Here is a 144179-nt window from a genome sequence, read left to right as displayed (position 1 = left end):
GTGGAGTTGTAAACTGGGCATTATGTGCTGAGCCATGTGTAATAAAAATTCACATGTTTTTGTGTTCGCCAATAGTGTAAATAGGCCAGTGAACCACATCCCACGGCCGCCTTGGTTGTATAAGAAAAATCTGGCGTCTGAGAAAAGTTTAGAGATAGAATTTTTAATACACTTCATAGCTAGGACTAACAAGCTCCAAGGCTCAGGCGATTTAGATAAAGATCTTTAAGATTGTATCTGTTCACTTGTTGTCATGGGAAGACACACGAATTTCGAAAAATCGTCTTCCCCCTCTGCGAAAACTTAAAGAAACATAGTAATAGGTGGGTTTCTTTTTTTCCAGAGACGCACGTTTCTTAACTCTTGCCCTGGTTCGAAATGAGTTTGTGCTGTCGTGTGGGAGGGAGATTTAGCGCCTCTAGAGCCATGTGACTTGCTCATAATGGAGTGAAGGAGTGTCGTTCATGCACTTTGCGAGGAAACGGAATATTTTCTGCAGAGGTGCGAAGCACTCAGATGTTGGACTGTGGTCTGGTAAGCACTTCTGGTCAAAGCTCTGGCATGCGTTGTTGGTACCTGGGACCTGTTCTGAGACTGATTTCACTTGCGGGTAGTTTAGTCTGGGGAGCCTGTGGTGAAGTTCTTACTGTACCGACAGTGTGACTTCAAACGTCTTGGACTACTCTTTTGCCGAGGGCACACTTATTCGTTTTTGGTTTACCAGTCTTGACGTTTGGTATCCTTGTGAGCTCTGTTGTACAAGTGAGCCACTGAAATCTACCGTGATTTCAGGGCTGTGGTAGAGAGTAAATTGCGATCAGTCTGCCTGATCACTAGACCGCTAAATTTTTTCATTTGTTTCGTGGCCACGATCGATTCAAAGATGCCGCTTACACGTCACACCTCCGCCACACACATCTCGCCAGCTGCAAGTCACGTCACCGCACGAAGTACACAGGGTAACATACTGCCGTTCCCACATTGTGAGGGTGTACAGATCTCAATCGCCACTTGCTCTCAGCTGCACCTACGTAGAGCAACTTCAGTAGATTTGATCAATCAAAGTCTGCTGAGCGTCAGATCAATTCAGACTGCGTTATCCACATTTTTAGCACTACTGTACCCGACTCACTGATCACCTAGTTGAACTGTCTTTGCCACCCAGGATCCACCCAGTGCAATCTTAAATCACCTGTTAGTTGTTTACGTTATTCAGTCAATAACTTGTTTAGCATAATTTATTTCCTCTTTTGGGAAAATAAATATTGTTAGTACACTTAATTTTGCCTGCATTGTCAATCATTTCAATAGTCCCACTAAAGATACCTTTCAAACTCTCTGTTCTATATTCTTCGAGGTTCTGTGTTCAAAATTGTTGTATTCTTATAACATTATGAACTTTTTAAAGGAATTAAAAGGTGCTTTTACATCATGGCAGAAAGAGTTCCCAATTTCGGGTGATTAATAGTATAAAAATACATGCGTTTTTGCAATATAAAAAGAAACGTCTTTATCTGAAAAGCATTATATTTGAAAAGTATTATTTAGAGGAACATGCACCACATACATTTGTTTTCCAACTATGTTTTTCCGTTCCCGCTCGGAATTCGTCAGCTCACTGGAGACATTTTATGCATCTGCTCCAATTCTCGGCGTGTTGGTAATTTTTATAAGTTTCAGAGTAGTAGAGGTATTCCTCATCTGCACTGTCTCCGTCATCTGTAGTAACCAAGACTGGTTTGAAGGAAGAGTCGTCGGAGTCTGTATCAATTCTTCTATTATTCTTCTTTCCAGTCAGTTGAGAAGACAGATTCACTATAGTGTGTCTTTCCTTTAGAGTTCTTTATTTGTAACGTGTAGAGGAGATATTCAGCTTCATTCTTCTTCCTTCAGACGCCTTCAGTGATGCCTGTAGTTGTAATTTGTGGAAAGAAGTCACAGCCGTTTTACCTCCTCTGCTGCAAATTGAACTTCTGGGAAGAGCAGGCGAGGGACTCATTTCGAAAGGAGAAACAAAGTTGGAGTTTCCATTTCGTGAAGGATTGGTAGAGGATGTGGAGTTTCTGGTTCTGGCATGGGAGTCTGTGGATGGGCAGAAGATGCAGGGATTTCAGCTGTGCTGGTGGTTGAAAAAAAAATGTGTTTCTTGGGGGGAAGTAATTGGGTCCAAGTGTTTCAGAGTTTAAAGGTGATATGCCACTTTTTCTGAACCCAATCAAAGCGACTTCCTTTGCTGCGACTCAGATATAAGCTCTCCCCATAAGCTCACTTACTTGCTATATAGTCAGGGGTCTCCTGATAACCAGGGTCCAATCTCCTTTGAATAGCGGGCTTTGAATGGCTTCATGAATACGATCTCCAGCACTATCAGTCGATGTGTTACATGTGAAGGAAGAGACACTATTATCACACCATGCTGTCTAGCAAGATTTGTCACTTCTGTATCCCGCGTGTGATCATAGTGACCATCGAGTACGAAGATCACAGGGTCCTCTACTGATGGCAAAAAGCGCTCGATGAAATGCTTCAACCATTCTGTGAATATTGGAAGCTGAATCCAACGGGACGGATGGCAAGCTGCGATTGAGCCTGGTGGAGTACCGTCTAACAACCCGGCTTTCATATTCTTCCTTGGAAAGACTAGTAGAGGTGGGAAAGGTTTCCGCCAGTATTCATATATGTGTTTCCAGGATAATCAGTTTACCTCTCTCCGCGGCAGACAGCTTTGCAACTCGCTTCTTCCCTTTCATGTTGATGAATTTAGAACGTGATCCCTGGACTACAAGCCGCTATGTCTCATGTACATTATGCACTTTCAGCGGATCGAAATTCACTTTTTCAGCTGCAGCTTCAGAATATTGAAAAACGAATCAACATTTTCATTTGAGGAACCTTTCGCCCTTGCCGAGGAGACCGACTGCAGAGTTCGGTAAGCTAATTTTGGGTGTCTTCTCATGTAGTTCCGGACCCATTTTTTTGCCGGCAAGGACCTTTTCAGGATGACAATGAGGATCGAGGTCGTTAGCAACCGTCAACCGAAAAGCTAGTTATCTCAAATCCTTCATTCGAAGCTCACAGCAACGCTCATCCGTATTTTTGCAGTAGAAAACTCGCTTGTCATCTAATTTATCACCCAGACTACACACCCTACCAACCTTTGTCTTTAACAAAGAATCGATGCCTTTACTCTTAGGTTCATGCAGTTTTCTACTTGGATGTTTTTAGAAAGCCCATTTGCTTACTCTGCACTGCTTTAACAGCTTTTCTCGCAGATTCTTCTGAGCAAGGTTTCCTAACTCCGGGTGCTATCTGCTATAATGATATGTCCAGGATCAAAAAATCGTGTACAACCAATCAGTGCAAAGTATTATGAGCTAAATACGTTATTGACACGTTTATAGTAACCAAGATTCGTCTAAAAATGTTTTGGGATACGTCCCATAGTAATAATTACTTATATAAAAATAACTCAGTGCTTTAAATACCACATAAATTAGTTCCTAATTTCATGTATCCGAAAGTAAGCCAGTCTTCGAAATCAGGAATCTTACAAGCTTGCATTCAACATGGCCGATTCGAATGTGTACGTCATGTGATCGTAATTTCACATATACATATTAATCTTAAAGAAAATAGATTGCATACACATATCAAATAAAATATCATTAACCTTATCTTCCGTGTGAAAACTTGGCTCAGGAAACACCATAAAATATTTCGGAACTGAACAAAACATGCTTGTCACTTTCAACTCCACTGGATCTCAAAGTGCGTATTATAGTATTTGAGAGTTGTAGCATCGCATTTTAGTACCCGAATAGTGTAAAATCGCGTAGTCTCCTTTTGCCGCAGAGCAGTGCGCATGTAGCGGCATTACTGCATTTACTAGGCAATCTTGTATTTTAATAACCGTTTAAATTTTGTGTCGAAATGTTTGTGCACTCTGTAGATTAGTTCAGACGTTCTTTGCACTACAGTATTTAGCATGGATAGGGACTGCGATTGCTGTGTTTGGATGCAGGCTGAATTGGCATCCCTTCGCTCCCAGCTTCAGGCAGTGTTGGCTTTGGTCACACAGCTTGAGCCTGTTGCCAATAGGCTCACTGTGGGGGTCCGGATGGGGGTTTGTCGGGGACGGCCAGCTCGTCCCATGCATCCCCGCTACGGCTGCCCAGGATACTGCCCACATTGAGGGTGACCCCTCACCTGTGGTAGAGTGGGAAGTCGTCTCAAGGTGTGGCAGGGGGCGAAAGACATTCCAGGGGGCTGAATGGAAGGCCTCTCCAGTTGGTCTGACGAACCGGTTTCAGGCTGATTCTGATCTTCGGCCAGACATGGCTGCTTGTCCTGTTCCAGAGGTTGCCCCTCAGTCTGCAAGGTCCGGGCAGTCACAGAGGGTGGGCTTATTGGTAGTTAGGAGCTCCACCGTTAGGCGAATAATGGGGCTCTTTAGGGATATGGCAGCAAGAGAGGGGAAGAAAACCAATGTACACTCCGTGTGCATACTGGGGGCAGTCATTCGAGATGTGGAAAGGGTCCTTCCATATGCTATGAAGGGTACAGGGTGCACCCATCTGCAGGTGGTCGCTCATGTCGGCACCAATGATGTGTGTCGCTATGGATCGGAGGAAATCCTCTCTGGCTTCCGGCGGCTATCTGATTTGTGAAGACTGCCAGTCTCGCTAGCTCTTGCTAGCAGAGCTCACCGTCTGCAGCATCGTCGACAGGACTGACTGTGGACCTTTGGTACAGAGCCGAGTGGAGGGTCTGAATCAGAGGCTAAGACGGTTCTGCGACCGTGTGGGCTGCAGATACCTCGACTTGCGCCATAGGGTGGTGGGGTTTCGGGTTCCGCTGGATAGGTCAGGAGTCCACTACACACAGCAGGTGGCTACAGGGGTACCAGGGGTTGTGTAGCGTGGGCTGGGCGGTTTTTTAGGTTAGATGGCCTCGGGCAAGTACAGAACAGGCAACAGCTTCAAAGGGTGCAGGGCAAAGGCAGGACATGCGGGGACCAAGCAGCAAGCGGTATTGTAATTTTAAACTGTCGAAGCTGAATTGGTAAAGTGCCGGAACTTCAAGCGCTGATAGAAAACACCGAAACTGAAATCATTATAGGTACGGAAAGCTGGCCAAAGCCAGAGATAAACTCTGCCGAAATTTTTACAAAGGCACAGACGGTGTTTAGAAAGGACAGATTGCATGCAACCGGTGGTGGCTTGTTTATCGCTGTTAGTAGTAGTTCATCCTGTAGTGGAGTAGAAGTGGATAGTTCCTGTGAATTATTATGGGTGGAGGTTACACTCAACAACCGAGCTAGGTTAATAAATGGCTCCTTTTACCGACCTCCCGATTCAGCAACATTAGTGGCAGAACAACTGAGAGAAAATCTGGAATACATTTCACATAAATTTCCTCAGCATGTTATAGTCTTAGGTGGAGATTTCAATTTACTAGATATAGACTGGGACACTCAGATGTCGGGTGGTAGGAACAGAGCAACGAGTGACATTATACTAAGTGCACTATCCGAAAACTAACTCAAACAATTTTAATTGTTGAGAAGCGACTCGTGGAGATAACATCTTGGACCTACTGATAACAAACAGATCCGAACTTTTCGACTCTGTAAGAGCATAACAGGCAATCAGTGATCATAAGGCCGCTGCAGCATCCCTGAATATGGAAGTAAAGAGGAATATAAAAAAAGGGAGGAAGATTTATCTGTTTAGCAAGAGTAATAGAAGGCAGATTTCAGACTACCTAACAGATCAAATCGAAAATTTCTGTTCCTACACTGAAAATGTTGAGTGTTTATGGAAAACGTTCAAGGCAATCGTAAAATGCGTTTTAGACAGGTACGTGCCGAGTAAAACTATGAGGAACGGGAAAAACCCACCGTGGTTGACAACAAAGTTGGGAAACTACTGCGAAAGCAAAGAGAGCTTCACTGCAAGCTTAAACGCAGCCAAAACGTCTCAGACAAACAGAAGCTAAACGATGTCATTGTTAGCGTAAGGACGGCTATGCGTGAAGCGTTCCGTGAATTCGAAAGTAAAACTGTATGTACCGACTTGACAGAAAATCCTAGGGAGTTCTGGTCTTACGTTAAATTAGTAAGTGGCTCGAAACAGCATATCCAGACATTCCGGGATGATGATGGCATTGAAACAGAGGATGACACGCGTAAAGCTGAAATACTAAACACCTTTCTCCAAAGCTGTTTCACAGAGGAAGACCGCACTGCAGTTCCTTCTCTAAATCCTCGCAAAAACGAACAAAATAGCTGACGTCGAAATAAGTGACCAAGGAATAGAAAAGCAACTGAAATCACTCAACAGAGGAAAGTCCGCTGGACCTGACGGGATACCAATTCGATTCTACACAGAGTACGCGAAAGAACTTGCCCCCTTCCAACAGCCGTGAACCGAAAGTCTCTAGAGGAACGGAAAGTTCCAAATGATTGGAAAAGAGCACAGGTAGCTCCAGTTTTCAAGAAGGGTCGTTGAGCAGAAGCGCAAAACTATATCTCTGACATCGATCTGTTGTAGAATTTTAGAACATGTTTTTTGCTCACGTATCGTGTCATTTCTGGAACCCCAGAATCTACTCTGCTGGAATCAACATGGATTCCGGAAACACCGATCGTGTGAGACCCAACTCGCTTTATTTGTTCATGAGACCCAGAAAATATTAGATACAGACTCCCAGGTTGATGCCATTTTCCTTGACTTTCGGAAGGCGTTCGATACAGTTCCGCACTGTCACCTGATAAACAAAGTAAGAGCCTAAGGATTATCAGACTAGCTGTGTGGCTGGATTGGAGAGTTTTTAGCAAACAGAACACAGCATGTTGTTCTCAATGGAGATACGTCCATAGACGTTAACCTCTGGCGTACCACAGGGGAGTGTTATGGGACCATTGCTTTTCACAATATATATAAATGATCTAGTAGATAGTGTCGGAAGTTCCATGCGGCTTTTCGCAGATGATGCTGTAGTATACAGAGAAGTTGCAGCATTAGAAAATTGCAGCTAAATGCAGGAAGATCTGCAGCGAATAGGCACTTGGTGCAGGGAGTGGCAACTGACCCTTAACATAGACAATTGTAGTGTATTGCGAATACATAGAAAGAAAGATCCCATATTGTATGATTATATGGTAGCAGAATAAACAATGGTAGCAGTTGCTTCTGTAAAATATCTGGGAGTATGCGTGCGGAACGATTTGAAGTGGAATGATCATGTAAAATTAATTGTTGGTAAGGCGGGTGCCAGGTTGAGATTCATTGGGAGAGTCCTTAGAAAATGTAGTCCATCAACAAAGGAGGTGGCTTACAAAACACTCGTTCGACCTATACTTGAGTATTGCTCATCAGTGTGGGATCCGTACCAGGTCGGGTTGACAGAGGAGATACAGAAGATCCAAAGAAGAGCGGCGCGTTTCGTCACAGGGCTATTTGGTAAGCGTGATAGCTTACGGAGATGTTTAGTAAACTCAAGTGGCAGACTCTGCAAGAGGGGCGCTCTGCATCGCGGTGTAGCTTGCTGTCCAGGTTTCGAGAGGGTGCGTTTCTGGATGAGGTATCGAATGTATTTCTTCCCCTTGCTTGTACCTCCCGAGGAGATCACGAATGTAGAATTAGAGAGATTCGAGCGGGCACAGATACTTTCCGGCAGTCGTTCTTCCCGCGAACCATACGCGACTGGAACAGGAAAGGGAGGTAATGACACCATTGGGTGGCTTGCGGAGTATAAATGTAGATGTAGATGTAGAATAACCCCCAGCACGCTTTCCTACCGCTACTAGAAGGTGATTGAAATGATTTACAGTAGAGAGCAGCACCTTGTAATATGAGAAACCTCTCTATCCGAAATTGAGAAACTCTCTCAAATACGTGTCGTTTATCTTACAGGTTCCAATTAAACTAATTCATAATTGTAATCGCTAGGTGTTTAGTTGAATCAATATCCTTTAAATTTGTATGATTTATGGTGTTAACGAAATTCGACGACTTTTTTTAGTATTCATAAGCAGTGTCCCACCCTTTTTACTGTTCACGGTCAACTGCCACATTTCTCACGGTAGAGATATCTTGTCTACATCATTTTGCACTTCCTATTATTCTTCTGAAGTCTTTATTAGATGATAAACGACACTAACATCTGCAAACAGAGCTGTTCAGATAGTTTCATAAATCATGTACATTAGAAACAGCAGAGGTCCTACAACACTTCGTTGGGCAATCCAAGGTATGTTTCACACGATGACTTCCCGTCAGTTGCTACTAACTGTTACCTCTCTGACAGAAAATGGCGAAAGCAGTCATACCTCTGGACGATATTTAACAGGCACACAATAGGTGTCTAAAGCCTTCTGGAAATCTAGAAATATAGGATCAACTTGAGATTGCCTGTCGATAGCACTCATTAATTTGTGACAAAGAGCCACGAAGATGGTAGTCCCTGAATCCCTGCTGTTTACGTGGCGATACGTCATATACTTCGAGGTATTCCACAATGTTCGGGCAAGGTATGTGTCTCAAAATCCTACAGAAAACCAATGTCGGATTTGTTATTATTTGTATGTTACCAAAATACAGACTACATAGATCCATTCCTGTCTTAAAGAAGGAAAAGTATTGTTTAATGTCCCGTCGACATCGAGGTCATTAGAATCGGTACACAAGTTTGAAATCTGCTGGGCCTTTCCAGCGGAACCATCGCGGCATTTCCCTGGAGCGGTTTAAGAAAATTACTGAAAGCCTAAATCAGCATGATGGACGTGGATTTAAATTGTCGTCCTCCCGAATACGACTTTAGTGTGCTAATCACTGCGCCCCTCGCTCAGTTTCATTTCTGAAAGCAAATATTTTCAAAAATATGTACATACGGGAGCCTGATAATGCCTATCAGATTTCATTGTTTCTCAATAGTTTTGCGGCAGTGTATTACTTTACGGTTGCGTTCTGTTTTGATGATTCCGTGATGTTTACATAATAAGAAGAATAATAATAATCACGGTCGTGTAAAAGGAGCCTGTAATTTCTCTAGCGTGTCTTATCATCCTCTTGAAGCTACACTACAAACTGTTTCTTTTTATAGTAGATAAGGAAGTTTACCACTAACTAAGACTTTTGGACCGCATAGACAAGTACGAACCTGTAGTAAGAGGTACAAATTGACACACATGCTTGGAATGACATGGGGTTTTATGAGAACCAAAAAAATACAAAAGTTCAAACAACGTCCGACAGATGGTGCTTCATCTGATCAGAATAGCAATAATTAGCATAATGAAGTAAGACAAAGCAAATAGGAGCAAAAATAGAGAGTAAATGTTGTACTCTGTAGCAGTACAGTACACTTTCATTTGCCTCTTACGAAGGTTTTGTTTACTTTACGCTCAATTGTTGTGCTGTTCAGAATTCGGATATCGTGAGAAACTTATTACGTTCTACCCAGCGATAAATTACACAATGCGAGACGGCGCTCTACACTGCCGACCTCACACTAGTTGCCGTGAACTGCAGTATCGATTCTCGCTGTCAATTTTCCTATCATAAATGTCTACAGAAGATAAATTACTGTTTGTAGTGTAAAATGGCAATATGTCATACTCAGTATATGTCAAATGCCTCGTTACTTTTGAGAACAAATTGAAACACTTCCTACTATCACCCACGTAATGTTTACCCAAAAATTAACGTATTTGGCCCATTTCCCCTCCGTCAAATAGTAAAACCAATACTCCAAGTTTTCTCCCAGTTACTTTGCTTTCTGTTTTCCTGTAGTCGTGCTACTTTCATTTCCCTTATGTTCATTAGCCATGTGTTACCATGTTCCTCTTTCCCTCCCTCATCCACCACTTTCTAGCATGGCCGTTGCTCCAAGAATTCATTATTAAAATTTGTTCTTTCGTAATTTTTGAGTGTGAATTTCTCTCCCTGTGTTATCGAAGTTATTTCTTTTCATATGTAGTTTAAGAATCTTGTCTTAATGTATATACAACATCTGGTTAGATGGCCTGATGCCACTAATCTTGTAAAGATAAATAAGTACATAGGCAAATAAAAATAGGAAACCAACACTATATGAGAAAAAGGCCGTAGAGGATGTGTGGCTAAAAACCGCAAAGCTGGACCACACACGGCTCCACTCGTCGGTCTTCAGGAAGATAACATAATACGTAGCCTATAATAGGGAGACATGTTTCCCAACTGGACACTTACAACGCCATTCTCAAATGATCTCAGGAGTCGTATTGCTGCTACTCTCACCAATCCTTTCTACTCGAACGACATCTTTTCTCGATGTTTGTAGCTTTCGCATTTTGTGAAACACACTGTATCAGTAACAGCATCACAGCTGACTGGGTGTGGTGCACTTCATCACACATGGTAAATCGTTGTATCCGTTACGCACATTGTAAACAACTTCTGAGCTCGTACAGAAAAAATTTACCGGTACGGAGGTTTTGTCCATTATTTACGCTGTCTGTGTGCATGTTCAAATGCTTTCCATCTCAACATAGTTACATTTAAATTACTTAATATTTCGAATAATTCAGCATCGATTTATTTACTTCTGTCAATAACCGACGAAATGTAATTTTTTGTTCACGGAGCCGGAAATGGAGAAACATTTTCACAATCGTACCTATCTTCTGAGCTGCCTGCATCAGACTTAGAAAAAGAAGTGAAACTAGAGGTAGCTTCCCCCTGTTCCTGTTATTGTTTCACCACTTTTTAAGGTCTTCATTGGATGATGCCAATTTTGCTACCTTGTTTTTAAAAATTATTTAATTGCGAAAGTAGTTTTTGATCTATTGGCTCCGTGATAGCTCAGAAAAGGATGTAATAAACACGTGAAAAGGTCAGTGCTGAAATATTATCACTAACTGCGACATAGTCGGGTAACAGTGATCCAGTACTGTCAAATGTTTTTTATTACAGTCTTTGATCACAATATCAGTTCTTTAGACGATGACCATCCTCGGATCTTTTTTACAGCATGTCCTAAAATGATAAGGCCATAATGGCATTGTCTAAACATATAAATATAAAACATATAAAAAACATATAAAAAAGATCTGAGGATGGTCATTACGGACTGAAACTGGTCATCGTCTAAAGAAATGATATTGTGAGCAAAGACTGGAATAAAAAACATCTGAAATATTATGTTACTGTAGGGCTATAATAATCACAAATGGAGTTCGCTAAAATAAAAGAATGAAAGTAGTCTAAATAAGCTGATTTTATAGAGGTTTTCTAATGCATAATATGAAGAGTGAAAAGTTACACTGGATAAATGTTTAAAGACTCAGCAGACTGACTTTGTAATACCACAGAAGATTCAAAGAAAGCATATCACCGCAATGTTTTATTCATTACAGCGAGATAACTATTAACTTTGAAGGTATGGCAGTCAGTAAGTATAGCAATCAGTACTTTTTTTTCTGACTGATTAGTTCTGTCGCGTAACTTGAAGAGTGTGATTGGAGTGGGACGAATTTCTTTTTATTTATTTTATTTCTTGTATGACTTACACTTTCAGTCTGAAGTTTTTGGGTTTAAATGAAACAGAGTGATTGCCGTACCACTTTTCACACGTAACTCGATTTTTTTTTTTGGTTTAAAATCAAAAACCTTCCCTGTCTAAGTGAAAGTAGTTTACATATTATACACCATTACCTTTTCCATCACGCTCATGTAGCTGCGGTCCAAGCAATTGCCCCGAATGATACGTTATAGTTTGCCTCATATAATCGTGCTGTTTTTTACTTTGTACTCTAAGAGCCACTGCATTCGCACAAAGTGACCCTACTATACACCTTTTCCAACTTTTCTTGATGCAGTGCCACCTGGTACTGGTCATAATTCGTCGACAGAATTCGTAGGTTTTCGTGACGCTTGTACCGTGCTTGCCAGTCTACACGAGATGACACTAAACGGCACTGAACTACTTGACCTTGAGCTATGGCACTAATTTAATTTAATTTCATATGCATAGCTACAAACAAGAATCAGACGTGGACATGAACATAGCTGACACACTGTCACAAAACCCTGTTACTTCCTTGCGTCATTACGATCACACGAAGTGGTCGGATAGTAAGGTGAACTGCATATGTTTTCAGCAGTGCGGGAGATTTCCCCGCCATAACATTCAATTGAATAAGCTGTACTGCTGTTAGGCTATGGCAGATAAAAAGGTCCGCGATACTGAATTTACTTAATTTCATCATATTCAACAGCTTTCGGTTTCTTTCACCATCTTATCAATTTTTACTGTTGTCTTGAAGAAGGTAATTTGAGAATACTTTCAAATCTGCGTGTTTTAAGACATAATTTGTAGGTGCTGCATACCAGGGATAGGATAGCCAGCGTTTTGGAATTATTCTCGAAATGAAGTATAAATCGCAGGCCGATGGTGGATGAACGGTTCTAGGCGCTTCGGTCTGGAACCGCGCGACCGCTACGGTCGCAGATTCGAATCCTGCATCGGGCATGGATGTGTGTGATGTCCTTAGGTTAGTTAGGTTTAAGTAGTTCTAAGTTATAGGGGACTGATGACCTGAGATGTTAAGTCCCATTGTGCTCAGAGTCAATTTTTTTAAGTATAAATCGAAAGCAAAATTATATATTTCATTGTACCAAACCACAGGAAGGCTTTTTGTGGCCTCCCGATTCCATCCATATAGAGTGGATAGTTGCATCTCTGTAATTAAATAAGTAATGAAACGTTTTCCGTTCGTTTTCGAGCATTATTCTATACATTAAAACACATGTAAAGTCATATTTGCGTTTTTAAAGTGTTTGTCTCCCCAACGGGTCTGTCTTTTGGAGGAACTCGACGATCTGAGCCGTTTCTGAGCAATTTAGTACCGCAGTTATCCAGTCAGGTCATCGCGCACGTAAATTCAATCACCTTACCAGAAGCAGTGTCGCCAAACGTGTTCTGCGATTGGTTGACTCGAATCGAACACACGTAGCTTAACTTTACACCTCAGAAAGGGGCTACTTTATTCGGTAATGACTATTCGAACAAGTGGTATCTCACGAACCCACAGATACATGTTTAGTGTCGCATTTTAGAGCGCGATAATGACTGCGCGCTCAGCGACCTGGTTGGCTAACTACAACGCTAAATAATTCGGAAAAGACCCAAGTTATCAATTCTTTTTGTAACAGTTATTTATCAGCACAACCCCCCCTGCAACACCAGTACAAGCTTTTCAGATTGATTCCGGCCACCCTGTGTAAGTAGTAATTAACCTACCTTAATATTGAATGTATAACACAAAAGTTACTTTTACTGTCATGTACTATTAACATGACTAAATTAACACAATAATTTAGTAACACTTCACTCATCCAAAATATAAATAAAAAAATTATCATGGAACGTCTCCTATGGTGAACTGGTCAAACAACACAATCTCAGTCACGCCAAGTAATTCAGCTACCTTCTTGGTATCATCGTGACGAAACGTTTTAAGAGTTCCACAAGCTTCGTTTGTCCTTTAACCCTCAAGTAAGCAAACACACGCTCGCTGAGCGGACAGTGACCCTAGGACACATCCACCAGGTGTTGTTACACAACTGGAAGTACTTATCAGAAGTATTCCTGGGCGTTCACAGACATTTTTCCAGGGAAGGGGGGGGGGGGGGTGGCAAGACTTTTCCGACCTTTTCCGACTTTTGGTCAGTTTCGAGACATGTCATTCTATGATAACTAAATTGGTAACACAAAACCGTATTATGCCACAGGGAATTGACGGTTATTCACTCGGTATATGAATAAAATCTTTGTATTCCCGATAAGGTAAAGGCACAAGAGAGGCAATTCTGACGCTGCCGTTGACAATGGAAGAAAGACTAAAGAGAAGTAAAGACACGTTCATAGGATTTGTAGACCTGCAAAAAGCCCGTGACAGTCTAAAATGCAGTGATACGTTCGAAATTCTGAGGGAAATAGGGATAAGCTCTAGGGACAGACGGTTAATATACAACATGTGCAAGAGCCAAGGAAATATGTTAAGAGTGGAAGACCAAGAACGAAGTTCCCGGATTAAAAAAGATCTAAGACAGGGATTTAGATTTCGGCCCTACAGTTCAGTCTGTAGTTCGAAGAAGCAATGATGGAAATAAAAGGAAGGTTCAGGAGTGGAATTAAAATTCAAGGAAGAAGGATATCAGTTATACGATTCGATGATGACATTGCGAAGAAAGACGGAAGTAATGAGAAGTAGCAGATATGAGAACAGTGAGAAACTTCACGTCAGGATTGATGGTCATGACGTATGTGAAGTTAAGGAATTCTCTTACCTAGGCATCTAGATAACCAATGACGGACGGAGCAAGAAGGACATCAAACGCAGACTAGCATTGTCGAAAAGGGCATTCCTGACCAAGAGAAGTCTACTAGCATCAAACATAGGCCTTAATTTGGGGAAGAAATTTCTGAGGATGTACGTATGGAGCACAGCACTCTATGCTAGTGAAAGACAGGATGTTAGGACATTTGTTAAGACATTAGGGAATAACTTCCACGGTACTAGAGGGGGCTGTAGAGGGCAAAACTGTAGAGGAAGACAGAGATAGGAATACATCCAGCAAATAATTGAGGATGAAAAAAAATCGGGATTCCTAGGGGGCAAATGCAACTTGTTGCCACTACCTGCTGGCGCCTATGGGCATTCGGGTGTTACGTGACTACAAATTAATCTCCGAGACGCTCTAACGTATAAACCATTACAAACGTTCAAGTTTTTGTAGTCGTTATCTCGTTTAAGTCATGTTTTATTTATTTCAAGCGTTGGTGATCTCAGATGCCACAGCTCCGCTACGTAAAGCGAAAGTCGTCTCCGTTCTAAAGTAATCTTCGACAATAACTTCATACAATCAATTAATAACAAGAACAGACCTACATTATGGTTCTGAGTCAAATTCGGTTCTGTGTTATACATAAATCTCCCTAGTTACGAACACCCACGATCACGGAACTCCAACCAAATCACCACACTAACCCCAAAATAATCTAATTTTCTGTATTACTTAAACCTAGTCTTTCGCCATTCAGCTATCAGCCTTATACACATTCTCGGAAATTACTGCTAGAGATTTCTAGGGTTTGTACAGGGGACTGAGGAGATAATATTTTGAATTCGAATCCATGTCCGAAAACGAATCGTTTTTGGGCCACGACCATTTGAAAATACGAGGGTAGGAACTTAAATAGTGGCAGTTATTTAATCACAACCGATACAAAAAAGTTACATGTTTGGCGGCGGGAGTGGCCGTGCGGTTCTAGGCGCTACAGTCTGGAACCGAGCGATCGCTACGGTCGCAGGTTCTAAACCTGCCTCGGCATGGATGTGTGTGATGTCCTTAGGTTACTTAGTTCTAAGTTCTAGGCGACTGATGGCCTCAGAAGTTAAGTCGCATAGTGCTCAGAGCCATTTGAACCAGTTACATGTTTGCACCTGTTACTGTCCTTCAAAGTAGTCACCAGCGTTGTGTAGAAACCGTTGCCAGCGATGTGGAAGGCGTAGTATACCTTTAGCAGAGCCTGTTATGTTCTATGGTGGGAATGGAGCGGTCTACTGCCTGTCGAATCTCTGGAACAGTTCTGAAGCGAAGTGGTTCCTTCATCTTCGGAATCAAATCAAAGTCACAAAGACTTAATTCCCGAGAGTATGGTAGATGGTAGAGTACTTTACAGTCCCATCGACCGAACAGACCAGCCATAGCTTGCGCTGTATGCGCCCGCGCTTTGTCGTGCAAAATGATGGGTGGGTTGCCCAGATCGTGTCGCCGCTTCTTTCTCAAAGCTGGTCGCAGGCGATGCTCCAAAAACGAACAGTAACACTGTGCACTGACGGTCTGCCGTGGAGGAACGCAATCCACCCATCATTTTGCACGACAATGCGCGGACGCATACAGCGCAAGCTGTGGCTGCTCTGTTCCATCGATGGGACTGGGAAGTACTGTACCATACACCATACTCACCGGACATAATTTCTTGTGACTTTGATTTGATTCAGAAGATGAAGGAACCACTTCGCTTCAGAACTGTTTCAGAGATTCGACAGGCAGTAGACCGCTCCATTCGTACCTTCAACAGAACACTCTCTGCTAATGGTATACTTCGCCTTCCACATCACTGGCAACGGGTTCTACACAACGCTGGTGACTACTTTGAAGGACAGTAACAGGTGCAAACATGTTACTCTTTTGTATCGGTTGTGAGTAAATAGTTGCCCCTATTTAAGTTCCAACCCTCGTACGTCGGCAACACGACCACTTTTGCAAGTAATTTATTAGGTTTGACCCAGTACATCACTGGTTCTACATTTCCACTCTTTAATAATAAAAAAAGAAAAAGGAAACTTAAATAGTTTTCAAAAACACTACTGTTTACAGTACGGCCACTTACAATTCGGGTGTGCCGCGTCTCCATGGAGCACCACAGTCGCGCCTTTTGACGGTGAAGTTACCCCTTTCTCGAAGCTGTTGCATAATTGCGGTGGAAGGGGAGTATGCGATAGTCATAGGTTGTAGATAAAAGTCTTGATAAAGGCGCCGAGCAGCTCTTACATTACCGTGAGCGTCTCCGTACAGAAGGATCAAGTCGGTGTATTCTGCAAAAGTGTGCACAATCATGTTGCTGTAACACTCAGAGACACGTGAATGAAGTTCGAACCCGGTGAGGGAGGTAGGAGAGACGTCAACTGACATTAGCCGATTCGACGTAAGCATTGCTACCATAACTACCCTGTTGCATGCCTACCTAGCAAACATGTTTTCAAGTGGATGTTGCACGAAAACGTGGATTTCGGTTCAGAATAGTGTCTACTCACTTGAGCCTACAAGTCCTAGAAATTTGTAACGAGAATTTCACAACACCCTGTACATCTCTAAGAACACGAACCAACTCCATCTCGCAATCTCAGCTCAGCTGTCGACTTAAGCTATCAGCGCTAAGCTTCGACCTCAGTGGAGTGTGGGATGTGGAGAAAGCAGGAAGGTGAGTTTTGTCCCCAAGTCGAGTATGGACGTAAAGGTGTGGTTAAACTGTGCTCTTTGCAGCTAGTCGCCGTACGGCTGTAGCTTGCCCCCTCATGCAGGTAGAGGCAGGTGTCTCCCCGTCTGTTGTGGGGAGAATTCTGCGCCCTCGTGTGTACAATTCAAAGGCACTGGCGACTTTGGACCGGTGTGAGCGCCTCCTTGCCTCTTCGTGCAAAAGCTGCCTGCGCCTAGTGCTCACGGAAGTTCGGACCTTAAGACGGGCAATGTTATGTGCCTTCTATACAGACGCCACTTCAGGCATGCGTGCGCATAGATAATTATCAACTAAGGTGTAAATTATACACAGATGTAACAAGGTTATGTGAAAGCATGTCATAGAGACAGCAGTTCATGTTCAAACACACTCGTTACGCTTTCTACACGGTCGTAATCATAAGACAGTCGACACCAAATGTCCCGACATGTACCGATAACAAGCAGAGGGCACCTGATAAACATCGTGCTGTTTCTTGCTGCTTCGAAACTTTGCAACAATGTAACGGTCACTGTAAGTGTTCAAGTTGCAAACTTTAATCTCACATTCATTGACACCTTCACCCCCCAAACCGCCGTCCCCGGTATCTACGCCCCTGGCACAGGGGATACGACCATACTCTTTGCAGTATCTGAGCCTACGAGTCGAATTGTGTAAGAAACCTAAGTCAACAGCGAAAGATTTTTTTCTTGAATCTAATTCTGTAATTCTCTAGCACAGAATTCTAAAGATATGAGAAATTGTTTTTGTTGGCAACAGTTCTAACAGTTCAAACATTGCTGCTGTATTTCTGTATTTGTATTATCAAAAATAAAACGTGGCTCAGTATTAATGGCACTTGAAACCAAACCTTTGTTACTGACACTTAAAACGAGTCAGTTTCTTGGTATTGCACCTAGCATATTCGTAATTACTTTTTTATTTTCTAATTTGTGTCAATATTTTTAAGTGAGGTGAGCAGCATAATTCTGTGGTATCAGAAAAGGTAAGAGAAATACATTTTTTTTAAAATTCTCCTGACAAAAGAGGGATTTAGAGTTCAGAATGTATGACATTTCTGCTCTTCAGCTGTTGCAGGGAGCCAAAATCTTCAACAATTTCACTCAATATTAATCTCTGTAGTCTTTCTAAGGGGTAAATCGAAAGAAAAATTATATGTTTCGCTGTATCAAACTATGGGATGGATTTTTTGTGGCCTCCCCATTCCACCCATAAGGGATGGGTAATTGCATCTCTGTAATTAAGTGAGGAATGAAACATTTCTGTTCGTTTACGAACATTGCCCTAGACATTACGATACATACAAAGTCACATTTGCGCTCTTAAAGTGTTTTTCTGCCCAACGGGTAAATAGTTTGGAGCATTACCGTCATTTTTCATGCATTTAAAAGGCCTCCAGAAATAGACTATTTATGGTTTATACAGGTTGCTAATGTTTAATCTTATTGCCTGTAAAATTAATAATAACAGATAATACTCACACGTTTTCTTAGATTTGTGTTTCGAGGTATGCTGGCAACGTAACTAACGAACTTGAAGCCTCAGAGTTTTAAATGGTGCTGCCTGTTTTGTAGAAGCTACAAATTTACTGAAAACTCTCAGTACTGATGGTGATACCAACACCTTCACAGCAATTTCAAAAGAAAGGAACAAGCTTTATTGGTTAACCTCCCGTCGACGAAGACTCGTTAGAAATTAATCAAAAGCTAGGATTCAAAAGATGATTGAGAAGGAGATCAGCGGTGATTTTTCTACGAAACCATCTTGGCAGTTGCCTTAATCAACTTAGGAAATGTAATACGTAATACCCTGTCTCATTCGCACAACGTTTAAAGCAATAAGTCAAATATTAAAATTATAACCTGTGTACATGCGTTGACGCAACTCAGCTCGCGGCGGACACAACATCCAGACCGCAAATTCATCCAGTATTTGATAATAAGAGCAGATAGTGACTTCCAACAAACTTCACGTACTTTCAAACCTTTACGAAAACTTTTCTCGCTGATACACCACACAAAATAATGAAAAAATAAAGGTTTATCGCATACTACATTTTTATTGTTCCTGCCAAAAATGTTCAGCAACAGGCTTGACGCTTTAATACTTCGTTACTGTTATTTCTATTTGCAAAGTAGTTTGCAGGCAGAGCCCACAGATACCACTAGACGTTCCTCCAAAATTATATCATTATTCGTCTCATAGATCAGGAGGTGTGACGTCGTAATCACTGAGATGCGAAAAAAACTAGGGTTATGTGTCTTCAGCCATAAATGTTTTAGATGCTTAATGTCAAATATTTGACATATTAACTCACTTATAAAATAATAAGATGTTTACAGCTGTTTCATACATACGAATTCAATCAAAGAATGTGTGGTGGGGGCGGTTGTTGGAAGTTTGGTCGTTTTACAGATTCCAGTTACATTCTGAAACCGAATTTTAATCTCCAACGAGATGCATGGCATGCACTTCGTCGTTCGACGAGTATCAATGCATAGTCCAAAAATTATGATACCATTTCTAACGAATTACAAATTGCGTTATCTTTAACTAATGCGTTTGATTTAAGACAGTTCACTCGTTCGACAAGAATGCTCTGTTCGTAAGTTATTCTGCAGCATGACAACTGCTGTCACGTTGAACAGCTTGTACAATAAAATCAGAGATCCCGTAACTTCCGTAATTAGTGATAATCAACAGAGATGTTATCTCTGTTATTGGTCCTCTGTGTTTACAGCTCAGAGTGCCTGCGGGCTTATCAGTGAGTAAGCGCCACGCTATCTGTGTGCGCCTTGGGTACTGCGAGGCGTGCAGGGCCGAGGAATATTAAGCTGTCTCCGGGGGATTTACCGCTATATATCGCCGTCTCAGCTCTGCATATTTGTAGCAACGGTTCAGCGCACTTGGTTAGTTCATCGACAGTGTACACATGACATTACATTGTACATAACTTCGGACAGAGGGGACGAGATTGTTACGTCGAAATGATTCAAAGACACGCATTTGAAATACAGTATAATAGAATCAGAAGCATTAAACATTGAATTATTAAAATGTTCATAACAACTAAATTATAATCAAATACACTAGTTTTAGTGAAAGTACGCACATCAGAAACACCTGCTGGTGAATCACGCCTGTGCAGGACACTTGACTAGAAATAGCTGACAGAAGAAATCATTATCGCCAATATGTGATAGATATTGAGAAGAGCGTTAGCGGCGTGAACTCCGTTACCATAGGACCTCGTATTCTATAACTAACGTCAAACATTATTCTTACGACACGCTCCTGTGTTCTCAACATATAATCGATGAAAGTCAAGCTACGACAAAGAATTATTCGTTAGCTAAATGGTGAAGGATAGGGTTCTCTTATTCATTTGTAAAACGTTTGTAACAGTGACAACGTTAAACACAAAACAAAATGTGTACACATTGGTACAATAGCAACCAGGACACAACATTTTTTCAGAAGCAACATTTAGAAAAAATGTTTGACATTGTTGATTTATATAAACCCATAGAAACTCTCAAGTTAAGTTAGAGAACGGGAAAATAGTTTATAACTTCTACAAAAATCGCCGTAAGGTAATAAGATCCACAGGACAGGAAAGGGAAAAATTTGTCTTGAAAAAAGTGAATCACCGTTGTAACATATGCCCCATGTTATTGAATCAGTAGATAGATGTAAACTAAGATGAAAACAGGAAAACAACTGAGCTCATAGGAAGGAATAACAACTTGAAGTATTGTTGAAGCATAATGATTTTACACTACTGAGGCATGCCACTTCTGTATTAAAACTAACAGTTTAAAACAAACAAGCATCTATAGCCAATGAAAAGTACCATAAGTAGCCACAATGATGAGAGACCGAAACAAAGATTGTTTACCAGCAAAACATTCGCCACATAACCTACACACACGACGAACAGCATTAATCACAGGTCATGCGACCAATCGCGGTCAATTGTATCTATGTTAATTATGCATCCTACATTTTAGACTAGATCCATTTATACATTAGGCAAATCCCGAAAAAACATGTAGTGTTACCTGGCCGCATTCACACACCTCTACGACGGTCAACATACGTCAGGCACTTCTCCATGAAGAGCGTCTGATATCGTTTATCCACGTTTTATTCCAACTCTTCCCATATGCACATTCGTCAGGCACACGGTGATAAGGGTTTGTACTGTTCTCCGGAATAAGTGTAGATTAAAGTGATCAATGTAGACTGCAGTGGGATGTGTGAGCCCAGACCTCCAGTTGCATTCCCTTCTGGCGGCAGTCATCACCATTCAACAGTTTACAGAAGCGGCGTTTTTCCTTCTAGACTGGAAATCTAAAAGGCTATTCCGAACTGATCTAACATTGCAGTTTACTTGTGTCTCCGTCATACAGGTTACTTAGTTGGCGATTTCCTGTAGTCAAAAGAGTAATGAATGACAGTTTATTATACACTGTCTACATCTACATCTACGTGGATACTCTGCAAATCACTCTTAAGTGCCTAGAAGAGAGTTCATCGAACCACCTTCACAATAATTCTCTATTATTCCAGTCTCGAACAATGTGCGGGAAAAACGAACACCTATATCTTTCTGTGCGAGTTCTAATTTCTCTCATTTTATTATGATGATCGTTTCTCTCTATGTAGGTCAGCGTCAATAAAATTTTTTCGTATTCGCAGGTGAAAGTCGATGACTGAAATTTCCGGAGAAGATTCCGCTGCAACAAAAAACGCCTTTGTTTTAATGATGTCCACCCCAAATCCTGTATCATGTCAGTGACACTCTCTCTGCTATTTTGCAATAATACAAAACATGCTGCTCTTCTTTGAACTTTCTAGATGTACTCCGTTAATCCTATCTGGTAAGGATCCCACACCGCACAGCAGTAATCCAAAAAAAGGGGGACAAGCGCAGTGTAGACAGTCTCATAAATAGATCTGCTGCATCTTCTAAGTGTTATGCCAATAAAACGCAGTGTTTGGTACGCTTTCCCCACAACATTTTCTATGTGTTCTTTCCAGTTTAAGTCTCACGTAACTGTAATTTTCGGCCTTTAGATTTGATTGATTTATTGTGTAACAGAAATTTAACGGATTCACTTTAGCACTCATGTGGATGATACTTCATTATTTGGGGTCAACGGTCAATTTTTGCACCGTATAGATATCTATTCTAAATCGTTTTGCAATTTTTTTCTCTTCTGACGACTTCAATAGACCATAAACGACGGAATCATCCGAAAACAAACTAAGAGGACTGCTCAGATTGTTTGCTAAATCATTTATATAGATCAGGAACAGCAAAGGACATATAACACTGCCTTGGGGAACGTCAGAAATCACTTCTGTTTTACTCGATGACTTTCCGTCAATTAATACGAACTGCCATCTCTGTCACAGAAAATCAAGAACCCAGTCACATAACAAAGACGATAATCCATAACGACGCTTGTGAGGTACAGTGTCAAAAACCTTCTGGATATCTAGAACTACGGAATCAATTTGAAATCCCTTGTCAATAGTATTTACAGTTCGTGTGAGTAAAGAGCTAGTTGTGTTTCACAAGTACGATGTTTTCTAAAACCGAGTTGACTGTGTGTCAGTAGGCCGTTATCTTCGTGGAAATTCATAACTTTCGAACACGTCATAGGTTCCAGAATCCTGCTGCATATCGATGTTAATGATATGTGCCTGTAAGTCAGTGGATTACTCGTAGTGCCTTTCTTGAATATCGGTATGACCTGCACAACGTTCTAGTATTTGGGTACGGATCTTTCGTCGAGTGAGCGGTTATACATGATTGTTAAGCATGAAAGTGTTGCGTCAGGATACTCTGTCATAAACTGTATGACAAAGTAGGTGAATGAGCCAGAAGGAGCAGTCCAGTGTTAATGTAACTTCGCACGCATGCATCACTTCAGCAGATATGTAAATGATGTGAGATGAATTTCTCTGTGACACGTATAACGCTACCATAGTACATTAGCGTTTTGCGCGTTTAGGTTCTTACTAGGAGTGGAAGTGGATATAGGAGGCGCCAACATCGTCAGATGTTGAATGATCATTGTAAAGAACATGAAGATACTGTGAGACAGCGTTATCAGCGTCTGACAGATCTGAATGAGGCATAATTCTTGGTCTGCATTTGGTCATCTGGTCCCATCGTTAATATCCGTATTTGTGGGACATTAGGAAGTGGCAGTGACCCTGTGTTGGAAACGTGAGGCCTGGCATGCTTCTGATCGATAGCGTCTGAGCGCAACAAGGAAGTATCGCCGTATCTTCCACCAGGCACATCTTAACCCGTTCCCATTTGCCCCTGTTATCCAAGAGCCAACGGACCCCCTTAAAAAAAAAAAAAAAACACTCTGCATCTTCCTGCATCATTGGTTGGAGACTAGCAGCAGTCAGACTAAGGAATTACAGCCCCACGCACAGGCTGTTTCTAACATCATAACACAAACGGCTGCGTCTGGGGAGGTATTTCGAGGATGAGCATGGACTGACAACGAATGGGTCGTTATGGTCAGCAATGAGCTGCGGTTCTACACTACCCCGGAAGACCACTGGCCGTGCGGATGGGTGTGATCCAGGTAGACGTCCCAGTTTACCAACACTTTGGAGGGGCACGGTGGTGTTATGACCCATGTCATGATGTTGGAACCCATCAGCTATGACTTCGGTTCACAACGTGCAGTGGTTTTTGAGGGAACTCTGACGGCACAGCAGTATGCCTCGGACATCCTGCGTCCTCATGTGTGACCTCTCATTCGACAGTATCGTGGTACCACTTTTCAATAGGACAATGTTCGTCCGTACATGGCACGTGTGTATATGAACTGTCTGCTTGTTCAGGTACTCCATTGACCAGCATGATCCCCAGTTTGTTCCCAGTAGATCGTGTGTACGGCGAACTGGGATGTTAACACCGTCCCAGTGCCAATATCCTGGATATCAAGGATCGATTACAACAGCTGTGGGCCAGTTTGCTTCAAGAGAGAATGCAACGTCTTAATGACACCCTTTCCAACTGAATCTGTCCATACATCCAGGTCAGAGGGGTCCTACGTCATTCTGATAAGTCAGCTCTTACTGCCAAGTTTTAAAAAAAAAATTACTTAATTTTGTAATTATTGAAACAACGCTACACATGCTCAAGTCGTGAAGTTTCATTCGTTTCATCTTCCGCTTGTCGGTGCTTCACTTTTTTTTTCAGGCGGTGTTCTTCGGAAATAATGAATGAAAAATACATATTTTCATCCTTGTCCAAATTTGCAATATCCATTTCAGTGTATTTGGTATTTGTTTTCAAGGTTTCCGACATTTGTTGTCTTTTTACTTCCAATTACCAAAGCACAATAATAAGACGCTCACCTACAGTAAGATCAGCGTTAACATATATTTCAAGTAGAACACTGTCGGCGGCGTGTCAGTCAGCTGCCACAGCTAAAATGTCTTAGTGAAGCAGAGGTTTCGTGTACGAAAGGATTTCTGGGAAAACGCAGCTCAATAAGTGTGGGACTCCTCATCACGGTGGACTATTGGAAGACAGATGTGCATAGAAAGGATATTACAAAGAATAGTCACATCTTGTTTGCCTTACAGGGAAGTGAATCATACCCACAACAGCTGTACGAATGCAGTGAACAGATCCGAGTAGCTCACTGATGGGTGAAATAATTGAGAAACCATATTTGAGTAATGGATTCTTCAGCACAGTGTTTTCAGCAAGAGTAATAGCTTTCCCATAAACTCTGCAAACTCTGATTACTACAGACTCGCTACGTCTACCGTCAGCTCTCATATCCTCCGGAATCTTATGACAATAACTCGGTATGGAACCTCGGTGAATTATCTTTGAGTACCTGTTCACCAAGGAGACTTCAAAAATGAGCCTAATTCCAAGGACGCAACATTCAACATGTACCTGTTCATGTACGATTTCATTGGATTCCACTAGCCACATAATCACCTCTCTAAAAATACAGCGAGCACATTGTAAGCATGGAGAGAAGAGTTGGAAGAAACATGGCATTGATTTCGAGCAGTACTGTAATGTACGACAACACCTCTGCAAGAGATCAAGGTTTGTGAAATAGACAAGCGATAGAGCTTGCACATTGTCTGTCATAAAGACGCTTCTCCATCACAGTTACTTAGCCCGTCACCTTCAAAGGAAACGCTTTAGATAATTTCCAACATATTAGTGTGACTAAATATGCGAGAGTAATTTTAGTCTCCTCTTCTAGTGAACGAAAATAGTACAAACTCTACGATAGAGACTAAATGCTGTCTTACACATAAATCTGACAGCAGAACCACTACCATTGCATTAGGAAAGAGCACAATTTACAGAAGCAAACCATACTTTTCAAATGATCCTAAATTGCACACGTAACTACAAAGATGATCCCAAAAAAAGTCTTGGGGACCATCCAATGGACTGTAAATCAATAACTACTTCGAAGGGACCCTTTTTTTTAACAATTTCGTGTCCATAAATATCAGGCTTCTACCGAGTTAACACTTCAAAACTTAGGACAAACACAGTACAGCTACAGTATTTATAGTCCGGTATTTTTGGAGAAAGGCTGAAGAGAAATTTTTGTTACATTTGTGCGGTACCTACAGCAATAAAATGCCTGTGAAATGTAAAAAACTTTAATAAATTAAGAAAGAAGTAGCAGCAATCTAAATCGGTAAAAAATGTAGAAAATGGCATTCGATAATGTATGACAAATTTATGAGGGCGTTTGAAACGTCATGAATGACACAACCTTGTTCCAATTACTTTATTACAAAAATTACTCAGCAGTACCGAAACGAAAGGACTGTATTCTATAAATAAACTTCACGGACGCCTACACTTTATCCTATGTTTCTCTTTAAAATGTTGTGCAAATGTGATGTACTGTACGTAATAAACTAAAGATATATAACATACATAACCGGAAAATATCTATAACAAATACACTGTTATTCCTTTTCTGTGCTTTGAAAAAAATTGCACATATTGGAATTTAATTTTCTAGTTTTCTGCAACTACGGCTAATTTTTAGCCAGCTGCTTCAACTTTAAAATGCAATACAGTCACGCATACTACAACATATTGCCATAGAAAAGCTTGTAAGTTATCTTTGTCTGCTTCTTATATTTAAGATGTGCTTACGCATTTTGGCCTTGACGATGCATTCGTTTTAATGGCTGATATGAAACCAACAATCAGCATAAAACATGAGTTTGAAAATATGCCTCACGTTGTTGTTAGTAATCCCCAACTACACAACAAACAAAAATGAACGTTGGACGTTATAGCTGCTATATAAATCCTAAAATGTAATGAAAATGCGTCATTTTATACGATACATCGAAAGAAGCCCTGTCGTACTAAACGTTTTCTTTTTTTTATGTAGCGTTTACATTGTATTTAGGTGTGACCGTTATATTTCGTTGTTATAAACAATGCGTCGTTAAAAGCGATATCGCCATAAACGATATCCACTGTATTTACTGCATGTAAGCACTATAATCACGAGATCGCATTAGGAGTTCACTAGCGATAGGTTTATGTATGCTGTTTTCCTCTCAGTGGTCTAAATGGATTGTACTGTTGTCAGTTACTCTGATCTGTCATCAGCTATTACCGGGTCTATGTCCTTAAATGGCATCAGATCTACCGTTCATGTGATATGATGCTGGCTGCAATGGTTTTATAGTGTCACAACAAAAATTAACAATTCAACGAGTGTAGTACGTATGCTTCAATATCTCTGTTGATATACGCTCGTAGAACATGCCAAATTCCATGTGAAATCATACTGAAACGGAATAAGACGTTTTTAAATAGCACACGGAAGACTTCTGTTTTTGTCACTGGATGGCATCACCGGATGACGAAAAAAATCGATTTACTGTTGACTGTCGAGAGGTCGATTGGGAGTGACTATGGAGACACGAGAGGACGGAATGATAGTAGGTGTCTGGAACTGGGCCGAAAGTTTTATGGAAAATCGGCATGTGATTTAATGCCTTTTTTATAATTTAGTTTCACTTGTGAATATTTGTTTTCATTTTTTTTAAATAGCCCTAAGTGTCATTAGCTTCTGAAATTACATGCTGTCATGATGATTACAGATGTGAAACAACAAAATTTTGTAAGTGGAAAGTTGTTGCTGTTTACCATCCCAAGCTTTCCCTTTATCTTTTGTGGTTGCTGCTACAAAAGATAAATACAGTCTTGATTAAATGGACCGTGAAAATGTTCTTACGTTGGTTTAGCTGTTAAGAAACACATATATTACCAAATAAGTTTACTGATCGATGTTGATAACACCGATTTTGTAATTGTTCAAAGTAGGGAGTTATTGACCAGCAGCTGAGTGCAAGTAACGAATTATGTACTAAAATTATGACTTTCCCAAGAAACGTAAAACATACAAAAAAGGGTTGATCTCTGGTAGATTTGACACTTGGTAATTATTGCTTATAGTTTCGCGCATTAAAATAAGAAAATTTTGGGGAATTTTCGAATTTAATGTCGACTGAGAGGAAGGTATATTGTGGTCTTTTTCTGTGTTGCCATGATGTAGCTGCTGCGTTAATACTTGTTCATAGTGAATAGGTGGAAATTGGTTTTCGGGTAGGAGTATCGCGTAGTTCTATTAAATTAATTTATCCATTCCAGCGCACAGTCTTTGTCAGGTGCTTGATATGAGTGCAGAATCTACAAATAATTTTCAACTCCCTACTCACAACTGCCTCCCCCCTCCACCACCCCATACATACATAAACACACACACACACACACACACACACACACACACACACAGACACACACTGTGCCGACGTGGGTTTGCTTGGTATTTTGCATGCCTCGATGTTGCAGACGGTCGTACCATTAGTGTAACTACAATGGATGGTTATTCGTGAAGAGTCCACATTAATCTATGGTTCTTGAAGAGTGACCAGTCCCTTCAACAGTTACACGAGCCACAACCTTGATGACTGACTAATCTGGCCTTGTAACATGACCTTGCCGTGGTGGTATAGCGAACAGAAAGCTCTACAGTATCGTCAAATGATGATTTCATCCTCTTAGGCAAAATATTCCGCAGAAAAAATAGTCTCCCACTCGAATTTCAGGGCAAGAGAATGTCGTCATTAAGAAAAGCAAAACTGGCATTCTATTGGTCGGAGAATGGAATGTTACATCCTTTAATCGAATAGGCCGGCTAGAGAATTTAAAATGGAAATGGAGGGGTTAAAGTTAAAGATAAAAAGGAAAAGTGAAGTGCGGTGGCGTGAATAACAAAACATATAGTCAAGTGAGTACTGGTTCATAAAAAGAATCTCGAATAGGGGTAACGCAAGACTAGGTCTAATAATAAGAATAGAGCAATGCGGGTTACCCTCTATGAGCAAAATAATATTCGTATCATGTGGCCACGATAGATACAAAGAGATTAAATGAAGTTTGATGAGACAAAAGAAATTATTCATATAGTTAAACTAGATCGATGTTTACTTATAATTGGGGACCTGAGTTCGATAGTAGGGAGCGGAAGAGAAGGAAGAAGCAGGAGATCATGGATTGGGGGAAAGGAATGAAAATGGTAGAGCCTGATGGAATTTTGTACAGATCATATCTCAATCATCACTACCAATTGGTTTAAAAACCATGAAAGAAGGTTATATACATCTAACAGACGTGCAGACACTGCAAGGTTTCCGACAGAATTAATAATGACAGAGACTTTAAAATGCAAAACTTTTCCGAAGGTAGGTGTAGACTCTGCCCATATTTTATTGTTTGTGAAGTGTGGATAGAAGCTAAAAAATTGTAGAAAGTAGGATATTAGGGAGATGGGACCTGGATAAGTTTAAAGAACTAGTGATATTTAACAGACAGCATTAAACGATGATTGACACTAAAGCATGTGTAGCATGTGTAAGGAACTCAACAGAAGACGGATGGGTAGCCTTGAAAGATGAAACAATGAAAGCAACACAAGATGAACTAGGCAAAAAAACTTGTAAAAACTTGGATAACTCACAAGATAATGAATCTAGATGACGAAAGAAGAACGTATAGAAAATGTATAAATGACGCTACAAAACGTAATACAGACGTCTGGTATGTTAGACTGAGAGGAAGTGCAAAATGGAAAAGCAGCAATTGCTAGATAAGAGTTGCAGGAATGTATAACATGAATAACTGAAGGAAAAGGTGGATGCCGCCTACGTGAAATTTAAATAGACTTTTGGAGAAAGTAGCTGTGTGCCTATAAAGAGCACATATTGCAAGCCATTACTGAGAAAAAGAGGGAAGCTGAAAGTTCAAATGGTTCAAATGGCTCTGAGCAATATGGGATTTAACATCTGAGGTCATCGGTCGCCTAGAACTAAGAACTACTTAAACCTAACTAACCTAAGGACATCACACACATCCATGCCCGAGGCAGGGTTCGAACCTGGGACCGTAGCGGTCGCGCGGCACCGGACTGAAGCGCCTAGAACCGCTCGCCACACCGGCCCCCGAAGCTGAAAGGTAAAATGAATATCTAGAAGGGCTATACAAGGGAAAAATATTGAAGAAATATATTGAAGAAAATATTACATCCCTTTTTCCTGGATTTCTACAGAGCCCAAACTGAAGCGCATGCAAATGAACTGCGATACCACTAGAAGAAACAGACTGAGCGATGAAAGATTTAAGTCTGAAGATGGTCTCTACAGTAGATGACATGGTCTCAGAATTATTGAAATCCTAGAGAGAGATAGCCATGACTGATTTATTCCAACGTGTGTGCAAGATATACTGACAGAAAATGATCGCTACACTAAAAATTAATTAATATAGAATAATGAAATTTCAGGAGAAGATTTATGTAAGTAATGTATTTAAGTGATTAACAATGCAAGATCAGAGGTAAATATAAGCGCGAGATAAGCCATTACAAGTGTGAAATGCTGGTACATTAATAACTGGTGAATGAGAACGTGCATGCATTGTGTTGTACAGGTGCCGGACGTCAGTTTGTGGGATGGGGTTCCATCCCTGTTGCACTTGGTCGGTCGACACAGGGACGCTAGGGTGATACTGGAGTTGTCGTCCGATGATGCCCCATATGTGCTCGATTGGAGACAGATGTGGTGATCGAACAGGCCAAGGGACGTATCGACAGTCTCTGTAGAGCATATTGGGTTACAGCAGAGGTATGTGGGCGAGCGGGATCCTGTTCAAAAATAACCCCTGGAATGCTGTTAACGATGAAAGCACACCACGTTGAGTCATCACACTGACGTACGAATTTGCAGCCTGAGTGTCTGAGACAACCACGAGAGGGTGCCTGCTGTCAAGACGCCAGGTGCAGGTCCAGTGTCTCTAGCACGGAGACAGGATGTTGCAGGCTCTCAACTGGCCTCCTCGTAACCAGCACACAGCCACCACTGGCACCGAGGCAGAACCAGCTTTCATCAGTAAACACTACAGGCCTGCACCCAGCCCTCTAGTGAGCTCACGAAAGTCGGAAATGGCTCTGAGGGTGAGTGGAATGCACGCTACAGAATGTCTGGCTCGGAACTGTCCTGGAAAAAACCGATTGTAACACTGTGGTACCAACCGCTGCTCAAATTGCTGCTGCAGACGGAGTACAATGTGCCAGAACCACACCCTCAATACGATGTTCTTACCTGTCCGTCCGCGGCTCGTGATCTTGCGGTAGCGCTCTCGCTTCAAACGCACGGGGTCCCAGGTTCGATTCCCGGAAGTGTCAGGGATTTTGTCTGCCTCGAGATGACTGGGTGTTGTGTGTCTTTTATCATCATTTCATCCTCATTCACTCGCAAGTCGCCGCAGTGGCGTTAAAGAACTTGTGGAGCGGCGGCCGAACCGCTCCGCGAGGGGTCTCCCGGCCACCAATGCCATACGCTCGTTATTATTATTCATTACCTCTTGATAGTGAGTAGTGGCTGTTTGGAGCCTTGTCTTATTGCGATTGTACATTCTCGTCAACACCGCAGCCAACAACCGTGTATAGTGGCTACATTCCTGCCAGTTCACTCCGAAATATTGCGGAAGGAATATCCAACTGCTCGATCGCTATCACGCGACCTCGTTCAAACTCAATGGGATGTTAATAATGGCCTTTTTGTCGTCTTAAAGGCATTCTTAACCAACATCAACTCACCACGTCCAGTCTGGATGATAATTTACGCTGCCGACCGTTACTGTAGGTACTTTTTGCACCTTGGATTCACAGTCATGTAGAACTTTATGAAAGATATCATATTTACGCCAGTAACTGTACACACTTTCTTTATTTCACGATTGCAATTTCTACATCTACATTTACATCCATTCTCCGCAAGCCACCTGACGGTGTGTGGTGGAGGGTACCTTGAGTACCTCTATTGGTTCTCCCTTCTATTCCAGTCTCGTATTGTTCGTGGAAAGAAGGATTGACGGTATGCCTCAGTGTGGGCTCTAATCTCTCTGATTTTATCCTCATGGTCTCTTCGCGAGATACACGTAGCAGGGAGCAATATACTGCTTGACTCCTCGGTGAAAATATGTTCTCGAAACTTCAACAAAAGCCCGTACCGAGCTCCTGAGCGTCTCTCCTGCAAAGTCTTCCACTGGAGTTTATCTATCATCTCCGTAACGCTTTCGCAATTACTAAATGATCCTGTAACGAAGCGCACTGCTCTCCGTAGGATCTTCTCTATCTCTTCTATCAACCCTATCTGGTACGGATCCCACACCAGTGATCAGTGTTCATGCAGTGGTCGAACAAGTGTAGTGTAATCTACTTCCTTTGTTTTCGGATTGCATTTCCTTAGGATTCTTCCAATGAATCTCAGTCTGGCATCTGCTTTACCGACGATCAAGTTGATATGATCATTCCATTTTAAATCACTCCTAATGCGTACTCCCAGACAATTTATGGAATTAACTGCTTCCAGTTTCTGATGTGCTATATTATAGCTAAATGATAAGGGATTTCGGCCTTAGGCCATTATCAAGTGCAGATTTTTTCCGCCATGTCAACTTGAAATGAGGTGACACATTTATATGTATATATGAAGATGGTCAGTAGTTAAGACTCACCGGCCATTTGACCGTCTTCTTCTGTGCAGATGCACAATCAGTTCCCGAACTCTTACGGGAATCGGCAGTAAGGCCGCAAGTAATGAGTATAATGAGCAGAGGCACTATGAATATAGTGCGGGACAATAAGCTGTGAATGTGGATCTCACGGGAGGCGTGCCAGAGATACGTCGCTGCAGTCGCATTATCCTCTGTGTCATCCGTGGCTAAGATGGCTAGAGCGTCTCCCATATAAACACGAGATCCCGGGTTCGAGTCTCGGTCGAAGCACACATTTTCAACTGTCCCCGTTGACTTATGTCAACGCCTGTATGCAGCTAGGGGTATTCATTTCATTGTAATTACATTTATATGTCGTTGTCATTACTGTTAAATACATTCGTGCCGCTCGCCTTATGCAACAGTGTCACGAATGTATTTAATAGTAGTGACAACGACATATAAAAGTGTCAGCTCATTTTAAGTTAACGTGGAGTAAAGCCACAAAAATCTGCACTTGATAATGGCCTAAGGCCGAAATTGCAATCGTGAAATAAAGGAAGTGTTACAGTCACCGGCGTAAATATGATGTCTGTTATAAAGTTACTGCAGGTGTTTACGGCAATCCTGATTTGCATTCTCATAGTGGCGCTACTATCGCTGCTCTTACGAGACTAGCGCGAAATTTTAACAGGCACCATCTTCCAGATGTAGAAACACGTGTACCAAATTTCGTTTATGTTGCGCAACTCCTTCTCTGTGTTGCGATTTTTTCCGTAAATGTATATAAGACAGGCGAAACACCCTCAGACTTCAAGAGTCAGAGTCAGAGTCAAATGTTGACATGTGTGAATATTATCGTTCCACCAGCTTAACAAGTAATGCTTGCAAAATAGTGGCTCGAAGTATTCACAGAAGAATGCAAAAACTTTTAGAAGCCACCTCGGAGAAGATCAGTATGGGCTCTGGAGAAATCCAGGAACAAGTGAAGTAATAGCGACCCCACATCTAATGGTAAAGTAAACAAAGGTAATATTTGGGAAGGGGATTCAAGTTCAGAAAGAAGGAAAATTTGAGATTTGCCGATGACATTCTAACTCTGTCAGAGATACGTAGGACTTACAATGCGGCAACAAAGCAGTCGCATTTTTGCAATTTTGTATATTTATGTTACGTGACGTTCAGAACTCAAATACGAATCTCCAAAAACAGTTCGACACAACTCTCAAAAATCGATAAAATCGACTTTGATATTTTTCGACTGTATTTAATATGACAGAGCGAGGTCGATTTTTCTCGACAGATCATGTAGCTGTTTAGTAAGATGCTCGCTGCCAGGGAATCGTTCAAATGCTTCAAATGGCTCTGAGCACTATGGGACTCAACTTCTGAGGTAATCAGTCCCCTAGAACCTAGAACTACTTAAACCTAACTAACCTAAGGACATCACACACATCCATGCCCGAGGCAGGATTCAAAACTGCGACCGTAGCGGTGGCGCTGTTCCCAGGGAACGGTGTTAGATTCGATTTGCAGCTGATGCAAATTTATAAACAAAGGTACCTGTCCCACTCGGAATTCCGTTTAAAATGCGTAAAGATGAAAATAATCTACAGCGCCCGAGACTGGTAATCGCTGGTTCGAGTCTCTTTTCGGTCATTATTATTTTCGATTTTTTCGTTCTGTTCGAATACCTGCTGTTTTTGTGGTCTTCAGTCCGAAAATTGGTTTGATGTAGCTCTCCCAGCTACTCTATCCGGTGCAAACTTCTTCATCTCCGAATATGTATTACAACTTGCATGCTTCTGAATCCGTTTACTGTCTTCGTCTCTTGGTCTCCTTGCAAAATTTTTACGCCCCACACTTTCCTCCTACACTAACTCCTGATTCTGCATACAGTATTTATATCGTGGTCTACCTCTACAATTTTCACGCCACCCCCCCCCCCCTCCCTCCCACCCACCCTAAAATTCTCGGCAACACTAAGGTGTGACATTTTGATGTCTCAGAACGTGCCCTATCAACTGATCCCTTCTAGCCAGGTTGTGCCAGGAATTTATTTTCTCCACAATTCTCTTCACTAATCCCTCATAAGTTAGCGAGCTACGTACCTGATCTTCAGCATTCTCCTGTAGTACGTCATTTCAAAACCTTCCATACAAGATAAAACACAAATCAGCAAAGGCTATCACTCAGATCTACATTCGATGTTAACGAATTTCTCTTCTTCAGAAACTCTTTCCTTACCATTGCCAGAAAACATTTTATACTCTCACAATTTGGCCCATCACCAGATATTTTGCTGCCCAAATTCCTACACAATTTAAACATGAAATTCATCAATTATATGCTGACTAATACATATTACCTGAGTTCTATTTTTATAAAAATGTTCGTTTTTTATTTCTAATTACGTATGGGACACAAAAATCCATTTTTCATTGCAAATTACCATTTTTAATTACTGACCTTTTATAAAAGACTGATAAAATTAAAAAAGTTACAAATTTCATTTTTTTTTTCAAGCATATGCGTATTACGCTTCAAGGAAATGCTCATAGAACATACATCTTGGTTTAAAGTTAAGGGAGGTCCAGGAATGGAACCTGCGCCTCACAAGTGGCAGGTGAGCATACAACCATGTAGTCACACGACCTATCTAGAAACTTTGACCTTGTTTAACTATATTAAAGACGACCCGAAAACTTCAAAATTAATTTTATCGAGAAATTTAGAGAGTTTTATTGAACTGCTTTTGTTGATGTAATTTGAGCTCTGAACTTCAAGTACCATCAGTATGAAAGAATCCGATTGCCGAGTGATCCTCTTGTTTGTAAGGCATTTCACGGAACGAATAGTGTCTTGAGAAGGAGTTATAAGACAGGCATCAACAAAAGCGTTACAAGGAGAATGTAATGTCAGGTGACTTTGAAGGAATTAGGTAAGGAAACAAGAGGCTATAAGTAGTAGATTAGTCTCTCTATTTGGGCTACAAAATAACTGTTAGTGGCCGAAACAGAGAGTAAATAAAATTTAGACTCACTCTAGAAAATGAGGCAATTTTTAACATGTAATTTAAATTTAAGCGTTAGGAAATCTTTTCTGAAGGTATGTATCTGAGATGTAGACTTGCTCAGAAGTTTACCGTGGACGGTAAAGAGTTCATAACAAAAAGAAAGTTGTAGCTTTCGAAACGTGATACTACAGAAGAATATTGCTGATTAGATGAACAGATCAAGTAACTAATGAGGAGGTTCTGAATCGCACTGGAGCAAAAAGAAATTTGCGGCAGAACTGGACTAATTGAAGGGATCGGTTGATGGGACACGTCCTGAGCCATGGAATTTGATAATGGAGGGAAGTGTGTGTGTGTGTGTGTGTGTGTGTGTGTGTGTGTGTGTGTGTATGGGGGAGGGGTGGTTAAAGTTGTAGGAGACCAAGGGATGAAAACAGGAAGCGGGTACCATTACACCAGTTATCCTATTATCAGTAGTTACTGGGAGAGGAAGAGGCTTGCATAGGATATGGTAGTGTGGAGAGCTGCATCAAACAAGTCTTCGGACTGAAAACTACAGCAACTCATCACTCCGATAGAGAGCGTGAATACAAAAGAAAACTAGTAAACGTCGTACAGATGTGTATCATTTTCCTTCACATACTTCATTCGTGATAGGGGTGGGCATAAGCATCGTGCTAGGTGAGGACCTTTATTTTTTTGTATCAAATAACGTTTGACTCGTTAAAGATAACTGTAACCGTTTTGCACCTAGACTAATAGTGACCAGTGGCAAATCAAAGGAACGGCAATGCATTTTTGTAATTTCACTGCCATTTATAAATGACTATGGCTTAATTCTGCGGGAGAGTAGCTTATCAATAGAATCTACGACTTTCGTTGATCTGATGTGCAGTCACGGATTACCGTTAAGTCAAATGTAAGAATATCTTACTACTTTCAGTTTTAGTAGGTGCACCAAGTTCTCTACTCTCTACGAAAACGTGCGCTGCAACGTTGAGACGCAAGTGAATACTTGAATGTAAGACTTTAAAAGCCCTTAGTTTTTATTGTTACAAAAATTTATTCAGTCTTTTCATAACGTTGTGAAGTCTCTTTTGGCTCTATGAAATAGCTTTCCGAGTGGAGTTATTCGAATATAACATATCGGTCGCTCCATCTGGATTCCATGGTGAGTGTTGTATATTTCTAGGACACGTGTCGTTTAAATGGCTGCGACAATAGCACGAAAGTCCCCACATTCGACGTATTATGCTCCCAAAATCTCATCTCCGTTGACGCAGTGGGTGAGATTCTCCTGTACGATAGCGACAGACTCTTAGGAAGCCACCGAGCGAGGTGACGCAGTGAATACCATACGGGACTCGTATTTGGGAGGGCAACGGTTAAAATCCGCGTTCGGCCATTCAGATTTAGTTGTTCCGTGATCTCCGTAAATCGCTCCAGGCTGTTTCTTTGAAAGAGAACAGCCGATTTTCTTTCCGAATCCTTGAAATGTTCCGAGATTGTGCTCCACGTGTAATGACCTTGATTTTCTAAATAATTGAAATGAACTGACAGGAAAATAGTCATCGTTTCTTATTCTCTGCACGTACGCCTGTGAACCACTTTACACTCAAAATGAAGTGATTTCTAATTGAGATTGGCAGAATTATTTCCATGTAACCGTCGCCTCGGAGTACCTTCTTCGCCAGGTATTACCGAGAATAGGTCCTCACACTTCTTCAAACGCTTAAGGACGATTACCTGTCACGTCATTTAACCAATATTAGGACGGGTGATAGCTGTACCGTTCCAGTCAAATACGGTCTAGCCTCGTAAGACCGACGTCGTGTGGTGTTTTCTCGACCGATATGTACCTCACGTCAACAAAGGTCGTCCTACCGTCCTCTGTTATCACTGACTCCAGCATATCGACACCCCCCTTCGACTGCAGTGCCTTATATACCGCACGGAACATGCAGGGCTCAATTCAGTCTCCTCTCTGCATTAGCTATCAGACGAACATAGACACCATGGACCAGAAGCAGTTAGATGACCTCGCCATCGAAAACTTCAGGCAGTACCTCCGGATCAAAAGCGTTCATCCTAATCCAGACTACGGTAGGCCTCAACCACAGTTACTACATATTTAGAACTAATTTCCAAATATTCTACAGCACGTATATTTTGAAATTTGTGTGTACTTTATCGTTTTTGGTGTGTTTAGTTATAATCAACAGTCTTGTGATCACTCAGACGATATGATTGAATAGACACAACTGTCAGTACAATTTTTGACCGTGAAAAAATTTAGTATGATTGATTTTTTATCTTGGCGTTAACCAACTAGTAGAGCTCATCTGGGCTTTCATAGTCACTGACATTTCTCTCTAATTACGTTACAGAAGTTTTTTTTTTTTCTTGTGTGAATTTAAATGCAGTGTTCCCACGGGTATTAACGTGCGTTGGGACTGAGGTACGGGCTCACATCTCGCTTTCTTCACCAAAATGTCGTAGAACCTTTGCTCCCATTGTATCGAAGAAAAAAGAGGGAAACGTACTATGCGCCCGTCGATATGTATGCAAATCCCAGTACGGAAAAATGTTAGCTCTCATGTATAAAACAGTTTCAGATGTCTGATTTGTTTACAAATGAGTTAATATGTTATATATCTGATTAATATGTTATATATCTGACGCTACGCACGTAAACGAGAGATTGGGAAAAGTTTGAAATTATGCTTAAAATCTGTTGGAAGTCGCTAAATGCCCTCATTATTAAAAACTGGATGAGTAAAGTCTGAGTAATTTACGCTCCATTGTAAGCAAAAGCTAGTTCTTTATGGAACCGAATTTTTCTGTATCATATAACGATATAATTGTGCCTTCAATGACATATGTAGATGTTGTCCACAAAGTGTGCTGTGAATAGAGTTAATAATAGAGAAGCACTAAATTAAAACGTCGTGCCTGATGTTGAAGTCTTACTGCACACCATTTCAAGCAGAAGCTATTTTTTCACGCTTTTAAATGCGTATGGCGTCATATCTCCTGAAATATGTGCCGTACAATGGTATAATTTTGCAGTTACATTCAATGAGATATATGAATACTACGAGACCTGTTCAAAAAATTCCGGATCTTTGTCCACAAAACGTTTCTACGCTAACCTTTTACATATTATGCATGGTCTCCCTCGAAACTCACTCTTCCACAACTGACACACCACTAACACGCTTTTCCGACTTCCGAAGTGGTCTTGGTATGCCTGTTGCTGGATCGCGCGAAGCCCCGTCTGCGAATATTTTTATCTCGTCTGTCGTTGCAAATCTTCGTCTTTCAAAAGGTTTTTCTGTGTTGTAAATAAATGAAGTCCGCTGGAGCCAGGTCTGGAGAGTACGGAGGATGAAGCAGCACAGTAATTCCCTTTCTTTGTGCAACAGTCACTCACCAACAGGGATGAATGTGCTGGTACGTTATCATGATGTGAGAACCATTACTTGTCTAGCCACGTTTCGGAACGTTTTCTTATTACATTTTCTCGCAGGCGTCGCAACATGCCCCGACAGTAAATTGACGAACAGTTGAAGGAGTAATTTTAACAGTGGCGCAAGTCCATTACCACCACTTTTCTGAATATAATGCTTCTGAAATTAATGTTCCAAACAAACAGAAAGAAAGGTTCATCTGTAGCAAGAAGGCATACGTTTGAATATTTCTGGTATCTCAACTGCAGATTTTTCAGCGCTCATTTAACTTTAGGACTCTGTATCTCAGAATGAACAAAAATGGACTTGCACGACTACTGAAATAATCCCTTCAGTTTGTCCCTGTATCACGAATTCAGGATGAATAAATCCTTCAAAGTAAAAAAAAAAAGGTGTTATAACGGCTTTGACATTTGACCTGACCCTACCTGACGACCCTTATTTGGTCTTGGAGAACATTTCGCAACCCATTGTGAGGACTGAACCTTGGTCTCAACATCATAACTGTAGATCCACGTCTCATCAGCAGCTATGATTCTATTAAACAACGTCTCGATCTCATTTGCGCAATCACAGATTGCCAGGCGAACGTTTTCTGGTGTTGAGTCATGAGCCGAGGGAAGAACTTGGCGGCAACATGATGCATTCCAAGATGTGTCAGGATTTCATGACATGATCCATCTGAAATGTTTCATTCTTCTGCAATCTCTCGGACAGTCAGTCTACGAGTGGTGGCACAATATAGTTGACGTTCCTGAAATGAGCGTCGTCGGTAGACGTCGAAGGCCGTCCTGAACGAGCGTCAGCTTTAACTTCCGTCCGGCCATTTTTAAACCGTTAGAACCATTCGTAACACCGAGTACGGCTTAAGCACTCATCGCCGTAAACTTTCTGCATCGTTTGGGATGTCTTTGTAAACGTTTTCTTGACTTTGGGGCAAAATTTAATGCAGGTGTGTTGCTCCTATAACTGTGCCATCTCGGAATTCGCCAACTGTGCGACACAACGCTCTACTCAGCACAGCACTGAACAATGACTGACAGACATATAACAATGAAATTTGCGGCAGTTACACGTTGAACCACTGTCGTGTCGAAGCCCCATTTGCTCTAAATTATGAATGTCCCTGAATTTTTTGAACAGACCTCGTATACTGAGACTGTTATAAATTGTACGTTGTCTAATTGGAAGTCACATCTGGAAGTTGGAGAGATCTTTAGAGTCTGAATAAGAGTCTCTAACCGTTCTGTCTAGCAACCTGTAATCTTCTAAAGTTGTGTTCCCAGGGCAGAAGACGGCTCGTAGATCGTGGGATCTTCTTCGACGGAGGCTACTATGCTCTCATCTCGAACTTGGATCTGTGTTTGTGCTTTTTTTGTGGGATGCCACTTGTCCACTTTAGTCTCTGTATCTACAGAGGGCAAGATCTGTAGTACTGACAATGATGGTATGCGACACCTCTCATTAATGCATGCTGCTTTTTTATATTTTAAAATATCATATTTTACACTGTTTTCTACAACACTCGACATAACTTTCTTAATAGTACGGTAACTTTTCTGACAACTTCAGCCATAGAGTACGACAGGCCGTCCGAGACAGAGATTCACGTCCGGCTCTGAAGAACGCCCGAAACAGTCTTACTAGCGCAGCCAAAGTACTTCGTTTCCCAGGCGCGCCAAAGCAACCCGAAGGTGTCCGAAGCACTTCGGTAGTAATATCATTACTCTCATGTTTCTCAAAACTATTGAAATTTAATGAACAAAGACGGTAGACTCGTAGACTAACCATTAAAGACTGTAATACTGAAAACTGGGTTAAATACAATGAAAAGTATATAAGAGAAGTTAGGAGTTTTGGCGCCTAACACTCGAATGTGCCGACCAATCAGAAGCAAGTTCAGTACAATTGGCGGACTCTCCCGCGGGAATAGTACATACTGTACCATCTGCTGCTTGTACCCCACTCCACTTTGGCACCATGCGATACTTAATGTGTATCAAGCTCTATCAAGGCGAGCTTCTAGCAGGATAAAATACTGGCAGCCACAGCCAGGAATATCATCTGTGTTGCGGATAGAGTCGGTTTTAAAGAAGTAGCACATTCTGTGCCAGATGTAAGCGAGGAAAAGTTTCGTAAAGGTTTGAAATTATGTGTGAAGTGTTTTGGAAGCAGCTAGGAGCTCTTATTCTCAAATACTGGATAGATAAGTTCGGGGTATTTCCGCGTTGCAGCTATGCTGCCCTATAACGTACACACTGATTCCAACTGTAATACTTGTCATATTGTGTTAAACTTTCAACGGAAGAGTATGCTTCTTAATTAGTAGATTATGACAGCATGTTAAATTTTTAAATTCATTCAGTAACTATACGAAATATTGGAATCAAATCTATCTTCCCTGCGGATGCCGCTAGACAGGCAACCTGAAACTGGTAATGGTTTGGGATTCAGGATACTGGGATAATCGCTTTGTTATATAGATTCTTCAGATATAGAAGCTACTACACTAACTGCATATTTTGATACTAATTTTTCCGTGCATTAAAACTGACAGATTACTTTTTATTCAACTAACGCAGCTGGAAAAGACAGCACCCATATCGCATAAATGCGTATCGTTAGCTGGAAGTGACCACAGCTTAGCAGTAGGAAATGGGTGAAAGCTAAGTTTCTGTAAGGATTGTGGTCAAGAATGTGGAAAATCGGTCTTCATATTTAGGGCTAAGAAATGAAAAAGGAAACCGCCTAGTAGAATTTTTCACAGAGCATAACTTAATTATAGCTAACACATGGTTCAAGAATCATGAAAGAAAGTTGTATAAATGGAAGAACCCTGGAGATACTAGAAGGTTTCAAATGGATTATATAATGGTAAGACAGAGATTTAGGAACCAGGTTTTAAATTGTAAGACATTTCCATGGGCAGATGCGGACTCTGACCACAATCTGTTGGTTATGAACTGTAGATTAAAACTGAAGAAACTGCAAAAAGGTGGGAATTTAAGGAGATGGGACCTGGATAAACCGAAAGAACCAGAGGTTGTACAGAGTTTCAGGGAGAGCATAAGGGAGCAATTGACAGGTCTGAGGGAAAGAAATACAGTAGAAGAAGAATGGGTAGCTCTGAGGGATGAAGTAGTGACGGCAGCAGAGGATCAAGTAGGTAAAAAGACGAGGGCTAGTAGAAATCCATGGTTAACAGAAGAGTTACTGAATTTAATTGATGAAAGGAGAAAATACAAAAATGCAGTAAATGAAGCAGGCAAAAAGGAATACAAACGTCTCCAAAATGAGATCGACAGGAAGTGCAAAATGGCTAAGCAGGATGGCTAGAGGACAAATGTAAGGATGTAGAGTCTTATCTTACGAGGGGTAAGATAGAGACTGCCTACAGGAAAAATAAAGAGACATTTGGATAAAAGAGAACCATTTGTATGAATATCAAGAGCTCAGATGGAAACCCAGTTCTAAGCAAGGAAGGGAAGGCAGAAAGGTGGAAGGAGTATATATAGGATCTATACAAGGGCGATGTACTTGAGGGCAATATACGGAAATGGAAGAGGATGTAGATGAAGATGAAATGTGAGATATGATACTGCGTGAAGAGTCTGACAGAGCACTGAAAGACCTAACACGAAACGAGGCCCCGGGACTAGACAACATTCCATTAGAACTACTGACAGCCTTGGGAGAGTCAGTCCTGACAAAACTCTACCATCTGGTGAGCAAGATGCATGAGACAGGCGAAATTCCCTCAGACTTCAAGAAGAATATAATAATTCCAATTCCAAAGAAAGCAGGTGTTGGCAGATGTGAAAATTACCGAACTATCGGTTTAATAAGTCGCAGCTGCAAAATACTAAAGCGAATTCTTTACAGACAAGTGGAAAAACTGGTAGAAGCCGACCTCGGGGAAGATCAGTTTGGCTTCCGTAGAAATGTTGAAACACGTGAGGCAATACTGACCCTACAACTTATCTTAGAAGAAAGATTAAGGAAAGGCAAACCTACGTTTCTAGCATTTGTAGACTTGGAGAAAGCTTTTGACAATGTTGACTGGAATACTCTCTTTCAAATTCTGAAGGTGGCAGGGGTAAAATATAGGGAGCGAAAGGCTATTCACAATTTGTAAAGAAAGCAGATGGCAGTTATAAGAGTCGAGGGGTATGAAAGGGAAGCAGTGGTTGGGAAGGGAGTAATACAGGGTTTTAGCCTCTCCCCGATGCTATTCAATTTGTATTTTGAGCTAGCAGTAAAGGAAAGTTCGGAGTAGCCATTAAAATCCATGGAGAAGAAATAAAAACGTTGAGGTTCGCCGATGACATTGCAATTCTGTCAGAGACAGCAAAGGACCTGGGAGAGCAGCTGAACGGAAAGGGCAGTGTCTTGAAAGGAGGGTATAAGATGAACATCAACAAAAGCAAAACGAGGATAATGGAATGTAGTCGAATTAAGTCGGGTGATGCTGAGGGAATTAGATTAGGAAATGAGACACTTAAAGTAGTAAAGGAGTTTTGCTATTTGGGGAACATAATAACTGATGATGGTCGAAGTAGAGAGGATATAAAATGTAGACTGGCAATGGGAAGGAAATCGTTTCTGAAGAAGAGAAATTTGTTAACATCGAGTATAGATTTAAGTGTCAGGAAGTCGTTTCTGAAAGTATTTGTATGGAGTGTAGCCATGTATGGAAGTGAAACATTGACGATAAATAGTTTAGACAAGAAGAGAATAGAAGCTTTCGAAATGTGGCGCTACAGAAGAATGCTGAAGATTAGATGGTTAGATCACATAACTAATGAGGAGGTATTGAACAGAATTGGATAGAAGAGGAGTTTGTGTCACAACTTGACTAGAAGAAGGGATCGGTTGGTAGGGCATGTTCTGAGACATCAAGGTATCACCAATTTAGTACTGGAGGGCAGGGTGGAGGGTAAAAAATCGTAGAGGGAGACCAAGAGATGAATACACTAAGCAGATTGAGAAGAATGTAGGGTGCAGTACGCACTGGGAGATGTAGAAGCTTGCACAGGGTAGAGTAGCATGGAGAGCTGTATCAAACCAGTCTCAAGACTGAAGACCACAACAACTACAACATTCAACGTAACTCTTATTTGTCTAGACCACTAGTTAAAAACGACCTTACAAACTCGCATTCTAGACAAATAAAGGTTGTAAGTTTAATTTCTTCTATCTAAGTACAGCTGTACGTTAAACTGCATTCGACTGACACAATGTCATCGGTACTCTCCTTCTGTTCAGTACAGCCTACCTTACATGGCAGATAAAATCAATAACTGCCACGATTTTCCAATGGCTTACTTCACTAGTTCTTTCTTCCTACCGAAAATATAATGGGTTCTCTCTCGTGTTTCACATGACGCCTGGTGTGAACAGAAAACGTCGGTTTGATCTCATTACAAAGAAAAATATTTCAAGAGTAATTCTGAAAACCAGTTCGATATATGGGGCCCACATTAGTCTGGTGCGATATTCAGAGCCTTGATCGACTTGCCTTGTCTCGAGCGTCCGATCACACCGTGCTGTCTAGTTTCCATAGCGACTCTACTCTGTACTGGTTTAATAATACAGACAATAAAATAGAATACAGACTAATACGCGTCCACCCAATGGAATGGGTGCATATAATACTTCTTTTATAAAATATTTTGTGGTTGAAATTTACCAAAATATTCCGTTGGCTATGATTGTTGCATGAACCACGTAATGAGCATTAGTTGTTTGGAATGGTTCTGACTCCATGTCGCGGAAACGAAATTACTTATGTTCATACTGTTTACATCGATTGTTTATTTTACTTTCAGTGTATATTTTTCTCGATTCGTTATTTTTTTTCTCTCAGTAAAAGTTTCGATTTTATAGTGCACGTGTGACATATTAGCTGTATTGGACCAAATATTCTCTTATTGCAAGGCTCCATTTTTTTTGCGGTAGCTGAAATCCCTTTGTTACTCTTTTTGGTGTACGTGGGGTTTTGGTTTCTTTTTCTTCTCCTTCTTCTTCTTCTTCTTTTTCTTCTCCTTCGCAGCATACTGTCCATGTTACCAACAGTTCAACGCTTAAGTACATTATTGTGTCGTCTTTTATATGTATTTTACTGTAATAATATAGGTCGATATTTGCGTACTTGTGCCTGCAGAGTGAATTAAATGGATGTTCTGTGATGAGAGCAGGAGGAGGGAAATGGACGAGGGACGAAACTGAAGCACTACAAAAGAGAAGCCTGTGTAGTCACGCTGTGAAACGTAACTAATAAAATTTGTACAACAGAGGCGTAATTCGAAGACTCAGTCGCAGTGTTAAGATACAAATGCATAAAGAAAAAGACAGGAGGAAGCGAACTTGGCCACATATATCCCCTACTAAACCACGTCATCATCACTTACACAAAAGCAAATACCAAACACACACTAAAGAGAATATTCAGTATCACACTAGACGTTACACGATAACAGACACGCATAAAAACTGACTTTCACAGAAGAGCTTGATTAAATTATGAACCGACCGACGTTTTGCCAAAAAATCAACCTTGGAAAATATTAGAAATGCTTAGGCTCCTTTACTTGACTATAATCGTGTTTAGCAAAAGTAACATTTATAATAGTGACACCTACACCGTGAGAAAGGAATTTGTGCTCTACTTTAACGGAAAATAGAAGAATAGCCTTAAAAAAGCTGAGCACGATCTCAGGACCGAGTTCTCACGTATTCAGTTTCCTACCACCAAGCTCATTGGTTATATGTGACAGCAAGTTGTACACTATTATTTAAATTAATTTGAAGTTGTATGGTCCCTGCTGTATCTGTTTACTTTTAAATTCACACACTGTTCATGTTTTTGTAAATTTTTGTTAAAATCCTGACTAGTCCTTAATCTTCTGTACTGTCTCCTATTTGTCATATTATTCTGAACAGTTTAATAAATTATTACGTTTGGATACTAGCTGTGGTACTTTGGATGTTTAAAGACTACATCGGTAGAGGTTCAAGACTTTAAAATTTGGTTGGGAAGTGTCCTCTATTGATAAAGTATGTCATATAGGTCTGAAAAAACAAATATTCTTGCGTAATCTATACTAAAGACAGACGCAGCTATTTCCGTACTACAGCACGACCAGACACACATCAATTAGAAAATTTATCCAAGAAACACTCAGGATTCAACAAGAATTACATTTAAAATGTGGAGTGGAGACAACGAACAATTGACCAATTCCAGCCTCCAATCATTTTCTATCTTAATCTTAATTGTAAGTAGTTCAAAGGAACTTCTGACTCTTCTATTGTTAGACTTTCCGTCTTAGTATCACTTTCGCGCCCATTATTACATCCAGATATTAGATTATTATGGTGCTCAAACACCTATTTTTTAACAGACTGAGAAAAACGCACTGAAAGCTGAACTTAAGCTGTGACTCTTGCACTAAAATAGCACAAATACGTTATTCATGGTGTGGCCAATATATATTTCAGCACAGTTATGTCGGTATTTCAGGTAACGAAGACTGATTTATCGTGTCGAGAAGCGGTGTCGGTCTTTACGAGATGATCGAGCAACTTTGGAAGTTTTCACAGGCATGTGTTATCTTGTGCATACATAGCTTAGCGTGTTATCTAACCCAGTGTTGACCGTCAGTTAGTTTCCATTGCCTTTACATTAATTATGGTTCAAATGGCTCTGAGCACTATGGGACTTAACATCTTAGGTCATCAGTCCCCTAGAACTTAGAACTACTTAAATCTAACTAACCTAAGGACATCACACACATCCATGCCCGAGGCAGGATTCGAACCTGCGACCGTAGCGGTCACGCGGTTCCTGACTGAAGCGCCTAGAACCGCACGGCCACCGCGGCCGGCACATTAATTATGTCGACTGCATAATGACTTACCTGTTTACAATGCACAAGGCTGGCGAAACGTGACTGTAATAAATACTTGTGCACTATGTTGCCGTATCTGTCTTACTACATAAGTTAACGAGCTGACATAGCACAAAAAGATATGTGCCAGCAAATAGTCTACTCTTCTCTAAAAGCAGTACTTAGAACCCAGTACGTTAGGGGCCCATTCTACCCCCTTATAGCTGCCTGCAATTCCATGTGGCTTCAGTACATAAGACATTGCGCGGGCGTTCTGACTTCAGCACAGGACATTAGCGCCAATGTTAGTCCGCTGTTGTTTCGGCACGAAAGATCTTTTTTTTTCCGCGCTTCCATAACATTTCATCATCAGGAACAGTTCGCCATTACCTTATTTCTATCTTAGATTATCCTACGGCGAGAAAGGGGATTTCGCAATTACATGCAGTCCTGCTGTTAACATGAGTTGGCGCAAAGATTGGAATCCTTGCGTAACAATTCCTTGTCTGCACAATGACATCGTACCATGGGTGGCTCTTTCTCATTATATTTATTTTAACTCCACTATTCTGGGGCCACAATACGCTGCTGTGGACATAGTCATCAAACCAAATGCACTTCATGTTAAAAGTAGAGACACGGTGTCGTTTTTATCCACTCTAGCAGTAATGTTCTTACCACAGATACTAAGCACAGACCATAACAAAGTTTGGCTCAGAGAGGTTTATGCATGGCAATAGAAGACCAAGTTTCCTCTTATCAGTTACATTGCTTTTTATACCTGTAATCTTTCCTTCACTGGTTAGAGACTCTAGGACGATTATTCTGCCAAATTAGTTGATACTGCTTGTTTATCATTAGAAAAGGGACATGCGAACACGAAAATATAAAATTACCAAATATGCAGCAACCAGTCGCAAAGTCATGTTTTATTTACTCACTTTTGCAAATCGATTTCAACTGATTAACAGCCATCATCGGTGCTTTCAACCAATATATGCACTGAGTACCAATACTGTCTTCAGCAGAGGTCAAACGGGCTACAGATGTATTAGTTAGATGTTGGTGTTGCATGGTGAATTTTGGCATTAATATAGGTACACGTTTCTGCTTGGATTTCCGTGAGTTTTGGGGATAAAACCACTTTGCACAGTTCATTCTATTGGATTTATTCGCCAATATTTATGAATTTAACTAAACAAAGCATTGTTTCATCCTTGATATTTATTCGGGCCCTGTTGTCTTTCATAGCAAGGACAAAACGACGCAGATAAATATTACGTGACGTTTCATGCCAGGTGATTACTCAGTTCACGTTGCTTTTGATGTTAGACTACTGATGCGTGGACCATAATTGTTCTTTATTAGTTCCATTTTAACTATCGTAGTAACCAGAGAGTAATTAATAATGCCACAACCAAATTGTTCGAGATCCAGATGGGATAAATCGTAAAAGTAGAAATTAAATGAAAAAAATATTTTCTTTCCAAATGTCACTAAACGCAAACCCAATTATAGATTTTTCTTGAAAGTAACGATTTTATTACCAAGTACGAAGGCCTGCTCACAAGTAATGCCTACGAATGTTTTATACGAAAACCCTTAAAGCTTTCTAAATAAAACTTGATTAACATTGTACATCTTTATTCTTCGTGTATATATATACTTGCAGCCCCCTGCTGCTAAAGGGTTCCGAGTAGTAGCGTGTAACATAGCAATGTGTAACATACATATGTCGATGCGTGAGAAACAGAGTGCTGAAACCGAGTTTCGAATGCGAAGAGTTCGTGCACATATGGAGTACTCTCTCATTTAGTATGGGTAATGCCGGTTCACATACGAGCGCTGCGATATCTGCAGCAAACTGACCCTTCGGTTCGCTATCATGCTCCATACAGTCCCGACTTGGCCCCATCCGATATTCTTCTGTTTCCAAAACTTAAACATCACCTTCGAGAATTTCACTTTAGTAGCAATGAAGCGATGCAAGCAGAGGTGACGTGGCTCCGTCAACCAAGTCAAACGTTCTACAGTGACGGTATCAACAAACTCGTTCCTCATTGGGAGGAATGTGTTCATGGCCAGGGCCATGAGAAATAAAAATCCAAACATAAAGACTAAACAAGTAGAATGTTAATTATATTTATTTTACTTAAAAAGTTTTAAAAGTATCCACATAAGAATTCGGCGGCTTTACATTTTAGCACGCTGTCGTGTCGAAAAAAACGGAGACTGTGCTCATTAAATTATTTCTTCGATAATGCCCATTATTTCAGCACTATATTACTCGCATTGCTGAAATAACACGTCTCCCTAGCCGTCGTCACTATCTCATGGGTGGTAAGCTGTTTTGAATGTTAGTGGTGGAAAATATTCAGTCCGCAGCTCGGGGTCGTGCGCTAGCGTTCTCGCTTCCCGAGCCCGGGTTCCCGGGTTCGATTCCCGGCGGGGTCAGGGATTTTCTCTGCCTCGTGATGACTGGGTGTTGTGTGATGTCTTTAGGTTAGTTAGGTTTAAGTAGTTCTAAGTTCTAGGGGACTCATGACCTGAGATGTTAAGTCCCATAGTGCTCAGAGCCATTTGAACGATTTGTTTTGAAAATTTTCACTGCCAATGCTACGGCGTCAAGGAATGGAGAGGTAATGCGTATGGTCCTGATCACCACTCTCCTCGTCAATGATCTGGATTCAGATCTAAACCTCTCTGTACTGTCTCATGATGTGATTGCATGTGACACTGTTGACTGTAATTGGCTGTCGGATGGGTACACTTAGCTCAACGGCTCCTTCGGCAGCATTCGAGATTATTGGACTATGTGAGAGAATTATCGCACAATTTTATTATTAGCTCATGCACCCACGTTGCTAACGCGAATAATATGCAGAAGGCACCAGAAAGGCAACTCTGACGTTGCCGCTGATAGTGGAAGCAAGGCTAAAGAAAAATCAAAACACATTCGTAGGATTGGTCGACCTGGAAAAAACGTTCGACAAATGTGAAATAGCGCAAGATCTTCGAGATTCTAACAAAAATTGGAGTAAGCTAAAGGGATGATGGGCAGTATGCAATATGTACAAGAGGCAAGAGGGAACAATAACTGTAGAAGACCAAGAAAGCGCTCTGATTAAAAACGGTGTAAGGCAGGGATGTAGTCTTTCACCCCTACTCGTCAGTCTATACATCGAGGAAGCAATGACGGAAATAAAAGAAAAAATCTGGAGTGGAATTAATTCAAGGTGAAAGGATATCAGTGGTAAGATTCGTTGGTGACACTGCTATTCTCATTGTAAATGAATAAGAATTACAGGCTCTAGCGAACTGAGTGAACAATCTAATTAGTACGGAATATAGACTCAGAATAAACATAAGAAAGACTAAAGTAATGAGGTCAGCAAAGAGCTTAAGATCTGCAACAAAAGCGAAAGTAACGCGAGATAAGTTAAAGGAATTCTGCTACCTAGGCAGTAAAATAACAAATGACGGACGGAGCAAGGAGGACATCAAAAGCAGACTTGCTATGGCAAAAAAGGCATGTCTGGCCAAGAGAAGTCTACTAATATCAAATACCGGCCTTAATTTGAGGAAGAAATTTTTGAGGATGTACGTCTGGAGTACAGCATTGTATGGTAGTGAAACATGGACTGTGGGAAAACCGGAACAGAAGTGAATCGAAGCATTTGAGATGTGGTGCTATAGACGAGTGTTGAAAATTAGGTGGACTGATAAGGTAAGGAATGAGGAGGTTCTATGCAGAATCGGAGAGGAAAGGAATATGTGGAAAACACTGATAAGGAGAAGGGACAGGATGATAGGACATCTGCTAAGACATGAGGTAATGACTTCCATGGTACTAGAGGGAGCTGTAGAGGGCAAAAACTGTAGAGGAAGGCAGAGACTGGAATACGTCAAGCAAATAATTGAGGACGTAGGTTGCAAGTGCTACTCTGAGATGAAGAGGTTAGCACAGGAAAGGAATTCGTGGCGGGCCGCGTCAAACCAGTCAGTAGACTGATGACCAAAAAAAAAAAAAAAAATTGGCAGCTAAACAACCAATGATGGACGGAGCAAGGAGGTCTTAAAAAGCAGACAAGCACTGGCAAAAAAGGGGAGATCCTAGACAAGAGAAACCTACTGGTACCAAAGATAGGGCTTAATTTGAGGAGGTAATTTCTGAGAATGTACGTTTGGAGCACAGCATGGCATTTTAGCGAACATGGGCAGTGCGAAAACAGGAAGAGAAAAGAATTGAACTATCTGAGATGTGGTGCTACAAAATAATGTTGAAAATTAGGTAGACAAGGTAGGCAATGAGGCTCTTCGAAGAATTGGCAAGGAGAGGAATGTATGGAAAATACTGACAAAAAGAAGGGACAGGATAGTAGGACATCTGCTAAGGCATCAGAAATAATTTGATTTGTACTAAGGGGACCTGCAGAGGTTGACAGCTGTACAGGAAAAGAGAGATTGGAATACGAGCAGGAAATAATTAAGGATGCAACTGGTACTCTGAAATGAAGAGGTTGGTGCAGAAAAGGAATTTATGGCGGGCCGCACCAAACCATTCAGAAGACTGATGACTAAAACAGAAAAGGTATTTTCCGGCACCAGGTCTCATCTTCTCCTTTCCCTGTCATCAGTGTGCAACTCAAACATAATATTACTCTTTACATGCATCCGTTATACTCACCTACACTCTGCAAATACAGGAAGGAAAGAGGCCGGTGTGAGCGGAAGAGTAGTACAAAATTGTTTAGGCTTTCGTGACCACTTGTTGACAAACTGCCTGTTGGCTTCTGTCCCGATTTCTTCGGCCAACTGGTTGATGATTTTTCTGACGTTTCGTCAGCACGTATGGCTGGCGCTGTCAAAGCTTCACCCTCCACTGATGGTGGTGGACTGTCCATCACCAGCAACGGAGAGAGAAACTTTAACAATGCTAGCCTCTCCTGCTGGCGAGGTGTCGACGGAAGAAACCGAGAGAGAGAGATGGCAGCAGGCACCCGAATTCACTCTGAGGGATATTGCAGTTAACGGTGTCATACGATATTCACACTTACTACTGAAGTTGAATCTGCCATTCCAAATCTATCATAATTGTCAGCTAGTGAATGACGTTGCAAATCACCGGCATGTAATACTCAGGTTTCATCACTTAGTGGACGCAAATTGCACCACATTTATTATACTGTTGGATTATCTCACCTTCTGGCTGAATACGTCTTCTTTTATATTTTATTTTTTATTGCAGCATCGTGTGTGTCCTTCTTCCGGACTCAGGCGGAATCCACGGACCTGGAATTCTTCGTTCATGAGTTTGTGCGCGGGAAGCCGGTGATAGTGATGAAGTGGGACGGAACGGACCCCCAGCTGCCTGCCGTGATGCTCAACTCACACATGGACGTGGTGCCTGCCAGCAAGGTGAGTGAAGCTCAACGCTACCCTGTTGACAAGCTGCACCTGCGACCAACAACCGAGTGCTTACTGAAACCGAGAGAGAGTGTTGATCACTGCAATATGCGGTGAAACCCATACTTCTTGGACGCATTTACTTCATAATTCGTGGTGGCAGAGTAAGGTGACAAAGGAAACATTCTTTTTAGGAAACTCATGAGAGTAGGCAGCATTAGAAACGCATATTTTTTTACTACCGATCACGATCAACGACCATCATTTGGTGTGAAAAATTGGTCCCTTCAGGTCACATGCCAGTCATTTTGAACCATCAAATCGCATTAACTGTCAAGCTCATGAATAATAACATGTTGTTGTTGTTGTGGTGGTCTTCAGTCTTGAGACTGGTTTGGTGCAGCTCTCCATGATATTCTATCCTGTGCAAGCTTCTTCATCTCCCAGTACCTACTACAGCCTACATCCTTCTGAATCTTCTTAGTGTATTCATCTCTTGGTCTCCCTCTACGATTTTTACCCTCCACGCTGCCCTCCAGTACTAAATTGGTGATTCCTTGATGCCTCAGAACATGTCCTACCAACCGATCCCTTCTTCTGGTCAAGTTGTGTCAGAAACTCCTCTTCTCCCCAATTCTGTTCAATACCTCCTCATTAGTTATGTGATCTACCCATCTAATCTTCATCATTGTTCTGTAGCACCACATTTCAAAAGCTTCTATTCTCTTCTTGTCTAAACTATTTATCGTCCACGTTTCACTTCCATACATGGCTACACTCCATACAAATACTTTCAGAAACGACTTCCTGACACTTAAATCTATACTCGATGTTAACAATTTTCTCTTCTTCAGAAACGATTTTCTTGCCATTGCCAATCTACATTTTATACCCTCTCTACTTCGACCATCATCAGTTATTTTGCTCCCCAAATAGTAAAACTCCTTTACTACTTTAAGTGTCTCATTTTCTAATCTAATTCCCTCAGCATCACCCGACTTAATTCGACTACATTCGGTTATTCTTGTTTTGCTTTTGTTGATGTTCATCTTATACCCTTCTTTCAAGACACTGTCCATTCCGTTCAACTGTTCTTCCAAGTCCTTTGCTGTCTCTGACAGAATTACAATGAAATAATAGCATGGAAGACAATAATTTCTCACATCTGCAACCTTCATCATGCACACACACAGAAAACTGGATACACATTGGGGTTAAAAATATAGGATAGCGAAATGTTCATACACAGAAAGTGGTAGTATAGAGAGTATACACGGTGTAAAAGGACAGTGCATTGTCATTTGTACTCAGGTGATTCTGTCAAAAGATGTCTGACGTGATAACGGCCGCATGACGAGAATTCATTGACTATGAACGCCGAGTGGCACTTGGAGCTAGACGCACGAGACCGTCCATTTCGGAAACCGTTACGGAATTCAATACTCCGAGAAAGTGTGCCGAGAATACTAAATTTCACCCATAACCTCACACTGCGGACAATGCGGTGGTTGACAGCCTTCATTTTGAAACGGCCCCTTAGAAAAATTAAAGAATGACTGCTGATAATCCCCTTACGTTATTTGATTTTCAAACAGATAAGCAGAACTGAAAGTACTCAGACATTTCGCTCTTTACTTATTCTGATCATCACTAAACTGGAACACAATATTTTTAGCGCAACGCAATCTGACTTTTAACAATCCCTACAAAAGAATGGCCCTGACTAACATTAACCTATACCTTTCACAAATCACTTACCTCACAAAATTCTTCATTGCTCGAACTACTGCAATACAGCGAGCACCACTACTGCCAGCTAAATAAAAGATTCAAACTACTGAAGGCACTAACTACTGATAGGCATAGTTAGCAAATGAAAGATTTTGATAGAGAACCAGCAATGTATTTACCTTAATAGTGTTCAAAAGTCCTAATATATATAACAGTCCATGATATCCAATATTACAAATTTACTGTCTCTGATGGACACACGTCCAGATCGTCCGCTCTCAAAATGCCGCCATCTCTCTCCCCACCTCCACCACTGCTGGCGGCTCACCTCCAACTGTGCAACGCTACACGCTGTTAACTGCCAACTGCCCAATACTACAATAGCGAGTATTACAAAATGCAAACCAGCCACGGACTTCACACAGCACAGCCAGTGATTTTCATACAGAGCGCTACGTGGCGTTACCAATATAAAAACCTAAACAGCCTATAACACTTCTGTCTGTTACTAGTGTACCATAACCTTAAAGCTGGAAACAGGTTGTGAAATAAAACTATTTTGTCATAGCAATTGTGGTATAAAGCAACAGAGCAGTGTTACCCTCTGAGAGGAATTTTGTTATGTTGACCGTGTTATTCCTAACGGAGGTGGCTTATCGGAAATGAAAGTCAGAATTACGTAAATAATTAAACAGTGACAAACAAAATATTGCCTGTCTGCACTGTTTAACGGATAACGAAAACGGTCGCCAGCCTAATTATCCAAGAGAATGATTAACATTCACGTTCAAGAAAATAGTTATTAGTAACTTTAATGGATAAACACAACCTATACTTGGCCACACGCGAGTACAATGAACTCTGACACACTCATATGTTTACGGTAAGATTGAAACTAACAGTTGGAGCAGCACAAACTATTTGCAAAATTATAACAGGTACAGAAAAACACTATCACTTTCAGGGCTTACACAAACTGAGTGGTCTTTATAACACCACCATTAACATTCCCTCTAGGATCATAAATTGGACATAGGTTTAGGTTAAGTCTCTCTTAGTTAAATACTTTACTGTTTAAAATGAGAGTTAGTTCAAATTCACTGACAGGTTACTTATCACTGTTTTTCTAATAAATAGATTATGATTTTCATAAATAAAGATCTTTCCGTTATTTGTTATCTCGCATTAGCACACTAGACAAACTGTGGATCCTGCTATACTGTTAATATGCACTTACAATACACATGAGAGACAAACACTTAGTAATCATGAACATATAATTTCCTACTATGCAGTTTACCTCTTTTACTACTGTGAGACATAAAATTAACATTTATGTAAGATACTGACACACTTTCTGCGATTAACAACAGGCAGTAATGTGATCATTTACTAAGCAAAACTCTATAAGCCTCAGTCTTGAGAAATTTTAATTTGAAGTTGGCAACAACACATTAATAAGCAGTTTTACTGGGAAAATTATTTCAGCAAGCATCATTAACTTTAACTCACTCTCTTGCCACATTAACTTTAGCTTTCTCTTTACTATGTTCAAAGGGGCATTAATTAAAAAAACTGGGTTTTAATGTACTTTCAGTAAGGACACTCGGTAATCACTTTAGTTCAAACGGAGAGGACCCTGAGAGTAGTTATGATGAGGAGGAAAGTCAAGGTAGGTACATAAATTCAGATATAAATTACCTTATATTTCAGCACATTAGCACATCCACTAAGCTGATCCTTTACTGTACATCATTATAATATTACGTTGCCATGATTGCGCAATGTGGTGGCAACTGCATGTTGGTAGGTGGAAATGCAGGCAGAGTTGCTGGACTTTGTCATTTCTTGGTGGCGATGATAGATACAAATTCCAGAATAGTTCCAGCTATTTATCCATCCATCCAAGGCCTTGGAAAGAAGCAGGAAAAGCCTCTCTCGGAATCAACACAATATGCATCTTTTACATGACAGTGCACAATTTGGTAGCTCGTCCCCGACTCGTAGCTCGTCCCCGACTGCTGGCTCGCCTCCGACTCGTAGCTCGCCTCCGACTGACTATCAGTTCCACCTTTTCTACATGGCCAGCCACAATTTGCGCGCGCTACACAGTTCCGTTCCCGAGGGGAACCACAACAACTTTTACATACAGAATAACTAAGAATCCTAAGTGAGGATCAGCAGTTTACATAACAGCAACCAAATGCATTAAATAAAACAGAACATTTGCACATATTGACATTTCTACCAAAAATTATCCACACAAAATTACAATCATATACAGTAAGTTTTGTTCCCTCCAAATGGGACAAAGCATTTAAACGACAATATATTACACCGCATAGAATCACACCATGACTCAAAGTTTTTAGAAAGAAAGTAGTATACAGTTTTGTGTTATCTATTCAAACAAACACATTTACAGAAGCACAGCAATGTAACATTAAGTGAAAAAAAGCAAAATAAATCAGTACAGCATTAGAGCTATGGTGTTACACATGCCCCATGTTTCGTTGAAGTTTCCAGTCAGGGATACTTCAAGGAAACATCCATAACACCTAAGTGGTGTTGGCTGCAAAAAAAATTTATTCCATCCAACTTCAGTTGAGACAAAAAAAATACATATTACAGATATACAGTATATAATCTAACAACTTCATACATTTCTTCCCAAAAACATCCCCAAAATAAAGCATTTACAGTAATTTTCGTTTTCACACTGGTTTATTGAAACTAATTTTCATCATGACACTAGATATCTTTAAGCATGTTCATTTCATACTCATACAGTTCAAATAACAGACAAACAGTACACAAAATAATCTTCACATCAGTAAAATAGGTATAGCTTTCAATAAAATAAAAAAAGTAAACACTTATACAATAGCACAAAACATTTTAACTTAACAAAACAGGAATTTGCCTTTCAATGTTTTTAAAGGAATGTAAATATTCAGACCCACAAGCATAATCATGATCACAGTACATTTTACAAGGTTCGGCAATTAATGAAATATTGAAAATTTCAGTTAGCATCCACATATGTATCAATGTTTTGCACAAAACTGCTATGAGAACCTTTTTCCAACTGACTCTTTAAATACAAAAGTAGCTTTTCAAGGTTTTCTCAAAACAATTAACTTTAAAGCTGCTCTTCATTAATAGCAGTTCAAAAATGTTTGTTGCACATAAACACATTAACCTATTCAGACCCTATCTTTAATCATCACTGCTGTATTTTTAAAACAAGGCAGTCCAAAACAAACATCTACATCCATTTGAATAAGAATGCATATACATTTTATAAAAACTTTTCAAAGTCCTCAATAAGAATAGTCAGTTTATAACACATTGACCAATAAACCTAACTAAGTTCACTGCTTGCCTCAGTACTAGCAGTCCATGTTACACATTCTGCCTCTCATTGGCTTGGCAGTCTTTGTATGTAAACATTTAGACACAAAAACACAATTTAGATTAAGAACACTAAAACAAACATTTTTCAATTAGTACACTGCCCCATCCTCTAGGTTTGGCAGTTCGTGACCACTTATCAACTTTTTGCCCCACAATGGCAAGTCCTTTGGCTACTGCTCACACAGCATATTTGGGTAGCCCTCAGCTTTAGGACCACTGCATTTTTATTCTTTTGTCTTGTTTTGCTGCTCAAAACCATATTTTTGAGCAGTTTATTGACATCATTTCCAGGTTTTTTCATCTTTATGTCACATCTTTGGTAAAATTTGCTTTAATGGTACAAAACATAAAACCTGCAACTTTGAAACAGTAATTAGACACTGGCAACAAAACCATTTCTTTTCAAATGACATCAGGAAGCATATACATTAATCAAAAAAATTTTAAATGTCCTTTTTGGTATAATGTCAATGTTCAGTAGTTATTTGAGAATCCCAGATTTGTGGTTTTTCTCCCCACTTTCTTATTTTTTCACACATTTAGGCCATCAGATATGTCAAGATCAGAACAATAACTTTAAATCCTATTGCAAGTGATTTCTCCTACCTTTTGTGGTACTAGACACAAACCTCTCACATCTATTTTACATACATTAGTCAGGTTCATCTCCTCAGTTTTTGACACACACATTTTTTATCACTGTTCTTACCCATTTCTATACAACCATTTTGAGACATTAATCATATTAGATTATTCACTTTAAACATTACTTTGCTTCTTTCTGCACATAACCATTTATTCATTTACTTTAACTGCATGTTCCTATTCCTTTTTATTGTACCCACTTACTAATAAAATGCTTGATTATTTTCTAGTGCGCCCAAATTAATTATTCATTTACTTGCCCACAAACAATACACAGTATCTCACATTATTTCCACACCTTTTAGTTTATTCTGAGAGAGAAGAAGGAGAGAAGATAGTAAAAGTTCTGAATGATGAAGAGGAAGGTTGGCAGCATGAAAAGAAACAGAAGTAGTGCTGGCAACGACTCGGGTCCCTGGTGCTCGTCAGGCACCTGACAATGCAAAGAGTGCATGTCCCCTGAGGCTGCTACATTTCATTCATCATTGGTTTCTGTGGACATATAACTTCAGGTCAACTATATTTCTAACTCCTAAAGGCTTCCTTGACCTAGGGTACACAAGAAAATAAGCATTTGCATGTGGAGTTCCTTGCACTTCAAAAGGCCCATTGTAAATGTATTTGAATTTAGAAATTTCATTATTAATTTCACTTGATTTTTTATGGGTCTTCACTAAGACATCATCTCCAAGCTTAAATTTAGTTGTTTTAAGGTTATTATCATGCCTTTTGGATCTAGCGGCCACTTTATCTTTCATTCTTTTCTTAACTAACTCTTTTTTCTAATGCAGGTTAATTCCTACAATAGGTGGGAATTGCAAGATCTCTTCAATAATACTTTTACTTTTACGGTCCAACAAAATTTCTTCAGGGGTAAAATTGGTGGTTTCATGGTATAAGGTGTTCATGGTTTTTTCAAAGTCACTTACATGAACCATGAACCATGGACCTTGCCGTTGGTGGGGAGGCTTGCGTGCCTCAGCGATACAGATAGCCGTACCGTAGGTGCAACCACAACGGAGGGGTATCTGTTGAGAGGCCAGACAAACGTGTGGTTCCTGAAGAGGGGCAGCAGCCTTTTCAGTAGTTGCAAGGGCAACAGTCTGGATGATTGACTGATCTGGCCTTGTAACAATAACCAAAACGGCCTTGCTGTTCTGGTACTGGAATGGCTGAAAGCAAGGGAAAACTACAGCCGTAATTTTTCATGAGGGCATGCAGCTTTACTGTATGATTACATGATGATGGCGTCCTCTTGGGTAAAATATTCCGGAGGTAAAATAGTCCCCCATTCGGATCTCCGGGCGGGGACTACTCAAGAGGATGTCGTTATCAGGAGAAAGAAAACTGGCGTTCTACGGATCGGAGCGTGGAATGTCAGATCCCTTAATCGGGCAGGTAGGTTAGAAAATTTAAAAAGGGAAATGGATAGGTTGAAGTTAGATATAGTGGGAATTAATGAAGTTCGGTGGCAGGAGGAACAAGACTTCTGGTCAGGTGACTACAGGGTTATAAACACAAAATCAAATAGGGGTAATGCAGGAGTAGGTTTAATAATGAATAGGAAAATAGGAATGCGGGTAAGCTACTACAAACAGCATAGTGAACGCATTATTGTCGCCAAGATAGATACGAAGCTCACACCTACTACAGTAGTACAAGTTTATATGCCAACTAGCTCTGCAGATGACGAAGAAATTGAAGAAATGTATGATGAAATAAAAGAAATTATTCAGATTGTGAAGGGAGACGAAAATTTAATAGCCATGGGTGACTGGAATTCGAGTGTAGGAAAAGGAAGAGAAGGAAACATAGTAGGTGAATATGGATTGGGGGACGGAAAAGAAAGAGGAAGCCGCCTGGTAGAATTTTGCACAGAGCACAACATAATCATAACTAACACTTGGTTTAAGAATCATGAAAGAAGGTAGTATACATGGAAGAACCCTGGAGATACTAAAAGGTATCAGATAGATTATATAATGGTAAGACAGAGATTTAGGAACCAGGTTTTAAATTGTAAGACATTTCCAGGGGCAGATGTGGACTCTGACCACAACCTATTGGTTATGACCTGTAGATTAAAACTGAAGAAACTGCAAAAAGGTGGGAATTTAAGGAGATGGGACCTGGATAAACTAAAAGAACCAGAGGTTGTACACAGATTCAGGGAGAGAATAAGGGAGCAATTGACTGGAATGGGGGAAATAAATACAGTAGAAGAAGAATGGGTAGCTTTGAGGGATGAAGTAGTGAAGGCAGCAGAGGATCAAGTAGGTAAAAAGACGAGGGCTAGTAGAAATCCTTGGGTAACAGAAGAAATATTGAATTTAATTGATGAAAGGAGAAAATATAAAAATGCAGTAAGTGAAACAGGCAAAAAGGAATACAAACGTCTCAAAAATGAGATCGACAGGAAGTGCAAAATGGCTAAGCAGGGATGGCTAGAGGACAAATGTAAGGATGTTGAGGCCTATCTCACTAGGGGTAAGATAGATACCGCCTACAGGAAAATTAAAGAGACCTTTGGAGATAAGAGAACGACTTGTATGAATATCAGGAGCTCAGATGGAAACCCAGTTCTAAGCAAAGAAAGGAAAGCAGAAAGGTGGAAGGAGTATATAGAGGGTCTATACAAGGGCGATGTACTTGAGGACAATATTATGGAAACGGAAGAGGATGTAGATGAAGATGAAATGGGAGATACGATACTGCGTGAAGAGTTTGACAGAGCACTGAAAGACCTGAGTCGAAACAAGGCCCCCAGAGTAGACAATATTCCATTGGAACTACTGACGGCCGTGGGAGAGCCAGTCCTGACAAAACTCTACCATCTGGTGAGCAAGATGTATGAAACAGGCGAAATACCCTCAGACTTCAAGAAGAATATAATAATTCCAATCCCAAAGAAAGCAGGTGTTGACAGATGTGAAAATTACCGAACTATCAGCTTAATAAGTCACAGCTGCAAAATACTAACACGAATTCTTTACAGACGAATGGAAAAACTAGTAGAAGCCAACCTCGGGGAAGATCAGTTTGGATTCCGTAGAAACACTGGAACACGTGAGGCAATACTGACCTTACGACTCATCTTAGAAGAAAGATTAAGAAAAGGCAAACCTACGTTTCTAGCATTTGTAGACATAGAGAAAGCTTTTGACAATGTTGACTGGAATACTCTCTTTCAAATTCTAAAGGTGGCAGGGGTAAAATACAGGGAGCGAAAGGCTATTTACAATTTGTACAGAAACCAGATAGCAGTTATAAGAGTCGAGGGACATGAAAGGGAAGCAGTGGTTGGGAAGGGAGTAAGACAGGGTTGTAGCCTCTCCCCGATGTTGTTCAATCTGTATATTGAGCAAGCAGTAAAGGAAACAAAAGAAAAATTCGGAGTAGGTATTAAAATTCATGGAGAAGAAATAAAAACTTTGAGGTTCACCGATGACATTGTAATTCTGTCAGAGACAGCAAAGGACTTGGAAGAGCAGTTGAATGGATTGGACAGTGTCTTGAAAGGAGGATATAAGATGAACATCAACAAAAGCAAAACAAGGATAATGGAAAGTAGTCTAATTAAGTCGGGTGATGCTGAGGGAATTAGATTAGGAAATGAGGCACTTAAAGTAGTAAAGGAGTTTTGCTATTTGGGGAACAAAATAACTGATGATGGTCGAAGTAGAGAGGATATAAAATGTAGGCTGGCAATGGCAAGGAAAGCGGTTCTGAAGAAGAGAAATTTGTTAACATCCAGTATTGATTTAAGTGTCAGGAAGTCATTTCTGAAAGTATTCGTATGGAGTGTAGCCATGTATGGAAGTTAAACATGGATGATAAATAGTTTGGACAAGAAGAGAATAGAAGCTTTCGAAATGTGGTGCTACAGAAGAATGCAGAAGATTAGATGGGTAGATCACATAACTAATGAGGAAGTATTGAATAGGATTGGGGAGAAGAGAAGTTTGTGGCACAACTTGACCAGAAGAAGGGATCGGTTGGTAGGACATGTTCTGAGGCATCAAGGGATCACCAATTTAGTATTGGAGGGCAGCGTTGAGGGTAAAAATCGTAGAGGGAGACCAAGAGATGAATACACTAAGCAGATTCAGAAGGATGTAGGTTGCAGTAGGTACTGGGAGATGAAAAAGCTTGCACAGGATAGAGTAGCATGGAGAGCTGCATCAAACCGGTCTCAGGACTGAAGACCACAACAACAACAACATTACAAATCTGCCCCAAGCCTTATGGTTATGGTGACAGTAGGTTCTACCTAACTTTCCTAATTCACGCATATTTCCTCCGACAGGGTTACTAGCCGGGTGGTAAGCTGAAATACATTTAACTTGAACATCATGTTGCTTCATGCCTTCCTTCCAGATTTTTGAGATAAACTGTGGTCCATTGTCAGACAAAACTGCTTTAGGTTTACCAATGGTGTTAAAATACTCAGTCATCTTGCTAAAGACTGCTTTAGCAGTGGCTTTCTTAATTGGATATAATTTAATAAATTTGGAGAACACTTCCAACACTGCAACAATGTAAGACCAATTATCTGAGGTTTTTGGTAAAGGACCATACAAATCCACTGACAGTAATTCTAATGTGTCCTCTGGTATTGTATTCTGCATGAAACCCTGATTTACTCTATTTGTTACTTTTGCCCTCTGACATACATCACAAGATCTTATTCTCTCAGTAATTTTCTTAGTAGCACCTATGTTAATCGCAACCACATCAGTTAACTTTTCAATACACTTCTTGGGACCACAATGCCCTAAGGCAAGATGAAAATAATCAATCATTTCAGTCTCAAATTGCCTAGGCCAACACACCTTCCATTCTTCAGTGCTGGTACTCTTTCTCCTATATAAAATTCCATTAAATATCTTGTAAAATCTACTGATTTGTGGGTAACTAGGGTTACTAAAATTAACTTTCACTGACTTCCATTTCATCCTCATTCTGATGGAACCTCATGCTTTTACAAATTTGCTCTATTCTTTTCCCACCTGGAACCTCCTTAATATATCTTATATGAAATTTGCCATCTTCATTACATTCCCTTGGTAAGTTGTTCATACCCTCAGGCAACCGTGATAAGGCGTCAGCTACATAATTGTCACTACTTTTAATGTATAATATCTCATAATCAAACTGTTGTAAGTACAGGGCCCATCGACTCAACCTGCCGGTAAACAGTCGACAGTTTTTCAAAAAGGTTAATGCCTTGTGGTCTGTATGAATTATAGTTTTAAGTCCCCACAAATAAATCCTAAATTTCTTTAATCCCCAAATGATTGCTAAGGCCTCTTTCTCTGAAATAGTATAGTTTTTCTCATATTTAGTTAAAGTCCTACTAGCAAAAGCAATGGTATTATGTTCTGTTTCCTCAGATTCTGTGTTTTCCTGAAATATTTCAACACCAATACCATAAGCACTACTGTCTGTAATCATGTGGAATGGCTCACTTAAAACTGCGTGATGCAAAATGTTTTTCCTTACTAACTCACTTTTCAAATTTTCAAAATCTTTCTGACATTCGGATGTCCAAATATATACAATATTTTTCCTTACAGGCTATTCAAATGTGGGCTGTTAAAAGCTTGCCCCTTCACAAATTTGCCGTAAAATCCACAAAGACCTAAAAACGCTTTCAACTGTTTCCTGTTCTTTGGAGGAGGGCACTTTTCAATAGCATTAAGCTTTTCTGGGTCCTTGCCAATCACAGATGTGGTTATTATGTGTCCTAAAAACTTAATTTCTTGTCTCACAAATTCACACTTTTTTAACTTTAAAGTCATGCCCCCTGCTTGAAGAGCAATAAGGGTTTTGCTTAACAGGTCACAATGCTCCTCCCAGTTATCAGTAGCAATCAACAGGTCATCTACATATACAGTCAATCTGGCACAAAATTCTTTTCCTAATACAGAATCCAAAGCCCTAATGAAAACAGAAACAGAAGTATTTAAACCAAATGGTACAACTTTGTATTGGTAACATTTTCCTGCAAACAAAAAAGCTGTATATTTCCTAGAATCTTTGTGTAATGGGACCTGCCAATATCCAGCAGTGAGGTCTAAACTGGTTAGATATTTTACATTATGGAACTTTTGTAATAAATCATCTAAATTTTCAGGCCTGTCTACTTCTCTCCTGACAATTTTATTCAATGCCCGTGCATCAATGACTACTCTTACACCTCCAACCTTTTTATTGACTATAATAAGTGGACTATTGTATTCACTATTGCTCCTTTCTATTACCCCCCATTGCAACATTTTATCAATTTCAGCTTGTACTGCTTCTTTCTTAGCTATAGGTATTGGATATGGTCTGACAAAGAATGGTTCATGTTCCAGGATATCCATACGGTATTCAAAGTTTTTTACAACACCTGGTTTATCAGAGAACACTTTCTTATTATTATTCAAGATATTAAATAAATCATCTTTCTGTTCACATGATATTTCTTGGATAACATCAACAATTTCCCTAAAACTGTCAGTTTTTTGATCATCCTGCAATAAACCTCTCACATGGTATATTTCATATAGTTGGGATAAACCATCATTTTCAGATTCTATTTTTAACAAAATGGGTTCTACATTCACAGCTTGGACCTGGTTGTAACCTTCAAATTTAATTTCTATTGTTTTGGTTTCCCTATTAATCTTAACAGTTCCACTACCACAATCTAAAATTACTTTTTCCTTGTCTAGCCAATCAATACCTAGAATCATTTCAGCACTTAGTTCAGGGACCACTAAAAAATCATGTTCAAATTTTTGGCTTCCTATTTCAAAGTCCATCAATACTTGTTTTTGAATGGGCTTGCTGGACCTACCAGTAGCTCCTATAATTTTCACTCCACTAACAGACATTATTACTAACCATGGTTTACATGAAATATGATCAAAGAAAGATTCTGATATGGCACTGATTTGGGATCCTGTGTCTAAAAGTACTTGCAGCTCAGTGTTATAAACATTTACAGGTATTACAGTTTGTTTAATAATTCTGTGCTCCTTTTCATCCTGTTCTTCCCATAATAGATCCTGCTCAACCATAATGTCTTTCCAGGAAATATTACCTACAGATTTCTGTTGTATATCAGGTGCTTTTTAGGTTTTTTGAAATTCAAAATCTTTAAAAAGATACAACATCTCCTGTTCTGTTATCATTTTATCAGGTGGTTCTTTTAGTTCCTGTAATTTAAACTCATTTAAAACATTTGTTAAGGCTTGCCCCAGTATAGTATCATCTGGAGGTTCCTGTAAATTATGCCGATGTTTTACATTACTGAATACTTCATTCGGTTTTGGCCCAGTTTCACTTTCTGTACCTTGCTTTGGTAAAATGTCACTAATTTTCTCATACCCTCTTTCAGTAAATGTATATTCACTTTCGTTTACACCTGAAAATTCATCTTCACTGGAGTCATCACTACTCTCTTCCTCACCATCAGATTCACTTAAGTACGCTACTTTTGAAGAACAGGGAAAGTTAGTATATTCATTCTTATCTGTATTCGTATACCCTTCATCACCTGAACTATCATTGATTTCATTTTCGTCATCATATTCGAGCAGGAAAGCAACTTTTAAACAGTGAGGCAGATTATCACTAGATGTTTCAGCCACTTCGTTTTTCGACTCATTTTCTACACCATGCATATCGTTTGGACACTCAGGCACTTCAGCTGTATCATTTTGAACGATTTTAGCCTTAACTTCATACTTAGTATAATCGTCATATACTTTGATAACCTTCATTACATTTTCTTCCTTACTATCAGTTTCAGGCAATCGCGCGAAATTCCTACTAGACTCTTTTGCATCAGAACCACAAAACACCTTTCCATCAACAATAACTTCACCTGCACTGCTTATAATGTCATGTTTACTAACGACCTCCTCTACATCATTTTCACCTATTATTAATTGTGCACGCGTCTTTTGCGTGGCGTATTCTACTTCCTTTCCTCTTTATTCATCATAACCTCTCCCACATTTACGTCTTTTATCTCACAAACATCAGTAACAGTACAAATATTTTCCTTTCCACTTGCCTTTTCTGGCTCCCTTTCTTTCTTTAATAATGTCTCTTCGCACGATTCCGATACTGAGATATCTTTATCATATGACATACTAACTTTATTTCCATTTTTACATTCATCTATTACTGAAACCGTCCAACGGAAGTGTCCGATCCCGCCTTTTCTGTTTCTCTCTACGGCAGCCATCTTGTTCTGACGTCTGCCATTTGTGTGTGCTGCCAAGTGCAATGTACGGTGCTCCAGCAAGCGCTGTCCCGAGCACGAACGGTCACGTGACTTCGCACTGGGAATGCCACTATGCATCACTCCGCGCCCGTCTTCCATAGGCGCGTCCTTAACCTTCCTGCCCCGTATTTTACATCTTTCCTTCTCGAATTTATGATTTGACGTCTTTTCTTTGGGCCCAAAACCGGTTTCCGCGTGAATCCGGCTCGTAACACACGCGGTTTTCAGTTTTCCATTTCGTCTCTAGTCTGAAAATTCCGTGCCATGTATCCTCTGCCGCGCGTCGTAAAATTTCCTCTACCTCTCGCACGACCTCTTTGAATCGTGTTTACACGATGTCTTTCGTTTTCAGGTCGTTCATTTTGGTCATTACTTTCTCGCAAATAATTGTTGTTATGGGGACGGGACTCGCGATTTCCTCGCCAGTGATCTTCATCCTCTACCCTTTCCAGAAACGCAGAAAAACTTCTGTGTGTACTCCCAACATATCGTTTAGAATCCTCAGGCAATTTCTGCCAAAGAACCCAAACGATCTCAGCTTCAGTTCTCCTAGCCTTCAGGTGTATTAGTTTTCTGTACCATGATTCGCAAAACTCTTTCATGGTTTGCCTGCCTCTGATGTCATACAACCTGGCCATTAGAAATTCACGCCACAACTGGTCTTGTTTTTGTTCTGACCAGTATTCGTCAATAAATTTTTGTTTAAAGGTTTCAAAAGACGTCTGTTTAGTATCAAGATTCAACCCCCATCTTTGTGCTTCTCCCGTTAATGCACTTATCACAACATTGATTTTTTCCTGGTCAGACAAATATTCAGGAAAATTTCTTTCGCAATTCTTAACAAAGTCTAGGGGGTGCCATCCGTTATGTCTCTTTGCAGGGTCGAATTTTTCTTCGCCCTCTAATATTTTACTGAAAGGCATTTTTTCAGTAAAATGTGTAGGTCCTGATTGTATTTTTCTTTCCCAGTCATACATTTTGCCTTGGATTTGTGAAGTGTTATGTTCACACTTCTTTTCGCAAGTAACAATCTGTTTGGTTAATTCTCTACTTGTTTCTGTTACAGATTGTTTAATCTGTGCAAATTCCGCATTACATTCTGTTTGTATTTCGGATTTAATACCGAATACTTTTTCGTCCACTTTAGTACAGACTAAGGGTTCTATTTGATCTTGAATTTTAATTACATGAGTGTCAAATCTTTCGTTAATGTCATCAATTTGTCCTTGTATGTTGGCAATATTGCCATTGATCACAGTAATTTCGCTTTTGAGGTTTTTAATTTCATTACTCATAATGTCTACTTTTACATCAACCTTGTCAATCTGTTTACTAAGATTTTTGCCTTGCTCTTGCATTTGTTTACTGATATCGCTACCCTGTGTTGCAATTAGCTGCCTTTGTGCTGCAATTTGATGCCCCTGTGCTGCGATTTGTGCCTTAATATTGTCACTGTGTGCTGTAATTTGATGCTCTTGCGCTGCAATTTGTGCCTTAATACTGTCATTTTGCGCTGCAAATTGCGCAGACAGTATTCTAAGTAAATCAGTCAGATCTGGTGTCTTTTCACTTTTGGTTTCTACCGCATTTTCAGGTTCGGCTCCTACTTCCCTCTCAGTTTGTGGTGATTCGAACATATCCCGCGATTCATTAACATAGCCACTGTCTTCCACAACATCGCTCATATTGTCTTCCTTAGTACGAGCGACATTCATAGCTTCTATCTGTTTGTTGACATCGGCGTGGTACCGTACGTAATTTAACTCGCGCGTAATGCCATCTGTTGGTGTGCTGCCTGAACTACTCTCGATTACATTCCGTTCTCGCGTGTCTATATTTATTTCTAGTTTCCTGTCCATTTTAGCTATTATTAAGTACTGATACCTTTAATTTTCAATTTAAGCTGAACTTTCACTATCCGTTCTGTCAACTAATGTACAGGTTCGTGCCGCTGGACGTTTTATGTTCACTCTATGTTTGTAAAATGCTAACTACTTATAATTTTTTCCCGCTTGTAGGTGCAAACTGAACTACATCCTGTCACCGTCGCCACGTATAACACTACAACAGCGTATTTACGTAGCTAATGCTATGAAATACCAAGTTTGGTTTATTACGTAGTATGCCCCAACAGAACAAATAGTCCTGTCACGGTCGCCACGTATAACACTTCTGTTACTACTGTACCATAACCTTAACCTGGAAACAGGTTGTGAAATAAAACTATTTTGTTATAGCAATTATGGTATAAAGCAACAGAGCAGTGTTACCCTCTGAGAGGAATTTTGTTATGTTGACCGTGTTATTCCTAACGGAGGTGGCTTATCGGAAATGAAAGTCAGAATTACGTAAATAATTAAACAGTGACAAACAAAATATTGCCTGTCTGCACTGTTTAACGGATAACGAAAACGGTCGCCAGCCTAATTATCCAAAAGAATGATTAACATTCTCATTCAAGAAAATAGTTATTAGTAACTTTAATGGATAAACACAACCTATACTTGGCCACACGCGAGTGCAATGAACTCTGACACACTCATATGTTTACGGTAAGATTGAAACTAACAGTTGGAGCAGCACAAATTATTTGCAAAATTATAACAAGTACAGAAAAACACTATCACTTTCAGGGCTTACACAAACTGAGTGGTCTTTATAATACTACCATTAACATTCCCTCTAGGATCATAAATTGGACATAGGTTTAGGTTAAGTCTCTCTTAGTTAAATACTTTACTGTTTAAAATGAGAGTTAGTTGAAATTCACTGACAGGTTACTTATCACTGTTTTTCTAATAAATAGATTATGATTTTCATAAATAAAGATCTTCCAGTTATTTATTATCCCGCATTAGCACACTAGACAAACTGTGGATCCTGTTATACTGTTAATATGCACTTATAATACACATGAGAGACAAACACTTAGTAATCATGAACATATAATTTCCTACTATGCAGTTTTCCTCTTTTACTACCGTGAGACATAAAATTAACATTTATGTAAGATACTGACTCACTTTCTGCGATTAACAACAGGCAGTAATGTGAACATTTACTAAGCAAAACTCTATAAGCCTCAGTCTTGAGAAATTTGAAGTTGGCAACAAGACATTAATAAGCAGTTTTACTAGGAAAATTATTTCAGCAAGCATCATTAACTTTAACTCACTCTCTTGCCACATTAACTTTAACTTTCTCTTTACTATGTTCAAAGGGGCATTAATAAAAAAAACTGGGTTTTAATGTACTTTCAGTAAGGACACTCGGTAATCACTTTAGTTCAAACGGAGAGGACCCTGAGAGGTGTTATGATGAGGAGGAAAGTCAAGGTAGGTACATAAATTCAGATATAAATTACCTTATATTTCAGCACATTAGCACATCCACTAAGCTGATCCTTTACTGTACATCATTATAATATTACGTTGCCATGATTGCGCAATGTGGTGGCAACTGCATGTTGGTAGGTGGAATTGCAGGCAGAGTTGCTGGACTTTGTCATTTCTTGGTGGCGAAGATAGATACAAATTCCAGAATAGTTCCAGCTATTTATCCATCCATCCATCCAAGGCCTTGGAAAGAAGCAGGAAAAGCCTCTCTCGGAATCAACACAATATGCATCTTTTACATGACAGTGCACAGTTTGGTAGCTCGTCCCCGACTCGTAGCTCGTCCCCGACTGCTGGCTCGCCTCCGACTCGTAGCTCGCCTCCGACTGACTATCAGTTCCACCTTTTCTACATGGCCAGCCACAATTTGCGCGCGCTACACAGTTCCGTTCCCGAGGGGAACCACAACAACTTTTACATACAGAATAACTAAGAATCCTAAGTGAGGATCAGCAGTTTACATAACAGCAACCAAATGCATTAAATAAAACAGAACATTTGCACATATTGACATTTCTACCAAAAATTATTCACACAAAATTACAATCATATACAGTAAGTTTTGTTCCCTCCAAATGGGACAAAGCATTTAAACGACAATATACTACACCGCATAGAATCACACCATGACTCAAAGTTTTTAGAAAGAAAGGAGTATACAGTTTTGTGTTATCTATTCAAACAAACACATTTACAGAAGCACAGCAATGTAACATTAAGTGAAAAAAAGCAAAATAAATCAGTACAGCATTAGAGCTATGGTGTTACAAGCCTACTTACAACTTAACGACCGACAGTGGCGGCGTTAGCGTAGAGTTGTGGATGCCAACGGACAGGCCACAATGCGTGAAGTGACCGCAGAAATCAATGTAGGATGTACGACATCCGTATCCCTTCGAAAGTGCGGTGAAATTCTGCGTTAATGGGCTGTGGCAGCAGACGACCAACGAGAGTGCCTTTTCTAATAGCAATACATCGCCTGCTGCTTCTCTCCTGTACTCACGAGCGTATCGGTTGGATTCTAGGGGACTGGAAAACCATGGTCCGATCAGATGTGTCCCGATTTCAGTTCGTAAGCGCTGATGGTAGGATTCGAGTTTTGCGTTGACTCCACGGAGCCATGGACCAAGGTTGTCAACAAGACATTGTGCAGTACGGTGGTGGCTCCATAATGGTGTGGGCTGTGTTTACATGATGGACTGGACTGGGTCCTGTGGTCCAACTGAACATATAATTGGCCGGAGATGGTTATGTTCGCATACTTGGACACCGTTTTCAGCCACTCGTTCCCAAAAAACGGCGGAATTTTTGTGAATGCTTTTGCGCCGTTTCGTCGGTCCATTGTTGTTCGCGATTAACTCGAAGGACATTCTCGACAATTCGAGAGAATGATTCGGTCACACAGAGCGCCGATATGAATCTTAATGGAAATTAATTGAGAGGTCACCTTGTACACACAATCCTGCACTGGCAACACTTTCGCAGTATGGATGGCTGTAGCGGGCAGCATGGCACAGTATTTCTGCAGGGGACTTCCAACGACTTGTTAAGCCCATGTCACGACGAGTTGCTGCACTACACCGGCAGAAAGGAATCCGACACTGCTATAGGACGTACCCTCTAAGATACGTCAAATGCTTCAAATGGCTCTAAGCACTATGGGACTTATCATCTGAGGTCATCAGTCCCCTAGACCTAGAACTACTTAAACCTACCTAACCTAAGGATATCACACACATCCATGCCCGAGGCAGGATCGAACCTGCGACCGTAGCAGCAGCGCGGTTCCGGACTGAAGCGCCCAGAACCGCTCGGCCACAGTTCCCGGCTGACATTTGTCAGCTCATTGTATATCATACAACACTGAGATGTGTAAAACGCGGACGCGTGACTTATATTGACCGGTCTTCCGTACCAGAAGTTGGCCGTTTACTGAAACAGATAGTAAATAATCATATTGTTGTAATGCAGCCCAGTTTCACGAGTTTCCTGAAACATATATTTGCTGTTGACAATAACAAACACTTGAATGTTCTTTCCGAAAGACTACACCGGAAGTAATTGTTTTTCCATTGCTTGGACAACCAGCAGTGATATTTAATCCGGAGCTCACAGCGATATCTACACGCTCTGGATGTCGAACTCCAGCCGCCTGAACGTTGCGGCCAAATATGCTTGTATTTCGTTTCTTGCCTAATCGGAACAAGGCTGCCACAAAATGTCACGAGAACGCTAAATAAAACCTTTTCGATCTCCTCCGACATCGGCCTACTATATTGCATGCTAATACGAAATTCAGAGCCAGAAGTAAGTATTTCATTCCTTATCACGTACAGACTAGTGCAAATGTTTTTGTCTAACCATAACGGGGGGTACTACGCAAATGAAAATGACAAGATTCTGCAGGCACGCCGAAGTTTCGTGCTCTAACACATGAGATCAGAGATCTAAATCCAGGTAGTATAGAGATCTCTGGGGGCTCAGTTAATTCTGTGCATCAGCTTTGCATCAGTGTGCTCTGAAAGGAAACTAATTGGTATTCGGTCTGGACCGGAAGACTTGCTTTTATTAAGTGATTTAAGCTGCTTCACTACTCAAATGATATGTACTCGTAATCTAGGCTGGCGACTGTTTTGGATTCGAATTCTGGAATATTTACTTCGTCTTCTTTGGTGAATTAATTTCGGAAGGCCGTGTTTAATATCTCTGCTTTAGCAGCACTGTCAATGATAACACTTTTATTGCTATTGCGTTTTTGTGTTTTGCCGCTAGCGAAGGTTACATACGACGAGAATCTCTTTGGATTTTCTGCCAGATTACGAGACAAATATTCATAGTGGAAACTATTATAAACATGTTGCTTTGAAGACTACGCTAGATTTCGAGCTTCTGTAAATGATTGCTTGTGTAGGGGGTTTCGCGTTCGCTTATATTTGGCACGAGTTTTTCCTTGTTTCTGCAATAGTGTATTTACTTGTTTTGTGTACCATGGAGGATGAGCTCCGTGCGGCCGCTGTGGCCGAGCGGTTCTAGGTGCTTCAGTCCAGAACCGCGCTGCTGCTACGGTCGCAGGTTCGAATCTGCCTCGGGCATGGATGTGTGTAATGTCCTTAGGTTAGTTAGGTTTAAGTAGTTATAAGTCTAGCGGAGTGATGGCCTCTGATGCTGAGTCCCATAGTGCTTAGAGCCATCTGAACGATTTTCTGATGAGCTCCGTCTTTTGTTAATTTATTTGATACAAACCAATTTCTTTGAATTCAAGCCACATCTGATCTACACTTACATTGCTAACTTCGAAGGAGTGAGATTGTCTCTCACGAAGGCAATTAGCAAATTTTTATCTCCTTTTTTGAAGAAACATTTTTTTGCTTATTTTTGGTGGATATGTGTGTTAGGTAATTCAGTCTCTTTACGATAACCCTGTGTTCACTAATCCTTGTAGCCTTGCTGAATAATAACAGGTGTGGTGACCAGACTATTGAATGTAAGCATGCAAACTGGCAAGCATTATGTCCTGTGCGTGCCGAATGTCAGTTTTTGAAATGGAATACCATGCCTTTGTCGGTCAATGCAGGAATACATAATGCCGTTTGTGGATGACGCTGGAGTTGTTGTCCGATGATTTCCCCTGGCGCTAGGGATTAGCCGAGCGGTCTAAGGGACTGCAGTCATGGACTGTGCGGCTGGTCCCGGCGGAGGTTCGAGTCCTCCCTCAGGCATGGGTGTGTGTGTTTGTCCTTAGGATAATTTAGGTTAAGTAGTGTGTAAGCTTAGGGACTGATGACTTTAGCAGTTAAGTCCCATAAGATTTAACACACATTTGGACATTTTTTCGATGATTTCCCATACGTTTCCGCGTAGAGATAGATCTGGTGATCTAGTAGGTAAAGGCAACATGTTGACACTCTGCAGAACATGCTTAGGTTACAACAGCGGTATGTGGACTAACGCTTTTCTGTTGCAAAACATCCCCTAGAATGCTGTGCAGGATTGCCAAGACAACAGGTCAAATCACAAAACTGACATACAGATTTGCCGCCAGGGTGCGTGGAATAACCACGAGAGTGCTCCTGCTGTAATACGAATTGGCATCCCAGACCATAGCTCAAAGCGTAGCTCCAGTATGTCTAGCATGCAGACAGGTTGTTGCTGGACCGCAACTGCCCTTCTTCTGACCAACGTACGAACATCTCAGGCACCGAGGCGGAACCATATTTTATCAGAAAACGCAGATGACCTCCACCCAACCCTAAATTAGCTCTCGCTTTTCATCAATGAAGTCGCAAATGGCGGTGTTTTGGGGTAAATGGAATGCACACTACAGGGCATCTGACACGAAGCTGTCCTTGAAGTAATCCATTTGAACAGCTCGTTGTGTCATTATGATCAATTGCTGCCCAAATTGCTGCTGCCAGATGTAGTAAGATGCGCCAGCGCTATACATCGAACACTTTGGTCTTCCCTCTCGGTAGAGCGCTGTGGCAGTCTGGAGATTGGTCTTCTTGTGACCGTACGCTTCCATGACGACCGCTGCAGCAGTAATGTACAATGCATCCCTGCCAAGTGTTTCTGCAGTATCGCAGAAGGAACATCCAGATTCTTCTAGCCCCATTACACGACCTCTTTCAAATTCAGAGGGATGTTGATAATGGGGTCTTCGTCGCCTTAAAGGAATTCTTGACTATCTTCAACTCACCACGTCCAGTCGGAAAGGAAACTAACATTATGGCCGGTGTGGCCAAGCGGTTCTAGGCACTTCAGTCTGGAACCGCGCGGCCGCTACGGTCGCAGGTTCGAATCCTGCCTCGGGTATGGATGTGTGTGATGTCCTTAGGTTAGTTAGGCTTAAGTAGTTCTAAGTTCTAGTGGACTAATGACCTCAGATGTTAAGTCCCATGATGCTGAGAGCCCATTTGAAACTAACATGACCGTTGCAGCGTGTGTTTAAAGCAAATATGATTTGCATCCTCGTAATGGCACTACTAGCGCCATTCTTAGTCAACTGATGTGAAATCTGAATAGCCATCACACTTTCAGGAGTTGAAACATCCCTACCAACTGTCGTTTATGTTGCACAACTTCTGCTTGGTGTTGCTAGTACGTATCCGTCAGTACACATCTGTGAAGTCTGGTAATGTAGAAGGGTGAGGCAGGGAGGGGGGGGGGGGTAAAGGGATGGTAAAAGATGTACAGGAGACACCAGGGCTTGAATACAGCACGTTCCAATGGATGTATGTTGCAGTAGTTAGTCGGAGATGAAGAGATTGGCACAGGACGAAGTAGCACTGCCCGTTGCATGAAAGCAGTCTTCGGACTGAACATCACAGAAACACGTAACCCGTATATGTCATCTGCTAGTCGAAACTGCAGTTCGTACGGTTGGTAATAAAATTCTTCATAGTCAAATCTAGAAAGATGGATAACTACAAAATTGTTAATTACTATCCGATTTGCCGGGGTTATGCCGATGACTGCAGAGTTTGCTTGGAACAGCCAGCAGACGTGGACGGGCTGTACACTATACTCCGCCAGTTTGAGAAGGCAACAGGGGCGATTTTCAAACCTACAAAGATAGTGTTTCTGTCCCTCACACGTCGCGGTTGGAAGATTCAGCGAAACATGTTCTGTGTCTGGACACAACACAAAATCGTCGGAGTCGTCATGACGTATAGATCGCAGGGAAGCACTCATCTGGCACAAAATCAGAGCGATAGCTAGAATACACTCGGTCAGGGCCTTGGATTTTCACGAAAGCTTGGAGATCATTAAAGGCTACATGCCAGTGAGGGCCTGTTATCTGACTCAATCAGTGCTAGAGCTCAAATAAATAGAACGTACGATTAAACAGGCCATATATCGGACGCCGTGGGGGGACACATCTTCAGGGTCTGTATGCAAACTTGCACCCTGAGTCTTGAAGATGGTGGATTGGGGTTGATAGACTTACACGACAAGTGTGCTACGCTTTTGATCAAACGCACAAAAGCATTGATTGAAATACGTTCTTGGAGCCCAACATCAAGATTATTTCATAAATGCCGGCCAGAGTGGCCGAGCAGTTGTAGGCGCTTCAGTCTGGAGCCGCGCGACCGGCTACGGCTGCAGGTTCGAATCCTGCTTCGGGCATGGATTTGTGTGATGTCGTTAGGTTGGTTAGGTTTAAGTAGTTCTAAGTCCTAGGGGACTGATGACTTAAGATGTTAAGTCCCATAGTGCTCAGAGCCATTTGAACCATTTCATAGATTCTGGCCACAATCACTGGATGCTACAGTCCAAATCAGCAGCATCTGCTATGTGATAAACTTCGTGCGTCGGATTTACCTCGACACCAGATACCTTCTACATGGTGACTTGAGAGGGAACAGAGTCAGCGACGTCGCTAACGCTTTTCTGAGATCTCCAGTCAGGAGTAAATGGGAGTTGCGACTCCCACAACCCAAGGGGGAAACTGTCTGGTAAAATCTTGTTTCTGATGTTAATGTGTCAGGATTGGCGAGGAAGGGAAAGCAGTAGGCGCCCGTTGAGGTGATGAAGTTAAACATTTTATGATAGACATGATGGTTTATTTCACAAAAAAGTGTTTGAAGGCAGGCCTAGAGAAGCCCCCGAAACTGAATGGAGAGCGGGAGAGGAGAGCGTCTAACCGGGACGGGAGCTGCCAGCAGAAGAGAGCTGATGGCGTGTCCGCTCCCGGCTGCTGGCCGCTGCTCTACCCCCACGTGATCGCCTCCAACCCTCCCTACTGGACAGCCAAATTGTAGACGCGCGGTTCGGTAGCGTTACCTCATCGACAACGCGTGAGTTTAGCTGCTGATGGTTCAACACGTGAGTTTCGAAGTGGTTCTGTCCGGTATAATGCAACGTGATTTACGAGCTAAAACTAGTCGCCAGGCAGAAGGCACTGGCGAACATTAATTGAAATATAAAAAAATACATTTTTATAATATTACATCCATTCAGTAACGGCCCCCACTGTACACCGAGGTTCTATCTGGGAGTGTGCGCTCAACGTGGTATAAGTTCGTAATTCGCACTATTGCAACAAATTATAACCTCTATTCAATTCACCTACTCCGATCAAGTGACCGCGACATGTGTACGAAGGAGGACACAGTTGAACATCACTTTATATGCCGCAAATTTCGTATCATCTGGGACACTACAAGAAACATGCTGCGGTATATAAACAGAGTCGCTAGAAAACCACATCACAGTGTCACAAGCCATCTTACTGCAATGGAACCCCTATCCCAAAACAAAGAAAACTGCGACGATCTGAATGTGAGACACACAGTTCACGCAATATTCTCCCTAACAGTCTGATAAATTGGATTTCTCGGTATCATTGTGGAATGAAAACGTTAAAGAACAAACGCGGAAGAAATATAGCGAAACCTTTGCAGATTTACTGAAAATACGATTGCAAGAAGCCTGCGGAGACACGGGACTATAACTTATTTGTTTTACTTTTTCCTTTGTGTTCTCTCTTCTCTTTATTCAATGTGATTTCCTGATCTGCTGCGCTGTCCGGAGTGCTTATTTACTTTTCTAGATTTATTTCGCTGTGTAACACTTTATTGGAAGACCACTGACAGGAAAACAGACGTAGGAAACTTGTCTCAAGACTGTTGTGGACTTGCTTGGTGTGGTGCGCATTCCAATATATGCCTCTCTTGTGTTTGGGGCAGCCGGCTCGTCTACTTATAAGACTGGAGGAAACATCTATTTCCTTGATTTACGCTACATTTTCTGTGGTGTCACCGCCAGACACCACACTTGCAAGGTGGTAGCCTTTAAATCGGCCGCGGTCCGTTAGTATACGTCGGACCCGCGTGTCGCCACTGTCAGTGATTGCAGACCGAGCGCCGCCACACGGCAGGTCTAGAGAGACGTCCTAGCACTCGCCCCAGTTGTACAGTCGACGTTGCTAGGAATGGTTCACTGACAAATACTCTCTCATTTGCCGAGACGATAGTTAGCATAGCCTTCAGCTACGTCATTTGCTACGACCTAGCAAGGCGCCATTACCAGTTAATATTGAGATCGTAAAACATGTACCGTCAAGAGCGATGTACACCAATTATGGATTAAAGTTAAGTATTCCAGCAGCAACGTACCTTATTGGCTATATTAATTACATTCTCCTGTTCCAGACCTCACGCCAGTTTGCGTGAGCTTAAACGCGTGCATTTCGGCCTCCTCTAGCAATACGGTGTTGGCTCTTCTGCCAACACATCATTTTCTTTCCAATAAGATTGTAACCTCTGAAGGTGAGCGTTGTATTCGAATGTCAGCGGGAATGTCTCCTGCCAGGTTATTATTATTATTATTATTATTAAGCATTACAATCCATGAAGGCTTTTTGCTGCAGAATGGACAATGTTGAACCACTTTGCTCTGTCTTTACAAGTAATTTGCCACTGTCTGTCATGTCCTAGTTTTCTGAGATCGTCTTGAATATTGTCCAAGTATCTCATGCGTGGGCGTCCAAGAGGTCGTCTTCCGGTGGGAATCTCTTCAGTCACTTTCTTGATGGTCCTGTTTGGTGGTGCTCTGATGACATGCCCTATCCATTTCAGTCTTTTGGCTTTAATTTTGGCCACTATATCGGAGTCTTTATATAATTTGTAAGTTTCATTGTTATTTAGCAATCTCCATTCATCACTGATCCTATCTCTTATGGGTCCAAATATTTTTCTCAAAATTTTTCGTTCAAATACTCTTAATCTGTTTTCCTCTTTTTTTGTGAGAGTCCAGGTTTCAGATCCATAGGTGAGTACTGGTATAATCAATGATTTGTATACTTGTAGTTTGGTGTTCCTAGAAATTAACTTGCTTTTGAAAACTGTCAAGAGACTATAGTAGCATTTGTTAGCCTTCTGAATTCGTGATTCTATTTCAATTTTTATGGAGTTGTCAGAGGTTACTATTGTACCAAGGTAATTAAATTCATTTGTCTTTGTGAAAGCTGTGTTATTAATTTGCAGTACATTATTATTTGATGGATAGCGGGATAAGATAAAGTACATTGTTTTGTCTGTATTCAGCTGGAGGCCTGTGCCATTTGTGGCTTTAATTAATTGTGCTGTAAGAAGCTTCAAATCATTCTCACTGTCAGATAATAATGCAATGTCATCAGCGTATGCTACAATGTTAATTTTGCTTTCCAGCTGTGCTCCAATTTGTAGTAGCTTTACTTTTTGGACTATTCTATTGATTACTATGTTAAAAAGAACTGGTGAGAGTGAATCCCCTTGTTTGACTCCAGTTTTAACCTCAAAGTCTTCAGAAAGTTTGCTAGCTACTTTTATTTTGTATTTTGAGTTTAAAGTGCAAGATTTTATTAAATTTATCAATTTGTTAGGGATGCCAATCTGCCTCATGCACTTCCATAAATATTCCCTGTTGATACTGTCAAAAGCTTTTTTAAAATCAATGAAAAGCATATGTACATTTTGATTGAATTCATATTTCTTTTCACCCAACATCCTTAGGACATATATACTGCCAGGTTATGCTGTCTCGAATTCAACATTTCCATCAGGAAGTTGCAATTTAGAGGATGATTATTTTCTCATCCACAGCAAAATATTTTCGACAAAGTGCTTCGACAGTGATTATTATTTTTGTAGAGCGTTCAGTGAATATTTTATTTTTCCGTTTAACAATCAGATAGCAACTCAGACTTTAAACTCTTCTGATCAAGTGTCAGTTAGTGTGTCTTCTGCTAACTGTGTTTTGTTCTTCGCGCTTTATTTTGCTTTAAGAAGAACACTATGTCAAAATATTCGTTTACATATATGCATTTTGAAGATATACATTTTCTGTTTTGCTATGTATCACAAGATTTCAGTTCTAAAAGGGAACTCTCGTCACAGCACATGGGCTCTGAGAAACATTTACAATTTCTTTTCATACCGTTTATTTCTCGATTTCGTTTTTTAATTCTGTAAAGGTGAGAAGATTCTGGACCACCCTTTATTGTAACATGACATTCACTTTTAAATTTAACCAAAGCAATGGAGTTCACCGATGAAGGCACCCTCGAGAAGGTTGGTTGGTTGGTTTAAAAGGGGGAGGAGAAGGGAGGGACCACACTGCGAGGTCATCAGTCCCTTGTTCCCAGTGGAAAAATTACCCAAGGGAAAGGAGGAAACAAAGAAGACGCACGACACAATAACAGGAGAAAGGAAGAACCAGAAGAACGACAGAAGGACAACAAACACTAAAACGAACAAAACAGCATAAGAAAACCACAGAGAGATGCAAGAAACAGGGAGAAAGGATTAACAACACGAAAGCGGATTATCAAGGCTGGCTGAGCATGAGAGTAAAAAAGGAGAAGCCAGCCACTCTGCAACATATTGAAACCTCCACCCTAAAAGCCCTAGGGTGGAATACACAGAGAGACAAAGACATGCGCTAAATCTCAGATCAATGGTAAAAGGCACCCTCACATATAAAAAGTAAAACTAAAGCTGCTGTCGAGACATTTTCGCCCAACACCGAAGGTAGGCTGCTGGGAAAATAAAATTCCGCTGCAGAGTGGCTAAAAGTGGGCAGTCCAGCAAGAGGTGGACGACTGTCATTTGGGAGCCACAGCAACACTGAGGTGGGTTCTCGCGGCAGAGGAGGTAACCACGTGTGAGGCACGTATGGCCAATGCGGAGCCGACAAAAGACCACTGATTCCCTGCGAGAAGCCCGCAGGGAAGACTTCCACACATTCGCAGTTTCCTTAATCATACGGTTTATTGTGCATACTGTTATGCCACTCCGTCTCCCAAAGCCGAAAATCATGCGGCGTAAGATAGAACGCAGGTCAGTTTCAGCGATGGCCATCTCCAGGGGTGGTTTCCGCTTAGCCTGTTTGGCCAGCCTGTCAGCAAGTTCGTTGACAGGGATTTCGATGTGCCCTGGAATCCATACAAACACCACTGAACGACTGGACCGTTCCAGGGCGGAGATGGACTCCTAGATGTTCACTACCAAAGGATGGCGACGGTAGCACTGGTCGATAGCTTGTAAGCTACTCAGGGAGTCAGAACAGAGAAGGAACTACCCACCGGAACAGGAACGGATGTACTGAAATGCACGAGATATGACCACAAGCCCTGCAGTGAATACACTGCAGCCAATGGGCAAGGAATGATGTTCAACATGGCCTCTGTGGACATTATCGAAGCCAACATTACCATCAGCCATCGGAACACGCCAAGAATCGAGAGGAAATGACAGCAGAGAGCGGCAGGCTTAACAGAGTCCTTAGGGCCATGCAAAAGGTCCAGACGAATCTTCGGCTGAGGTGTACACCACGGAATTGTACGTGAATGGACCTCAATTAGAGGCGGTAAAGGGAAGGACCCCAGTTCAGAGAGAAAGGATCGCACATGAACCCCAATCATGACCCCTGACCTTTGCCGCCGATGCGGGAGATGAACTGCCACGCGTGGGAAAAGGAGACGGTAATTCGGATGCTCGGGAGAAATACGAATGTGTCCAACATAACTGGCGAGCAGTTGAGCACGTCGGATCCGAAATGGAGGGACTCCGGCCTCCACCAGGACACTAATCACCACTCGTTCTAAAAGCTCCCGTCGCTAGGCGAACGCCTCAGTGGTGCACTGGGTCGAGTAAACGCAACGCTTAGGGCGCCGCCGAACCATAAACCAGACTCCAATAGTCAAGGCGGGATTGAACAAGGGCTCTGTAGTGCTGCAGCAGCGTAGAGCGATCTGCGCCCCAGTTGGTGTTGTTCAGGCAGTGGAGAGCATTGATGTGCTGCCAGCACTCCCGCTTAAGCTAACGAAGGTGAGGTAGCCAAGTCAATTGGGCGTCGAAAACCATTCCTAAGAATCGGTACGTCTCGACTACAGTGAGTGGATCCTCATTAAGATGAAGTTCAGGTTCTGGATGAACGGTACGACACTGAAAGAAGTGCGTGAGACACGACTTCGCAGCTGGAAACTGGGAGCCATGGCTATAGCCCAAGACTGCGCCTTTTCACTGGCTCCCTGTAGGCGCCGCTCAGCAACAACAGTACTGGAGGAGCAATACGAAATGCAGAAGTAATCCGCATACAGAGAAGGGGAGACCGACGGCCGTACAGCTGCTGCTAGACCGTTAATGGCCACTAAAAATATACACCCTGTACGGAGCCCTACGGAACGCCATACTCTTGAATACGGGGAAATTATGGGAGTCACCAACTTTTGCACAGGAAGTTTTTGACCAAAATCGGGAGTGGGCCATGGATACCCCACTCCTACAATGTCTCAAGGATATCATGTCACCAGGTCGTGATGTATGCTTTACGTAAGTCAAAAAAGATGGCATCCAGGTGTTGGCATCTGGAAAAGGCTGTTCGGATGGCAGACTCGAGGGACACAAGATTATCAGTGGTAGAGCGACCCTGGTGGAAACCGCCCTGACATGGAGCCAGTAGGCCACGTGACTCCCGGACCCAACCCAACCGCCGATACATCATACATTCCAGTAGCTTACAAAGAACGTTAGTGAGCCTGATGGGCCGAAGACTATCCACATCAAGCGGATTTTAACCGGGTTTTAGCACTAGCATAATGGTGCCCTCCCGTCATTGCGATGGAAAGACGCCATCGCACCAGATCCGGTTGAATATGACGATGAGATGTCGCTTGTAGTCAGACGAGAGATGTTTAATCATCTGACAGTGGATCTCATCCGGCCCAAGGACTGTGTCGGGGCAATGTGCAATGGTGCTGAGGAGCCCAAACTCTGTAAATGGGGTGTTTAGCCTTCACTGTGGCATGTAGTGAACGAGAGTACTTTCCTTTCCATCCACCGATTGAGGGTGCGAAAGTCTGGGGGGTTGTTCTCCGAACAGAGGCTCGAGCATAGTGCTCAGAAAAGTACTCGGCAATCGCATTTGTGTCGGTAGAGAGCACCTCATTGATGTTAACGCCAGGGACAACTGTTGGGGTCTGGTAAGCTAAAAGGCGGCTGATCTTCGTCCAAGCCAATGGTGGACACATACCTCTCCCAACAGTCCTGTTTTCGTCGTTTTGTAAGCAGGCGAACACGAGCATGGAGCTGCGTAAAGGCTATCAGGTGCTCTACGGAAGAGTGCCGTCTATGTCACTGTAGAGCTCGCCGACGCTCTTTCATTGCCTCAGTGATGTCTGGCGACCGCCAAGGGACTGTCTTTCGCTGGTGGGACGCTAGAGAACGATTGATCGCGTTTTCCGCCGCAGAAATTATCGTTGTAGTGACCTGATAAATCACATCATCGATGGCACCACGTGTGGGAGATTGAACAGTGATAGAGGTGAAGGCTACCCAGTCTGCCTTGTTTAAAGCCCATCTGTGGGCATGAAGCTGAGGGAGTGACAGGAAGTTGGGGAAGTGCTCACTACCACACAGGTCGTCATGTGCTCTCCAGTGGATAGATAGGAGAAGTCCTGGGCTGCAAATGGTGAATCAATGGCCGAGTGACTACCATGAGCCACACTGAAATGTGTGGCAGTCTCAGTATTTAAGAGGCAGAGGTTGATTTGGGACAGTAAATTTTCGATATCTCTGCCACGGCCAGTAAGCAGGTGCTACCCCACAAGGGGTCATGGGCGTTAAAATCTCCCAAAAGTAGGAAAGTTTTAGGGAGCTGATCAGTCAGTGCAGCCAACACATTCAGAAGTGTCGCACCATCTGGAGGGAGATATACGTTGCAGACATTTACTTTCTGCATCGTCCGCATCCCAACAGCCACAGCTTCAAGTGGAGTTTGAAAGGGCATAGATTCACTGCATACCGAGTTCAGTACATAAACGCTAACTCCACCTGACACACTATTATATTCGCTACGGTTCTTCTAATATATCTTGCAGCCACGAAGGGCAGCGGTCCTCATTGCCGGAAATCAGGTTTCCTGGACGGAAATGCAGAAAGCAGGTGTAAAGCTTAATAGTTGCCGCAGCTCAGCCAGGTGGTGGAGAAAACCGCCGCAATTCCACTGGAGGATGACGTGGTCGTGAGCGTGGGAAGGCATGAAACACTCAATGAGGCAGTCTGCGCCTCATGGTGACCTGCTGACACCGACTTACATCCTGAACAGGCTATATCCATTGTGTCTGAGGGTCTGGCGAGATCTAGGTCCTCAGCCGACGCCAGAATTGACACCTCATCCTCAGACGCAGAGCTTGTAAGCACCAGCGGTCCGGGTGCCACCGCAATTCCCTTGGACTTGGGGGTCTTCTTTCTGAATTTCTCTCGCTGATCCTTGGGTTTCTCTTGCTGGGAGGGCTTCACTGATTCAGTCGCCAGGTCTGAGGAGGGTCATTAAGCCCTATGACCGGTTACTTTCGTGCACTTCAGCCACTGGCGGGTGTCATCTTTCTCACTAACAGAAACCTGGGAAGGGAGTGACCCAAAAGACCCCTTCCTAGCGAGAGGAGCTGAAGAAGACTTACGCTTCTCCAGCTGAGAAGTGGGGACTGGGGATACAGTGCTCCCAAGGTAGGTGGTGTGGGAGCAACAGGGAGGCAAGTGTCCCCTACCATCAAGGGTGTATGGGTAGTCTTCCGGCTCTGAGAGCTGATTGGAACTCGTGGAACTGATGGGGCTGCAACTGTTCTCGTAGTGGCGGCATAAGATGACGTCATTAGCCACAGAATGTAGGCACTCAAATTTCCTCTTGACCTCAGTATAGGTCATTCGGCCCAGGGTCTTGTATCCCATGATTTTCCTTTCTCACTGTAAAATCATATAGTCTGGTGAGCAAGGGGAATGATGCTCTCCACAGTTGACACTGATGGGAAGTGGGGTTCATGGAGTATTGGGCTGGGATGCATGTCCACAATCTCGACATGTGATGCTGGAAATACAGCAGGAAGACATATGGCCAAACTTCCAGCACTTAAAGCACCGCATTGGGGGAGGGATATATTGCTTGACATCACAGCAGTAGGCCATCACCTTGAGCTTCTCAAGTAATGTGTCACCCTCGAAGCCGAAGATGAAGGCACCAGTGGCAACCTGATTATGCCTCAGTACCCGATGGACACGCCAGACGAAATGAACTCCTCGTCACTCTAAGTTGCCGTGCAGCTCGTCGTTAGAATGCAAAAGAAGGGACCTGTGGAATACAATACCCTGGCCCATATTTAAGCACTTACGTGGCGTGATGGTAAAAGAATCATCGCCTAGCTTGTCACAAGCGATTAATGCCGTTTTTAACAAGACTGATCTGACCGCATTTTGGACAAGCCCTCCACTTCCCCAAACTTGTCGTCTAAATGTTCTACAAAAAACTGAGGATTCATCGAGACAAAGGAGCCCCATCAGCTCTCGTACATACAAGGTACCGTGGCGAATAAAGTTCGCTGCCATCCTTAGCCTGGCGTTCGTCCCATTGTGTGGCCAGGCAGGGGATCGATTTAGGATCATACTTCCTTGCATTGTACTGAGACTTGGAAAGCTTAGGAACTGCTGGCGTTTGATTACCAACAGGTGATGAAGTGGTACGCTTCATTGCGCGCCATCCACCCTGATGCCACCCACTCTGGCCAGGGGACCTTCCCACAGGCGTTTCTCAGCAGCAGCAAAGGTCACCTTGCAGGATGGCCATTGTCAGGAGTCCTGATGCCCCAAGGTGACAGGCATCTACTCCTTGGCATACGTGGGGAGTTAATGGCGTAGGAATCAGCAGAGCGATCCCTGTGTAGCCAGGGGGCTACAACTAACAGGGTACATGGCGGCCCCACCACAACGGACTGGCAACCGTCCTGGATTTGAGGTGCAAAGAATTCCATGGCCATCGTTGGTGCAGAGAACGACACTGCATAGTGGGTGGAGGAAAATACACACAGGAAGGTGTCCTCGCTCAAGAGATGGAGGACGAGAAGGACTGTAATGCCACGACGAGAAAGTGGGCTAAAGATCTTAATGCACGATGGACATGATGCACCATGTAACGCGCCCTTCCCCAATTGGCTCGCTCTTCGGGAAAATCTTGAAAAAGTGGAGGTCAAACCCTACAGGGGACCGTCACGTAAAGGCCAAAAGGTGTGAGACTCCCTCTAGTCGCCTCTTCCGGCAGGCAGGAATACCTCAGGCCTATTCTAACCCCCTGGCCCACAGGCGGGCACTCTCGGGAAGATCAAGGACGGACTGTGAGGGGAGAAGGGAGACCAGAAAGAAAGGAGCTGCTTCTCTCACGTTTATTGTATGATCTCCTAGATATTTTTCCCTTACCAAATTTTTATGTTCTTCACAAATGGCAACATATTCTAAACATACCATAAAAGCATGAACATTTCCGAATGTACTTCTGGCAAAGAGGCGATTCTGACAGATACAATCGAAGGTCTTTGTTAATTCTGGCTTTTGGGATCATGGTGTGATATTTCCTTACAGACTTTCATCCCCTAATACATATTTCTTCAGAAGTCCTATAGAACTTCCATGGCTTTAGCTTTAAAAACGTTTTAATGTAATTAAATATTTTCATAAATATTTTCATCTCCTATTTTAACCCCTTAGTAGATGAATTTCGAAGATTGCTGAAGTTCGTATTATAATTCCTGACAGAGATTTCAAACACAAATGTTGGCAGCTGTAACTCCAAAACCGCTGTAAAAGGACATAAAAAAGCACGTTCACCTCCTCAGGGGTGGAATTTCAAATAATCCGTTAGTAAACGGTACCTACATTACGAGATCAACGTCCTCTTCAGATTTCTAATCCTAGTGGTTTGGGCTGCGCGATAATGAGTCATTGAATCACTCACACTCTGTTTCACCTTCTTAAGCGTTTAATATGAAAAACACCGAAACACGTACTTTTTAATTTTCAACCAAGAAATAAAAACGCTTTAAAAGTACCTTAACTGTTCTTTAATAATGATTTGTTTTCAAAACATTTCACCAACTATTTCACCCCACAGCGGTTAACTTTTAGAAATGCTGAAAAATCCATTGCTTTATTTCTGACTGAAAAAGTAAATAATAATTTTCGTAGTTCTACTTTGAAAATTGCATTAATAGCTACATATTTTTAATGGAAAGTCTCGTTAACTATTTCACCCCCCTACGGGTGGAACTCCGAAAAGTTCCTTCTTAAACAATGCCTACAGTATAAGATGATAACTCCAAATTTCAACTTTCTATCTTTAGCGGTTTGTTCTTGGCGATAGTGAGTGAATAAAGACTTCGATTTTATGTATAGAGATTTTTCATTCCCTTCATCTGGGTTTATTTGCAAATAAAGACGTACAATATGGCGCCTTGTACAAGAAATCCAAATCACATACACACTGTAACGGTCGTGAGCGTTTGTTACCTGTAAGACTGGACGTGGTGAGTTGATGGTAATCGAGAAAGCGTTTAAGGCGACAAAGACACCATTATCAACACCTCACTGAGTTTGAACGAGTTCATGCGATAGGACTACGTGAAGCCGGATGTTCATTCTGCGATGTTGCAGGAACACTTGCCAGAAATGAACTCACCATACATGATTGCTGACAGTGATTGTCTCTAGAATAGACTGCCGCAATAAGACCGCGGTCCGGACGGCCATGTGACTCTACCGTGAGGAGAGACCGTCGTGTACTGCTGCGAGGTGCCAGGGTGGAGAAGAGTTTGTACCTCTTTAATTCAGATGAATTTTGCACGAGAACGGGACATGCACTCGACCCCCTCCTTACTTACCAGCTAATTAAGTATGCGCACAACGGTAACACAAGGAAATGATGGTGGACCCTGCTAGTTGGTAAAATAAGGAGTGCACACTCACAATAATCTAATAAAAATCGTAATCTACTCAAAAAAAGAAAACTTTATAATAATAAACAACAGGAAATGGGATTCTGCATATATCTACGAAATGATATGGGGATTCATTATTACAATGAGGTTTATTATACATCAGAACATAAATGCACATGATTGTCGACACACATTGTAGGTTAAAGGATAGGGTATGAGAACAAGAGTTGGCTCGAGAACAAGGGGCTTCTACTCTCTGTGATGCAATAGACTGATGATAATGACTGGAGGTCCTAATGAATCAAATATTATTCTTCCAACTATATAGCAGTATCGCAATTAGTAGTAAGAGCTCAAATGGGATCACATGGAGAAACAAGCAAGGTGGACTTGTAGCAAAGCGAGCGCACGTGCTGCTGAAGGATTCAGTATAAAGTTGATAAGGTCCTACAATGTCGGAGCCTCAAAATACTGTACCAGTACTGAAATCTCCAGCATGTCGTCGGTAGGCAGTGTCCTGATGATGTAGGCGCCGACTTCTGCAGTGCAGCAACTCCGTGTCAACCCCCTCGAAGGCTCTTCGAAAATTCTAAGTTCTTCCGAAAAAGAGCGACCACGTCGCAAGACCGTCCGACTCCGACGAAGACCAGATCTCGAATCCCATCTGTAATGCGATGCAAGAGGACAACTCCCTACTCTCCTCGAAAATCGCAAATCAGCATTCAGTGCTGATTCGAAAATTCCCCCACTGTCTCGGAACATCATTCGCCCCAATAGCGACCGTTCCCTCCAATTTCGATTAGGGCTTTATGACGTCAGCTAGCCTCAGTTTACGTTGACCAATCATGCCTCTGCTATTCAGCTGAGGGCACTGAACGTGCCGTTTGAGCGGCTACGAAACAACCTGCCTAGGTCACCGGCCATCCTGCGCCAGACAGTCATACCCAGCAGTGCACGGTCGACAAGTATTCTCAGAATCAAGAGGACAAAGCAGTGAGTCGATGCGAGGAGTCCTTGTTACGGACGCGCCGGAATGGCGACATTCAGACTTCTCGCAGGTCGTTTCCCCCCTGCACACAATAGGCGAAACTCGACCGACGTCAGTCGTTCCGCCAGGCGTTTAAGCCCTTGGTAAGAACCCCTCAGAATTCAGGGAAGTGCAGCCTCCTACCGGAAATGCAGTGTTCCGCGTCCTCCGATGCTTGCCACGCACAGGCCACCCAGGGAAGTAACCCAACATGCATAGGAATCAAGTGAAAAGTGTTTTTGAGCTCACAGTACAAATACTCTCATTACAATAACCTTATTCGGTCTGTTACTACTGTGCAATGACATAGAACATTAATAAACTTGAAGAAAATGAGAGGCGACGTGCACAAGAGGGCATGGAACCTCTCATCGCGTATGGCTGTGGAGCATCGCACTGCGTCTGCAGAAGCAATTCGAGCAGCAGTTGGCACCACACTGACACAGTGAGCTGCTACAAACCGGTTACTTCAAAGCCAGCTCCGAGCCAGCTACCCCGTAGCGTGCATTTCACTGACTCCAAACTACCACCATTTACGACTTCAGTGGGGTCAAGCAAGAGGTCATCTGAGGTCTGGTTGGAGGCCTGCTGTGTTTTCTGATGAAAGCTGAATCTGCATCGGTACCAGTGATGGCCGTGTGTTGGTTAGAAGGAGGCAAACTGCGGTCCTTCAACCAAACCGTCTGCGTGCTAGACACACTGGACGTACCTACACCTGGAGCTATGGTCAGAGATGCGATTCCGTATGACAACAGGAGCACATTCATGGATATCCAATACACACTGACTGCAAATCTGTACATCAATCTGGTGATTTGACCTGTTGTGCTCCCATTCATGAACAGCATTCCAGGGGATGTTTTCCAACCAGACATCGTTTACCCGCATACCACTGTTGCTACCCAACATGCTGTACAGTGTGTCGAAATGTTGCCTTAAACTGCTCGATCACCAGATCTGTCTGCAATCGAGCACATACAGGACCTCATCGGACGACAACTCTAGCGTCCAGAACGAGATTTTCACTCTGCAGCGGAGTGTGCGCTGATGTGAAACTTCCTGGTAGACCAAAACTGTGTGCCGGACCGAGACTCGGGACCTTTGCCTTTCGCAGGCAAATACTCTACCGTCAAAGTTACCCAAGCACGACTCACGCCCCGTCCTCACAGCTTCACTTCCGCCAGTACCCCGTCTCCTACCTCCCAAAATATACAGAAGCTCTCCTGTGAACCTCGCAGAACTAGCACTCCTGAAAGAAAGAATATTGCGGAGACATGGCTTAGCCACAGCCTGGGGGGATGTTTCCAGAATGACATTTTCACTCTGCAGCGGAGTGTGCGCTGACGTGAAACTTTCTGGCAGACCAAAACTGTGTGCCGGACCGAGGCTAGAACTCGGGACCTTTGCCTTTCGGGGGGAAGAACTGAAGCTGTGAGTACGGGGCATGAGTCGTGCTTGGGTAGCTCAGACGATAGAGCATTTGCCCGCGAAAGGTAAAGGTCCCGAGTTCGAGTCTCGGTTCGGCACATTTTTGGGTCTGCCAGGAAGTTTCAACTCTAGCGTCATCCACAGCATTAAATGTCCCGGTGTTGACCGAACAAGTGCAACAGGCGTGAAATTCCATCTCAGAAACTGACATCCGGCACATGTGAAACATAATGCATGTATGTTTGTATGCTTACATTCAAGATTCTGGCGGTTACATCGGTTATTAATGTACCAGTATTCCACATTTGCAAATGGCTTATCTCGCGCATACTTTAACCATTCATCAATCAATGTTAATCACTTAAAAACGTCACCTAGGAAAATACATTCTTAAAATTTCTTTACTCCACAATAATTTTGTTTGATGTTACACCTTTTTTGTCTACCAGTGTATACTGTGTACAATATAGATCCTATAAAGGTCCCCTGGGTTACGCGTGAAGTTATGTTTGATTCCGAAGATTTCTCTCCGTTATGAACGACAGGCTGTGTTATGTTGGCTAAGTGGTCTTCAGTCTAATTACAAACGTGGCCTGATGTTTCATATGCTCGTGTTTTTTTTTCGTTAGGAGACAGTGACAGGCCGTAACGAATTCCATTGATGTTACGTATTTTCATATTCTATGAAGAAGGGAACCTTTGGTAATATTTAAATTTCTGACTCCGAAGAAGACTTTTGTAGTTTTTTGTTTATAATAAGGACTGCATTGAAACGCACGGTGCTCCTAACAACCAACGTTAGAGAGGGAAAAACACTAGATTAGCGATTTTTAAAGTGTGTGGTCCGTAGCAGAGCCATTAAAATTTGTTAGATGAATCTGATACGATACTGAAAGTTGTCCAGAATAGTCCTATATATACCCTATATATTTCTAAAAATTGTATTAGTTCCTTCCAAAACATAAATCTGATGTGTAAACCATTGTCCTATAGTAGGAAATCTCTCTGTGAAATAATGTAATCCGTTTCAGGACGATTGGACGCACGACCCGTTTGGTGCCGACATGGACGAGGAGGGGAGGATCTTCGCGAGAGGAGCCCAGGACACGAAGCAGTTGGCCATCATGGCCGTGGAGGCGGTGCGCCGCCTGAAGATGCGGGGTGTCAAGCTGCGCAGAAACGTCATCATCACCCTGATGCCAGGTACCGTATAAATCTGCAAAGCCACATTAAACAGCGGTTCACAATCGCTTTAATATCATGAGGGATATTCGCACAAGAACCACTGCGAATATCTCCGAGTTAAAATGTGCAATTTTTATGCATATTTCAGAGAATGAAAGATGTAGTAGGTTAATCTGTTCAGTGCATCCAATAATAAGTAGAGTGTGTTTAGTGGCATCTGTATGTTAGACAGAATAATGCGAATTCTCACTTCTACTTCACAGTGGAGCTGATGTGGCTCAAAGTGGAGTAAGCAGGGTCACAGCATAAATAATTGAGGGGCTGAAAACCATAAATCATCGATTCTGAGACTGCAGCATGGATGCACGCTCCTGACTTCTGTTGACTTTACGGTGAACCCACTTTATCTCTGTTGTGCCTTTACAGTATATACGTCAACACTTCCGAAAAGTTGTCTCGCCGATTTCGCTCATAATCTCTTCCATATGAACCCAAACCACAAATATTTCACTGCTGCACGGATGCTCACTGGGTACACTGGCGCCCATTTTTTCATAAAAGCTGGAAGCTCTGTAGCTACCGCTCCACCACAACCTCCCGTTCCATGGTTTCAGCATTCATCTCTATAAAATGGAAGACAATTTCACAAACTTTAAGAGTAATACTGACCTCAGTGCCAAACCAATAGTTGATGTTCGTAGTAACAACGTCCATCACAGAAATTGTACAGTGGTGAAGCTTTCAATGGGTTTCTATGAACTGTTGTTTATAGTAACATATTCTACTCTGGAGTCGTGGCGGGCCACCATCGAGGGAGTACACAATTTATTTCCGAGCAGTTTGTAGATGTCTTACATACTTAGGTGGAAGTTCAACATGAACCTTGGGCACACAAAGAATTAACAAAACTACTAGATCACATTTGAAACACATAGACGTAATAAGACTACCAGACTTCATACCTCAAGTGAACAGACAGTTTTATCTGAACTTCGAGCCAGAGAACGTGCTTGATGAAAGTGATGATAATGAGGACAATGAAGTGTTGGTAAAGGTCGTAACTCTGTGTGTGGTGCATTTTGTTCTTTTTGTTATGATTCTAGTTTAACGTTAGTTACAGACTATGAACAGTCAAAAGACGTTATTTACTCTAGCCTATGAGTGAAAATTCTATGAATAAGCAATAATTCTAAGAATTCTAGACATTAACTAAAATATCATAACCTGAAGTGGGTACATTAATTTTTTGTAGGAAGTACAGGGTGTTGAATCTTGGTTTAAAAACAATCCAAACATATGAGACTAGTAGTCTGCCCAGAAATTTGATTTTCAGAAAAATCTATTTTCCTCAAAAAGATGTGTCTCTGCTTTGGGCCCTTATGGTTTCAATGCCTCAATTCATACCGTTCGTCAAGTACTGCCCACACATTGCGAATGTTGTCCATTATTTTCACAGAGATGTGGTACCATGGTTAAGATACAGACTCGTATTCTGGAAGATAGCGGTTCTGATCTCCATCTGGGGAATCCGTGAGTTCCCTAAAGCGCTCAAGGAAATTTCAGGAACCGTTGCTTCGGAATGCGGGGACCAGTATCTTTCCTTAATTGGAGTTTCATCTTCAATGACCATGTCGTCGACGGGACGTGAAGCTTCATCAGTGGAATCATAGCTAAGAAAGTGTCCGTGTCTATTCAACCGGACTACGTTCTTCTGCCAAACAGATGACGTAAGCTGCAATACAGTGTCGTTCTCTAGCACGCAATGATCGCTGTAACTTAATACTTGGATCGGAAAGGCCGAACAAGTTTCTCTGACTTAGCGTCTCGCGTCATCTATTCATCTCTGTTTTCCCTTGTAAGACTTAAGATTTAATTTTCCCAACAAGATGGTAAAAATACGGCTGACTAGCTATTACGTCGTTTACGCCGAATCCACCGGTAGGCAAACATTTAGTTTAGGATGATATTTCCCACGTTGCCGACTTTGTTACCATCAAACACTTACCATATGTGGCTATTTGTGTTCTCCAGAATATCCTCTGATGCTGGTCGTAAAAATGTTAAGAATTCGGCATATTTCTTTGCATCAGCAACCCGTGTATAACGAAATGATAAATGAGACGAACGTACTCCATTTCTTTACACATACTAACACTCAACGGATTCTGAAGTTTCACTTCAGTATACCGGTGGGGATTACTCAATAGCTGACATTGAGACTCTGCTAGTGGCGGTTCCTTCTTTTTTTTTTAAATAATTCCAACATCCTCATTATTTATTGGGTATATTCCCATCTTCGCTTTACTTTTTACAGTTTTTACCCCCTAGTACCGTGAAAGTCACAGCTCCCCTTGTACCTTGGAAGATATTCCCTAGTCTTCTACCATACTTTCTGCCATCCTGTCCCTTCTTATTGTCGGTGAGTTTCGTAAGTTCAGTTCTGTGCTAGTTCTGCGGTGAATCTCCTAATTTGTTCTCTTCATAGTCCACCTAATTTTCAACCTCGTTCTGTAGCACCAGATATGAAATGCTTAGATTTTCTTCTGTTCCGGTATTCCCACAGTACAATATTCAGTACCATACAACTGCATGTTCCAAACTTATATTCTCAGAATGTTTTCCCTCAGATGTTTGATACTAAAATATTCCTTTGGCCAAGAATGTAATTTTTCCTAATGTTGGCCTGCTTCTTCTGCTTCTCATGTCATCCTTGCTTCGTCCATCACGGGTTGTTTCCAAGATAGCAGAATTCCTTAACTTAGTCTTCTTCATGATTGTTCACCAACCGAGATCTTACATTTCTACTACTTTCATTACTTTCGTCTTTCTCCGGTATCCACTGAATTCATAATCTGTATTCATTAGACTGTTCATTCCATTCAACAAATTCTATAATTCTTCTTCATCGTTATTGGCGATAGCACTATCATCACCGAATCTTAACACTGATATCCTTCCTTCCTTTCTGTCTGCTGTTCCAATATACAGACTGAACAGTAGGAGCGAAAGACCCTATTCCTGCCTAACACTCTTTTTAATCCGAACTCTTCGAACTTGGTCTTCCAGTCTTATGTACCCTCTTTGTCCTTACATATATTGTGTATTATCCCTATTTCCACATAGCTTGCCCCTATTTTTTTCAGTATTACGAACGTCTTACGCCATTTTACATTGTCGAACTCTTAACAGGTCGACGAATATTATGGGCGTGTTTTGATTTTTCTGCAGCCTTGCTTCCGGCAGCAAGCATAATGACAACACTGCCTCTCTGGCGCCTTAATCTTTCGTCAAGCCAAACTGACTGTCAGTTAACAAATTCCCAGTTTTCTCTTCGATTCTTCTGTGTATTGATCTTGTCAGCTACATCGATGCTTGAGCCTAACCATAATAGCAGATGCCAGTTCGTATTTGCCTGCCAGTTCACTGTAGAGATGGACAGACAGTAGCCTTGTTTACAATGAGATTTGACACATTTCTCTTTCCAGGAACCCGTTTTTTACTTAGCGTTGTCAGTCTCCATTTTATATACGCTATACTTCTTCCATCGTGAGTAATTTTTCTCCTCAAACAGCAAATCTAAGACTTCAGGCGTCTAATTTCTTCACCTATTTCGCACATCACCACCTCACTCATTTCTACTACACAGCATTACATTACTCTTTTGAAGACACAATCCATTCCATTTACCTAATGTTACAAATCCCTTTCGACTCTCTACTGAACGACGATGGCAACAGCAAAGTTAGGTTTTAATTCTTCGACCTGAACTTCAGTTTCCGTATCTCATTTGTTTTTTATTTTCCTGGTTTTTACTTTGTTGATCGCTCAGTGTATTGCCTGGATGACACTGGGTAGCCATTAATATTGGAATTACTGATATCTTGCAGTTACAACTCAATCTCCCACGAATATTTCCAGATCTCGCACGTTAAAATTATAAGAACTCATTTGCATTTCCGTTGTCTCGGAGCCCGGCTGGATTTTCAAGTGACCAGTAGTACATATTCCGAAGATTCATTTGCTCATAGGCTAATGACTCAGGAATATACACAAATCATACATGGGTTACATGATTGCTTACAGATGGTACATGAGGGCTTAGGTTTGTGAGATGTCTTCTTCTGGCAACGGGACAGTAGCTTCCGGCGCTGTTATCTTGTTACTATTTCATCGAGTCTCACACGTGTTATGTCGATACCTCTTTGAACGTGCTTTGCAGTGTCTTAGAATAAAATAAGCAATTTTATTAAAACACACACACACACACACACACACACACAAACTCAGCGTAATAATTTTAGAGCTATAACAGTTAAAAATTACTGCCCTACGCTATAAAATTCGGCTTATAGTCCACCAAAAGAGCTTCAACTCTTTGAAACAACTCTCCTCTATGCAAAAATTTTGCTTTCCGTACTTTTGGAGGAGGTAGTATGGATGAAAACAAGAGAAAATTGTCTAGTAAACATGTGCTCCAAAAATTGCATGCCTTAAGAGCTACGATCACCTGTTCAATAAAAGAGATGTGTATCAAAGCAGCGAAGATGAAGAAGTGTTCATAGCCTACGTTTAGCGAACCTTCTTTCCTTTTTTGATCTATACTTCCACCTCTCAAATTATTTAAAGCAAAGAACTTGCAATAGAAGAGTTTTTTTCACAGTAATGAAGATGGAGAAAAGCTCATAGCTCTTAAAGTATGCTTATTAGAGCCCTTGTTTACTAGAGCATTTTGCCTCGAAAGGTTGTTCCTAACATATCCTTGAATATTGACCATTCCCCCTGGGACACCCAGTATAATTGAACACACATGCAAATACGATGGATAAAATTGCTTGAAGGAATTTAAAAAGTCTGTGTGGTTACCTAAAAACCAGTCGCTGGTTTTCTCTGAATTTGTTTATGAACTGTCGTGACGCCCTTCGTGTTTAACTAATCATCTGATGATTGTAAAAAGACAAAAGTAACAGATCTTATGTTACAAATCTGACAGAAAAAAGAGACAATTTTTCATATGTATTCAAACAGAAAACCTTGTAAGGTTTTTTATTCACTGGTTTTATGCAACATACCAATTGAGTTTTTATAAGTAGAATCGAATTTTTGCCTGTGGTTGAGCAAGCAATTTTTTAAATGTTTTGTATACTCACATGCATGTTCAGTAACTGTTTTTTTATGTAAATGTAATATATATGAAGATAGTAACTGTTCTCGAAAAAACAGATACCACTGATGACCGTGCGGATTTTCTAGAATAAATGATAATTAATTGAAACCCTCAGCGGCCGACAGGTGTTGTTAATATACCTCGATACACCTGTCGGTAGCTGAGGGTTTCAATTAATTATCATTTATTCTAGAGAAGCTGCATGGTCATCAATGGTATCTGTTCTTTCGAGAACAGTTACTATCTTCATTTATATAGTTAAAGGCTACCCAGCCATTGACCTTTGTCTGTGCGAATGCGCACACCTTGCCCGAACTCTTACGGGAATCGTCGCCTTAGTGTGCGCGAGTATGAGTGTATGGGCCAATATCTGTTACGTACATTACGTATGTAGGTTGTGGACAGTTGGTAATGTGGGTCTCACGGGAAGCGTGCAGTCGCGCTATTCATCTGTGTCCTCGGTGGCTCAGATGGATATAGCGTCTGTCATGTAAGAAGGAGATCCCGGGTTCGAGTCCCCGTCGGGGCACACATTTTCAGCTGTCCCCATCCAGGTATATCAACAACACCTCTCGGCAGCTGAGGGTTTCAATTAACTACCGTAAATGTAGTACTTACCTTGATCACGAATTTGTGTGGCGCTCTATAAGCGTGAATGAACACGGCTGCGCGACCAAGCGGCCCTCCCTACACACAACGTGGCGCTGGCCATTGCTTGTATCGTATTCAACAGTCAGGGTCGATCTGCGCAGATAATGGAGCTACCTGTTATTCTACGTATTAGTAATGAAAGTATTTGACGTCTGCATCAAGTTTCATATATTTCTTTCTAAAATTGTATGTATTTCTGCATCAAAAAGTGCATTCTTTTTTAATATTGTTCATATAGAACTGTTCTCAAGAGAAATTTGCGTTACTGTAAGATTTGTAACATAACATCTGCTATTTTTGTCTTTTTGTTTAGGTCATCGGGTGATGGGTTAAGCGTGCCATGACAGTTAATAAGCATAATTCAGAAAAAAAGTAGAGACTGTTTTTAAGGAACCACCTAGCTTTTTTTAATTGTTTCCAGTAATTATATTCATAATGGTTGCATGTCTCTACAAGGACACAAAGTCTAGTTTAAAATACAGTACATCTACATCTACATATATACTCCGCAAGCCACCCAACGGTGTGTGGCTGAGGGCACTTTACGTGCCACTGTCATTACCTCCCTTTCCTGTTCCAGTCGCGTATGGTTTTGCGGGAAGAACTACTGCCGGAAAGCCTCCGTGCGCGCTCGAATCTCTCTAATTTTACATTCGTGATCTCCTCGGAAGGTATAAGTAGGGGGAAGCAATATATTCGATACCTCATCCAGAAACGCACCCTCTCGAAACCTGGACAGCAAGCTACACCGCGATGCAGAGCGCCTCTCATGCAGAGTCTGCCACTTGAGTTTGTTAAATGTCTCCGTAACGCTATCACGGTTACCAAATAACCCTGTGACGAAACGCGCCGCTCTTCTTTGGATCTTCTCTATCTCCTCCCTCAACCCGATATGGTACGGATCCCACACTGATGAGCAATACTCAAGTATAGGTCGAACGAGTGTTTTGTAAGCCACCTCCTTTGTTGATGGACTACATTTTCTAAGGAGTCTCCCAATGAATCTCAACCTGGTACCCGCCTTACCAACAATTAATTTTATATGATCATTCCACTTCACATCGTTCCGCACGCATACTCCCAGATATTTTACAGAAGCAACTGCTACCAGTATTTGTTCCGCTATCATATAATCATACAATAAAGGATCCTTCTTTCTATGTATTCGCAATACATTACATTTGTCTAGGTTAAGGGTCAGTTGCCACTTCAAAAATGGTTCAAATGGCTCTGAGCACTATGGGACTCAACTGCTGAGGTCATTAGTCCCCTAGAACTTAGAACTAGCTAAACTTAACTAACCTAAGGACATCACAAACATCCATGCCCGAGGCAGGATTCGAACCTGCGACCGTAGCGGTCCTGCGGTTCCAGACTGCAGCGCCTTTAACCGCACGGCCACTTCGGCCGGCTCAGTTGCCACTCCCTGCACCAAGTGCCTATCCGCTGCAGATCTTCCTGTATTTCGCTACAATTTTCTAATGCTGCAACTTCTCTGTATACTACAGCATCATCCGCGAAAAGCCGCATGGAACTTCCGACACTATCTACTAGGTCATTTATATATATTGTGAAAAGCAATGGTCCCGTAACACTCCCCTGTGGCACGCCAGAGGTTACTTTAACGTCTGTAGACGTCTCTCCATTGATAACACCATGCTGTGTTCTGTTTGCTAAAAGCTCTTCAATCCAGCCACACAGCTGGTCTGATATTCCGTAGGCTCTTACTTTATTTATCAGGCGACGGCGCGGAACTGTATCGAATGCCTTCCGGAAGTCAAGAAAAATAGCATCTACCTGGGAGCCAGTATCTAATATTTTCTGGGTCTCATGAACAAATAAAGCGAGTTGGGTCTCACACGATCGCTGTTTCCGGAATCCATGTTGATTCCTACATAGTAGATTCTGGGTTTCCAAAAACGACATGATACTCGAGCAAAAAACATGTTCTAAATTTCTACAACAGATCGACGTCAGAGATATAGGTCTATAGTTTTGCGCATCTGCTCGACGACCCTTCTTGAAGACTGGGACTACCTGTGCTCTTTTCCAATCATTTGGAACCTTCCGTTCCTCTAGAGGCTTACGGTACACGGCTGTTAGAAGGGGGGCAAGTTCTTTCGCGTACTCTGTGTAGAATCGAATTGGTATCCCGTCAGGTCCAGTGGACTTTCCTCTGTTGAGTGATTCCAGTTGCTTTTCTATTCTTTGGACACTTATTTCGATGTCAGCCATTTTTTCGTTTGTGCGAGTATTTAGAGAAGGAACTGCAGTGCGGTCTTCCTCTGTGAAACAGCTTTGGAAAAAGGTGTTTAGTATTTCAGCTTTACGCGTGTCATCCTCTGTTTCAATGCCTTTATCATCCCGGAGTGTCTGGATGGAGGTTACACTAAACAACCGAACTAGGTTAATAATTGGCTCCTTTTACCGACCTCCCGACTCAGCAGCATTAGTGGCAGAACAACTGAGAGAAAATTTGGAATACATTTCACATAAATTTTCTCAGCATGTTATAGTCTTAGGTGGAGATTTCAATTTACCAGATATAGACTGGGACACTCAGATGTTTAGGACGGGTGGTAGGGACAGAGCATCGAGTGACATTATACTGAGTGCACTATCCGAAAATTACCTCGAGCAATTAAACAGAGAACCGACTCGTGGAGATAACATATTGGACCTACTGATAACAAACAGACCCGAACTTTTCGAATCTGTATGTACAGAACAGGGAATCAGTGATCATAAGGCCGTTGCAGCATCCCTGAATATGGAAGTTAATAGGAATATAAAAAAAGGGAGGAAGGTTTATCTGTTTAGCAAGAGTAATAGAAGGCAGATTTCAGACTACCTAACAGATCAAAACGAAAATTTCTGTTCCGACACTGACAATGTTGAGTGTTTATGGAAAAAGTTCAAGGCAATCGTAAAATGCGTTTTAGACAGGTACGTGCCGAGTAAAACTGTGAGGGACGGGAAAAACCCACCGTGGTACAATAACAAAGTTAGGAAACTACTGCGAAAGCAAAGAGAGCTCCACTCCAAGTTTAAACGCAGCCAAAACCTCTCAGACAAACAGAAGCTAAACGATGTCAAAGTTAGCGTAAAAAGGGCTATGCGTGAAGCGTTCATTGAATTCGAAAGTAAAATTCTATGTACCGACTTGACAGAAAATCCTAGGAAGTTCTGGTCTTACGTTAAATCAGTAAGTGGCTCGAAACAGCATATCCAGACACTACGGGATGATGATGGCATTGAAACAGAGGATGACACGCGTAAAGCTGAAATACTAAACAGCTTTTTCCAAAGCTGTTTCACAGAGGAAGACCGCACTGCAGTTCCTTCTCTAAATCCTCGCACAAACGAAAAAATGGCTGACATCGAAATAAGTGTCCAAGGAATAGAAAAGCAACTGGAATCACTCAATAGAGGAAAGTCCACTGGACCTGACGGGATACCAATTCGATTCTACACAGAGTACGCGAAAGAACTTGCCCCCCTTCTAACAGCCGTGTACCGCAAGTCTCTAGAGGAACGGAGGGTTCCAAATGATTGGAAAAGAGCACAGATAGTCCCAGTCTTCAAGAAGGGTCGTCGAGCAGATGCGCAAAACTATAGACCTATATCTCTTACGTCGATCTCTTGTAGAATTTTAGAACATGTTTTTTGCTCGCGTATCATGTCATTTCTGGAAACCCAGAATCTACTATGTAGGAATCAACATGGATTCCGGAAACAGCGATCGTGTGAGACCCAACTCGGTTTATTTGTTCATGAGACCCAGAAAATATTAGATACAGGCTCCCAGGTAGATGCTATTTTTCTTGACTTCCGGAAGGCGTTCGATACAGTTCCGCACTGTCGCCTGATAAGCAAAGTAAGAGCCTACGGAATATCAGACCAGCTGTGTGGCTGGATTGAGGAGTTTTTGGCAAACAGAACACAGCATGTTGTTATCAATGGAGAGACGTCTACAGACGTTAAAGTAACCTCTGGCGTGCCACAGGGGAGTGTTATGGGACCATTGCTTTTCACAATATATATAAATGACTTAGTAGATAGTGTCGGAAGTTCCATGCGGCTTTTCGCGGATGATGCTGTAGTATACAGAGAAGTTGCAGCATTAGAAAATTGTAGCGAAATACAGGAAGATCTGCAGCGGATAGGCACTTGGTGCAGGGAGTGGCAACTGACCCTTAACATAGACAAATGTAATGTATTGCGAATACATAGAAAGAAGGATCCTTTATTGTATGATTATATGATAGCGGAACAAACACTGGTAGCAGTTACTTCTGTAAAATATCTGGGAGTATGCGTACGGAACAATTTGAAGTGGAATGATCATATAAAACTAATTGTTGGTAAGGCGGGTACCAGGTTGAGATTCATTGGGAGAGTGCTTAGAAAATGTAGTCCATCAACAAAGGAGGTGGCTTACAAAACACTCGTTCGACCTATACTTGAGTATTGCTCATCAGTGTGGGATCCGTACCAGGTCGGGTTGACGGAGGAGATAGAGAAGATACAAAGTAGAGCGGCGCGTTTCGTCACTGGGTTATTTGGTAACCGTGATAGTGTTACGGAGATGTTTAATAAACTCAAGTGGCAGACTCTGCAAGAGAGGCGCTCTGCATCGCGGTGTAGCTTGCTCGCCAGGTTTCGAGAGGGTGCGTTTCTGGATGAGGTATCGAATATATTGCTTCCCCCTACTTATACTTCCCGAGGAGATCACGAATGTAAAATTAGAGAGATTAGAGCGCGTACGGAGGCTTTCAGACAGTCGTTCTTCCCGCGAACCATACGCGACTGGAACAGGAAAGGGAGGTAATGACAGTGGCACGTAAAGTGCCCTCCGCCACACACCGTTGGGTGGCTTGCGGAGTATCAATGTAGATGTAGATGTAGATGTAGATATGCTGTTTCGAGCCACTTACTGATTTAACGTAAGACCAGAACTTCCTAGGATTTTCTGTAAAGTCGGTACATAGAATTTTACTTTCGAATTCACTGAACACTTCACGCATAGCCGTCCTTACGCTAACTTTGACATCGTTTAGCTTCTGTTTGTCTGGGAGGTTTTGGCTGCGTTTAAACTTGGAGTGAATCTCTCTTTGCTTTCGCAGTAGTTTCCTAACTTTGTTGTTGTACCACGGTGGGTTTTTCCCGCCCCTCACAGCTTTATTCGCCACGTACCTGTCTAAAAGGCATTTTACGATAGCCTTGAACTTTTTCCATAAACACTCAACATTGTCAGTGTCGGAACGGAAATTTTCGTTTTGATCTGTTAGGTAGTCTGAAATCTGCCTTCTATTACTCTTGCTAAACAGATAAACCTTCCTCCCTTTTTTTATATTCCTATTAACTTCCATAGTCAGAGATGCTGCAACGGCCTTATGATCACTGATTCCCTGTTCAGCACATGCAGAGTCGAAAAGTTCCGGTCTGTTTGTTATCAGTAGGTCCAAGATGTTATCTCCAAAGTTCAAGAGTTCAAGAGTAAATGAAAGACCCTTCCTTTGGCCGGATTCTTTAACTGCATTGAAAACTGTTGTCACTGATTTGGTTTAGCTTATCTGCATGTTAGGTGGCTCACATTTTCCGACGTATCGCCATGGTGCAGATCGTGTAGGAAGAATCACAAATAGCATTCGTTTTCTCTGTGAAAACATAGCTACAAGCTGGCTACTTACATGACTATTTTATGTTTTAACTCTCATACTTGTAATCCAACGACGTACTGTACATATTAAATTCTAATAATTTTGATGTACTGCTACTGAATAAAAAGTTAGTTACATCTCTTTCATCTGTCACATTTATTCCTGACGAATCTGCTATGTATGTTTTGTGTGAAGTAGGTTAAAGTCTAATTTCGTTAGATGATTTTTATCAAGTTAACTCAAATTGTTTACTTGCATTAATCCTAGCACTCATTGATAATCAGTTTTCTTTTCTGTTACAATAACTTTATGCGACACTGAGTTTGCGTCGACTTAAAATGATGTGCTTTAAATATCTCTGTTTCTCAGATGAGGAAATAGGAGGCGCAGATGGCATGGAGAAATTCGTGCAGTCTGAAGACTTCCATAAGCTGAACGTTGGCTTCGAACTGGACGAGGGTCCAGTTTCGCCTGAGGAGGAATACGCCGTTACCAATGGCGAAAGGAGCTCATGGAGTGAGTGTTGACTTATTGCTTGTGTACTATAAATTTTCAATATAGTTCATGTAACAGTACTCATACGATTCCTCACGCATGTCGTTGAAGGAGAACATCAATATATGAACAACCTCGTGATGCCTCACGTATATGCACAATATAATTGGTGTGTTCGTCGCCGTGCAAACTGATAATGCATATACAAGGTTCAGAAAAATTGTGTCATATAATGTTAACCCTGGATAGCTGAAGCCAGTAGGAACCAAAACTACTACCGATTGGCCGCGGAACTGCCCTGTTGCCGGATGCTCCGGACAATGCATGACCGCGAATGCTCTGCCTGCCAGAAATCGCGATGTAGCCAAGGCGGTCCGCACGCTCGGTGGTAGCTCGCCAGCCTTCCACTCTGGGGGCCTGGGGCCGAATCCGCCGGCGTCCCGACACATCCATTGTAGTTTCATGATAAGACGTACCAGGAAGAAACCCCTGTCTACAGCTGTTCAGCTGTTAGTTCACGAACAGAAAGTCTTTTTTTTTTTTTTTTTTTTTTTTTTGCTAGGACATTGTTGATTTAAAGCAGGGGCTCTAACTCGCGACCCTCTGACGCGACACACAAGCTTCGTAACGACAACGGTATTTTGCCTAACTCTTTCAAAGATTCCTGGCATTGCCCTGATGTGACTGGCGGCATGTTGAATGCGATCCACTAACTCCTCTTCGTTTCTAGGAGGTTCGCGTCCTAGTGAGTGAACTAGAACCTTGAAGAATCCCCACAGGCTAAAGTCCGCTGGCGTGAGGTCTGGTGATCGCGGGGGCCATGTCCTACGAACATCTCTGCCAATTACCCGGCCGTCGATGAGTTCATTTAAACACCCATGTATAGCACGACTGTTATGTGCGGGCGCCCCATCATGCTGCAACCACATGTGTAGCCGTATGTCCAGGGGAACACCTTCCAGCAGGCTGGGTATAAAAAAAAAAATGTTCAAATGTGTGTGAAATCTTATGGGACTTAACTGCTAGGGTCATCAGTCCCTAAGCGTACACACTACTCAACCTAAAGTATCCTAAGGACAAACACACACACCCGTGCCCGAGGGATGACTCGAACCTCAGCCGGGACCAGCCGCTCTGTCCGTGACTGCAACGCCATAGACGCTCGGCTAATCCCGCGCGGCGCAGGCCGGGTAGAATTTCTTGCAAAACGTGAAAGTAGTTTGCCCTGATAAGTCGAGGAGGTAGACGGACCGGCCCAAACAGATGGTCACCCACAGTGTCTGCCAAAATGTTGAGCGAAAATCGTTCCTGCTGTCCGTGGTCGTACGTGACGTGAGGATTTCCCATTGCCCAGTAATGAACGTTTCGAGTTTTGTGAACGCCATCCCAATCGTAGGTGCACTCAGCGGTAAACAACACAATGGCGGGGAAGTCGGTATCTCGTGTAACAAGTCGCAGAAACCACCGGCAAAACGCTAGCCTGTGTTCATAGTCCGCCACAGGATTTAGGTCTTCGAAATGGTGGAAACTAAATCGATGCTGGCCGTCATCCCCGTAAACGTCCCAGAGTAACCGATGAGTGACCGCCATGTCGTGTCCAACGGCTCGAGTACCTGTCGTGGGTGCTTCCTCGAAGCGCTCGGGAACAATCTCTTCAAATGCAGCATCCCGTCGTGTTCGAGGTCTTCCAGCATTACCATGATATCCTGATGACGAACCTGTTTCGCCAAGTCGCCGGTGAATAGCTGTAAACGTTTGCGGGTGTGGATGGCGTCTTTCTGGGTACCGTTTCTCATACAACCGTCGAGGTTCATGCCCATTACTTTCGGCTAGTCCATAAACAAAAACCATATGTCGTTGCTCCTCAAACAAATACTGTGCTACCATAATGAGATTTTCACTCTGCAGCGGAGTGTGCGCTGATGTGAAACTTCCTGGCAGATTAAAATTGTGTGCACTTGCCAGCGAAAGGCAAAGGTCCCGAGTTCGAGTCCCGGTCGGGCACACAGTTTTAATCTGCCAGGAAGTTTCACATCAGCGCACACTCCGCTGCAGAGTGAATATCTCATTCTGGAAACATCCCCCAGGCTGTGGCTAAGCCACGTCTCCGCAATATCCTTTCTTTCAGGAGTGCTGGTTCTGCAAGGTTCGCAGGAGAGCTTCTGTAAAGTTTGGAAGGTAGGAGACAAGGTACTGGCAGAAGTAAAGCTGTGAGTACCGGGCGTGAGTCGTGCTTCGGTAGCTCAGATGGTAGAGCACTTGCCCGCGAAAGGCAAAGATCCCGAGTTCGAGTCCCGGTCGGGCACACAGTTTTAATCTGCCAGGAAGTTTCACTGTACTACCATGCTTACTGTATGACTTAATCGCAGGTGACGTGTGTGTGCTCCAAAGCGAAGCTTATATGCGAATGCCTCTGACGTGAGGTGAAGACAAACAGCAAGACCTATTCGACGCGTGTGCGTATCACGTTGGGGCAGTGGCGGGGCGAGGGACGTTTGTATGTGTGTATCGACAACCATAACGCTGCCCGTCAACCGACAAACGGGAACAGGGCAATCCCACGGCCAAGTTTCAAAAATGGCTATAAGCACTGTGGGACTTAACATCTGAGGTCATCAGTCCCGTAGACTTGGAACTACTTAAACCTAAATAACCTAAGGACATCACACACATCCATGCCCGAGGCAGGATTCGAACCTGCGACCGTAGCAGCCGCGTGTTTCCGGACTGAAGTGCCCAGCAACGCTCGACCACAGCGACCGGCGGCCAAGTTTCCGTGATATAAAAGTGGTGCGTAGTCGATCTACATAATATTAGCAACTTCGGTTCCTACTGGCATCAGTTATCCAGGGTTAAAACTCTGTGACCCAATTTTTCTCCAACTTGTATACACGATTCTTTTTCCCGGGACCACGCTACCGATGTCCATTACTATATACCTCAGCAGAATTACATAATATTTAATTTGAGTATTAAAGTACAACGTAATTACAATTAAACTTTCGGTACTTGAGACAGCGTAACCTGAAAGCATATACCTAACTTTATAAGAATGATGTTCAGACTTTGCGCTGCAGGAGATGTGTTGTTAGAAGTGTTACTTTCATAACATGGCGTTAGGCGTCGGTACTGCACAACGACGTAGTGTTGAGAAACTGTGACGCCGAGGACCAAGGACACGCAGCGAGAAACGTTACTGCCTCGCCAAAATAAGACCCCTGCTCTACGGTAGAGAGGCGCTTTGGACTAAACTGTTCTGATAGACAATGGAGCTCCACCTCGCATTGTGTACTGTGTATTATACCAGTGACCTAGAGACGATGGAGAGGCTTCGTCCCGCCGTAGAGATCAGTGATTCACAATCCCACAACAGGCCACAGCAGTCCACCCACCCCACCGCCGCCCCACATCGAACACAGAGTTATTGTGCCGTTCGACCTCCATTGCCCCCCCCCCCCCCCACACCACACCACCACCACCAGGAACGTCTCCTACCAGAGGAGTGTAGCCCCAAATATTTGCGTAGTAATGAGGTACGCGTATGTGGAGGTAATGGTTGCACAGCAGTCGCCAACATAGTGTAACTGACGAGGAAAAGGGGAACCAGCCCGCATTCGCGAGGTAGATTGAAAACCGCCTTAAAATCCATCCACAGGCTGGCCGGCACACGGGACCTCGACACTAATCCGCCGGGCAGATTCGTGCCGGAGACTTGCCCGCCTTCCCGCCCGGGAAGCAGGGCGCTAGACCGCGTGGCTAGCTGGGTGGGCCACCCACCTCGCATTGCTCGAGAGGTCACTCGATTACTCCGAGACTATGGTGTGCGCAGGGCTGCCCCCTACACATTTCGGCCACCACAATAACGTGCATGCTTCCAGGCCAGGTACTACTTGACCACGATATTACTGAACCTGGTCACCCGTGGCCGTTATCGGAAACACACGATGACCTTACAGTAAACAAGTACGTAGGTGACTAAGGTAAGCGCATCGCACTGTGAATAATCTCAAAATAGCTGTGCATATACTTTCAAGTGGTTCAGCGTGTCTTAGCGAAGTGTCACGATAAAAATTCAAGGTAAGATGACTTAAGCGGCCTCACTCCCAGGTGCAATAATATTGTGGTAGACTAATACAGCCCAATATATCATGGCAAATACCAAGCCGCCAGCAGCCGCCACAGCCTTCGGGCGCCATAACCTCTCCGACAGGCAGCTTGCCTGTCGCGGCAGTGAGCGCTATAGGCGACATACTACCTCCCTACTCTACGCCATGTGGCCTTTCAGTGCTACGCGATTACCCATGTGCGGGAGACTATTTACTCTGCCCCTGACCACGCAGGAGCCTTCTGTCTCAACGACTTCACCATAGTAAAACCCAGATAACTAACCCTCACCTACTCGGCACCTAACAGAAAGCTCACTAAATCTACTAACTTGTCGAACATGGGGACTATACCCTACCATTGTCTTTACGCATACAAATCCCTCATTCGTCGCATCCTTTGCTATGCAAATGTTGTGTGGATATCCTCCTCACGCAAGTTCTAAAAGACCATCCAGACACACTAACGCCATGCTTCCGCCTCGCTTTCTGCATCCAGTTACCTTACCCCACAAAATGGTTCAAATGGCTCTATGCACTATGGGACTCAACATCTGAGATCATCAGCCCCCTAGACTTAGAACAACTTAAACCTAACCAACCTAAGGACATCACACACATCCATGCCCGAGGCAGGATTCGAACCAGCGACCGTAGCAGCAGTGCGGTTCCGGCCTGAAGCGCCTAGAACAGCTCGGCCACTGCGGCCGGCACCTTCCTCCACAAGGATCCTTTACCAGATCATCAAATTCCACCTCTCTTCAATCATATCGAACGCCTCCAAATAACCTACACCATCAGCAAACTCGACTCCAACAGTACTATGGTGTCCCGCCTCCTTTTGAATCTTAGTGTGCTGCCGCGCCTCTACCTATATATCCCACCAACCCTCCACCTGCATGCCCTAGACGTCCTCTCCTGAAGATATTTTCGCCGTCTCTCCCTCCCAGACCATGAACTCCAATCCGACATATACCCATCGTACCAAACCTGAATCCAACCCAACTTATCCAGCTCCTCCCCTCCTCCCTACCGCACGTGAAGGGCTTCCTCGTCGTCCTCTACCCAGACCACACCTCCTCCTTTTTCCCTTCCCTGTCGCACTACGGCCCTTTTTCTTCCAAAATAGATCGCAATATCCGCTACACCACTCTCCTTGTCCGTCACAGCCACCCCTATGTCATTAAAAGTCTTCATCATCAGTCCTCATCACCTCCACTCTCCTATCTCCAAACATACACACACTTCTTTTCATCAACAATTTACCGTCCGAGTGCAGGTTCTTTTCCAGGTTGTAGTTATAGTTTGCTGTGTTACATTTTTATTGGTCAGTGCCTCTTCTGTCGTGTTCAGTGCTTTTCTTTTAAAAAAAATTATGTCTTCTGTGTTCTTGAAGTGTTTTTAACCCTGCTGTCTGTCGAAATTTCTGTCAGCGTTCTTAAACTATTCATTAAGGCAGCAGGCAAGGGAAAAGTGTACAAGTCGGTGGTGAGGCCTGCTATGATATACGGGGCAGAGACACGGCCAATCAGAGTAGTCCAGGAAAGGAAGATGGAAGTGGCGGAAATGAGGATGCTGAGGTGGATGTGTGGGGTAACAATGAAGGACAGGATGAGAAATGAATTTGTTAGACGAGCTGTGAAAGTGGGACGCATAGGGAAAAATATACAAGAGATCAGATTAAAGTGGTACGGACACTTACAGAGAAAAGGGGAAGAGTATTTCGGAAACAGAACTGAAGATATAAAGATTGAAGGAGCGAGAAGGAGAGGAAGACCGAAGGTGAGGTGGAAGGATAAGATATACGGGGACCTAAGGGAGAAAGGATGGAAGAAGGAAGAGGCAATGGATAGAGTATTATGGAGGAGGAGGATCCAGAAGAGCAACGCCGACCCTACTTGACGTGGGACAAGGCGACGATAAAGAAGAAGAAGAAGAAGAAGAAGAAGAAGGCAGCACTGTTTCTTACGTTCTCCCTTAACGCCGTCTTTAAAACATTAAATTCGCGGTAAATACGTCTCCTTGTTTTGTGTTCAACAGCTAAATCTGTGTCTGATGTTTGCTGGCTGAAGCGGAGGTTGAATGTACCGCTGCCAGCCGAATCCCCCGCCCAAATGGGGACGAGAGGGGATGAAATAACAAAGAAACAAATGCTGGAGCAGTTGCGTATCAGGGCTTCACGCCTGCCACATCAGCAGCTCGCCGTCCGGAGTCATCGCCCACGCCATGAAGCACCTGTTGCTGACGCCACGCAGGATCTCCGTCTACCAGTGCCAGGTGCCACGCCACGTCTCACGTCGTCCCACCGGCAGCTGTCGTCGACACAGCGATCACCTCCGATATATGCCGACGCCCGACGTCCCGGAAGTACTATCGTCTCTCCGGCAGCCATCGTCTTCCTAGCCGTCATCTCTGACAACTGCTGACACCCGAATTCCAGGAATTACCCTCAGGTTGAATACTAACGTCGATCACTCTCGGCTCCTCCTGATCCGCCGCTTGCTACGAAACTGGCGCAGCTCAGGCAACATCTTGGAAAGACTTTTCTGTTTTTACTGAAATTGTGTGAACATTCACCCACGGACGTTGTATAGGAGTTCTGATTTCTATATCGATATTAAACATTGGTGTTGCAAAGTGAGTTTCATCACTCGTCGATACGAGGTTACTTCAGTAACAGATATGGAGAAGACCAATACCAGATTTCTCTATAATACAGGAAGTACTGCTCTTCTTTGAACTTCCTCGATGTAGTCCGTTAATTGTGTATCCTATCTGCTAAGGACAGCAAACGGAGGATCCCACACCGCGGAGCAGCACTGCAAAAGAGGATGGACAAGTGTAGTGTAGGCAGTCTCTCTAGTAGATCTGTTGCATGTTCTAAGCGTTCTGCCAACAAAACACAGTCGTTGATTCATCTTCTGCATAACATTTTCTGTGTGTTCTTTCCAATGTAAGTTTTTTGTAATTGTAATTCCTAGGTATTTAGTAGAATTTACGGCCTTTAGATATGACCGATTTATCGTGTAACCGAAGCTCAACGCATTTCTTTTAGCACTCCTGCAGACGACCTCACACTTTTCATCATTTAGGGTCAACTGCCAATTTTCGCATTATATCGATACCTTATCTAAATCGTTTTGCAGATTCTTTTGATTTTCTGATGACTTTACTAGACGATAAACGATATAATCATCACCAAACAACCTTAGACGGCTGCTCAGATTGTCTTCTAATCGTTTGTATAAATAAGGACCAGCAGAGGGCTTGTAACACTACCTTGGGGAACGCCTGAAATCACATCTGTTTTACTCGATGACGTTCCGTCACTTATTGTGAACTGCAACCTGTCTGACAGGAAATCACGAACCCAGTCACGTAACTGAACGATATTCCATAAGCACGCGATTTCACTACAAGCCGCTTGTGAGGTACAGTGTCAAACGCCTTCTGGACATCTATAAATACGGAAACAATTTGAAAACCCTTGTCCATAGCAATTTGTGTGAGTAACCACCTGGTTGTGTTTCACAAGAACGATGTTTTCCAAATCCGTTTGACTGTGTGCCAATAGACCGTTCTCTTCGAGGTACTTCATAGTGTTCGAACACAATGTACCTTCCAAAATCTTGCTGCTCAAATGGATTAATGAAGTGGATTATCCCTATTGCCTTTCTTGAATGTTAGTGTAACCTGTGCCACTGTCCAGTCTTTGGGTACGGAGATTTTGTCGAGCGAGCGGTTGTATATGATTGTTAAGTAAGGAGCTGTTGCATCAGCATGCTCTGAAAGGAGACTAACTGGTATACAATATGGATTTTAAGACTTGCTTTTATTAAGTGATTTAAGCTGCTTGACTACTCCAATGTTATCTACTTCATGTTGGCAGCTGTTTTTGATTCGAATTCTGTAATATTTACTTCGTCTTCTTTGGTGAAGGAATTTCGGAAGGCTGCGTTTAGTATCTCTGTAGCACACTGTCATCGGTAGTATTTCCATTGCTATCGCGCAGCAAAGTGATCGATTGTGTCTTACCGCTAGCATACTTTACATACGACCAGAATCTCTTTGGATTTTCTGCCAGGTTTCGAGACAACGTTTTTCTGTGGAATCTATTATAAACATCTCGTATCGATGTTCGAGCTTCTTTAAAAGGTAGCCAATCTTGGAGGTTTTGCGTTAGTTTAAATTTGTCATACTGGTTTCGTTGTTTCTGCAATAGTGTTATGACTCGTTTTGGGTACCAAGTTGATCAGCTCCGTAGTTTGTTACAATCTGTGGCATTATTCCAGTCTGTGGCATAAATCAGCAAACCAGTGTTTGACAGTATTAGTTGAAAACAGTCTTGGTTGAAATTTTAGTTTTTTTATTTATCAACTACGCGTTTCACCTATTTAGGCATCTTCAGGCTGATCTTAATTTGGCATTTCTTAGGACGATCCTTTAGACAGTGTAGCTAAAGGGCATCGTCAAGTACATAGGGCCAACATTGCCTTCGTTAACCTCAGTAAATACTTTCCACGTTAACGAAGCGTTCCGTTCCGAACAATGGTCTGATTCTTTGGAAATAGATTTACTTTTAACTATAGAATGTAATTTTCCGTGCACTCCCAACCTGTATTATCTGGTTGTGCGAATTGTACAGCAACACTTTTCCGATTCCCAGAAGTCAAAGTGCGCTGCCGAGGATTCACTGGACATGGCTCCATCCTCGTGCCTGGAACTCCTGGAGAAAAACTGCGGATCGTCCTGGATCGCTTCATGGACTTCCGCCAAGAAGAGCTGGACAAACTACAGCAAGATCCCAACCTATGGATGGCCGACGTCACCAGCACGAATCTCACCATAGTCGAGGTACGAAACACACACTCAGAATGCCAACAAAGGCTTCTGTGTGAAATGATCCCATTTGAAATCAACAAAAATCCATTACTTCTCTAATTTTATGCAAAGAAAAAATAAAAGAAATTCTATTCATGCTTTAACCAGTCAAGTAACTATCAGAATGACATCTGGTTTTCGGATTTTAACCGCATTTCTCGGACAAAATTTTAGTATCCTGCTGCGGAAGCCACTATCAGATGCCTTCCGAAAAAAACTGCTATCACAAGCAATTCTAAAAATAAATTATTCAAACACATTTTCTTTTGTAATCTGAGAATGTCTGTTATAGCCAGTGTGATTTTGTAGATAAGTACTAATACAACTTAATCAAACGAGCTATGTAGAAATGTTTCCCAATTTCACACACTGTATGTGTTTCAGCGATGCCTTCATAATGAATCTGGTTTTCCAAACTAAGTGCAAACTCGTATAGGAATCGATAAAGTCCATCTCTTATAATAATGATATATTAGAATTCTCGGGGCGACATTTCAGTTTTAGCAGACTTCGCATCGGGCCATTTGCAGAATGACGCCCAGTTTTACAACTGAAAAACATATACCATGTTTGTTTGCGACACCATCATCCGCAGCAAGCATGGAAATATTCGTTTTGTAAATAAAACCCACTTTTTTTGCTGCAATATATTTCATTTATTCCAGATGTGTTTCAGCTTTCTGTTTTAAGGCATCTTCAGAGGAATAGTTATTCGAGTTTCTGGCTGGCATCTGCGCTTCCTCATCTGGTGACATGCTGCAGGTCGCGTTTTAACTTCACTTACGAAACATAAGCACATCTACGCGCTACAAACTTCTTTCTTCGCAAGTTTCATGTTCCTCGCACTAATTGTTGTGGAGCACAATTATTCTTCTTCTCTCACTAGTTGTCGATGTTTTACCTAAAGGTATGATTTAAAGTTGTAACTATTGTGTGTTCGCCGGCTGTGGTGGCCGTGCGGTTCTAGGCGCTGCAGTCTGGAACCGAGCGACCGCTACGGTCGTAGGTTCGAATCCTGCCTCGTGCATGGATGTGTGTGATGTCCTTAGGTTTGTTAGGTTTAAGTAGTTCTAAGTTCTGGGTGACTGATGACCTCAGATGTTAAGTCCCATAGTGCTCAGAGCCATTTGAAACATTTTTTTATTGTGTGTTCACGTTACGTCCTAGCAAAAGAAATAAAGTGGAAACACTTTAGTTACGACTTCATATAGGTACATGACCATGTTGTACTATGGAACATGCTTTCAGATTTAGAAAAACATTAATTTTCTGAAGTGATTTTTGTAAATTCTAACTGACTAGTCTCTTAAACTTCAACATACTTTTCATCACTACTAAGTTGTGATCTGAGTCTGTACCTGCTCTTGGGTACGCAGGACATTCCAGTACCTGATTTCGGAAGCTAATCTAACTGAAATCTTTCCGTATAACCTTTTACAAGCATATCTCCTCTTCTTGTTATCCTTGAACAGAGTATTCGCTATTACTTGCTGAAATTTATTGCAGAACTCAATTAGTCTTTCTCCTCTCTGATTCCTAGTACCAAGCCCATATTCTTCCGTAATCCTTTCTTCTACTCCATCCCCTACAACTATAAACATCGAATAATCTAAACATTTAGCATCGTACTTGTCATTAGACGTGCAGCAGGATGATGAGTATTTGAAGAGCACAACATCCCTGAGATAACTGTTTGATTACCAGGGAGGGTCTGCACTGAACGTAATCCCACCCGAGATGTCTGCAGTGTTCGACTTGCGCATCAATCCACTGATGGACTTCGACAAGCTGGAGGAGAAGATCTGGCAATGGTGCTCAGATGCTGGAGAAGGAGTTGAGCTCGAGTTTTTGGCAAAGCAAGAGAAGATACCAACCACTCTTATCGGCGCAGACAACAAGTGGTGGACAGCCTTCCAGAAAGCCACTGAAAAACTGTAAGTAAACATTAAATATGCGCTGGAAGTCTCGCGTCTACAGGTAGTATTTTTAAGTCATTACGCTAACGTAGGGCATTCTCTGTAGCACACATTTTCCTCCTACACCTAGCGGCAATGAAATCAGTAGCTCATTATCTGTAAATCACAAGGCAGCTATGAAAAACATAACAAGATTACTTGCAAGCTGAAAGCTACGTTAAAAAAATCAAAAAATTAAAAAAAATTCTTCGTCATGCAGAGCAGTTGTCACATCCGAGTGCGGGCGCGCGCACACACACACACACACACACACACACACGCACACACACACTGAAAATTTCTCTGCACATTGCTAAACATGATGATGGAAACCTTGGTTCAATCTTTACGGAACAGACGTAATATGTTGGACCGGTGATACCATTTCGACACAGGAAAATAACCGTTGATACACCTTCTTCGAATCGACCGTAACAGACTTACCGACGTGTAGCATTTTAGTATCAAATGATTAAAAAGTTAGCCGGCCGCGGTGGCCGAGCGGTTGTAGGCGCTTCAGACCGGAACCGCGCGACTGCTATGGTCGCAAGTTCGAATCCTCCCTCGGACACGGATGTGTGTGATGTCGTTAGGCTAGTTAGGTGTAAGTAGTTCTAAGTTATAGGGGCTGATGACATCAGGTGTTAAGTCCCATAGTGTTCAGAGCCATTTGAACCATTTGATTAAGGACTTAATTCACGAAAAATTGGTACGGGATAAATTTTTCCCCCATTAGCGCTCTACGATTTGCATATAAAGAGAAAGCATCATGTATATAAAATACTGCAGACTTTAATACCATTCTTATTGTCATCTTCAGTCCGAAGGCTGGTTTGATGCAGCTATCCATGCTACTCAATCCTCTGGGAGCCTCTTCATCCCCGAAAAACCACTGCAACCCGCATGTTTCTGAATTTGTTTACTGTATTCCGCTCTTGGTCTGCATCTTGAATATTCACATCCGGCAATTCCCTCCAATACTAAACTGGTGATCCCTTGATGTCTGAGAATGAGTGCTATCAACCGAGCCCTTCTTTTGGTCAAGTTGTGCCACAAATTTCTTGCCTCCCCAATTCTGTTTAGTACTTCCTCATTAGTTACGTGACTTACACGTCTAATCTTCTGCATTCTTCTGTAGTACCACATTTCAAAAGCTTCTGTTCTCCCTTAACTAAACTGTTTATCGTCTACGTTTCACGTCCATACATGACTACACTCCAGACCAATACCTTCAGAAAAGACTTTCTAACACTTAAGTCTATATCTGATGTTATCAAATTTCTCTTCTTTAGAAATGCTTTTCTTACCATTGCCGGTGTACACTTTACGTCCTTTCTACTATGCCCATCATCAGTTACTTTGCTGCCCAAATATCAAAACTCATCTGCTGCTTTAAGTGTCTCGTTTCCTAATCTGATCCCTTTGCATCAACTGATTTAATTCGAATACATTCATTATCCTTGTTTTACTTCTGTTGATATTCACCTTATATACTCTTTCCAGTACACTGTCAATTCTGTTCAACTGCTCCCTGAAGTCTTTTGTTGTCTCCAACAAGATCGCAATGTCATCGGCAAACCTCAGAGTTTTTATTTCGCCTCCCTGAACTTTAATTCCTACTCCAAATTTTTCTTTAGATTCCTTTACTGCTTGTTCAGTACGTACTGAATAACATCGAGGGTAGGTGTCAACCCTGTCTCACTCCTTTCCCTACAACTACTTCCCTTTCATGTCCCTCGGCTCTTATAACTGCCGTATGGTTTCTGTACAAGTTGTAAATAACCTTTCGCTCCCTGTATTTTAGCCCTGCTACTTTCAGAATTTCAAAGATAGTACTCCAGTCAACATTGTCAAAAGCTTTTTCTGAATCTACAAAAGCTATAAATGTAGGTTTGCGTTTCCTTAACGTACCTTCCTACATTTCTCCGGAATACAAACTGATCTTCTCCGAGGTCTACCTCTATCAGTTTTTTCATTCTTCTGTAAGGAATTAGTTTTAGTATTTTGCAATCATGACTTATTAAACAGATAGTTCAGTAATTTTCACACCTATCAGCAACTGCTTTCTTTGGAATTAGAATTACTCCATTCCTCGGTGAGCCGGAGGGCATTTCACCTGTCTGATGCATCTTGTACACCTGATGGAAAAAGCTGTCATTAGTTCTGGCGGAATGTCGTCTAGTCCCGAGCACTGTTTCGACTTTAATGTTTTATAGCTTTGTCAAATTCTTCCTGCAGTATCGTATCTCCCATCCCACACTCACCTACGTCCACTGTCCTTTCTATAATATTGCTTTCAAGTTCATCGTCTTTGTATAGAAACTCTACATATTCCTCCACCTTTAGTCTTCTACTTCATTGCTTAGGGCTGGTTTACCGTCTCAGCTTTGTATATAGATACAGCTGCTTCTCTCTTCCCCAAAGGCCTCTTTAATTTTCCTGTAGGCTTTATCTATCTTTCCCCTAGTGAAATATTATTCTGAATCTACATCTACATCTACATTTATACTCCGCAAGCCACCCAACGGTGTGTGGCGGAGGGCACTTTACGTGCCACTGTCATTACCTCCCTTTCCTGTTCCAGTCGCGTATGGTTCGCGGGAAGAACGACTGTCTGAAAGCCTCCGTGCGCGCTCTAATCTCTCTGATTTTACATTCGTGATCTCCTCGGGAGGTATAAGTAGGGGGAAGCAATATATTCGATACCTCATCCAGAAACGCACCCTCTCGAAACCTGGACAGCAAGCTACACCGCGATGCAGAGCGCCTCTCTTGCAGAGTCTGCCACTTGAGTTTATTAAACATCTCCGTAACGCTATCACGGTTACCAAATAACCCTGTGACGAAACGCGCCGCTCTTCTTTGGATCTTCTCTATCTCCTCCGTCAACCCGATTTGGTACGGATCCCACACTGTTGAGCAATACTCAAGTATAGGTCGAACGACTGTTTTGTAAGCCACCTCCTTTGTTGATGGACTACATTTTCTAAGGACTCTCCCAATGAATCTCAACCTGGTACCCGCCTTACCAACAATTAATTTTATATGATCATTCCACTTCAAATCGTTCCGCACGCATACTCCCAGATATTTTACGGAAGTAACTGCTACCAGTGTTTGTTCCGCTATCATATAATCATACCATAAAGGATCCTCCTTTCTATGTATTCGCAATACATTACATTTGTCTATGTTAAGGGTCAGTTGCCACTCCCTGCACCAAGTGCCTATCCGCTGCAGATCTTCCTGCATTTCGCTACAATTTTCTAATGCTGCAACTTCTCTGTATACTACAGCATCATCCGCGAAAAGCCGCATGGAACTTCCGACACTATCAACTAGGTCATTTATATATAGTGTGAAAAGCAATGGTCCCATAACACTCCCCTGTGGCACGCCAGAGGTTACTTTAACGTCTGTAGACGTCTCTCCATTGATAACAACATGCTGTGTTCTGTTTGCTAAAAACTCTTCAATCCAGCCACACAGCTGGTCTGATATTCCGTAGGCTCTTACTTTGTTTATCAGACGACAGTGCGGAACTGTATCGAACGCCTTTCGGAAGTCAAGAAAAATAGCGTCAACCTGGGAGCCTGTATCTAATATTTTCTGGGTCTCATGAACAAATAAACCGAGTTGGGTCTCACACGATCGCTGTTTCCGGAATCCATGTTGATTCCTACATAGTAGATTCTGTATTTCCAAAAACGACATGATACTTGAGGAAAAAACATGTTCTAAAATTCTACAACAGATCGACGTCAGAGATATAGGTCTATAGTTTTGCGCATCTGCTCGACGACCCTTCTTGAAGACTGGGACTATCTGTGCTCTTTTCCAATCATTTGGAACCCTCCGTTCCTCTAGAGACTTGCGGTACACGGCTGTTAGAAGGGGGGCAAGTTCTTTCGCGTGCTCTGTGTATAATCGAATTGGTATCCCGTCAGGTCCAGTGGACTTTCCTCTATTGAGTGATTCCAGTTGTTTTTCTATTCCTTGGACACTTATTTCGATGTCAGCCATTTTTTCGTTTGTGCGAGGATTTAGAGAAGGAACTGCAGTGCGGTCTTCCTCTGTGAAACAGCTTTGGAAAAAGGTGTTTAGTATTTCAGCTTTACGCGTGTCATCCTCTGTTTCAATGCCATCATCACCCCGTAGTGTCTGGATATGCTGTTTCGAGCCACTTACTGATTTAACGTAAGACCAGAACTTCCTAGGATTTTCTGTCAAGTCGGTACATAGAATCCTTACAGTTGTCCTCTAGCCATTCCGGTTTAATGCTAGGAGAACTATTTTATGAAAGCCTAAGGAGACTAGGTGGTCACCACCGCTGCAAGTTCAATTCGGAGTACTCTCGACGATTACCACGCTCACAGTCCACGGTTGTGTGTCGCATATAATGACGAACATTCAAAGATGTGACGTTGCAGCTGTCGATCCCGAAAGTAAATTGGCTGACAGCTTCCTGCAGGCGAATAAAGTTATTATGTTTGTATCTTCACTTTTGTATGTTTGATAATAGTATCCACAAAAACTTTTAGACGTGCAATGTATGTACGAGTATTCCCTTGCTCGGAAATTCCTACGTGTGAAACCAATAATTTTACTATCAAGACTATTTCAATCAGTTCATAAAAGCATTGAAAAGCTAATCGCGATTCGGCCGACTAGCCATTATCAACGGCACGCAAACATTGCTTGCCGATGACTGAATCGAAACGTACCAGCGTAAGCCTCAATGAATTCCTGACTCCTAGCAAGAGTCCATTTGAATCATCGTCATACTAGACACTACCCTGCAGTACTAATTATTTTACGCCACCTGTCTGAAAGCGCATTGAGGGGAAACTCCTTAGCGATGGCGGCTCATATCACGACATGCCCCTCAATGATAACATACTATCTGACCAAAAGTATTGGAACGCCGACTAGTGGACAACAGTATGGGATGTGCGCAACCTTCACCCTAATGACTGCAGGAACTCCCGTGGAGAAAAAATTCAGTGAGACGTCTGAACGTCAGCGGATCAGTGGCAGTCCATTATTCCCCAAGACCCGAAACCAGAGATGGTAGTGATGTTGGACGCTCCGATCTGGAGCGAAGTCGACTTTCTGTCTCATCCCAAATGTTCTCTTCTTGGTTCATTTAAGGAGCCTGTGTAGGCCACCACATGTCATGAATTTTATTGTAGACAAATGACACGCGCCACAGATGGTACTTTCTGACATTATGAGTGGTCGTAAAGATTCAAATAATCATCCATCGTTTCCGAACTGTTCATCTACTGTAGCGAGTACAGTGTGTCCTTATCCTTCGGGATTCAGCGTTTTCTTAAGTTCAGTAAGAGAACTGCACCCTAACCGTGACGAAAAATACTCCCGTACCGTAGCGTCAGCGCCTCCGTACTTCACTGATTGCGCTGCACATGATGGCGGGTAACCTTCTCCAGGCAATGGTCAAATCCAAACGGTTCCATTGGACTGTCACAGTATACAGTGTGATCTATCATTCCAAATCACTCGTCTAAGTCGAGTGGCATCTCTCTCTGTACACAACACCGAACGGTGACCACAGATATATGTGGTTTACAATGAGATGCTCGACCATTTTACCCCCTTCTTATTAACTTCCTAAGCACAGTCTTTGTGCTAACTGTACTGCTGGACTCCTGGTAACAAAAAATGGTTCAAATGGCTCTGAGCGCTATGGGACTTAACATTTGAGGTCATCAGTCCCCTAGGACTTAGAATTACTTAAACCTAACTGACCTTAGGACATCGCACACATCCATGCCCGAGGCAGGATTCGAACCTGCGAACGTAGTGGTCTCACGCTTCCAGACTGAAGCGCCTAGAAACGCTCGGCCACAACGGCCGGCCTGCTGGTAACACTTTGCAACTCACGAGTTATTCTTCATTCTGATTTCATGCAACTTTTTACAACCATCCCCCACAATGCTCGACGGGGAATTTCATTCGCTACACCAGGACTGCCTGGTCTCGGTTCAGCTGTGATTCTACACCTACATCTACATACATACTCCGCAATCCACCTTACGGTGTGTGGCTGGGGGTACCTCGTACCACAACTAGAATCTTCTCTCCCTGTTCCACTCCCAACCACAACGAGGGAAAAATGACTGCCTATATGCCTCTGTACGAGCCCTAATCTCTGTTATCTTATCTTTGTAGTCTTTCCGAGAAATGTATGTTGGTGGCAGTAAAATTGTACTGCAGCCGGCCTCAAATGCTGGTTCTCTAAATTTCCTCAGTAGCGATGCACGAAAAGAATGCCTCCTTTCCTCTAGACACTCCCACCCGAGATCCTGAAGCATTTCCGTAACACTCGCGTGATGATCAGACCTACCAGTAACAAGTCTAGCAGCCCGCCTCTGAATTGCTTCTATGTCCTCCCTCAATCCGACCTGATAGGGATCCCAAACGCTCGAGTAGTACTCAAGAATAGGTCGTATTAGTGTTTTATAAGCGGTCTCCTTTACAGACGAACTACATCTTCCCACAATTCTACCATTGAACCAAGACGACTATCCGCCTTCCCCACAACTGCCATTACATGCTTGTCCCACTTCATATCGCTCTGCAATGTTACGCCCAAATATTTAATCGACGTGACTGTGTCAAGCGCTACACTACTAATGGAGTATTCAATCACTACAAGATTCTTTTTCCTATCCATCTGCATTAATTTACATTTATCTATATGTAGAGTTAGCTGCCATTCTTTACACCAGTCACAAATCCTGTCCATGTCATCTTGTATCCTCCAACAGTCACTCAACGACGACACCTTCCCGTACACCACAGTATCATCAGCAAACAGCCGCACATTGCTATCCACCCTATCCAAAAGATCATTTATGTAGATAGAAAACAACAGCAGACCTACCACACGTCCCTGGGGCACTCCAGATCATACCCTCACCTCCGATTAACACTCACCATCTAGGACAACGTACTGGGTTCTATTACTTAAGTACTCTTCGAGCCACTCACATACTTGGGAACCAATCCCATATGCTTGTACCTTAGTTAGGAGTCTGCAGTGGGGCACCGAGTCAAACGCTTTCCGGAAGTCAGGGAATATGGCATCCGTCTGATACCCTTCATCCATGTTTCGCAAGATATCATGTGAAAAAAGGTCAAGTTGCGTTTCGCAGGAGCGATGCTTTCTAAAGCCGTGCTGATGCATCGACAGCAGCTTCTCTGTCTCAAGAAAATTCATTATATTCGAACTTCGCGTTTCCAATCGACAATCGGACCAGTAACAATCGACGTGGGCAGCTTTAGATGGGTTGACATGATCCTGACTGATGTGTTACTGAAGCGAAATCCGAAGATTAATGCAGGTTCGAAGTAACCGAGATCTTCTTCTACCACACTGTTTCTCTGCTGACAATATAGCACTCCACGCCTCCTTTTGTATAGGTGGCATATAGAGGACAGTTCTAGATTATGTTAGGGTGTCCTGATAATTTTCAGAGAGTGTACGTCAAGAACAAAGGGTCAGATCTCGTCCAGTTGGCATTCCTGCCACGTACTACAGTAATAACAGAGCACTTGACGGTAACATCCATTCTTACAGGAGCGATGCTTTCTAAAGCCGTGCTGATGCATCGACAGCAGCTTCTCTGTCTCAAGAAAATTCATTATATTCGAACTTCGCGTTTCCAATCGACAATCGGACCAGTAACAATCGACGTGGGCAGCTTTAGATGGGTTGACATGATCCTGACTGATGTGTTACTGAAGCGAAATCCAAAGATTAATGCAGGTTCGAAGTAACCGAGATCTTCTTCTACCACACTGTTTCTCTGCTGACAATATAGCACTCCACGCCTCCTTTTGTATAGGTGGCATATAGAGGACAGTTCTAGATTATGTTAGGGTGTCCTGATAACTTTCAGAGAATGTACGTCAAGAACAAAGGGTCAGATCTCGTCCAGTTGGCATTCCTGCCACGTACTACAGTAATAACAGTGCACTTGACGGTAACATCCACTCTTTGGATTAATTTTGTTTGTGCAATTGTATACAACCACAAAAACGCAATAAATTCGATTAGGTTCATCAGCTACAGGGTGAAAAGTATTTAAACCGACAAACTCTGGGAGGTTGTAGGGGACATCAAAACAAATATTTTTCCTTGATGTCATTTTTTCCTATGAGGATTATTTAAACCGGTGGAGGCCGTATTACGATCTTTAGTTGTTAGAGGCCGTATTATGCTCTTCAGTTGTAGGCAACTGCTGTCTACCAGTGTAGTAGTGCATTGTTTCTGCTTACTAATGGAGCGATACACCTGGATTGAGTACAATGATATGGTTGGTGCGTACCACGTAGCGCACCACAACGGACGAGCTGCACGCGGGTTTATCAACAACAACATCCTAATCACCGTATTCCACGTTATACGACCGCTGCTGCTGTGTACCAACGTCTGCGTGAGACCGGGTCATTTAGTAGATTACCTGGACAGGGACGCCATCACACGGTAAGAACGCTGCAGTTTGAGGAAGCTGTCTTGCAGCATGTGGAGCGCGATCTTTCAATCAGCACTTGTGCAATTGCACTTAACATGAGGACGAATCAGACGAATGTTAGATCAGTCCTTCGAGAGCAGTTGTTACGTCCATTTCATTTACAGCGTATCCACAACATGGAACCAGTTGATTATCCACCCAGAGCACAGTTTTCGCAGTGGTACCTGGAAAAGTGTGAAATGCATCCTATATTTCGATCCTCTGTGTTGTTTACCGATGAAGCAACGTTCAGGCGTGATGGAATCTTCAACATGCATAATTCGTATGTTTGGAGTGAGGATAACCCACATGCCACAGTTACTAGAGCTCATAAAGTGCGGTTCTTCGTTAATGTGTGGGTCGGTGTTGTTGGGGATTGTTTAATTGGGCCGTATCTGCTACATAGGCCATTGAGTGGCAGGTACTATTACAATTTTCGCGCCAGAGTATTGCCAGAATTGCTGGAAGACGTCCCCCTCCCTAGAAGACAACGCATGTGGTTCCAACATGACGGGGCTCCGGCACATTTCAGTCGTCGTTTGCGTCGATTGCTGGACCGACGGTTCCCAGAAACGAGGGTTGGCAGAGGTGGTCCTGTACCATGGCCTGCTCTATCCCCAGATATGGTCCCCTCTGGATTTTTTTTGTGCGGTGAGAGATGTGCAACCTTGTTTACGCAACTCCTGTTGCATCAGAAGAGGATCTGGTTGCCCAGATAGTAGTAGCTGCAGGAACAATTCAGGATACTCCTGGGGTTTTTGCCCGTGTCAGTCAGAACATGATCCGACGGTGTAACCTTTGTTTATGTGTCAATGGAAGCATTTTTGAAAATCTACTGTAATTGAAATTGGGTTGTGTTAATGTGTTGTCTCTTAGTCATAAAAAAAAAATGTAAAAGTGTTTGTTGGTTTAATTAACTGGCCACTAGAGAAATCTTCCTCTACCGGTTTAAATAATCCTCATAGGAAAAAAACGACATTAGGGAAAAATATTTGTATTGATGTCCCCTACAAACTCCCAGAGTTTGTCGGTTTAAATACCTTTCACCCTGTATAACAACAGAAGCCTATATTGTGAATGTGCCAAAATAATTTATTTGGGACCACTGCCTTAGGGCTTGCCTCTATTATTTTTCAGTAGTATTTAATTTATTTTTATTATACAATCACTACAAGTTCATTGCTAAACGTGAATTACAGCTACCGGAGTCGCTATTTTGAGTTCGAAAAATGTAAACTACTTTAGATCGAAAAGAATACTTTCACTGTCTTAATCCTTCCATGTGTAATGAATATCACGTATCGTTGTTTACAGGGAAATGAAGATAAAGCCATTGATTCTTCCAGCAACCTCTGACGCGCGCTTCATAAGGAGGGTAAGCAGCATTCCTACAATTATGCTCAACAATCTTTTCAATAAATTCATTCAGTAAACCATCGTTCCTGTTATATGACAGCTTTAATCTGCTCCACTTCTGTTATAACCGGTGGCTTCACCGTTCTAATAACATTATGTAAGATAATAATGAGAACTGAAAGAATCAGTTGCGAACGGCCTTGCCGCAGTGCTAACACCGGTTCCAGTCAGATCACCGAAGTTAAGCGCTGTCGGGCTGGGTTAGCACTTGGATGGGTGACCATCCGGTCTGTCCAGCGCTGTAGGCAAGCGGGATGCACTCAGCCCTTGTGAGGCAAACTAAGGAGCTACTTGATTGAGAAGTAGCGGCTGCGGTCTCGAAAACTGAGGACGGCCGGGAGAGCAGTGTGCTGACCACATGCCCCTCCATATCCGCATCCAGTGACGCCTATGGGCTGTGGATGACGCGGCGCACGGTCGGTACCGTTGGGACTGCATGGCCTGTTCGGACGGAGTTTAGTTTTAGTTTTAGAAAGAAGCGATTAGCTTCCGTCATTGTGGTAAGTTACGCCCTTCGTGAAATTGGCCGCAGTATTAGTGAAGACACTAGAATTATTGCTAAGCTTGTTAAGACTCGCACTAACGTACTGAACCAAATTTATTTTCTTTTGTATTTCATACGCTTAAACATTTTCAGTCCACGCTAGGATTTTGCGTAATGTACACTCCCAAAATGTTATTCTGCACTCAGTGTAACGACAACTTTGAAATCCAAATGGGTTTTTCACTTTAACGTCAACAGCGGTTCTGAGCTCCATGATTCGTATATTAGGAGGAAATGTTCAACACACACACACAGATATACCGGGTGATCAAAAAGTCAGTATAAATTTGAAAACTTAAAAAACCACGGAATAATGTAGATATAGAGGTAAAAATTGACACACATGCTTGGAATGACATGGGGTTTTATTAGGAAAAAAAAGTTCAAAAAAGTTCCGACAGATGGCGCTGGACAGCAAAACTGCTACCGTGACGGGTGAGAGGTACGCAGATTTTTTACAGGCCCGCATCATCCTCAGCCTGGCTGATAAACACCTCCTGGAACATACGATGTTTATGGAGGATGGCGCTTCACCCCATATTGCTAGACGCGTGAAAGACCTCTTGAGTGCGTCGTTTGGTGATGATCGTGTGCTCAGCAGCCACTTCCGTCATGCTTGGCCTCCCAGGTCCCCAGACCTCAGTCCATGCGATTATTGGCTTTGGGGTTACCTGAGGTCGCAAGTGTATCGTGATCGACCGACATCTTCTAGGGATGCTGAAAGACAACATCCGACGCCAGTGGCTCACCATAACTACGGACATGCTTTACAGCGCTGTTCACAACATTATTCCTCGACTACAGCTATTGTTGAGGAATGATGGTGGACACATTGAGCATTTCCTGTAAAGAACATCATCTTTGCTTTGTCTTACTTTGTTATGCTAATTATTGCTATTCTGATCAGATGAAGCGCCATCTGTCGGATATTTTTTGAACGTTTGTATTTTTTTGGTTCTAATAAAACCCTATGTCATTCCAAGCATGTGTGTCAATTTGTACCTCTCTCTCTACATTATTCCCTGATTTATTCAGTTTTCAAATTTATACTGACTTTTTCATCACCCAGTATATGAAGCATCTAGAAGGCACTGTCGGATGTCAATGTATCTTCGTACATGCACACACCATCATTGCGTATGAAAATCGTTTGAGTTACAGTTCTGTGTTAAGTCAGAACGGTCACCAGAGTTCACTGGTGTTTTGGACAGTGTGGCGTCACTGCCAGATACCACACTTGCTAGGTGGTAGCCTTTAAATCGGCCGCGGTCCATTAGTATACGTCGGACCCGCGTGTCGCCACTATCAGTGATTGCAGACCGAGCGCCGCCACATGGCAGGTCTAGTCTAGAGAGACTACCTAGCACTCGCCTCAGTTGTACAGCCGACTTTGCTAGCGATGGTTCACTGTCTAAATACGCTCTCATTTGCAGGGACGACAGTTTAGCATAGCCTTCAGCTACGTTATTTGCTACGATCTTGCAAGGCGCCATATTTAGTTACTATGTCTTCTGAACAGATAATATTGTGAATCATGTACCGTCAAGAGAGACGTTCATCATTAATGGATTGAAGTATCAAACTAATTAAGTCCACTTTCTGTATTCTAATTCCTAGTCATGTTCCAGACCTCACGTCAGTATAGTTCTTCCCTCCTCACTCCAGCCTGCGTGAGCTAAAACGCGTGCATTTCGGCCTCCCCTAGTGACACGGTGTTGGCTCTTCTGCCAACAAAACAGACAGTATCTGCACTCGTCACAGATAGCGTTACCAGGTGCTGACAGGGTTTGATAGCGGTCTCGTCGTTGGTCTCCACCCGGCTGGCTGGTCGACTCGTGCAATATCCAGATTTGTGGTGCATTCCGATATGACAGTGGTCCGATATTCCCCATGGCACCGTAAGTACACACACTCCACTACGTTACGGTGACCGCGTCTGTCCACCACAGGGGAGCATCGCCGTACTGTGCTCCAAGAACACTGCAATTCCTTCATATCTGCTCCAGCCATTTGAGAACAAGCAATGGACCTGCTGCAACACTCCGTGTCAAACAGCACCATTGCTTGGAAGCTAACGGCAGCTGGACTACGCAATAACGGGAATGACCATCACACGCATTTTTTTTTTTTTTCTCTCCAGTCGTCTGACTGATTTGATGAGGCCGCATGAGTTCTTCTCCCGCGCCAACCTTTTCATCTGAGAGTAGCAATTGCAACCTACCTCTTCAATTATTTGCTGGAAGTATTTCAATCTCTGTCTTCCTCTACCATAATGTAGTGTTCCAAACGTACAGTCTCAGAAATTTCTTGTCGTGGACGTTGTAAGATAAATTCCGATTGTAGTATTCACTTATGGGTGAAGGCTAGTGGTCCTGCTTCTTTGGAAGATTGTCGTATTGTGGGTTATTGTACTTTATATAATCATTGAAAGCAGTTCCTCTACCATAATGTACTGTTCCATACGCACAGTCTCAGAAATTTCTTCTAAAAATTGAGGCCTACGATTCATACTAGTAGACTTTCCTTGCCCAGGAATCGCATTTTTCCCTGTGCTCTTCTGCTTTTAATGTCCTTGCTCCCACCATCATGGACTATTTTGCCGCCTAGGTAACGCAGTTCCGTAACTTCACCTACTTCGTGATCCCCAATTTTGATGTTAAGTTTCTCTCTCATCTTATTTCTGGTACTTCTAATAATTTACGTATCTCTTCGGTTCACTTTCAATCCACATTATGCACGTATCAAACTGTTCATTGCATACAACAGATCCTGCAACTCTTCTTACCTTTCACTAAAGATGGCAATGTGATTACATTTTCACGCAATTTGTGTACATAGATAGTGAGAAATCAGTAACCAGAACAACCACCTCTGGCCGTAATAACGACCTTGATACGCCTGGCCATTGAGTCAAACAGAGCTTGGATGGCGTGTACAGGTACAGCTGCCCATGCAGCTTCAACACGATACCACAGTTCATCGAGAGTAGTGACTGGGGTATTGTGACGAGCGAGTTGCTCGGCCACCTTTGACCAGACGTTTTCAATTGATGAGAGACCTGGAGAATGTGCTGGCCAGGGCAGCAGTCGAACATTTGCTGTATTCAGAAAGGCCCGTACAGGACCTGCAACATGCGATCGTGCATTATCCTGCTGAAATGTAGGGTTTCGCAGGGATCGAATGAAGGGCAGAGCCACGGGTCATAACACATCTGAAATGTAAGTGCGAACAAGAGGTGACCGAGACGTGTAACCAATGGCACCCCATAACATCACGCCGGGTGATAAGCCAGTATGGTGATGACGAGTACTTCCCACGCCCGGGTTCCCGGGTTCGATTGCCGGCGGCGTCAGGGATTTTCTCTGCCTCGTGATGGCTGGGTGTTGTGTGCTGTCCTTAGGTTAGTTAGGTTTAAGTAGTTCTAAGTCCTAGGGGACTTATGACCACAGCAGTTGAGTCCCATAGTGCTCAGAGCCATTTGAACCATTTTGTGATGACGAGTACACACTTACAATGTGCGTTAACCGCGATGTCGCTAAACACGGCTGAGACCATCATGATGCTGTAAACAGAACCTGGATTCATCCGAAACAATGACGTTTTGCCATTCGTGCAGCCAGGTTCCTCATTGAGTACACCATCGCCGGTGCTCCTGTCTATGATGCAGCGTCAAGGGTAACAGCAGACATGGTCTCCGGGCTGATAGCCCATGTTGCTGGAAACGTCGTCTATCTGTTCGTGCAGATGGTTGTTGTCTTGCAAACGTCTCCATCTATTGACTCAGGGATCGAGACGTGGCTGCACGATCCGTTACAGCCATGCGGATAAGATGCCTGTCATCTCGACTGCTAGTGATACGAGGCCGCTGGCGTTCCGTATTACCCTCCTGAAGCCACCGATTCCATATTCTGCTAACAGTCATTGGATCTCAATCAACGTGAGCAGCAATGTTGCGATACGATAAACTGCAATCGCGGTAGGCTACAATCCCACCTCTATCAAAGTCGGAAACTTGATGGTACGCATTTCTCCTCCTTACACGAAGCATCACAACAACGTTTCACCAGGCAACGCCGGTCAACTGCTGTTTGTGTATGAGAAATCGTTTGGAAACTTTCCCCATGGCAGCACGTTGTAGGTGTCGCCACCGGCGTCAACCTTGTGTGAATGCTCTGAAAAGCTAATCATTTGCATATCACTGCATGTTCTTCCTTTCGGTTAAATTTCGCGTCTGTAGCACGTCAACTTCGTGGTGTACCAATTTTGATGGCCAGTAGTGTAAATTGCACAATAGGATCTAAATAACACATCCCTGTCTCACACCCTTTTTAATCCAAGCAATTAGTTCCTGGTCTTCCAGTCTTGTAAATATTGAATACTACCTGTCTTTCCTTATAGTTTACAGATATTTTCCCTGGAATTTCGAAAACCTTGCACCATTTTACGTTTTTTTCGAAGCCGACAGAACCTATGAACGTGTCTTGATTTTTCTTCAGTGTTGCTTCCATTATTAAGCAAAATGTTAGAATTGGCTCCCTGGCACCTTTACCTTTCCTAAAGCCAAACTGATCATCATCCAACGGACCCACAATTTTCCTCTCCATTCTTCTGTATACTACTCTTGTCAGAAATTGTGGATACGTGAGCTGTTAAGCTGACTATGCGATAATTCTAACACTTGTCGACTCTTGCTGTTTTCGAACCTGAGTGGACAATCTTTTACCGAATGTCGGATGGCATATCGCCAGACTCTTACATTCAACATACCAATATGAATCGTCGTTTTGTTGCCACTTCCTCCATCGTTTTTGGAAATTCTGACGGAATGTTGTCCACCTGTTCTACCTTTTTCTAGCTCAAGTCTTCCAAAACTCTTATAAATTCTGATTCTAATAATGGATCTCCTATTTCTTCCGCGTCAACTCCTTTTCCTTCTTCCATAACGTCTTCAGACAAGTCCTGCCTCTCACAGAGACCTGTAATGTACTCTTTCCACCTATCTGCTCTCTCCTTTGCAGTAACGGTGGAATCCTATTGATTCTTAATGTTACCGTCCTTGCTTTTAATTTCACCAAAGACATGCAGCTATTTTGCGGTAGCTTTCCCGAACTTAATGTTTATTTCATTCCTAACTGACTTGTATTTCCATGTTCCTGAATTTCCCCGAACATTTTCGTACTTTCTTCTTTCGTAGATCAACTGAAGTACAGGGTGTATAAAAAAGAATCGTCCGATTTGGCACGTCCGTATTTCTGAAACTAATAAATATATACAATGATTTTTGTTTTTTGATGAACGGGAAACTAAAAAAAAATTTTTCATACCTTTTCATAGAATTTCAATGTGCCCCCTTGAGATCCACGTCATATGTCAACTAGGTATTCAATTTTTTCCCACACTGCAGCGAGAATTTCTTGAGTTACAGCTTCCACAGCTGCTGTTATGCGATGTCTCAGTTCATTCATTGTTGTTGGTAATGGACGCACATAAAGAGAGCCTTTTGTAAGCCCCCGCAAGAAATAATCACATACAGTCAGGTCCGGTGACCTTTGAGGCCAGTAATGTAAGTCTGAATCATTTGGTCTACGAGGTGCATTCAAGTTCTAAGGCCTCTGATTTTTTTTCTCCGGACTGGAAAGAGATAGAAACATGCACATTGTTTTAAAATGAGACCGCGTTCATTGTCAATACGTCCGAGAGATGGCAGCATCGTATGGCAGATGGAATTTTACCGCCAGCGGCGAGAATGAGAACTGTTTTAAATACTTAAAATGGCGACGTTTTCCTTACTTGAACAGCGTGCAATCATTCGTTTTCTGAATTTGCGTGGTGTGAAACCAATTGAAATTCATCGACAGTTGAAGGAGATATGTGGTGATGGAGTTATGGATGTGTCGAAAGTGCGTTCGTGGGTGCGATAGTTTAATGAAGGTAGAACATCGTGTGACAACAAACTGAAACAACCTCGGGCTCGCACAAGCCGGTCTGACGACATGATCGAGAAAGTGGAGAGAATTGTTTTGGGGGATCGCCGAATGACTGTTGAACAGATCGCCTCCAGAGTTGACATTTCTGTGGGTTCTGTGCACACAATCCTGCATGACGACCTGAAAAATACGAAAAGTGTCATCCAGGTGGGTGCCACGAATGCTGACGGACGACCACATGGCTGCCCGTGTGGCATGTTTCCAAGCAATGTTGACGCGCAACGACAGCATGAATGGGACTTTCTTTTCGTCGGTTGTGTCAATGGATGAGACGTGGATGCCATTTTTCAATCCAGAAACAAAGCGCCAGTCAGCTCAATGGAAGCACACAGATTCACCACCACCAAGAAAAGTCAGGTAACCTCCAGTGCTGAAAAAATTATGGTGTCCATGTTCTGGGACAGACAGGGCGTAATCCTTACCCATTGCGTTCCAAAGGGCATTACGTTAACAGGTTCATCCTACGAAGATGTTTTGAAGAACAAATTCCTTCCTGTACTGCAACAAAAACGTCCGGGAAGGGCTGTGCGTGTGCTGTTTCACCAAGACAACGCACCCGCACATCGAGCTAACGTTACGCAACAGTTTCTTCGTGATAACAACTTTGATGTGATTCCTCATGCTCCCTACTCACCTGACCTGGCTCCTACTGACTTTCGGCTTTTTCCAACAATGAAAGACACTCTACGTGGCCGCACATTCACCAGCCGTGCTGCTATTGCCTCAGCGATTTTCCAGTGGTCAAAGCAGACTCCTAAAGAAGACTTCGCCGCTGCCATGGAATCATGGCGTCAGCGTTGTGAAAAATGTGTACGTCTGCAGGGCGATTACGTCGAGAAGTAACGCCAGTTTCATCGATTCCGGGTGAGTAGTTAATCAGAAAAAAAATTGAAGGCCTTAGAACATGAATGCACCTCGTAGTGCAACCAATTCATCGTTCAGTAAATCCTTCGATTTAAAACTTCTCGCACTTCCAGATGCCAGTATGGCGGTGCCCCATCCTTTTGGTAAATGAAGTCGTTCGAATCAGTCTCCAATTGTGTGAAAAGAATGTTCTCAAGCATATCGAGATATGTACTTCCTGTAACAGTATTCTCGGCAAAGAAAAATGGACCATACACCTTTACCTGTGAAACTGCACGAAACACATTAAATGTTGGAGGGTCCTTCTCATGTTGTACAACTTCAAGTGGTTTTGCCGTAACCCATATTCTCACATTATGACGGTTCCCTTTTCCATTGAAATGGAATGTTGCCTCGTTACTAAACACGAAGCGTGGAAGAATGCTGTCATCCTCTATCTTTCCGAGAACGAAATTACAGAACTCCACACGTTGTTGTTTGTCACCTTCGCAAAGAGCTTCCAGTTCCTGAATTTTCTGTGGTTTCATGTGAAAACATCGACTCAACTCACGCCAGACGGACATCGGCGGCCTGTTGAGCTGTCCAGCTGCACGGCGAACGGGTTTCTGCAGACTCCTTGTGAAACTATGGCGGATGCGTTCGACATCTGTGTCAGACACTCGCAGACGGCCCGGCGATATACACTACAGGCCATTAAAATTTCTACACCACGAAGACCACGTGCTACAGAGGCTAAATTTAATCGACAGAAAGAAGATGCTGTGATATCCAAATGATTAGCTTTTCGGAGTATTCACACAAGGTTGGCGCCGGTGGCGACACCTACAACGTGCTGACATGAGGAAAGTTTCCAACCGATTTCTCATACACAAACAGCAGTTGACCGGCGTTGACTGGTGAAATGTTGTTGTGATGCCTCGAGCAAAAAGGAGAAATGCGTACCATCACGTTTCCGACTTGGATAAAGATCGGATTATAGCCTATCGCGGTTGCGGTTTATCGTATCGCGACATTGCTGCTCGCGTTGGTCGAGATATGGAATCGGTGGGTTCAGGAGGGTAATACGCAAAACCGTACTGGATCCCAACGGCCACGAATCACTAGCAGTCGAGATGACAGGCATCTTATCCGCATGGCTATAACGGATCGTGCAGCCACGTCTCCATCCCTGGGTCAACAGATGTGGACGTTTGCAAGACAACAACCATATGCACAGTTCGACGACGTTTGCAGCAGCAGGGACTATCAGCTTGGAGACCGTGGCTGTGGTTACCCTTGACGCTGCATCACAGACAGGAGCGCCTGCGATGGTGTACTCAACGACGAACCTGGGTGCACGATTCGCAAAACGTCATTGTTTCGGATGAATCCAGGTTCTGTTTACAGCATCATGATGGTCGCAATCGTGTTTGGCGACATCGCGGTGAACGCACATTGGAAGCGTGTACTCGTTATCGCCGTACTGGCGTATCACCCGGCGTGATGGTATGGGGTGCCATTGGTTACACGTCTCGGTCACCTCTTGTTCGCACTGACGGCTCTTTGAACAGTGGTCGTTACATTTCAGATGTGTTACGACCCGTGACTCTACCCTCCATTCGATCCCTGCGAAACCCTACATTTCAGCAGGATAATGCACGATCGCATGTTGCAGGTCCTGTACGGGCCTTTCTGGATACAGAAAATGTTCGACTGCTGCCCTGGCCAGCACATTCTCCAGATCTCTCACCAACTGAAAACGTCTGGTCAATAGTGGCCGAGCAACTGGCTCGTCACAATACGCCAGTCACTACTCTTGATGAACTGTGGTGTCGTGTTGAAGCTGCATGGGCAGCTGTACCTGTACGCTCCATCCAAGCTCTGTTTGACTCAATGCCCAAGCGTATAAAGGCCGTTATTACGGCCAGAGGTAGTTGTTCTGGGTACTTATTTGTCAGGATCTATGCACCCAAATTGCGTGAAAATGTAATCACATGTCAGTTCTAGTACAATATATTTGTTCAACGCATACCCGTTTTCTATCTGCATTTTTTCTTGGTGTAGCAATTTTAATGACCAGTAGTGTACCTTTACCCAGACAAACTAATTCTCCGAATTGTTCATGCCATCGTCTAATGCTCTGTGCTGTAGGAAAATGCACACCATACCTAGTACGAAAGTCACACTGAACAGTTATTACTGACCCGCACTGCGCAAAACGTGGAACACGAAACGCTTTACATATTTCTTGAGACAGTCACTGTCAAAAAATAGTCAAAATGCCTCCAAATGTCTTCTGTTGTCCCGACACCATTTTTACTACAACTGAAGTTGCCGTACATTGCTGCTACCAGCGGGAATGATGTAAAACTCGGGAGTTTCCTCTTTCCAACACTACGTTGTTCACGCACATACCTCAAATACATATTAGTTATGATTTTTTAAAGATAGGATAGTTCTTTTTGTTACATCCTGTATTTCATCTGTTACCCATTGCTTCTTCGCACTTACCATAGTTGCACCTGTGTTGTCATTTTCAATGTCTGTGATTACTCTTTTTAGAGATTTTCATTCCAACTCAACTGAAATGCCTGCTGAACTACTCATTGTGGCAATGGTTATAGCCTCATAGAACATTAAGTGTATCTCTTCAGTCCTTAGCCGTTTTTCCGTATCCCACTTCATTGCGCATTGATTCTTCTTTTGGAAATTTGTGGTAAGGTCTTATGGGACCAAACCGCTGAGGTCATCGGTCCCTAAGCTTACGAACTACTTAATCTAACTTAAACTAACTTACGATAAGGACAACACACACACCCATGCCCGAGGGAAGGGGATTCGGACTTCTGAAGGGTTGGGGGGGGGGGGGCGGACCGTGACAAGACGCCCATAGACCGCGCGGCTTCCCCGCGCGGGGCGATTGTTCTTGACTAGTCTATTAAATTTCAGCTTACTCAAAATCATTACTAAATTGTGAGCTGTTTCTATATCTACCCCTGGGTACGCCTTACAATCGCACATCTGATTTCGGGATCTCTACCTAACCACGATAGAATCTTCCCCTATCTCCCAGCCTTTACCACACGCTCATTTCATTTTCGAGTGATCGACCTCTTCTTGTGATTCTTCAACAGAGTATTCCAACTGATATACTCCCTTGCATAGTCTGGAGATAACACCACAATACAAATGGATGCGTTTACAGTACTACCGTCACCAGGGAGGAGGGACAGCTGATGACTGGCTTTGCACTGTGTTCATCAATGAGCTGCTGTTCTGTTCCACTCCGGATGACCTTATTCGGCGAACATGGTGGCGTCCTCCGTAGAGTTCCCATTTCTCCAGTGTTTTGGAGAGGCACGCTTTTGGGAGCCACTGAGTATGGCTTCATATCGTTAGTGGTAGTGATTGAGGGAATTCTGACGCCAGAGGCTCTGGACATCGTACATCCTCTTATGTTCCCATATGCAGTTGTGCGCCACCTAGCCTCAGCAGGAGATAAAAATATTTTGTTACGCTTCCCAACCGAATAAATGCGTGCATGTAGACCAGAGAGGGTGAAACATGCTGCCAATTTCGTTTCAAATTTGACTCGATTTTATAGTCACTGAACAAACATCATATACCCTTTGAGCATGTGAAGTTTCATTTCGTTTCCTCCTTCCTTTTGAATACTTTTTTACTGTTTGTCAATTCGAATCTCTTATCGTAAAGCTGTAATTTTGAGTCAGTCTTCTTCTTATATTATCTGAAAATAATAATTGAGAGATTGAACTGGTTACGTTGTGAAATGTTCTAGTGACTGTATCAGTAACAGAATAAAAAGAAAGAGATCAATCCTCTCCTTTTTAATTACCAACGACATTACAAAACTTCTCTTCCTGTCAGCGTTAATAAGAAGAACGATTACGATATCCGTTCTTGGATTACCACTCTTCCAGATCATCAGACATTTAATGTCTACTTCTGAAGAAGGTTTTGTTTTTGAGTCTTCTATTCATTGCGATGTTCAGCTTTATGGATCCACGTAGATTCTTCGCTGTCCAGTAATGCCATCTATCCTCCTTCCATTAGGACGTTTGAGTGCGATTAAAATTTCGTCTGTTTTACCTTACAGTCTGGCGTCCCTTCGCTAGGTGCATCTGTCTATTAGCAAAGGAAAGGCACATATGCTGTTCTAGACTCCTGGACTACGTACGCTCGCTGTATGGCGGGGAACTAGTTGATTGGTTTTCTCAAACTCTCAATTAAAGTGAACCGTATGCACAACGGACAGTGCCTGCCGAATGTTGGGTTCTGAATTTGCTAGATTGCATTACAGCTTTCATATTTTTCGATTACATAAGGTATTCACCCGGTACGATTAATTTGGAAGTAGCGCTGCGAGAACCTAGGAATTAACAAAGTCCAGAGGAGCGCTTGGTAGGACTAAGTCGTAACGCTGACACAATTTCGGAAGCTGTTTGGAACTCACGAAATCTGAGAGACGGTTGGAAACCAACCTAGATGTCAGAGACGAATTGGAGATCTTTTGGGCAGCGATACTGTTAGACAACGTTATACATTGCTGAGGTAGAACGTTAGCAACTACCTAAAAAGTTATTCTCCATTTAATAATGTTCACAAGAGTTTACAAGTGCTTTTCCCCTTCGTGAATTCGATTTATAGTCAGGGGTCTCGTATTAGATCGTGGAAATGATGCATAGCTGGAGTTGGAAGGATGAAATTAACATGTGTTTGTTTCCTTGGAAGCTTTATGTATTTTTGTGTGACTCTTAACCTACATAGTTGTGAACTGATACCCTTTTCTGGAGCAAATTTCTGTGCAGATTGCAGGAGATCAACAGGTACAGTGCGTTGTATTTTAGCAGTGTACAGTTTCCAATCCAAGTTACCGAGCCTTGAAATTTATGTTGCTACAGAGCTCATTTTACTGGTGGAGGAGTTGGTACAAATTGAAATCTTTTTACTGATCAAAGCGATGATGACCACCTGTATTAAGCTCAGTTTACGGTGGCAACAATGGCCAGAATCGAACCGGATGTGTCGATGGAAATTTTTTAATTAGTAACTGTAATGCGTCACTTAATCTGTGACAGTCATTGGGCGTTGTTACGAGCACGTGAATTTTGGCAGCGTTCGAGTGTGAAACTTTGAGAAAAACAACGGCGTCACAAAGAAAAAGCCCAAAAAAAGATCTCCTGCTGGTCAAAAGCCTTCTCTGAACTTAGTATTGGATTGTTTTCATTTGTAATTGCCCATGTTCATGTTGTCATCTATCCACCTTTTACTAGGCCATCAACTCTCTTGGAATCTAGAAAACACTGTTGATCTTTCATGTTTTCTGGTGTCATCTGCCCACCTTTGATTAGAACGTTTACTCTGTCCTATATCCTCGAATTTAGAAAACAACTGCCTTTCTCTGCCTACCATGCCACTAGATGACGATGTTCCATTCATGACCATATCATTTTCGTAGCAATGATAATGCAGTTTACCACTCAGTTTTGCTCCATGACTCATTTATTTGACTTCAAGGACATCTATGGAAGCGCTAAACAGTTGTGAAATGATTCTGCCTTTTTTTTTTTCACCCGTACATGTTTCGTGATACTTCACCATTATCAACATATATCCTATTACATGAAAAATTTAGGCCCATGGAATAATACGATAACATTGATTATTCTCACTAAGAACATAAAATAAGAGAAGGGGAACCATATTTTGTGCAACGTACGACAGCAACATATCTCTTTTATGGAAGCAAATTCCTTTCTTTTTTTCAGGATTCCAATACAATACTTTACTCCCCAATCTTTTGGCTACAACACCCTATTTTTCCACACAATCTCCATTCAATGCGATGGACTTGCGCAACCATACTGTGGTTGCCTGTATGCTTGCATAGCACCATTCTCCTAATCGACGGTGGAGCCAACGCCTTGCTACATCAATAAACTCCTCATCAGCCTCGTATCGCGCAAGCAGTTCCGCTGAGATGGTCCTTCGTTCCTCTTTATGATCTTCAGTTATGGGGCTAAGAGTCCAACGGACACACACCTTTAAGTATCCCAACTTGCGGACAAGTGAGTCAGCATCACCAACAGAGACGTCAAGTGAAGCAACGTGATGTTTCATCGTGTTCTGTAGATCACCTCGAATGAGAGTGTCCTCACATTCCAACATTGCAGCGGTCACAGTTATTTACGGACGTTCGGCATGCAAGAGATCGAAAAGGTTTGTGCGATCTCATTGCAGTGAAGACAGACCCCTCGTCCAACGACTCAGCTTGCTTTTGCTCACTGCCAGGTCTCCGTAGACATTCTACAAGCGCCTATGAATACCTGCGATGTTCTGTTTTTCCATCAAAAGAAACCCAATGAGAGCGCTCTGCTTAGAGCGCACCTTCATTACGGACGCCATTCTGGAGGCTATGTACAGTGCCGCCAACCATCGGAGCTTCATGAAACTACAGGCGCTGAAGTGCGAATGTTCCACAATGTCCCAGAACAAAATCCGCATGTTTTCAATCGAAACTATCCGAGAAAACAAATTTGTTGCACTACGTATCGAACGTAACTCGTACTAATACTGGGCATAAAACAGGAACTTCACTGAGTTTCATGAAGTACTGAGAAGTTCAGTTTACAGGATATGTGTACATAATAACCGTTAACATTAATGAACACATCATTTTATTGATACTTATGCAACTACACTTGAAAATATCTTTTAGAATGAGTTGTCCAGGAGAGAGGATTTTGAATTAGATTTAAAACTTGCGTCGCCACCTGTCAGACATTTTAAGTTGTTGGACAAATGATCAAAAAGTTTTATTGCTGCGTAGTGAACTCCTCTCTGAGCCACTGACAGCTTTAACAGTGATAAATGAGATTCATTTTCGCCTGAAGTGTTATAGGTATGTACATCACTGTTCTTCTGAAATTATGAGGAATTATTTGTCATGAATTTCATTAGGCGAAATATGTATTGCGGCATCACATGACATCTGTGAGTGAATGCCACATATTATTCTTACTGCTCGCCTTTGTGCAGTCAATACTTTCTTTCTGTTTGATAAGTTACCAAAAAAAGTATTCTGTACGAGATTATTGTGTGGAAATGTACAAAACATGTCGGAAGTTACATACGTTTGTTTCGAAGATTAGCAGTCATATGACGAGTAAATGTAAATGAACTTAACTGTTTGAGAAGCTCAGTAATATGCTTCTTCCAGCTCAAATTTTCATCAATATGTACTCTCAAAAATTTGGAGCATTCTACCATAGCTACTGACTCCTGCTCATGTGCTGCATCAACTGGTGTGATTCTCTTTATTACACAGAACTGAACGTAGTGTGTTGTTTTCATAATTTAGGCAGAATCCAATTTGAGACAACCATGTAATAATACTTTGGGAAATATCATTTACTAACTCTTTTGTTGCTTTCTCTCTAATGGGATTATAAGACTACTATCATCTGCAAAAATTACCAGTTTCGCTTGTTGAATGTTAAATGGAAGGTCACATACATAATTAATAGCAGTGGACCCAAAATTGAATCTTGTGGAACTCCCATTGTGATTTTTTTTTTTACCCCAGTCACTAAAGTTTTCTACTTTTATGTCACTGTATTAATTATTGAGCACAATTATTTGTATTCTGTTTGTCGAGTATGATTCAAATCATCTGTTTGTAAAGACATCAGTTTCGTAAAACGTGAGTTTTTCTAAGAGAGCATCAAGATCTGTACGCTCGAAGGCCTTGGAGACATAATAAAAAATACCAACTGGTGATATAGTATTATTTAAGGCTTGCACTATCTGATGAGTGAATGTACTGCTTAAATAGAATTACCAGCTAAGCATACTTTCTGGAATCCAAACTTTGGTGTACTACTTAAATTGTTCCCACTTAAGTGAGCAACTATTCTCGAAAACATTATTTTTTTCTAACAACTTGAAGAAAGAAGTCAGTAAAGTAATAGGATGATAACTGTTTAAGTCTGTCTTCTCATTTTTCTTCTGAAGTGGTTTAATAATTGCAGATTTTAACCTGCCTGGAAAAATTCCCTGTGCCATTCATGCACTGCTCTCATCACTAAGGACATTGCTTACTAAGTTGGACAAACTTTTGTAAATTTTGTTTGAAATTCCTCCTGCCTCACAAAAGCTTTCGTTTTCAGAAATTTTACGATTATATTAATTTTAGTGGAGGATGATGATGCTACTTCTAGTTGCTTAAAGTTTTGTTGCATGACCATTCTAATATATTCTCTTGCATCTTCAACTGAACCATTCAATACTATATTTGGTACTATGTTTCGAAAGTGTTTGTTAAAAGTACTTGCAGCTTATGAATCATCAGTTATGACATTGCCATTTAGTTTAAGTATTATGGAATTTTGTGCGCTGACTGACTGTCCTGTCTCTCTCTTTTGACGATTATCCATGGCTTAAACGTCTTTCTTTAATTGATCACTTAGATAATTTAGCAATTGGGTGCACATTAATTGTTTCGGCCTAAGCACTGTGCATAAAAATGCTATCTGTCAATGTCCCACTATTGTGCTGCAAACGAGTGGAAAATTGACTACTGAAATTATATTAGAACACTCAAATAGTAATTCTACTTAATTTTTCCTGTCAGTATCTTTTAAGAAATTTACATTGAAACCACCACAAACTAGTAACCGTTTCTTCCTGTCTGACAGGTAGCTCAGTAATGCATCTACATTTCTCATACAGAGGTGAAAGTTTTCTATAGGGGATCTGTAGACAGTTGCAATTATTAGAGAAGTATTCTGCACTAACAAGTCACAAGCACATGCTTCTAGGTTCTGATCAACACAAAAACTTTGTGTTTCATTATTTTTCACTTTGTGACCAACTTTTACATGTGTTGCAATTCCTCCTTTCGCAGTGTTAGCACGTCTGTAATCCCTGACATTTAACTTACCTCTCCGTGTGGTTACATGGTGTTCAGAGGCACAGGACAGCTATCCCTTCAGAAATTTCCGCATTTTCTAGGCATACAATAAGTTAGTCTGTCTTGTTTGTCAACTCCCTAACATACTGATGAAAGAAATTGATTTTATTTTCCTGGAAGCTGCTACATAATTTATGGTCTTGTAGTGCTCTAATTTCTTTGGCCACATTAGATATTTTTTTAAATAGAACAGAAACTGAATCATGTGCTGCAGCCCTCTTTGTGTTACAGGCTGGAATTCCTGCGCTGGGATTCATGCCGATAAACAACACTCCACTACTTCCGCACGGAATAGACGAGTACATTGCAGCGGCCTCCCTGCTGCGTGGCATCGACATCTTCCAGGGTGTGCTCCAGGAGGTCGCCAACGTCCTGTAGAGGTCTCCAGGGGCCGACACTTACCCGCTTAGCTGGGCGCCGCTCGTGGTTGAAACCACCAACCCTTCCGTACCCATATTCGATTAAGACATTATGGGCAACATTCACACTATACACAGCATTTAATTTCACAAAGTAACAGCCAAAAACTTTAGGACTTCTTCGAAGTCCCCAAGCACAGACATCACATTTCACAGAAGAGCTTTTGTAAGGTTCGCCTATGACAAACCACAAATAAACGTTGGAATACACAGTATATAACTGAAGACACACCACTGGTGTGGAAAATAGAAAGTGTTCAGAGAACAAAAATACCTTGTTCTTTTACTGGGGTGAAATAAATCAAGTTTATGTGTATTATGTGGTTGAGTTTCTATGCTCCTTTAAGCTATTTTTCAGAAGAAGTGCAGATGACTTCTGATATATACTGAAAAAAATCGCAACACCAGAAACGAGTTGTGCAGCAATCGAAAGTTGGTATTCATGACTCGATATCTGAAAGATGATATCTGTTCAAATTTCAAGCCAATCGCACAAGACACTAAGAGGATGGAAATCAGGTTTACTTTAAATACATGCTGCAATGGTCATTACTTTTGAAACAGGACGTGGTGAATTGATGTTAGTCAAGAATGCCTTTATGGGAACAAGGATTAGTTGGTTGGTTGTTGGAGTTAAAGGGACGTAACATCGAGGACATCAGTTCCTTCATTTTATGTGTATCGAACCACAAATAAACTTCAGAAGGAGGATACAAAAAGCAAAACCTGAGAAAGCAAGTGCTGGGAAAGGAAATCCTGGGAAACTCGATTGTAAGGAAGATACAGTAAGACAGACAAAAAAATCAAGCAGAAGTAGGAGGGGAGTGAGAGGAATAAGTTGGAGAGCCGCTCTGCCAGAATACAGTTGGAAATCCCTGGAGCAATGTTTGCTGTGGGTGACGCAACCTTTGCATCACACCAGCACCATCTCACTATCTGTTACACGAAGGAAACAAACAACACAGACAAGATAATGAAAGTTTACGAAAGATAAAACATTAAAAATGGCAAACTAAAGAGAACAAGGAGAATAAAATGGTGGTAAGCAGAGGGGCCAGGCCAGACAGCCGAGCAAGGGCCAACATGGGAGCCCTGGCCACAGAAAGCGAGCAGTGACCTCCAAACCGTCATGCGATCAATGAAGCAAAATTGTCCCATCTCGCAGAGGCAAATCGCGCTCACGGGTGGAACACAAAACCAGGTCAGCGGCTTTGGCACCGTCCGCTAGCGTCAGAGGCAGCGTGTCAAGAAGTTTAAGATATTGCCACAAAGCAGCAAAATTTGGACAGTGTAGTGGTATGTGGGCCACCAACAGGTGGCTTCAACATCGATACTAAGGTGCTTCTTATGTCTGAGAATATGGCTTCGGATTAGCCAAGTGTGGCCAATGCTTAGCCATCGAAGGACAGTGGATTTCCAGTGAGATGTGTAAAAGAGAAGACTGCCACATTGTGTGGTCTTCTTCATTGCCCTTAGTTTGTTTGGGGACTCCTGGGCGAACCATTCTGATTTCCAGACCTCCAACGATTGATGGTGTAGAGTCAACCGAAGGTCCAGTTCTGGGACCCTCATTTCCGAAAGTAGCATCTTGGTAGCCAACTTGGCCAAGTGGTTGGAATTTTCATTCCCTGAGATCCCAACATGTCCAGGGGTCTAAACAAAGACGACTGGCCGTCCCGCTTGATGGAGGTCCTAAAGAATATAGTGGATAGCTGGGACTAATAGGTGAGGAAGGCAGCACTGCTCTACAGCCTGAAGCTGCTCAGGTAGTCGCCACAGATTAGAAGCATCTTGCAGGTGCACGAACGAGTCTGGATAAGGGCTTGTTTTATGATCACCAATTTAGCAGTGAAGCCACAGCATACCTTCGGCAAGGAGTGTAATTTCCTACACTTTGCATGTGTGTATGCAAAACTGTTTCATTCATGGACAGTTGAACTGTCAGTGTATACCACTTATGAAACTGGAAATGCATCGAGAACAGCCAGAAGTATGTGGCAAAACACTATGGGATCAACGGAATCTTTCAGTCCAAAGGATAGATTGAGGCAGAACCGAGGTCGGGGTACACGCCATTCGGGCACGCGAAATTGCTCCCTGACAAAAGGCGACAGAGGGAGAAGTTGGAGTTCAGAATAAAGACACTGTAGTTGAACTGTAATTGCGCCTGTTGTGGGAGGTGGACTTCCTTACTAGGAATAATAACGTGGTAGTTTTGACGCTTAGGACAGCTTTGAGCATGTATAAAATAACTGAGTAGTAGTCGTTGGCACGTGATCTGCAAGCAGGCTGTTCACAGGGCTAGTTCGAAATGCTCCTGTTGCCATTAAAAAAGAGAAGGAAACTTAATAAAGAAGCCTGCAGGACCCCATTCTCTTGGATGTTGGGGCTATTATGTGAAGCACCAACTAGAATGTGGAAAAGCGGTGTGAGAAAACAACAAGCATTGAAATAATTCATAAGCCTGGCTGGGCCATGGATCAATTTTTTCCGGTGCGAATACACAAATACGTCCAAACTCCTGTGTGAATCCGTAAGGTTCAAATGGCTCTGAGCACTATGGGACTCAACTGCTGAGGTCATTAGTCCCCTAGAACTTAGAACTAGTTAAACATAACTAACCTAAGGACATCACAAACATCCATGCCCGAGGCAGGATTCGAACCTGCGACCGTAGCGGTCTTGCGGTTCCAGACTGCAGCGCCTTTAACCGCACGGCCACTTCGGCCGGCGAATCCGTAAGTAAGATGATTTAAGACTCAAGGTAAAGTTAAACAAAAAGACAGAAGGCCTTATCTTCTATTAGGCAGAAGGCCCCAAACAACCTGATGCTCGAAAGCCAAAGATCCTTAATTTCAAAATGGCTGAAGGTCCCAAGACTTAAAACTCAAGGCAAAATAAATTTAAACAATAAAACCTTATCTTAAATTAGGCTAAAGGTGCCAAACAATCTAACACTTGAGAAGCAGGGAATTTTAATTTTAAAACGGCTGAAGGCCCATGACTTGAAACACAACTAAAATAATTTTTATTATGCAGAAGGCCTAAGGCTTTATCTTTAAACAATATATTAATCAGGCTGAAGGCCCAAACAATCTAACACTTGACAAGCAAGGAATTTTAATTTCAAAACGGCTGAAGGCCCATGGCTTAAAAGACCACTAAAAAAATTCAACTTTAATTCAAAACCATCGGCTATGAGCCATACAAATACACACAACAGAAAATAAGAATAGGCATTGCAGCTAACGGCGCTCAGAAGTTTCAGGGGTTGGCCAGCACTTGATATACCAACGTTCACTTAGGTGAGACAGGCACTTGGCCCAACCATTCTCGATCCGACGACAACCCAACCAACAGACAGTCAATGGACCCACTCGACCTGCACACAACCAGGAGTTCAGTGCAAAAAATAAAATGCATGGACGCTCACAACCAAGCATACACTAAGCTGTCAAACTGCACACCGTGATGGACAGGGACAACATGGTGAGGAAAGGACACTGCCTGAATTTACGTTAACGGCCAGGGCAGGTAACCAGAACGTTAACGGCCACAGGGCAGAAAATTCCTCTGATGCACTTCAATTGCAAATAACCAAATGCAGTTACACTCCACCGGACGGTGGCTAAGCCTTCGCCAACTCGAACACACACGTTGTTGCTCGCAGGAATGTCCCAACAGCCAACAACGAGAACCAGACGGAACAATGTGAAC

The 144179-nt window shown here is 42.3% G+C and overlaps 1 protein-coding gene and 1 pseudogene across 1 annotated transcript; both read left to right on the top strand.

The window, feature by feature from the left end:
• Nucleotides 1–37210: 37210 nt before the first annotated feature.
• On the top strand, nt 37211–140421 carry LOC124803377 (aminoacylase-1-like). The gene is made up of 7 exons (XM_047264563.1): nt 37211–37298; nt 51803–51972; nt 90656–90827; nt 102657–102803; nt 111552–111739; nt 113471–113700; nt 140232–140421. Exons 1-7 carry the CDS (start codon nt 37211–37213, stop codon nt 140419–140421), a joined length of 1185 nt encoding a protein of 394 aa, XP_047120519.1.
• LOC124803966 lies at nt 123808–123925 on the top strand (annotated as a pseudogene).
• Nucleotides 140422–144179: the final 3758 nt, after the last annotated feature.

This window comes from Schistocerca piceifrons, chromosome 6, assembly GCF_021461385.2.
Source record: "Schistocerca piceifrons isolate TAMUIC-IGC-003096 chromosome 6, iqSchPice1.1, whole genome shotgun sequence".
NCBI lineage: Eukaryota > Metazoa > Arthropoda > Insecta > Orthoptera > Acrididae > Schistocerca > Schistocerca piceifrons.
Note: the sequence above shows the minus strand (reverse complement) of the source record. Positions and strands in the feature narration are given on the sequence as shown.

What these genes read in the sequence shown, in the direction of transcription:
- LOC124803377 (XM_047264563.1), top strand. Translation starts at nt 37,211, where the DNA reads ATGGACCAGAAGCAGTTAGATGACCTCGCCATCGAAAACTTCAGGCAG. An exon ending in TCATCCTAATCCAGACTACG is followed by an intron (nt 37,299 to 51,802) that starts GTAGGCCTCAAC and finishes TTTTTATTGCAG; the next exon opens with CATCGTGTGTGTCCTTCTTC. An exon ending in CATCATCACCCTGATGCCAG is followed by an intron (nt 90,828 to 102,656) that starts GTACCGTATAAA and finishes TCTGTTTCTCAG; the next exon opens with ATGAGGAAATAGGAGGCGCA.